Source organism: Pristis pectinata, chromosome 3 (genome assembly GCF_009764475.1).
Source record: "Pristis pectinata isolate sPriPec2 chromosome 3, sPriPec2.1.pri, whole genome shotgun sequence".
Lineage (NCBI taxonomy): Eukaryota > Metazoa > Chordata > Chondrichthyes > Rhinopristiformes > Pristidae > Pristis > Pristis pectinata.
In genome coordinates, this window is record NC_067407.1 from 93,071,677 (window position 1) to 93,193,298 (window position 121,622).

Genomic DNA, 121,622 nt, shown 5'->3' on the forward strand with positions numbered 1-121,622 from the left:
ATGGACAAATTGGAGCAAAGGGTCTGTTTCTGTGCTGTACAACTATGTATCTAAGTACCAGTTTAAATGTTGTAAAAGTACCCACCTCTACCACATCCTCCAGCAGCTCATCTCATATACCCGCCACCCTGTGGAAAAAGTTGCCCCTCAGGTTGCTTTTAAATCTTTGTTTTCACCTTAAACCTATGCTCTCTGGTTTTAGACTCCCCTGAGAGAAAGACTGACCATTCACATTATCTATCCCCCCCTCATGATTTTATATACCCATTATAGCCCAAATAATTGAGCCAAAAAATAAACTGAGCAAAAAACTTTGGTCCTGCCTGTGTCTGATGCAAAGGGCTTAGTTTGAAGATTTCACTTATTAAAAACAATTTAGAAGAAAAATCAGGTCCCACTGAATTATCAGCTGGTTATTCATGATACTGCAAGTGAAGCAATGGATCAGTGTCAGAAATGCATTAACCCCACTTCTGGTCCACTGGGAAGCTTCACAGGACCAACAGCCCAGAAAACAGGGCACTTGGTCAAATTCACCCTAGATGTGAAAAATCAATTCAACTAAGAAACTCAGGAATACACAAGCAACATCTGATTTACTGCAGATCTGCTTTGATAGGTAATGTAGCTACAAGTGAGTATCCACAGGCAGTTTCCCAAGCAGACCTTGTAGCAGTGGATACAATTCATCTCATATTTGTCTCAAAACCTTATTACTAAGAACGTAAGTAACCTCATGCACAAAACCATCTTTATGATCAACTTTACTTTTTAATAGAAACAATCTACACAAGTTGTCTGCACAACTTTGTTTTGAAAGTTGCAGAGTACAGCTTTAAAAAAACCAGAGCAACCATTTAAAAAGTTCATACAATACTCTCACCAGCTTTACTCATTCTTAAACACAATGCTGATTCAAGCAAAGAGGATAATGAAGGCAACCCATAATTAAACTATGAAAGATCGAAGATAATTGAATTATGTTATGCAGGTATGGACCTTGTTAGTTCAGACATACAGTACTGCCAGGTCAGATAACATCTCTAAAACAAGTTTAAGGAGACTGAACTCTCAAATCAAATAGCCTGAATGCCATTTATCCACATTATATTTGTTATAGATATCATGCTTTTCAAAGATAAAACCGAGTCTAGATTGAGTTTTACTAAATTTGGCAGATCAGATTAAGTCACTAACTCAAACAGTCTTCAGATAATTCTAATGGATATTGCAGATGTTCAAAGGATTTCTCTCCCTTTCCTCCCCCAAACCCCATCCCACACAGAACAAGGTTAATAGAATATGGAATGCATTTCACAGGTAGCTACTGAAGCCAATTCAATTGCACTTAAGGAGCAGCTGGATAACAAAAGCAAATTAAAAGATTCCAAGTAAAGTGCAATGGTTAGTTAGGATAGCAAGTTAGCACCAGAAGTACGATGGGCTGTATAGCCTGAAGCTGCACACAAATTCAATGACATTCTGAAATATTAATTCCTTCACACGTGTTCATCCCCCCCCCCCCAAATATACCATAACACCAATTTCAACAATGAATGCACAATTATCTATAAACTGTTTTGCTTTATTTTGTTTTATGCAGTTTATGATATGAAAATGAGATCCAGTTATAACTCTTCGGGCACTGGGTAACCACACATGCTGCAATCGTTTTTAATATTTGGCGAGTTCCCATATGACACGCTTAAATACCAGATGTATCAATGAGCTAGTTCTAGCTTTTCATATTTAATATATATATTTATATAATATAGGTTTCATTTCAGTTAACATAGCTACAAACTTTAAATCTATAAACATCAGGGAACCCAGTCCCTTTCGACTAGTTTTTTTCTGCTGTAGCCTTGTGCCATGTGAAGAGTTTTCTGTACATACAGACATATTCTCTTTACAGTATCAAATGCGCATCACTGCATTCCACTATTTCACGAGGAAACACTGGACATAACAAGTTAGCTGACTTTTACCATTTAAACACCCCACAAAGAATCCGAGTTGAGTTAATAATTTGCTAAGATGCTACAGATTTTTTAAAAAAGTGACACTGGCAACAACTTATTCTGGCCCCCTTCCTAAAGATGCATCTACATTAAAATCCATTGTCAATAGTGCTAACCACTGCAATAATGTGGTAATAAAAGCTGTTTCTTTAAAATAAATGAAAGTGGTAGTTCCATTTTGGCAGAAGGAACCACCTGGTATACCCCAGCCACAGCTAGCAGTACAACACTACAGATGTAAGTAAAGAAGCCTAGAGGAGTTATCCAAGCGCCTAGAGGGCAGTAACAATGCAGCAGACAGACCCCTTTTGCCTTGACTTTTATTTGCAGGGAAATGGTCAAATTAAATGGTTTTAAATTTAGAGAAGTTGACAAACATTAAACAAAGCTCTCCCAGGAAACCAGTAGAAACAGTGAACACAACTTGACCCCAGGAGTCAAAGGGCAGAAGCCTATCCATGTCAGATATCCAAATGATTTAAAGATGAGCAAGGAGAAGGGAAAAAAAAGCAGCAAGAACCATTGGAATGAATGTGTTGCTTTATCGAACAGTCACACCGAGTTTCTCTAGCACACGCACACCCTTTTCCTCATACTCCTGCCGGGTCATCCAAAAGTTATCCTTGTCTTTCATGATGTCTGCTAGAACAGCTCCACCCAGGAACACCATATGTTTGCGCCGTGGTGGATCTTCGATACGAATCTTGAATTTCTACAAGGAAATAAACAGTCAGTGTAAATCAAAAACCAAAACACGCATATTCTCCCTCAGCTTTACTTTTTAAAATCCTGCTCAGCCACTTTGACAGTTTCTTTAAACAAGGCTGTAGTAGATACCACACAAATCCGTTTCATCAATTGTATCCTCAGTAAATGTTATCAGTGGCTAAGTCAGTGTGTATGGCAATATACTGTCACTTATTTTCCAGAATATTTAACACAAGCTTCACTTTGCTTCAGATTCTGCTCCACCAGGATATCCTGAGCGCCTCATGCTCATCATTTTTAGGCATTAACAAACTTAACACAAGGCAGCAACTGAATTCCTCGAAGTTCAGAACAAAAAAATTAGATTATTGAACCAGAAGACTTGGTGTGGGGGCAGGGGTGAAGAAGGGGCATGCTCTCAACTTCACTCCACAACTGAAGCAGCCAATATGGCTCACTCATGTTTCCCCATTGGAAATGCACTGTGATATCAGACAGGAACACAGAATCAGGATCAGCCATAATCAGGCACTTCAAACACTCTCCGTCAAGAGTCACTGATCAATATCAACTTTAGCAAGCTGTTAAAGGTCAGCTAGTCTGGGAAACTATAATGACAAAGTAGCTGACATTGTGGTGGAGGGAGAGATTGTGGTGGAGGGAGAGATTGTGGTCAATGGAAAAATCCTGTCCAGATGTTCTGGTGGTGGGACAAAAGGATCATTGTCTCACACCTACATTTCCTTGGAATGCTTCCTGTTCTGACTCCGGTTACCTAAATTAATTTTATCCAGAGGAAAGCATCTCTGACCAGTCAGATGACTGAGTCAAATGTTTTCAAAATTTTAAACAAGGATCTGAAGTTGTCTGGAGCAGCAAAGTTAATCTTCATGGGAAGCAAGGATAAAAACATAGGCAATGATTTTTAAATTTGTTAGTTGTGGGAATCACAAGGCTGTTACATTGTCTTAACTAGACTGTTTTTTTGGGCTGTGTTCAGAGCAGATTTAAAAATGATTGGCATAATACTGCCCTAACATGCAAGTCCAGATTAGGTAGAAGACAGATCTCCTTCCCTGAACATTAGCGGAAGTTGGGTTTTAAGAAAATCCACATCATTACCAAATTATTTTTTTTAAAAAGTGAATAAATTTCACTGATGTTCAAGAAGAGAGCTAGGAAAAGAGGCAAGGGGAAAGGTGGATGAAGGCAGAAGAGAAAGAAAGAGAGGGTTACAGAGACAAGGAAAGAGCAAGAGAACCAAGGGGTTTGGTGGGGGGGCAGAAAAATATAGGAAATGACAGAACAGTTAGCCTAATTTTAGTTGTATAGAAAATCCTACAGCTAATAAATAATGGAAGTGGTAACAGGTCACTGAGAAAAACAACAAGATCAGTGAAGTCAACATGGATTTAATGAAAGGGAAATCATGTTTGATAAATCTTAAAATTGAGGTTGCAGCTAGTAGAATAGACAAGGAAAACCAGTGGCTATAGTGGGACTTGCTGACAGTCTTTGCTAAGGTTATAAACTACATTAGACAAACTACTTGCATTCAGATATGGATTCAGTGCACAGCACTTATGGTCACTATCTGCAAGCTTCCTATTCTGCAGGTTACAACCTCAATTTTCAGACAATTTCCCATTCATTAATCCACATTGACTCCACCCAATCCTATTGTTATAGAAGTGCCTCAAAGGTTCCCCAGACTAGTTTCTGGATATTGTTCCAGGAGGCATTAAACAGACTGAGCTATAAAATGATGAGATTAGTAGAGAGGCGAACTCACTGAAGCTTCTGACAGGGTAGATGCAGGGCTAATAGTTCCCCTTGCTGGGGTCCTAGGACCAGTTTCTAAAGGGTCAACCATTCACAGTTGAGATGAGAAGAAACTCCTTCACTCAGAGGGTGGCCAGCCTTTGCAGTTCTCTCCCCAAGTGGGCTACCAAGGCTCAGTCACTGAATATTTTTAAGACAACAGATTTTTAGGTTTTAAGGAATCAAGGGAAATGGAATACGTCTATGAAAATGGCACCAAAATATCAGCCATGACCTTTCTGAATGGCAACAACAGACACGAGGGGGCCAAATGAATTATTCCTGTTTCTACTTTTCACATTATGTTCTTGCAAACAATTTCAGTATTGCAATTGCTGTGAAATTCACTCAAAGATAATGTGCACAAACAGCACCATCTAAATACAGAAAAGGTATAATTTCCAGCTGAATGCTTTCTCCACCTCTCAACCTTTCTTCAGTCTTTATACTGTCACATTTCACAAAACCTTGGCTGTGTTCCGAATGCCTAGCGCCCTCTGCTGTAAAGATTTTCTGTAGACTGAAACCCAGGGTAAAATGTGAAAACTAAAGTGGTGAGAGCACGAGGGAAGAACTGTGCTTGTCCATTACTCTGACAAACTGATGTTTATGGTTATATCAGATATAGATTCAATGCACAGCACTTTTAGTCACCACCATGTTATACTTCAGTGTAAAAGCACCAAGTGCTGTGCTTTGGAACCATTCCAATATGCATACAGACCATGCAGAAGTAATTTATAGGAGGCAATGCAGCATAAGTCAGCAAATGTGAAAGAAAGGAAAGTTTAAAGGAGGAAACTAAAGGCAGGGTCAATAGGGTATGCATTGAGAATGCATTTAAAAAATGAGCAATGAGGTGCAAAATGAAGGTTTTGTAAGAGAAGTCCTGAGGGATGCAGAGGCTTGAGCCTTATCCACAGGAAGGGAAGCAGAGTGGGGTTAGAAAAAGCAAGAAGGGAAGATTGCAGTGCATCATTCATGCTTCAAAGCTGAACAGAAGCAAATGTAACATTGAGCCAAATATCAAGATTAAACCAAATGATCAACATTTTAATCAAAGAATTTGAGCATCTGAAAATGAGAGAGGTGCAAAGAGAATTCCAGAGCATAGGGTCCCAAGCTGAAGGCACCACTAGCAATGAAAAAGCCATTAAATCTAGGAATGATTGTGACCAGACTCCAGAGCAGATGAGGGCTGTAGACACAGCAAATGTTTACAGAACTGATTATAGGGAGGATCTGCCAACAAGGAAAATAACTCCTCAATGAAGACCAGAACTTGGACAACCCAAGGTGCACAGTAGGAAGTACAACTGGAGAAAACTGGGTGTGAACAATTCTTCAAATTAAATTCAAGGTTTGAGGGATATTAAAGAACAGAGCATCCTCTTTCTCTGATTAAAAATCTTAGAATAGTGAAACTTGTAGTCACAAAGTCAGACTTACAGAAAGCTTCTCAACATCTCCTTTTAGTACACGCTCAAGGTACAGCTGTTTCAGTTCACGCTCCAGGCGTGAAGGTAAACCAGGGTACATGGTGGAGCCACCCGAGAGGACAATGTGCTTGTAGAATTCCGATCTGGAAAAGAATTGCACAGGGCAATGAATGATTACAACAAATTGGAAAATTCTCTTGGTCTGATCTAATAGCTTATCATTTAGCTAGAACCGTAATTTTAAAATGGAAAAAATAAGACTTAAATGCATCCTCCTAAGAACACAAGTCACTAACTGAAGCATCCCCCTAGAGCCCAAAAATTATTTAAAAAAAAGAGCAAAGGTTCAAGAACCCTAATGCACTTTCCCCACATACCTGGTGTCAATATCTGCAGCCTGGATGGTATTGAAGAGCAACTCAGCAACTCCAACACCCTCAACATTGATGAGGTGAGGCTGAAACAGGGCTTCGGCAGCTTCAAAACGCTCCCCTCCAACTTTTATGACACGGCCATCTGGAAGCTGAAGAATTTTTGCTTTAAAAATTCAAAGCCAGCAATATAGCACACAGATCTATAAAGATGAACCAACTGTTCTCCAAATGCCTGTTTAAGAGGCATTTGGACAGGGACCCAAACAGGCAGGGAATGGAGGGATATAGACCATGTTCGGGCAGATGGGATTAGTTTGGATTGGCACCATGATTAGCACAGATATCACGGCCGTAGGGTCTGTTCCGGTGCTGAAATGTTCCATGTTCTATCATGCGCAGATGCATGCTCTATCAAGATCAGAGTATTGTTACAATCACAATAACCTGGTAGCCAGTGAATACTGATGGGAAGCAAACATGTAGGTATTGGAGGAAAACAGGTAGGATTGGTTCCAGCCACAATGCCAGCCCTCCATTCTATACATTTATATTAAGGTACTTTACTGTACACACGATAACAACCACTCGAACAATTGGATAACAGCCACTAACAAGTGGATGCGCCTGTAGATCCATATCCACATGCAAGTCGGTGCTTGCATAAGTGGGAGTAGGAGTCACTCAAATTAGACCAAGGAACTCTCAATGGTATTATTTAAAAACAAAATTACTATCAGGCAGGAAATCAATTCGAAGTTTTGATAAGAAACTACTTCATCTTAAATAAAGCTTGTGGCAGATTGTTCACTGAACAAATCACAGGACAAAGTCATGGTCCTGCCTTCTAGCCAAACTGAGGACCTATACGGGCTTCCTTTCCTTTGATAATCCACAGGGGGAATGTGATGCCATGCTGGAGGGGCAGGAAATACAATTATACCCACGGGTACAAAAACAAGGATTGGTACCACAGCAGTGAGCAGCTTCTCTCCTGCCTCTGGTTCATGTTGTAACTGATCTGGGATTGTGGGGAGGGGGGGCTGTATATGGAAACCAGAAGGTACATTTAAGAAAAGGGTTGAACTGTCAACAAGAAATAAGGAAAATGTCAACTTGGGAAAACAAAATTCTGAAGTGGAGAAAGAGCAGGATGAAATACAAGGAGAAATAACAAATTGAGAATTTAAAAGACAAAGCTGATTTTTTTGGATAAATGAAGCAGAAGAAAGAAGACACGTACAGATAGGCCAAGTATTCACCAGTCATAGGCTTCACTGCTTGCTGAATACACACTCGATTATGATGTAGATTCCAGGATCCATACATGTTGTACAAGAAATTTCATAACCCAAGCATATGGAAAACTCACCGTATAGGATTCCACTAAAACAGTGGTTTCCAGTGCTAATTTCTGTTCCTGTTCAATGTTGTACCCCACATAACACAGTTTTTCCTTCATCATGCGGACAGTTTCAAAGTCAGCTGAGTGGTTGAAGGCATATCCCCGCAGGAGGAGCAACTGAAAAATTACAAATACAAATAGAACCACAACAATATTAAAAAGGCCAAATGCAGGGCATTCAAAGCATAGTTATAACGGACTTAAAGACTCACTACCCATGAGGATAAGATATCTTTATTAGTCACATGTACATCAAAATACAGTGAAATGCATCTTTCGCGTGGAGTGTTCTGGGGGTAGCCCGCAAGTGTCGCCACATTTCCAGCGCCAACATAGCATGCTCACAACTTCCTAACCCAGACGTCTTTTTGGAATGTGGGAGGAAACCCATGCAGACACGGGGGGGCGGGGGCGGAGAACGTACGAACTCCTTACAGACAGCAGCCAGAATTGAACCTGGGTCACTGGCGCCGTAATAGCCTTATGCTAACCGCTACACTACTGTGCCAGCCCAATGCAAAATATTTGCAGAATCAACAAAATCGTAATTTAATTTTAGCTAATAATTATAAATTGGTTTATTATTCACATGTACCAAGCTACAGCGAAAAACATGCCTTGCATGCCATCCATACAGATCATTTCATTACAACAGTGCATTGAGGTAGTACAAGGGTAAACAAAAACAGAATGCAAAATGAAGTGTTGCAGTTACAGAGACAGTGCAGTGCAGGCAGATAGTACGGTGCAAGGCCATAACGAGGTAGATTGCGAGGTCAAAAGTCTCTCATCAATAGTAATAAAGGATAATAAAAACAAAGACAAGTGTCCATTCAAAAGATATACAAAACTGGAAATCTATGAAACTTTTCAATAGTTAACAGCAGAAGGCTGATTGTGACCAATTTAGGATAGAAATCAACCAAAACCTTTTCAGCTGATGAGACCTCTCAAGAAGAGGATGTGTTACAATAAATGCTTAAAATGGAAACAGTTGTTTAAAAAAGTTCCTTTGTCATAACAATGAAAATTGTCCAAACCAAACATTCTGATCAGAAAATGCTAGAACAGGTGGTATCACCAGCTTTGCAATTCAGAGTGCATTTAAAGTCAATCATATGTCTGCCAGGATTCCAGGGTCATTACTTTTAAGTGGTAGCAATGCATAAAAGAGTGACATAATTAACAGCTTCAATAATTATTTGTTTTTGTTTTGCTTTGTTCAAGGTTCTTTCCCCTATGGGCTGCCACTACCAAGGCACAAGTCCCCAGAAAAGCTGAACCTTCAAGAAACAAATGACATTCCTGCAATTCTATCCATTGACACCAGGTGGCACTGCAACACCGCCTGGTGGTGGAACTGAGAAGTACAAGGGATGCTGCTGCTCTGAGTATGCTTGAGGGTGAAAAGCTGGGAAACATGTACAAAAGTGTGATTGTACTCAAAGGAGAAGAAATTACAACAGCATCTAGTTTTGGGGAACAATGTCCTACAGTTTATGGGTATCCTAAAAATACAAGGAGGAATGGGCCCAGACCTAGTTATATCCTGATGAAGGGTTTCGACCTGAAACATCGACTATTTATTTCTCTCCATAGATGCTACCTGACCTGCTGAGTTCCTCCAGCATTGTGTTGCCAATTATATCCTTAAGTCTACAGAATTTTTGCTAATGATTTTAGGAGTCGAGGGAAGCTGAGATTATTGTGAAGAGAAAACAAGCCAGGATTCCCATGGTTGAATGTATCATCTGACAATGCCACTGAAGACGTGGAGTACAGGTACGGTTATCATGAGAGGGTCAGACTGAGGTTGTAGACAAATAACATTAATGTTCACTGGAATAACCAAGGAAAACCAAATGGAGAATGTCTAAAATATCCAGGTACAGAGCAAAAAACGGTGAAAATTTCCTCTGCCCCCTTCACTTACTGCAGCCATCAAACAGCTGGAAATAAATGATAGGCTAGGAAACACGAGTTAAAATACACTCAATAGCCTGGGAATGGTGTCCATAGATTTGTGCCTACAGCTCAGGAAAATCACTGGCAATGGATCAGATTTCCAAAGGTTCTGAAGGAGAGTCAACACAGATTTGTTACAGGCAAAAATCAGGTTTTACTAACCCAAATGAATTTTTTGATGAGGTCACAGAGTGATAGATATCTTCTACATGCATTTTCAAAATGCAATTGATAACGTCTCAAAAGAAAAGGCTGGTCAGCAAAAATTGAGACCAATAGTTTGTCCAATTAGATGTTGAGGTCCAGGTGGACACAGATCAAAAATGAATACAATATTTAGTTGCAGCTGTATAAAAATTTTGGTTAGTCCATATATGGAGTATTGTCCACAGTTCTGAAAGACGTGGAGACATTGGAGCGGGTGCAGAAGAGGGTCACAAGGCATCGCCTGGGTTGCAGTTGATGAGCTACAAGGAAAAGATGGACAAACTTGGAATTGTTTTCTCTGGAGCGCCAAAGGTGACGTGATGGAAGTATATAGAATTATGAGAGGCATAAGGTAGACAGTTGGTCTCCTTTCTAGGGGAAGATTAACTGTCTACCCTATACTAGAGGGCATAGGTTCAAGGTGAGAGGGGAAAGTTCAAACAAAATTTGTGAGCTGCCAGGAAAGTGGTAGAAGCAGATATGATAGCATTGGTTAAGAGGCATTTAGACATACTTGAACAAGCAGGGAATAGAGGGATACAGACTATTTGCAGGCAGTTGGGATTAGTTCAATTTGGCATCACAGTGAGCCAAAGGCCCTGTTCCTTAGTATGCTTAATTGGAGTTTCAAATGGGAAAAGAAAATGCACTTGAAGGAAAGTTGTAGGGGTTATGGGAAAAGCAGGAAACAGCATTGCCTAGCCTGCTTTATAAAGATCTGGCACAGAAGTGACGGGGCTAATGGCCTACATCCGTGCAGTGCTTTCCTAATGGGGGGGAAATGTGTGTAGGGGTTAAAGGGTGGTAGGCATTGCAACAGGATCACTGCATCGCCATATTTCAGCCCTACAATGTTGCATGTGGAAGCAAACAACTGTACAAATGAATTTAACCATTCAAGGAGTTTACCACTCAGTTTCAACTGATAGTTTCCTTAAAGCACTATTAAAAAGGCCTTATTATCAGATTTCAATGATCTGGTGATCCTAGCATTTAGCTGTTAAATTTGCAGATCAAGAATAGACAACATTTACAAGTTTGTTAGAACAAAACTGAAGACAATCAATTCAAGAGTCACCAAGATACAAAATGCAGAAGAAACTTCTTCCACCATGAAAGCAAAGAATATGGAACTTGCTACCACAGGGAACTGCTGAGATGAGTTGTACAGATAGAATCAAGAGCAAGCGAGAAACAGGAGAAAGGGTAGTAATTTATGTTGATAGTGTTAGCGATAGAGGGATGGACAGTGACTTAAATGGAGTATGAACATTGTTGGATGAAATGGACTGTTTGTTGCCAATTTTTAATTAAAAGCTCACTATACATCCAACTCACAGAGCCAAGTTCTAGCCGTTTATTACAAGAGTTGAAGCTTCAGGTGCAAGGCAGGCAAAACTGAATTGAAATAGCCTTCGATATACTTCAACTGAAAAATGTTTACAGAGCTCTAATAGTATGAGAAAGACTTCAAGTAAACCAAAAGCTCTCACAATTTAACACCATCTTTTAAAACAGCAGGGATAGTGGGGCTACATTCTTTTAATAACAGGAGAACGAAGGTGTCTCTGTAAGATACATACCATACATCACAAACCTTTAGTGGTACAGCTGTGCGTGTGGAGTTTGCACATTCTCCCTGTGACTGCACAAGTCCCACCCCGCTTGCCCAAACATCCCCCTCTCCCCCACGCTCTAGTTTACTCACACATCCTGAAGATGTACCGAATGGTAAGTTAATTGGCCACTGTAAATTATTCCTATTGTTAGTAGCACCAAGGTGGAGTTGAAGGGCACGGGAGAGAGAGTTTGCAGGGAAATAAGTGGGGCAAGAGGACTGGTGGGATTGCTCCAAGAGTCAGTACAGACCTTGAGAGCTGAATGATCTCACTTCTATGTTATTTTTAAAACAATGAAAACTAGAAGCGTTGTTCTGAATTTTTTGAACTTGAAACTTGAAACTACAGACTTCCAACAGAGGTGCAACTGCTATTCTAGCCACAACTGACACTTGACATTTATGACTGATTGATGGTCTGTTGCTTCTGCATTATGCCAGGAAGTTTGAAAGCATATGCAATAAAGACAAGAGAAACAAAGGACTGCAGATGCCGGAATCTAGATGAAAAACACTATGAAGCTGGAGGAACTCAGCAGGGCAGGCAGCATCCATGGAGAAAAGCAGGCGGTCAATGTTTCAGGTCGGGACCCTTCTTCAGGACTGAAAATAGGAAAAGGGGAAGCCCAACATATAGGAGGGAAAAGCAGAGCAGTGATAGGTGGACAAAAAGGGGAGGCAGGGTGGGCAATAAAGACAAGCAAGGATGGAAAATAAAGCACTGACTGGCTCTTTAATGTCAAGGCAAACAATGCAATCAGACTCTCTTTGTCACCTTAATGAGATATCGGGTGATGTCCCTGCCAGCAATATCAAGTCTCCGTGTTAGATGTGGCAATGAAAATCCTTCGTAAACGGGGCAGATGTGCGTCACACCATCACCCGAGTCCACAACCACACCAGTTAGTAAACCTGGAGGGAAGAAAGTGTTCAAGAGTGACTCAAAGATGTTACATCTGTGAATTAACATGAATAAATGCTCAAGGAAGCACTGAAGTGCAGTAGGTTACTTAGCAATACAAGGCTTGGACTCTTAAGGATTAATTTACAAAGAGAGATTATACAAACTAAAGTTGAGTTACTAATCAGTGATGATCTGATTAGAAGAACAAGCTTACAGACTAAATGATTTACCTTCCTCCCGTTTTCAATCCCTTATTTGGGTAGTCTTTGATAGCACGCTGCACAAGCTTAAACTAACCACCTGCCATAAGTAAATTGAGGGCAATGGCTGTCAATAGACTGTTATTGGAAATCATGCTCCATTCATCTCTAAGTGGTTTCATGCAATTGCTTCTTTGGTCAGCTAAAGATCTTGCGAATGGAGCTGCTGCCTAAAAATCCAAAGTTGCTCACTCTCTTCAATAAATGTCAGTAGCTTGGCAATCCAAACAATATTGGCAAAGGTTTTCAAAAAGCACCTTCTACCCATGCCACCCCTCTTATCTTCAACTGCATCCCAAACTTCTCACACAAACTCTACCTAGTCTGTAGAACAGCAACATTTCCCTTTACACCAGAGCCAGTTCAATTTCACAAACCACGATTCTTGACTCCCAATAACCTTGCTAAACCTGGCAATTTGAAACAACATTGTGTGATCCATCACCAAGCTGCTTACTTCCTCCTGATTCAGAATAAAAGACAAAATTTCATTCCCAAAACCCACTTATCACTACAAGGCATTATTTCCTCCTTGGTAGTTTGTCATTCACTATTTCTCCGAGTTGATAATTTCATTTTTTAATTTAAAAACTCAGATCTCCTATTGCAGATCTGCTTTCTCCACGTTACCTTGTTACACACATTTACAATCTTCACCTAAACCCATCAACCAGTCTTGTGACCGACCCCTTCTGATCCAGAGATTTTAGACCTATTTGCATTTTGCTTCCTTCACACCAGTAGTTGAAGAACTTTCACCACATTGAATTCTCTTACTCACCTATATTAAATTTCACTTCACTTTTGTGCAAACTGAAAACCAACACAACACAAAAAGGCAGCCACTCAAGATTCTTAAAAGAACTGCCAGATCCCCCTTTCCAATTTTCCTGAAAGTCTCTCACCCTGTGCAACTCAAACATTTATGGAACCAGCAGTATTTCAAGTGATACTCTAGATGCTGACAACCAATAACCCTTCCCTTCCCTTTGTATATCCCTAGATTTTTAGCCAATAGTTATTTCATGACCTTTGATTACTTATCCAAGTCACCAGAGAGAAAGTTTTTCTCTTCTATCAAATTGTCACAAAAAAATTGCTTAACCCGTTCCAAGGAGAGCAGTCTTAAACCATAGAACCATAAAACCATACAGCACAAAACAGGCCCTTCGGCCCACCACATTGTGCCGTCCATCAAACCACCCTCACACTATCTAACCCTTTCCTCCCGCATATCCCTCTCTCTCACATTCCTCCATATGCCTATCCAACAAACTCTTGAACCTGTCCAATGTATCTGCCTCCACCACCACCCCAGGCAGTGCATTCCATGCACCAACCACTCTCTGGGTGAAAAACCTCCCCCTGACATCTCCCCTGAACCCCCCACCCATAACCTTAAAGCCATGCCCTCGTCTTGAGCATTGGTGCCCTGGGAAGGAGGCGCTGACTGTCTACTCTATCTATTCCTCTCAATATTTTATATATCTCTATCATGTCTCCTCTCATGCTCCTCCTTTCCAGTGAATAAAGCCCTAGCACCTTAAGCCTCTCCTCATATTCCATACGCTCTAATCCAGGCAGCATCCTGGTAAATCTCCTCTGCACTCTCTCCAACGCCTCCACATCCTTCCTATAATGCGACGACCAGAACCGAACACAGTACTCTAAGTGTGGCCTAACTAGAGTTTTGTAAAGCTGCATCATCACTTTGCGGCTCTTAAACTCAATCCCACGACTTATGAAAGCTAACATCCCATAGGCCTTCTTAACTGCTCTATCCACCTGTGAGGCAACTTTCAGTTAAATGTGAATATGAACCCCCAGATCCCTCTGCTCCTCCACACTGCCAAGTACCTTGTACTCTGCCCTGGAGTTTGTCCTTCCAAAGTGTGCTACCTCACTTCTCTGGATTGAACTCCATCTGCCACTTGTCAGCCCAGCTCTGCGTCCTATCAATATCCCTCTGTAAGCTCCGACAGCCCTCCACACTATCCACAACACCACCGATCTTAGTGTCGTCCGCAAACTTACTAACCCAGCCTTCCACCCCCTCATCTAAGTCATCTATAAATATCACAAAAAGTAGAGGTCCCAGAACCGCTCCCTGCGGGACACCACTAGTCACTGCCCTCCAATCCAAGGGCACTCCCTCCACCACAACCCTCTGCTTGCTACAGGCAAGCCAATTCCTAATCCACACAACCAAGCTTCCCTGGATCCCTTGGCCTTCTGAAGAAGCCTACCATGAGGAACCTTATCAAACACCTTACTAAAATCCATATAGACCACATCCACCGCACTACCCTCATCAATTTTCCTCGTCACCTCCTCAAAGAACCCTATCAGGCTTGTGAGGCAAGATCTTCCCTTCACAAAGCCATGCTGGCTGTCCCTAATCAGTCCATGATTCTCTAGGTGTTCAAAGATCCTATCCCTTAGAATCCTTTCTAACAGCTTACCCACCACAGACGTGAGACTCACTGGTCTGTAATTCCCTGGACTATCCCTACTACCTTTTTTTGAACAAGGGGACAACATTCGCCACCCTCCAATCCTCCGGCACCATCCCCGTGGACAACGAGGACTCAAAGATCCTTACCAGCGGTTCAACAATCTCCTCCCTCGCCTCTCGAAGCAGCCTGGGGAATATTCCGTCAGGCCCCGGAGATTTAACTTTAAGTTCCATCCAATCCCAGTAAAAGACTTTTCCAAAATCCTTGTACCTTTATATCAATATGACCCTACTTGCATACAACTTAATTCCAAGTTGAAATGAATTAGGTGCTCTGCTTGAACACTCACCACATTTACCAACAGAAAACAGCAAAAACCAACTTACAAACTCCCCCAAAAAAACCCGAACACAACTTGAGATAGCAATTTGATGGTTTGAAACCAAATTCTAGAAGAACAATGCAGCATAATACACTAACAAAGTTCTCTTTTATCATGCTAAAATTAAATTTGTAAATTAAACCTCGCATTTCAACTATAGAGGCAATACATACCTTGAGCATACAATGTCAGCACTGCCTGAATGGCAATGTACACGCCATTAAACTGGTATGTCTCAAACATTACCTGAAACAAAGAAAACAGTCTGTAGATTAGCCTGTTTACCTTAACATGTTAAACAAAGTCAATATATTATACCCACATACAAGTAGATCCTTTTATTCTCTTTGATCAATTTCAAATATCCACAAGTTGAATGAACAAGAGAGGATTGCTTTCAGAGCATGATGGATAATTGCAAAGTCAATATCCATTACTCCATTTACAGAGCTGAGGTTGGAGAAAATTTGTATTCAAGAAATTGTCAACTATACACAGATTCTGAACAACTAAGTAACATATATAACCCTCAACCCCAAACAGATTAATCCAACTTCTAGATGTTTCATTGCCTTGGACCAGAGTTCTGTCAGTACTAAGATCATTCACCAGAGAATCAGACCACTAGTCCCAACCAGTCCATGCCTAAAGCTTGCACCTCACTTAAGTCCTCTCTCATCTACCCTTGTACAGTCTTCACAAAGACAACCTCCGTGTCGCACGACTTGACCGCTTTACTAAGATTAGACAACTTTAGAATGGTTCTAGCAGCTCAAAACTGGGTAATGATGAGGTTCAATGAGCCATTAGCAAAGATGTACTCCATCATAACCTACAACCTCATGACCATGCATCTCACTCAAACCACACCCAAGACTAGGGATCAACCATAGTTCAGCAAAGAATGTAGAAGGGCATGCAAGGAGCAGCACCAACGCATTCAAATAATCTGAATGTTGCAACACATCTACACACATGATAAACAGCAAAAAGCAACAATGCAACAGACAGCCAAATAATCCCATACCTAATGGATCACAGCTTTGCAGCCCCACCATGTTCAGTTGAGAGAAATTAAACATTTCTTGGGAGAAGAATATCCCATCCCAAGAATTTTTCAACAATGAGAAAGCCCATGCAAATGCCAAAGACAAATCTGATTCATGGGCAACCATCTTAAATGAGAAAAGTTAACAAGATAATCCATCTTGGTTTCCTCCTGGAGTCCCCATCAGAGAAGCTAATTCAATGCACATCACACATCAGGAAACAGCTGAGGGCATGGAATATAGTAAAGGCCATTTGAGCCCACAGCTCTTAGCTCTACAGCCAAGGTGTTAAGAACTAGAGCTTCAGCCAATGTACTCCTGGTAACCACAGCAATGGCATCCGACTGAATGTGGAAAATTGCACAGCTTTATTCTATCCACACACAAGAAAAGCACAAATCTAATCTGGTCAATTTTTGCCCCAGGCTACTCTCACTGAAGTAATGGAAGGCTTCATTGACATTGCATTCAAGCACCGACTGTGTAATAATCTGCTCAGTAATGCCTAATTCGGCTTTCACTCAATCACACTGCCCATTGCAGCCTTGCTCCAAACATGAACCCAAAACTTGAATTCTAGCAGTGGGGTAAGGGGTTTCCCACAACATTAAGGCAGCATTCAACCATGCAGCTATCCGGAGTTGTACTTAGCATAAAGATGGGTGTTTGATGGAGGTCAGCTCAAGAACAATGCTGCATGGCAGCGACCCGGATCAAATACCTTGAACTACTTCAATGACCCTTCTTTCATCGCAAGGTCAGAAGTGCGGGGCGGAGGGGTTAGGAGAGATAGCTGATGATTCAATCAAATTCGTATTGTCATTGAGAATGAAGCAGCCTATGCCTAAATGCAGCAAGAGCTAGACAATATTCAGGCATAGTTTAATATTTGCTTCACCCAAGATGCTGGTAATCATCCTAATAGTAAAATCTAACTACCTACTTTTCATGTGGTTCAGTATTACCATTAGAGCCCACCATCCTTAACAAGCAATGCCCCCCTTGACTATAAACTTAACTGGACCAGCCACAAAAATCTATGGTAAGAGCAAGTTAGAAGCTTGGTTTACTGTGGTAAATGACTTGCCTCCTAAAAGGACGGACGTCTTTAAATCACTCACAAGACAAATCAAGACTGTGACAGAATATTTACCTGGATAAACAGTTACTTGTCTCCAACAGTATTAATAGGACGCAACACTACCCAGGACAAAGCTACCTGCATGACGAGTATGCCATCTCTCTTACCACCAGCTTAGTGTGACTCCATGTGCACATTCTATAAAATGCACCTGCAATTACACATCAAATCTCCTTTGATAGCACCTTCTCTACTGTTGGAAGAATAAGGACAGCAAACAGGCAGGAACACCATCATCTGCAAGTTTGCCATTCCATCATGGCTGGGTCCAAGTTCTGGAACTCCCAACTCCCAAAACAACACTGTGGAAGTACTTTCACCAGGAAGACTGCAATGGTTCAAGGCAGCAGCTCACCACAACTTAAGGACACCCTCATTCTGTAAACGAACATATAGAAATAAAGTCACTCCTCAGTTTTCATTTTGGAAGAGAGCTTCATTTATCTTTTCAAAAGATCAGAATTAGAGAAGCTTAGACCTGGTTTTCTACCTGGTTGCGCTTTTTCCAAAAACCACACTGGATTGCTACACCCTACAAATAACTTGAGATCAATTACTAAGCTGGTCATTTTTGAAAAGGAAATGGCCTTTGGTAATTTAATGATATTGAACATTAGTCAGATTTTTTAAACTACTGATTATCTAGAATTTCCAATATTAAAATATACAAAAGTATCTAAACAAAACCCATACCCTTGATCTAGCAGTCTCAAATCTCTTACGTCCAGCTAGATCTCAAAGATTTAGACATTTCCAGAATAATGCTGCAAGTAATAGGGAAATAAAGGTGGGAGACAGGAGGTAGGAAGGCAGTTTCATTGACAGTCAAGATAAATTCAAATAACTCAAGGATTTACTTACATTCCCATTGATTGTGGAAAAGCATTCTGGAATACGTGTTAACAACGTAGTTAAAGAATGGATCACATTACTACACCCCAATTCCAGGAATGCATCCAAACAAACTTAGCATCTTAAACCTGTTAACAGTGCTAGTGAAAGTAGGAATTGGAGAGTTGGAGAGATAACCAGGTCCATAGTGGCAGACAAGATGACCTGAGATTTTATACAGAGTTGTCCCATGAAAGGACCAGGGCACACTGATCAACACTGGCAATTGGATTTAAAATGTTAAATGGTCCACTCTTGTGCAGGATGTTATCAAATAATAGATAAAATATAAAAGCCAATGACCTCTATCAAGCAGTTCTGTACAGTAAGCTTTCAACCCTGGAACCAGTATGGGATAAACCCAGAAGTAGTAATACCATTCAATTGTACAGTTGATAGTCAGGAACTTATTACAACAGTTACATTAGGCAATATGTCCTTCATCTAACACTAAAGGTCCTTTAACTAAGTAATATTTGTACAAAATTACTGACTAAAGATCATTGAGCAAGCCAAAACCACTGCACAGCTACTGCTGAGAAAGCATGTCTGCAGAAGTCAAGACCAGCCATCTGCACAAGAACCCTCAATGCCACAGAAGGATCTTGTACAACAAACTGGAATAGGTCAAGTGGAAATAGGTTTGGCAAAGAAGAAATTACTCAAGCACAATCTAAATGCACAACACAAAAGTTACCGGGGGTGGGGGGGGGGGGAGGAGGTGCGGGGGAAAGGGAGGTGAAACAAACAAAAATCACTTAGCTGAACACGTGTCAAGAACGGTAATGCACTAATCACAGTAGATAGTGCAAACAGCCAGTATGTGGCAATCCTAATGCAATGCAGATTGCCTGACCTGCTAAGTGTTCCCAGAATTATTTTTTTAAAAAAAGAAGAGACCAACAGCCCATTCAGAAGAAGTCTCTGTACACCACTGATTATGACAATCAGTGCAGTGCTGCCCAAGGGCACCCCTGATTTTCACTGCTCCATTACTGGTGGCTATGCCTTTAGTTGTCCAGAACTCATGCACTGGAATTCTTCCAAACCTGTACCATTTGCTTCTCCTTTAGGATGCTCTCTAAACTCCAATCATTAATATCTTTGGCTCAGTGTCAAATTTTGTTTTGTAACCACAGATCCCTGTTGGCATTTTCCTACTTCAAATAAGTATTTAGTGATTTGTGACATTCACAAAATATCCCAAACTGACCCAAATCAGTTACCCAGACTAGTTCTCACAATAATTATTATACCATCAGTAAATATGCATTTATATTTGTCAACCTAATCAGCTGCTGGATAATCAAATATAACTTTAAAGTTTGCACTGAACACAATGAACATCTTGAGAGTAGATTCCAAGAACCAGGATGTGTGGACAGATTAAAAAATTGGTGTCCAAAAACAAAAATGTGTTAAAATGTTGTCCATCTGTGATGCACCCACTTCTTTTACAAGGTGGAACTGGGAAAGCAGGCACGAGTGACCACATGCAACATTCAGCTTACAAATGAAAATCAATAATAAAAAAAGTGGAGGTACAAAATAATAATAGGAGTCAGTCAACAAGTCAGCAGCATCTATGTGGATCATTTTTCCCTCCCTCTGAACATTCCCTTTGTGACCCCCTAGTTCACTCTTCCACATGCATGAAGATCTATTCCCCTTTTCACAGCATCTTCCCATGCAATCAGAGAAGATGCATTGTAGTTGTGCCCTGCCCACCATCCAGACGCAAAAACTACTGGGTAAAACAGTGATTCATTTGTACTTTCAATCTAGTGTACTGCATTCTGCACTCAATGTGAAGTCCTCTACATTGGAGAAACCAAATTCAAAATGGACAACCACATTCCAGAACAACCGTGTTTAGTCCTCAAAAGGCAACAACCAAGTGAAGTAGTTTTCTATCCCAACTACCTCTCTGCTGGGCCCCCTACTGTTCCAATGAAGCCAAATAAATGCTTGAGGAGCAGCACCTCATCTTCTGTAGAGGCATATTATAACTCCAAGTACTCACCATTTTCCAGTTCCTATGAAAAGTCATAACGATATTAACCCAGGTTACCCGCTCTTTACAGATCTGACCTGCTGGGCATTTCCATCACTCTCTCATTCCAGCAACTGCAGCATTTTGTATTTCAGTTCTGGCATTTTCTTCCCCTTTTTTCATCTCTATTTATACATTTTCACAAATCAGCCTCAATTAACAAGTCTTTACCACCCTGTCTCAAACAACACATCCACAATGGACATCATTTAATTTTTACGAGACAGTTCCTTTGATCTTTACCACCCTCATCCACTGCAACTCACAGGTTTGATTTCCAACATTTCCTAGTTCTGATGAAAGGTCAATTGTTTTGAAAGAGCAAATTGTTTTGCCCTCCACACACACTGCCTGGACCTGCTGACCATTTCCTGGTTTAACCCAGTTTACAATCTTGAATTCAGTCCTGAAGAATTCAAGATCAATGTAAAGTATGATGACATGTAAAACAGCTGTTTGAATACTCAGATAATCTGCTCTTCAGACACATCTTGCACAAACAAATATCCCTTCCCGAAAACTTCTTGTAGGAGAGGCTGCAGACAGCCCAAGTATTTTCCACCCAGCAAGTTAAGTTTCTGACATCCCTGTTCAAAAGACTTAGAAGCAGGAGGAACTATGGTACAAAAATTTTTTGGTCAACAATGATTTTGTTCCACTGGGTCATCCACAAAATGATCAGGGTTTATATCAATTCATCGTTTTTTTACCTCAGCTCCCAATAATCAGGCAGATGCCAAGTTTGAGAGCAGTGGGGAAAATCACTGTTCAGGGAAGTATTGTTCTATTCAAGGAAATAGCTAGCATTTTCCAGATCAAGCCCCAGAAGCTACACAACCAGATTTTAGGCTACAAATTCACCCACATTTCAAACATTTTATCCACTCTCCAAGACCGGTTTTCATGTGACTCAATATCCAACCAAGATAGCATACTTCATCCACCTGCACAGAAGAGTGTGTAGTAGGCACTCAATTTCTTTCCTACTCAGGCCTTTCACAGCACATGTTTGTAACAAAAGTAATCTTTGTCAGGTAACTGAACTAAACAACATTTCAAGTAACACAAATGACAACTTACAGTTTGTCTAAATAGGTAACTTACTGGCTTTCAACCTCATCAAATGCCAGAATAACATTTGAATAATTTATATAATATTCATATAACTGACAAGGTTTTTTGGCATGAAAGCCATTTTTGATGCACACAAGTTATTATTAATCTGTAGGGATTCTGATTCCTTGAATACTGTGATCAGGCAGGCAAAATATTCTCAAGTTGATGTTAAAAAAAAAGCACATACTGACCACTGATTTGTCACCAGGATTTCAAGGGCCTCAAACCCAGGAAATGAGTAATTAACTCTAGTGAGATCAGCACCAAAGCTACTAAATTTAGTCATCTTACAGCTGCAGGAAGCTCTGGGCCAAAGCTGCCTTTTTCTCCTTTTTCTCCTTTTAGATAAAAATTACCACCAAGAAGAGTCCACAAAAGTTTTATTTTTCCATAACTTTCAAAAGAAAATTCCTAATATTCAAGCTTAGTACAAGGCACCAGCTGAGATAATTACACTGCAAACATCCAGCTTTAGGACAAATCCAAACCCTTGCAGTGATGAACAATACTTTGAAGACCTTCCTGCACCATGTAAAAAGGACCCAACCAATATAAAATATTTGAGTCCAGCTCCTCAAACATAATTTGGATTAGCTGTTTGCATGCATTATCATTTATTACATGTTCATTAAAAATGTAGTGTTAATATATTAACCCATTAACTAAAATTTTCATTAAAAGCAGTAGACAGATATTAAATCACAATTAGAGTACCAATAAACTGTTCTAAAGAAAGTAAATGAACCTGTTGTTGATGTTTATAAATGGCCTTGCTGTTTTTTTTTACTGCCTTGGAACAAATCATATTCCATTTCTCAGGTTGAATATGCAGTGCTCCTCCGTCCGTCCCCCCACCCCCCCCACACACGCAATATCTCATCTCTCCCTGCAAAGCTTCTCGACTGGAAACCACATCTTCCCATGCAATGCAAACAGCATAAAAGCACCTAAATACAGTAATTTTTGCAAAAGATGCAACCAATGAAACAAAAGATTTTGAAATGTGAATTGCCTGTTCCATTCCTCCTCTACCACCTCTCCCCATCTACAAAAGAACAATACATCTCTTTGAAACATCAATGAAGGAAAAACATCCCATGCTGCTTAAGAGGAACAAATGAAAAATATTCTCCATAAGATTTCCAGGAAAAGGACCAAATTCTGGTGAGAAGAACGTAAGGATCACAAGGCAAGATGGGTTTTGGGAGAGAATCCCAAAAGTCTGCTCAACAAACTTTCTTACCTCTATTATCTTTTCTCTGTTCTTTGTAGGGTTCATTGGTGGTTCTGTCAGAAGAATCTTGCAATTCCTTGAGTCCACATCTAGCTTCTCTGGGCCAAATGTATAATCCCACAGATGCTTCATGTCGTCCCAGTTTCGCACTATGCCATTTTCCATAGGATAATTAACCTCTAACATAGAACGCAATTCACTAGCTTCATCACCCACCATAAGATCCTGTGAAAGGAAGCAAAAAAAAAGCAAAAATAAGACTGCTAATTACATTGTTTGGGAAAAGAAAAATGAATTAGTTCAATTTAAAAACATCACTGCTAAGTCATAATAACTACCAGCATATTCCAAAAATTAAGGAAAGCCACTGAATTCTCAGAACACCTACACTAAGCAAGTCATTGGCTCAGTAAAACTTAAAGTTTAACTTCACAACTTAAAACTAAAGCCAAAAATGTCACATTCAAGAACTTTAGAAATGAGGTAGTACATTGTGAGGTCCAGATAATAGATTTTTTGAAAAATGTGATGAGTTTTGCTCAACAAAGGGACAATAAATCAGACAGACCTAAATACATCAGCAAACATGGGAGCCTGAAAGGAACATTGGTGATAATAGCATCAAAACAGGAGGAGATGAATCAAGCTTGAAAAGCTCACACATAGATGGACAGATCAAGAACTAGCGCAGTATGGAAAATTGGCTGTGAAAGGGGGGAAATCAATGAAGGGACTGTCTCAACTTTGAGGATCAAAGTCTATGAACTCAATGCTTGGTGGAGAGCCAACAGGGATCGGGGAGAGGGAGATGCTTGATGGAGAGCTTGGTAGAGAAGTAACCCAACTTCAGCATTACAATCCAAGATAACAAGAGTGAGGAACGTGGGTAGGCCAGACTTGGTGCCTGGGTGGTCTAGGTAACTATTACTAAACACTGAAGTCACATGAATGCCAGAAATGCTCACAACCATGACATTTAGACTTTATCTTTAGAAACTAAATATATAGTTCCAGATACTGACCAAGATTACAGAATGTGAAGGGCTCATGGGGCCAAAGGAATCAAAAGGTGGATATTAGAGAACAGCTGAGCATATTAGCAGCTTCAGAAATCATGCATGTCAAATGGAGGATTTCATAAATGTATGCAAGCAATTTGGCCAATAGGAGGAAGGTGCCCTTGGCCATTATGCGGAACAAAATAAAAAGAGAACTTGCAGCTGCTGATCATGTCAAGATGTTAATATGGAGGGAGAAGTTGAGAGAAGACAGTGAATCCAGGAGGACAAGGGTTATATCAGCACTAAAAACTAGGGAAAAAAGTGTGAATCAAACCTAAAGTAACCTGAAGAGGCTGATCAGAATACACTCCAGCATATGGACAAGACATCTAGATTTCACAAGCTCAAACTACTTACCCATCCTCCCCCACCCAAAATAAGAGAAGATCCTTCAATTTCTAAGATTCCCTTCAATACTTTAAAAAGGTCTTTCAGCCAGGGACCATACCCACAAGAACCCTTTTAGATCAAGTGCAAAAAAATGTTTCAACAATTATTGATACAACTTTCCCTTCACTCATCACACGTGCAGAAAGTAGAGATTGCATAACGGCAATGAATGGGTAAATTTGAGGCCCACAGTTTGTCTTCCCTGGTCAAGAAGTCCCAAGATAATCTTAATTCTATGACCCTCATTCAGAATGCAAGTGGTCCAAAATCCCATATCTAAACAGCCAATGCAATGGGAAGTACCGCATGCAGTTTCCTGTATATTGATGAAATGTTGGTTTTGTTAGGGACTTGCCAAACATGGAGCTTAATAACCTAGATCTCTCATTTAAAACAAATGTGTTCATAGAGCTTATTTGGCCTCAGTCGCAGTGAACTGCCAAAAATTTAAATCCCCATTTACGTCTCGTAGCACAACTACCTGGTGTTTGGGGGTGGGGATGGAGCAAGATTCTGTATTGAAAATGTTACATCCTGCCCATGACTTTTGGTGAGCTCAGAGATACTGCATGACTGGCCTAAAGAAAACCAGGCCTATTGTTCAGAGCCCAATTCATAACAGAACACATCAGACAGTCTGTAAAGCAAATAAAAACTATAGATGCTGGCAATCTCAGACAGATCATTCCATTCAAAACTTGGAATTTTACAAATAAACTTCTATTTACATTGAATTGATAGCCTGATGTCCAAAGAATTGAAATTTAAATTGTGCATTCAGCCAGCTTATAGAAACTGGGCAAGTATTAAACTACAAATACAGACATTTGCTCAAGGCAGTTTGCAGAACTCAGTGCAAAAAGTTCTCTGCATGAGAACAAAGCACAGTCCAGGAAGCATAAATTAATGATGCAATACCTCACGCTAGTCATGCTCAGACAGTTCACTGGATACTGATGTTGAAATGTTGACTAGTGCAAAGTAGAAAGCACGTCATGCACCAGAAATGTTACTACACAATAGAAAAGAATTTTAATTGTAATTTTTTAATAAGATTGACGAAGTAATTTCTGTGATTCTGCAAAGTGGTTAATTTTGAAATGATCCATTAAGAACATGTATTCAGTTTTGGCCAAATTATACATTAAATTCTGGCAATGTATGTGACAGCACTGTTCAAGCAAGAGCATTACAATACTTGATGCAAGATTCAATGTACATTGTGTACAAGAGCACAGCATCGGTTTCAGATAGAATACACACACAGGCTTCTTGTGAATGTCCATTTATCTAGGAATGCATCAAATGATCCACCTGAGCAGCCACATTCCAATGCCACTGAAAGAACAGAAGTAGTTGTTTCATCTGACAAAATGGTGTTAATCTGGAGCCCCAACCAAAAACATAAGTAATATCAGTTTAAATACATGCTTCAAAGCAAAACAAAATAGTGGCAAATTCATGCTGCAACACGAAACACTAAACCTAAAAGGGGCATTAGGAATTAAAGACAGCAATTTTTTTTTTACAATCATTCCCATTCAGGAGCCTGACCAAAAACTCAATTCTGGGATCTAATGACTTTTATCAAGACAAAGGCATTCGTTATTCAAGTATTTACTCATCTTCTATCATTATTCAACCAACAATTATGCACTTGTGTCAGTCTTGTAAAGGACCACTCGATGATGTGGCCGTAACGTGAGTAACTATTATCATCTTCCTCGTTTGGATAAGATCCTTAGCTCCACAACATCTGCCTGGCAGGAATTAACACGACATTTTGCAAGTACCGCTCTGTGTCTACCACAAATATATAAATGCCATCACTAACCTTTAAACTTTCCAAAACTTTACCTCATCTGCAATTCCTTGATTGACTGTCATAAAACATAATGAACCTTGAATTTGATTTAGAACTTTGATTCAGAACTTTGATTCTATTGCCAAGTTTGATAAAACTGTTTTCAATCCCCAGAATGACAAATTTCCAAATTCCCATCCCTGCTGAATAGCAATACAACATCCCATAGATGAGTGGCCAATTTATTTCTCTATCATTCCTAGTCAGCAACCAGCATGAGCAGGGTATGCAACAGCAATTGGATACTATACCCTTATTTTTCTTGCCAGCTTTTCAACTTTACTTAGCACCTGATGTAGCATATGACTGCCATCTTTCGCTCTGATTCAATGCACAACTCAATCAACATTCTGCCAAAGTCAAGTCTGTCTAATCCATACTTTGAAACTTGGAACAGAACAGGCAAAAGGGAACATAAATCAATGAAATGCTGTCTTATTTTAGAGAAATAATTGCAAAATGTTAACTGAAAGGAAATTTCAACGCAAACTCTGGACAAATTGATTGCAATACCAAAATAAAATGAAATGAACACACCACACTTCAACTTACTTACCATTTTTTTGTTATTCTACTTCAACAGGTGAAGAGAGAGAGAGAGAAGGTAAAACAGAAAGGTCAGAAAAGATCCGAGTGAAAACATCACTCCCGGAACTCTAAAAGATTCAAAGTGACTTCCAAAATTAAAAAAAAGTGACAGAACGTTGAGAATCCTTCCTATCAATTGTGTAAAAGAGCTTAATGTACAACTATAAACAACAGCTCTGGTTTATAAAGCTTGTGATTGAACAATTTATTCAGCAAATTTTTACAAAATGGACCTAAGAGACAAGTTGATAATGCAATAACAAATTAAGTTAGCAAATCTCAATGGTGCAGAACCTACATTGAATAATGCACATTGATGAGCTTTTCTATTTCTCTCAATCCACTTAAGAGAAGAATAATGTGTTCTACATAACAGTCCTTGTCATGTTGGCCAAAACATCACACCTTGCTGATTTTTAATTTGCATAACTATTGAAAACTTTCAAATGGGGTAATGCATATTTCCCTAAAGCTCACAGGCAAGCCAATTGGTTGACTCTCATGTCCATGTTAAAAATAATAACTGTGGTTCAATTAAACTGCTTAATCCTTGTACAGTTGGTTATTCGAAGGCATTTTAATCCACCTCAGTCTTTACATTTGTAGCTTGCTTAGTAACGCCATTTTAAAGCCTACATCACACCAATTAGTTTATTACTACATCCAGTATAAATACTCCCCTACTGTTCATTTCATCCTTCCACCATTCTTTTCTATCCATCCATCCATGAGTAGGCTACACCCATTTTGATTTCTCCCTCCCAAAAATTTACCCATCTTATTCTTCTTATCGGTCCCTTTACTGGCTTGGGATATGCAACAATAAAATGTCATTTGATTAGCTGTTGCTACGAATGCCAATTTTTAGTCATGTGAAAAGCAAAACATCGAAAAATGCCAAAGCCATAACACTAAAAGTCAATTTTTGATTTGAATTCCTAGCAAATTAAGATGAGTTCTATTTTGTATTAGCTGCTATGGAATTCCCAGATTACACTTACAAGTAGTAAAGCATAATCTGGCATTAGTGAGCTGAATATTTAAAACTGGCATCAGTTCAAATACCTGATAAAATAGTTGCCCCTTCTCCACTGAGCCAATCAGAAATCAGTTCCTTTTGCAAAAACCAATGCTTCCAAAATATCTTCTACATAAATGCCTTTGATAAAAAGGCATGAAAAGTCGCATCTGGTTTAATCCACAGTATTAATTACTCAACACCTTTCTCCATTTTACCTATCAACAAATTATCAACAATAGATAGTATAAATAATTATATACTTAACTGTAGCATAAACTATGGAATGATATTAAAATCAAGTACCTTCTCAACTGCTCTAATGCATTCCCCAACAAATAACTTCACTGACAATGATGTAGACTGGCTGCTGACACTCCAGGTAAAATGAATATATGACCACGGACAAAAATATCAGGAGCATAGGGAGCAGACTGAAAGGAGCTAATAGGCAAGAAAATTTTGAATCTCTTCTAGAACAACTAAGACTACACTGTGCTTTGGGTCACTAATCCTTTCCCAATACATGAATTTGAAATAACTGTTATGACACTTCTATAGTTCATTGTATGTAATGGTTTTTAAATCTGAGAGTATTGAACTTGAACTAAGGCAGTTGATAATTTTATATAAAATCTGTACAGATCACAGAACTTTAATTACAAAACATTGTCAGTAAGGAATTGCTTTGTAAATTACTTGCTACTATTAAATTAAGGAAAGACAAGATTTCCTTGAAATCTGCTATACAAACAAAAATCTAAATACATGTCAGAAGCCAATAAATGCATTTACCATCATGTGATGAACAGTTAAGAAAGATGTATCCGTACTAAATTAGCAAATCAAAACATTTCCATAGCAGTACCTTGATCTCAATATTCCCAACTTTGGCAGTGGAACGGATGATGGGACGGCCCACCAGCGCTGGAAAGATGTGCTCTGGAAAGTTGGAGCCAGCATAGCCACACTTCACAAACTGTACAATGTGGAGAGAAAAAGGAACAGATTAAGTTTGCAGTTAAGTAACCATAAAAACAGAATATAAAGTTTAAGCAGTCTCACAAATTATGCATTTAGCTAGATTTGAAAATATTCATGCTTCACCTGATCTGTTAAACAGATTAATTTGAAGATTGGCAGCTTTGCTTTTCATCAATGTACTACACAGATCAACAAAACAAATTCTCAAATACACACACTATGCATATGCAGCTTGCATATGACAGGAGTAAATCCACTTCTCATACTATCAGTGATCTGTATTAACTTTGATAACCATTACCTAAAATACAAGCAATACAAACCTAGACCTTGCATGCAGGGCTGTCAGTGGTGGAAAGGTTAAAACTGTGAGGTCCTCGGGAGATTTCTGAGGTTGGATTAAAAAGATAACCGAGTCCAAGCCCCTGACAACTAGCCAGTGTTCCCAGAACTTAAAGATCATGTCTCCTGGTTTTCAAATCTCACCATAACCATTTATACTGTATCTCTGTATCCAATTTAAAGCCTTTGAAATACACAATCACCTAATTCTTGCACAATTAGTGCCCTCAATGCCTGGGCCCAAGCTCTGGAATTCCCTTCCTACATGTGAATTTTTCTTCTTTAAATCTTGTCATGGGTGAAATTATGACCTAACACTTAGGTCATCTGCCTTAATACCTCCCCATGTGCCCAAGTGAAATCTATGAGAATGATTTTTTTATTAAAAAAAAGAAAAAGGTGCTGCTGCAGCACAGTGATAACAACAATTTGTGTACAGTCTTGATGACTGAAACCTCTGGTCCATCATTTCACTGAAAATTTCAGCATGTATATATAGTATTACTTGATTGTAAAATCCATTACTCTTAACAACACTTGCAACATAACCCTTTATGCCTCTCCTTGCATCCTTCAGCGTCCAAGCTATTAAAATATCAGCAATTTGAATTATTCCCTTTGGATTCATTCAAAAACCAGATTGCCAAGGATAATACTAGATGCATACTGTACACCGTGGATGCAAGTACAGAATCACAGTAAAGTGTCATTTCGCCCACTGCTCTACTCTCTCTACACTCATGACTGTGTGGCTAGGCATGGCTCAAATGCCATTTATAAATTCACTGACGATAACTGCTGTTGGCAGAATCTCAGATGCCGATGAAGAGGCATACAGGAGTGAGATATATCAGCTGGTTGAGTGCTATTGCAACAACCTCACACTCAACGTCAGCAAGACCAAGGAATTGATTATGGACTTCAGGAAGGGGAAGTCGGGGAACACACATCAGTCTTCATTAAGGGGTCAGCTGTGGAAAGGGTGAGCAGCTTCAAGTTCCTGGTCGTCAACATCTGAGGACCTATGTTGGGCCCAACACATTGATGCAATCACGAAGACACACCAGCGGCTCTACTTCATTGGGAGTTTGAGGAGATTTGGTATGCCACCAAAGACTCTTGCAAATTTCTACAGATGTACAGTGGAGAGCATTCTGACCTGTTGCATCAGCACCTGGTATGAAGGCTCCAATGTGTAGGATCAAAAGAGGCTGCAGAGGGTTGAGACTCAGCCAACTCCATCACAGACACAACCCTCCCTGCCACAGATGATATCTTCAAGAGGCAGTGCCTCAAGAGAGCAGCATCAATCATCAAGGACCCTCACCACCTGGGACATGCCCTCTTCATGTTACTACCATTGGGGAGGAGGTATGGGAGCCTGAAGACTCTCTCAACATTTCAGGAACAACAGCTTCGGCATCAGATTTCTGAACGGTCCATGAACACCACCTCATTTTTTCTCTTTTGCACTATTTATTTTTGTAACTTATAGTAATTTTTATGTCTTACACTGTACTGCTGCCACAAAACAAATTTCATGACACATGTCAGTGATAATAAACCCAATTCTGAAAGTGTAATTGCTCCATTTCCTAACAAATAACCCCAAAATTACATCTTATTTACAACCTTGATTTCCAATGAAAGTAAAATAAACCTTGTGGAAGATGAACATATTTTCTTGTAAGTGAACTGCAGATCAGTGTTGAGAGAGGAAATCTGCTGTTGCCAACTACATGACCAAAAAAAAGGAACTTAACTTGCAAACTGAGCACAACATTCAAATTCACAACACCCCTATGTAGACATGCAAGCACATTGAAATATAAACACACCAGGCATTGACAGTTAAAAATTTCAGACTTTTTCCAACTTGTATCATATTTGAAAGGCAGGGCAAATACCACCGCAATTTTACCAGGATCTATCTACACGGTCAAATCTTTGTTTGCAAAATGCTTGTGTTCTGGCATGCTCTAACAAATCTCTTCATGTCATAATGGGCGAGATTTTGCAGGGAAATGCAGGATTCCCTCAAGCATGCATGAACATGGAAAGTCAAAGTAAACTATCTCACAATGTTTTCACATTAACAAGTTCAGTGGAGTGTTCACTGTGGAATGTCTACAAGCCAAGCCATGTGGATCAGACTGGTGACATCCTGATCTACACAGTTTAGTGATGTACTCATCCATTTATGGAGCTTTCTCCCCCTTCACCAAAAGCACTAATCAGTAGATAAATAACACTTTTAGACAACACTTCCGCCTTTATATGCACATACCTTAGATCACGTAGTCTGTGGTATCAGTTCAGAACCACTTATAAGAATGCGGCTTGGGGCTAGTACACTCTTTTCCTGTTAGTTGGTGCTTGCAGAGCATTTTCCTCAATAGTGTACATTAACACAGCAAGGAGTTTTTAAAAACATAAGCAGCTGTATAAACCTGTCTATTCCATTAATTAAACGTAGCTTGTGCATCAATTTATTTGTTACAAACAAGTACATTAAGTAATAATAACGTTCCCTGCCAAATATCATACAACTACCAGGTTTCGAAACCATTTTTTTTCAGAACTCCCCGAAGTAACAGGTCAAATTACATCAGATGTACAACATATAAATAGACCATTCAGCCCAACTAGACCACATTGCCATTTATGCTCCATTTGACTCTCTTCCCATTTCTGAATCAGTAATGTGCTATTCCTTTTCCCCTCATATGCTTGCTCAGCCTCATCTTAATGAATTTATACTTTGCATTTCAACCACTTCCTCAAGTGGCGAGTTCCACATTCTCACCACTCTGAATAAAGGTTCTTCTGAATACCCTATCGGTGACTATTTTATGATGGCTGCAGGCTTGAGGGGCCAAGTGGTCTATTCCTGTTATTCCTCATGTTCTTCACAAGTGGAAACAGTCTCTGCATTGACTCAAACCAAAACACTTCAATTTTAAACTTTAAGTCTATCCTCAGCTTTTCTCAAGTGTGAAGTCCCTATCTTTTCTCATATGTATCCCCATCCAATGCACTTACTATTGCGGCAAACAGAATTGTGTGATCTAATCAAAGTTTGATAAAGGTTTTCAATTCTATCCCACTAGAAATAAACTACAAGTATCCACATTTTTTTTTTAAAAGTGTGTGGTGCAGTTTTTAGCAACTGGTGTATTTGTACTCCAAGAACCATAATTTTAACTGTACCCCACTTAGACTTGTATATTCCAAGTAATATGACACTCCTCTTCCTTCATACTAGCTAGTTGAATCAGAATGGAAACTCACTTTACACAGACCAAATATTTTCATGGACAATGCATTCTGAAGGCAAAAGTCAAGTTGATAAATCACAAATTCTGCTGAAGTTTTCAAAACCATTTTCAGGATACAAACTTTATAATATCTTACTACACACTGCAAAAGCATTTAACAGATAGCTAATGTACATTAAACACTGATCATCACAAATACATTAATACTTCACTCCGGTCAAAGCTACATAGAGACAACAGCCATTTTTCTACAAAGGCAGATAAAAGATAAGACAAAACAGGACTGCTTACAACCTTCTTTCTTTATCTACTGAATGACACAACACTGAAGGGAAACCATCATACTTATCTCAGCATTTTAAAAACGCCATTTGATTTGTCCCGCTAAGCCACAAAATTTAACCTTTTTCGAGTGACGGTGTGAAAAGCAAGAGAGATTAAATATTTCTAATACCAATTTTGATTAAAGATCAACCAGAAACAATAACACTCTTTCACTCTTTACAGATACTGCCGGATCTTTTGACTACACAGAGCAGTATCTTGCCTTTGTGCCAGGTCCGAAAAGGTACCGCTTTCAAGAAAGTAAAACACAGGAGCTCTTTCCCAAGGAATAAAAAAAAGACCTGATTCTCTTCTGATCTGATCAGAGTTGACCTGATAAGCAGCTTATTAAATTACTTATTAGAGGGGAAGTCGGAAACTTGTCTGCTCAGAAGCTGCGGAAAATGTGGAACTCACGACCACAGAGAGCGGCTGAGGCGAGAAGAGGAAGCGGCGATGTAAGGGCGAGATAATTTTTCGTGTCGAAGACAGTGAGCCGATTTGCGCTGCACCGGGGGGGGGGGGGGGGGGGGGGGTAAGTGAGGTATCCCAGAGAGGCTCAGCCTCCCACCCTCCCATGTTCGGAGCAGGGTGCGGGCATTGTGGGCACCGCAGCTCGGCAGTCGCCGAGGGGAACGCACCGCAGGCCTTGGCCCCCGCCACTGCCGCCTCCTTCCTTCCTTCTTTCTTTCACAACGCTCTCTGGGATAAAGAGCAAGTTGAACAACCTACCCCGGTGCCGTTGTCACACACCACCACTTTCCTGCCTTGACTGTCCATCGTGCGATCGCCTCAGTCGCCGCCCTTCGCTTCTTCTTACCCCCCGCTCACCGCCGGGCTCTGACCCGCCTCCACACACCGGAAACCGCCGCCGATCGCTGGCTCCCGCGCACTGGGCGCCCCTCCGCACGTGACACAGAACTTCCGGTCCTCGAACGTCCAATCAGACGCCGCGCTCTCCGGAATGCGTCATTTGATTGATAAGTGGTCGTTCTTTGCCGACCGGCCTTTGGACAGAGGGCAGGAAAGAGTTGTCATGGCAACACTGGGTGGAGCTGGAGGAGTAATGTAATCTGTCATTTGTTGAAGATTAATTATTATATACACGATTTTTTTCACTTGCACTCTATTCTTAAAAAGTAAAAGGTCAAGAATTTATTTGATTTCGTTCACTGGGGCGTCCAATCAGAGGAGAGGAATGGATGGTCATGGCTAAGGTGGGGAAGGCAGTGCCTTTCAATTGCAGTGGGAAATACTTCGTCGAAGGATGGTTTGCAGCAGTGGGCAGGCGATCGTACCGGGGCTCATGAGGAAAGCTTCAGAACTGCAGCAGTGGCGTCTGTCACACCCTTCAAAGAGGGGTCGAAGACACACAAAAAAAAGGGTTGCGAAGGAATGTGGATGGGTTGAGCCAGTGGGCGAAATTTTGGCAGGTGGAGTGTAATGTGGGGAAATATGAACCGGTAGGAAGAATAAATATCAGAAGGTTGTTTAGCTAGAAAGAGATAACAGAATGCGGGCGTATGGAGGAAACTGAGTGTCCCCATACATGAAGTACCGAAAGCTGGTGTGCAGGTTAAAAACTTGCAATCTGCTTCACGTCTGACAGGACTTGATTGCGTGTGTCAGATGTATATTCTGATGAAACATTCAGGTTGGGTCAGGCTGTCCAGTGTCATGGTGGTTCAGTATTTAATCCAGATCAGAATGATTAGTATTACTGGTAATGTGAATAGCATGGTTAAGGTTGTTTTATGTACAATGGTTAGGTCGAGTCATAGAGCAATACAGCATGGAAACAGGCCCTTCAGCCCAACTTGTCCATGCCAACCATGGTACTAGTCCCATGTGTCTGTTTGGCTCACATCCCTCTAAACCGCTCCCACCTGTGCACTTATCCAAATATCTTTTAAATGTTTTTATTGTACCTGTCACAACCACTTTCTCTGGCAGCTCATTCCATATACGCGCCACCCTCTACATGAAGAAGTTGCCCAGCAGGTCCCTTTTAAATCTTTCACCTCTCACCTTTTACAATATTTTTTATTAATTCCATGAGAAAAAATACAGAGTACATGCATCAAAAAAGAGAGTAAAAATAGTACAGAATACGTTGTGTTAAATCATGCTTAAGATCACAATACTCTGAATTAATAGTCACATGTAATAGTTAATAAATGGAAAAATTGGAATATTTTATTATAAAAAAAATCTACTCCCACTACCAAAAACCGAAGTTGTTGGATAAAAAAAAGGAAAAACCCTTAAAACGTAACAATGTCAGCCAATGTCTGTTTCAGTCACCAAATCAAAGATTTTGAAAATAATTCAAAAAAGGCTCCCACAGGGTTTGAAAGTCTACATTAGATTCAAAAACTGAACAACGAATCTTCTCTAGATTCAGGTATGACATAACATCCCGTAACCATTGAGCATGAGTAGGAGGAGTAACTTCCTACCATTTAAGCAACACAGCTCTCCTGGCTATAAGAGAAATAAAAGCCAGAATGTGCAAATCAGAAGCCTTCAAAGTTATATCTTTTTCACTAACGATTCCAAATAATGCAGTCAAAGGATTAAGTTTGAAATTTATTTTAAAAAGTACCGGAAAAGCTTGAAAGACCTCTGTCCAATATTTTTTAAGACTCTGACACTTCCAAAACATGTCAATTAAAGAAGCCACTCCATTATTGCTTCATCAACTTAAACTATTAGATCAAAAATAGGTTTTGGATCCAGATCCGGCTTCATATAAACGGCGAGTTGAAATTAAAACTAAATATGATCTTTTAACATATCCAATTGAAAGTCAACTTTTAAAAGATAAAAGTCAATTTTACACTCATGGAGATAAAACAGGTAAATTACTGGCTAACCAATTAAAAATCTCCAGAGCTAAACGGCAAATCGAAGAAATTTCAAAAGCCAATGGTGAGAGGACAACTGATCTTTTGGAAATAAATTATACTTTTAGAGAATTCTATCTTAAACTATATAGTTCTAATTTTCCTAAAGATAATACCATAATGAATAATTTCTTTGACCAATTAAACGTTCCTATACTTTCCACTGAAAACCAAAAACAGTTGGATCAATCTATTACATAGGAGGAAATCACCGAGGTGGTGTGATCCTTACACTCTGGAAAGACTCCGGGTCCTGATGGATTTCCTGGAGAATTCTATAAGGTCTTTTCCTCTTTGCTTACACCTCATTTATGTGCTGTTTTTTCAGATTCTTTTAAATTGGATAGATTACCACAATCTTTTTATGAAGCCTCTATTTCACTTATTCTTAAGAAAAATAAGAACCCAACGGAATGTGCTTCGTACAGACCAATTTCGTCACTTAATGTGGATGTTAAAATTTTATCTAAAGTTTTAGCTCATAGATTGGAAAATATTTTACCTTCAATTACATCTGAGGATCAGACTGGTTTTATTAAAAACCGATATTCTCATTTTAATATTCATCATTTATTGAACATTATCTACCCTCCCTCTAAGGAAATATCGGAATGTGTGATATCTCTAGATGCTGAGAAGGCCTTTGATCGGATTGAATGGAATTACTTATTTAAAACTTTAGAGAAATTGAACTTTGGGCCCGATTTTATCCAATGGATTAAATTACTTTATCTATCCCCTTCTGCTCGAGTTCTTAGTAATTTTCAGAATTCTAAATCTTTCAAACTTCAACGTGGAACCAGACAGGAATGTCCTTTGAGCCCTTTGCTTTTTGAGTTAGCCTTAGAACCTTTGGCTATTTCTCTCCGAGAATCTAGAGATATTGTTGGTATCTCCAGAAGAGGCATCAACGATAAAGTTTCATTATATGCTGATGATTTAGTACTTTTTATATCTAATGTTGAAGCCTTGTTACCTCCTATGCTTCCTTTACTTTCTTTAGTCATTTTTCAGGATATAAATTGAACTTACACAAGAGTGAACTTTTCCCTCTAAATAACCTGGTACCATTTGATACTAACATCCCCTTTAAAATTGTAAGAAATCATTTTACCTACCTGGGGGTATACTAAAAATTATAAACATTTATTTAAAGAAAATTTTCTCACCTTATTGCTTTATGTGAAAAGGGTTTTATCAAGCTGGTCACCTCTTTCTATATCATTGATTGGCCGAATTAATGTTATTAAAATGAATATTTTACCTAAATTCATATATCTATTTCAGGCTTTACCTGTTTTTATTTCTAAGTCTTTCTTTGACTCTCTTGATTCAATTATATCTTCTTACATATGGAATAATAAACATCCTAGGCTAAATAAAGTTCATCTTCAGAAGCTTAAAAAGAACGGAGGTTTAGCTTTACCTAACTTTAGATTCTACTACTGGGCAGTCAATATACGAAATCTTACATTTTGGCTATATTACATTAATTGAGAGGCTTGTCCAGTATGGGTTTCTTCGGAAGCTAACTCTGTTAAAACATTTTCTATTATTTCTCTGCTTGGTTCTTCACTCCCTATATCATTAAATAAATTAACAGATAATTTAGTAGTTAAACATGCTTTGAGGATCTGGTTACAATTCAGAAAATATTTTGGTTTATTGAGTTTTTCTTTGTCCAGTCCCATTTTTTCTAATTTTTTTTTAAACCTTCTATGACTGATGTAGTTTTTAAAGAGTGGGACAAATTAGGTATCACTTGCTTTCAGGATCTGTTTGTTGAAGGAAACCTTTCTTCATTTGAACAATTGTCTACCAAGTATAATTTACCAAAAACTCATTTTTTTCGATATTTACAAATTAGAGATTTCCTTCGATCTCAATTACATTCTTTTCCTATGAGTCCTGATAAAAATTTATTGGATGTAATATCTAATTTGAAACCTTTTCATGATGGCTCAATATCTAATATTTATGACAGGTTATTAGGAATGAGTAAGGTGTCACCTCTCACCTTAAACCTACTGTATGTCCTTTTGTCTTTAGTTCCCCTTCCCTGGGGAAAACATCATGTGCATTCATCCTATCTCTACCCCTCATGATTTTATATACCTCTATAAGATCACCCCTCAATCTCCTATGTTGCAAGGAATAAAGTCCTAGTCTGCTCAACCTCTCCCTATAATTCAGTCCTTTGATTTCTGGCAGCATCCTTGTAAATCTTCCCTGCACTCTTTCCAGTTTAATAATGTCTTTCCTAATAACAGGACAACCTGTAAAAAAAAATTCTAAGTGCATGGGTTGGGTTCACGTGGACCAAGTTTGGGTCAGTATTTAATTTTACACCCCAGCAGATCTTTAATGCAGCCACAGCAAGTAGATTGGCAAAAGATAATAGCCTACATGTTGGCAATAGGGATGGAGTATGAAAGTAGGGAAGTCTTACTGCAACCATATGGGATTATTGTGTAGAGTTAAGAAGGAATATATTTACATCTGAGGCCATTCAGAAAATGTTTCTCTAGGTCGCTTCCTTGGCTGAAGGGATTGCTGTGGAATGATTGCAGTTTAGAAGAATGAGAGGTGCTTTTATTATCATGTACGATTCTGAGGGGACTTGATGGAGTGAATGCTGAAAGGATATTTCCACATATTGAGGGGGGAAGAATCTAGAACTGGGGCCATAGTTTCAGAACAGGGGGTCATTCATTTAGGGCACAGCGGTTGTGAGTCTTTGGAATTCTGTACAATGAAGTGCGGAGGCTGAATTAGTAAATGCATTAAAGGCTGAAATGGAAGAGTTTTTAGACTATAGAGGAATCAAGGATTGTGGGGGACAGGGAAGTGGGGCTGAGGCCTAGATCAGATCAACCATGCTTTTATTGAATGGTGGACCATGCAGGAGAGGTCACAAGCTACTCCTCCTCCTACTTCTTATGTTCCCCTCTCAGGATTGACATGGGTTTGGATTGAACAAAGTGCAGCATTCCTCAAGTTATGCAGCCTGGAGTGAGACTCGAACATAGAACCTTCGACAACATAAGCAGGACTAACAGTTAATTGAACAAGTAGAATGGTGCAGGTCCTGGCCTGCAGAGCTGTGCTTGTGGACTGAAAAAGGGTGACCTCCAGTCACTGGTGCCTGATTGCACCTATTCTTAAATACCCTCCAGCCTGAACCTACTTTTTTGTCCTTCAACTGATTCTCTTTCAGTGCTAATATTATCCCCATCCCATGAGGCCTTATCACATAAAGGTTGCTGCATTTAAAAGTTATCAAAAGCCTTTTGTAAATCTGTATATATCATATCTACCAGTTCCCCCTTTATGTCAGTTATAGCTGTGAAAAAACTCTCATTAGATGCGTCAAACATAACTTACGTTTCAAAAACAAATATTGTGCCTAATCATATTTATAATTCAAAGGGAAATGTAATTCCCAATAAGTCAAAGTAACCAGTTAGTGTTAATGATTCCATGCAACAGAATATTCTTCTCAATGCAAATTCTACACATTGATGCCAAGATGAAACATTTCACCTAATTAATGTTTTAAAATAAGATGGAAACTGGAACAGAAAATAAAATATGGTTGAAAACAAATCCAGGAGTAAATGAAAGATGCAGGTTCAGATCATGAATTAGGATATGGCAATCATGAAATGAAGTAGGGGGCTCATATGGAGCATAACCATTGGCACAATATACCATGAAGGAGTGACTGGTGGCAAATTCCTAAATAATTAACTTCTAAACATTTGTCCAACTGCAATTAAATAAGAGTCAAGATAATCTATGTTTTATCCCATAAATTAAATGTTCTTTTCAAAATACACCAAGAGATCTTTGAGTCACTTTGAACAAGTGGAAAGTACCTCTTTTAATAGCTCACCTGAAAGGTGCCATACTTGAGAATGTAATATTAAGTTGCAGTTGAGATAATGTAGTCAACCATTGGCTGAGAACCTACAATCTTTTGATTCAAAGGTATAAGAATTACCAATTACATCACAGAAGCAAGTCTTTGAGCCCAATCAGGTCCACTACCACGCAAATATTAGTCATCTCTTGTGAATACCTATCTCACTGCCTTCAACCACACATGAATATGGCCTCTACCTCTCTCATAAATTTTACAGGGTGTTCTACAGTCTGACAATTCTGTATAAAACTTTTTTCTGCTTTCTGCTCCAAATCTAATTCCAATCTTATTACTTTATTCCCTTGTTCTAGACCAGTTAACCACAGGAAGAAGTCAATTCCCTATGACTGACTCATTCCTTCAGTTTGAAATATATCTGTCAAATCAACAATTATTTTTGTTGTCCTAACAAAACAGCCCAAATTTTCTAAGAATGTATATGAAGCCAATCTGACTAAAGTACTAAATTGGAAAATATAAACCAAATTAGTGGAATAGATGCATTGATTTGCTGCAGCCAGTCTTCACAAAGAATTTCATTGCTCTCTTTCACCGTCTCATTTTGATCAGGCCACTCAGAGATCCAAGTTCTATTTGCTTTCTATGTTCCATCCAAATCTTTATATGGGATGTATCAATGGCACATATCACACAGGATCTTACATTTTTCAGACTGTTAAGATCGGTAATCCCGTTGACATTGCTCAAGCTGGATGCCTCTGAATGTTATCTTGTGCTTTGCTGTGTGTACAATTTCCCGTACACCCAGTCCACAATTCTTTCTTGCACCAAATGCATTGCATATCGATATTTCTACATTTCATGTGCAATGTGGCATAGAAGTATGTTTTAGGAGTGTTACAATTTTCAATTTGGTCACAAATTTTCAAATTGCCCAGTTTGGTCACAACGCTGCTGACAAGAGGTACCAAGGAGAAGCAAGGATGCAGCCCACCTGGGAGAGGAGACATCGGAAAAAAAAATGAATTTGTCCAGTGCTGTGATGAACCAAGACATGGCAAATGTGGGTGGTAGTGAAAATTAGTTCTACAATCTTCTCTGAACACCATATAGCAGAGACACTAATCAGAGCAAAGGTTCTCAATATTTATTGATTGCAAAATTCTGAGTACAACACAACACTGCAAAAGATTGACAGAAGGTTGGTTGAGCCTCTCTGTTGTTCTTGTTGCAGGTACCATTGGACCTATAGGTGGTAATAGTAGGATAGCTCCCTCTGCAGATAACTGTGTTGAAAATGCTTCTCAGAGCATATACCCAAATAAGACAGAAAACAGTTCATCCACCGAGAAGTACTTTTTTTCAAATCCTCACTTTGGCCACCACGCAGGAAGTTGCCCTAATTTTTTTTTAATGACTCATAACTATAAAAATGCAGAACAGTGAACACTTGAAAACTTTTTGATTAACTCAAAAATGTATGATTTGAATTATGTGCTATGAAGAAAGTTTGAAATATTTGAGTGGAATGAAATCTATAACTGTTGAGGTCACAACTCAAGGAATAGCCCATTAACTGTTTTGTCTGTTCAAAATTTTATTTCCAAAGTAAGAACATGTGCAATGTGCATGTGAATGATTGGGGTGGGGGTGAGGGGTGGGGGAAGAATTGTGTTTTCCTTTTGATTTGCACTTAGTCACGCCCATACCTTCTTCCAAACTTTATAATCAAGTAGAAAAACAACTTTCATTTTATTATTCCTCTACCAAGGTGCTTTAGTAAAATGTACCAAGTGGAAAAATAGTCAGAGTTGTGAAACAAAAATATTCTGAAGATTCTACAGCCCACAAAGTGTACTCAGCAGTGAAACTCCCAACAAATATCTTGCAAACTTGGTGTTAAGAAACTTCCATTTCAACACTTGCTGCTGTCAGTTTAAGTGAATCCCTGACGGTAAAATAGGTGAGAAGCCAAACTCAATGAGAAAATTCTTAAAGTTGCACAGAAGCAAAATGCACAATTTTTAATTAACTTAAAAAATTCAGAGAAGTAAATAAAGAATGGAAAATGCACAAATGATTAAGTTAGAAGCTGAAATAGCAACTTAAAAGTTAAAACAACTGTTATTAGTAGAATCTCAAATGGCGACGAGGAGGCGTACAGGAGTGAGATAGATTGGCTGGTTGAGTGGTGTCACAACAACCACCTCGTACTCAATGTCAGCAAGACCAAGGAACTGATTGTGGACTTCAGGAAAGGGAAGTCGGGAGAACACACACCAGTCGTCATTGAGGGATCAGCAGTGGAAAGGGTGAACAGCTTCAAGTTCCTGGTGTCAACATCTTAGAGGATGTATCCTGGGCCCAACACATTGACGCGTCCACGAAGAAGGCATGCCAGTGGCTCTATTTCGTTAGGCGTTTGAGGAGATTTGGTATATCACCAAAGACTCTTATAAATTTCTAGATGTACAGTGGAGAGAATCCTGACTGGTTGCATCACAGCCTGGTATGGAGCCTCCAATGCACAGGATCGCAAGAGGCTACAGAGGGTTATAGACTCAGCCAGTTCCGTCACAACCCTCCCCGCTTTCGAGGGCATCTTCAAGAGGTGGTGCCTTAAGAAGGCGGCATCTATCAATAAGGACCCTCACCATCTGGGACATACCCTCATCTCATTACTGCCATCAGAGAGGAGGTACAGGAGCCTCAAGACCCAAACTCAATGATTCAGGGACAGCTTCTTCCCCTCCACCATCAGATTTCTGAACAATCCATAAACACTACCTCATTATTCCTTTTTTTTTTGCACTATTTATTTTTATAATTTATAGATTTTTATGTCTTTGCATGGTACTGCTGCCGCAAATAACAAATTTCACATCATATGTCAGTGATAATAAATTGGATTCTGATTTTTAAAATATTCCTTTGAAGGAATTACAATTCACATACAGTTATTTTGTTTTAGACTCGGATAATTTGTTAACCAGTAATTACTGTTTATGCTATTAAAGACTCACTCAAGTATTTTTCTGCAGGACTCATTCATAGGTAGCTTAAATTTATGTTAATTCTGCAATCATGAAAGGACAACTGTTGTTTTGAAGCTGTTGCAGTGCTGTTGGGAACATAGTGACTTAATTGTTGTCATTACTATAATTAGTGGTAGTTGTTCCCATTTTCATCATTGAACCACAGAAGTTTACTGAACCATTCATTCCATCAATTCCATTTTTTAAAAATTGCTCAGCTTTTTGCATCATGTGTAACTTAGAATTATAGAATGATAAAGATGGGCCAAATGGCTTTATATGTGCATAGAACTGTAGAATGGTTATAGCATGGGAGGAAGCCAGAACTGTAGAATGGTTATAGCATGGGAGGAAGCCATTTGGCCTATCATGTTCTTGGCAGCCCTCTACCAGACCAATTCACAAGTTCCACACATTCCATCTTTTTCTCTGTAGCCTTCCAAACTTTACCAACTAATTCCCTCATTAAGGCCACAATGGAACCTGCCTCCACCACATCTGCAGGCAGTGCATTCCAGCTTCCAACCACACACTAAGCAGAAAAAAGTATCATTCTAAGAGGAGAAAGTTCTTGTGTACATTTAAAAAGGCTGTAAATATTTGAAATATTTCATTTTCTCCAATAGTTCTTTGGAACTGGTGAGTGGACGTTTAGAGGCCAATGAACAGAATCATAGTCACAGAGACATACAACAGGGAAACAGGCCTTTCAGACTACTGAGTCCACACTGACCATGAAACATAATTCCCATCAATTCCTCCCAAATTCCACCACTCATCTACATACATGGGCAAATTACAGTGATCAGTTAACCTGCTAATCCACATATCTTTGGGGTATGGGAAGAAACTGGAACACCCAGGGAAATCCACGTAGTCACAGGGTGAATGTGCAAACTCCACACAGACTGCACCAGAGGTCAAGATTAAACCCAATTTGTTGGAACTGCGAGGCAGCATGAATCACGGTTCTACCCTGACAGGAAACAGGTAAGGAAATCTATGGACAATTTATTGAGTTGTGCAATACTCAGACACTGCTGCCTGGCAAAGTGGTGATACAGCTTTTTAAGCAGTTACTGGGTGTTATTCCTGCTTTCCATTGCAGGGCATTGCCCCAAAAAGGCAACATTGCAGCTTACTCAGAAGGGCAAAGGAAGTTACTTTCCTTGTTAATAATGCCTCAGGGTTACATTATTTCCAGCAATAACCTCAGGGTATTGTAATGTACTTTCAGCCCATAAATGTATTCACTCTTTGAAGATGTATTAGTAAGCGAAGATGCATGCACTAAACTTTTGTTTTTCTACAAGCTGGAGCACTCTGGACTCATGATAGAGACGTTGGAACAGATAGAGCAGTCCTCTTACAAACCATCAAATTGACTAATAGCACTACACAGCCACATTTATAACAAAGTTGCCCAGAGAAGGGGGAAGCATGGATTGTCTTTGAACCACCAGAGTCTTGAACATATTTGCCGAAAAATGTTAAGAATTTCTACAGTTTTTGGAATGTTGACCTTTCCATGTCTTGTAACCTGAATTATCTGTTGAGATGTTCAGTATAAAAGTCTTTATCTTGGACAACAATGGGTCATAAGGGGCTGGGGAGATGTCTATACTAGAAAATCCTTCCTGAATAATACGGAAACATGAATGAAGAATCTGGTTTAGATTGCTCAGGCAGTGAAAGGATGGACTGAATGCTCTTCCTTCGTGCTATATGCCAGTATGATCTTAATGCGTCACTTCTTTTTCATTTCCATTACCTCCTGTATTATACAGTTGTTATGGACTCAGTGAAAGTCCCTTTAAGATAGAGAGTGTGTGTGTATGTGTGTGTGGGGCGTGCTTACGTCAATAGAAGATAAAGGACGTAATGACGTTGTTGAAGAAGTCAGAAGAAGAAGAAAGAGAGAGAGAGAAGGGAGAGAGACACCAGCCTGCTTGTTTTTCTCTATCGATGGATGAGAAACAATAACTGTGTTTACCACTGAAATCCATGTATGGAAAAGTTGGAAGTAATCCGGTGGAGTTCACTTTGTTGCTGACCTGTAGAAGGAAACAGGTATTTGTGTGTGGACAACCACGGTTCGGATGCTTTTCGGGGTGAGGAAGTCACTACCGAGTAAACACTGAAGTGTCGTTTGGGTTCCATCGTGGAACATTTGGATTTCGTATGTACTCTCTCTATGTTTTTCTACATCTACATCTTATCTTCAGACAACGGTGGTTGTTGAAGAAGCCCTTGCTCATGTTTCACCTTATGGCTTGCGGAACTGAACTTTAAGAACCATTCAGGAACTGGGAGTTTTGGACTTTGTCACACACACACACGACGAGTTTAGTTTTGGGGATAACGCTCGAGGTTTAACATTTTTGAATTCTAACATACTAACATTTTTTTTTAACTTTTATTTTACGTATTATCATAAGTAGTGATTAATAAAATAGTTTTTAACACTGAATCATGCTCAGTGTGTTTCTTTTGTTGCTGGTTTGTGACAAAATTGGGGGCTCGTCCGGGATAGTTCCCAAGGTTAACGAGTGTCGTCTGGGATTGTACCCCGGATTGACGAGATTTGTTCGGGATTCAATCCAAAGATTTTTGAGGGAGGTCTGATAAATTCTTTTTAATTGGCTTGTGTGTGTGGAAACCAGCAGCAATGGATATTAAGGCATTTTTGGAGTCACCAACCCAAAAAGGATTGGAGGTGGCGAAAAAGGATGATTTGATAAAGATTGCTACAAGGCTAAACCTTACAGAAGTAAAGCAGTCTATGAGAAAGGCAGATATTCAGAGACTGATAGCTGGCCATTATGTGGAAAAGAAGGTGTTTGAGAAGGAAGTGTTAAAACAGTTTCCTGGCAGTGAAATAGCAATTTCTGAGGCACAGGTGCAGCTGGCAAAGATAGAGGCTGAACGAGAGCAAAATAAATTAGAAGCTGAACGAGAACAAACCCAGTTAAAGATAGAGGCCGAACGAGAGAAATTAGAGGCCGAACAAAAGCTAACTCAGATGAAGATAGAGGCTGATCTAGCAATGAAGCAGATGGAATTGAAGAGGATGGAGCTGGATAGTGAGGAGAAGGAGAAAAAGAGGCAGCATGAGTTACAAATGAAGCGTAGGAGTTTGGAATCTGATTCTGATGATGGTTTTTCAGCCAGCAGGGAGGTTCGATTAGTCCCTCCGTTTGAAGAAGATCAGGTTGATCAGTATTTCCAACATTTTGAAAAGGTTGCTGTGAGTTCAAACTGGCCAAGGAAAGGATGGGCTCTTATGGTACAGAGTGTGATTAAAGGTAAAGCTCAAAAAGCTTATTCTGCTTTGTCTGCTGAGGATGCAGCTGATTATACCAAGGTAAAACAAGCTATTTTGAAGGCCTATGAATTGGTCCCTGAGGCTTATAGACAAAAATTCAGAGACTTGAGGAAATCTGCAGATCAGACTTATATGGAATTTGCCAATGGAAAGAGAATATGTTTTGAACGATGGTGCCTGGCTAAAAATGTAGATGGGGATTATGATAAATTGACAGAATTGATACTGGTGGAAGACTTTAAAAGATGTGTTCCAGCTGAATTAACAACATATTTAAATGAAAAGGCAGTGGAAACTTTACAAGAAACTGCTAGGTTGGCAGATGATTATGCTTTAACCCATAAATCCAAATGGGGACAACCTAAAACCTTTCTAAAGAGTTACAAAGACAATCCAGGTAAACCAGAGATTAAATTGGGAGGTAATCAAAAAGGAAAAGATGAAAAGAAGCCAGGGCTGGAGAAATCTGTTGAGCGTACTTGTTATTACTGTAGGAAACCTGGCCACGTGATATCTAATTGTGCCCTTTTGAAGAAAAAGAAGGAAGCTGGGCCCAATGCTTGCTTTCAGGCAATTAAAAATCAAAAAGGTTTAGGAGATGCTGTTAAAGATCAGTCCTTGCAAGAGGGAAAAGCGGAAAAGTTGGAGGAGGTGAGAAAGGAATTCCGTTCATATGTATCAGAGGGTTTTGTTTCACTGAATGATGAGTCACCCCAGGTGCCAGTGAAAATTCTTAGAGATACTGGGGCTAGTCAATCTCTCTTGCTGGACAGTGTTTTAAATTTTGGTGAAGAAAGTGACACTGGTGAAGTAAATCTAGTACGAGGTGTTACAGGTGAGACCATGTCTGTCCCTTTTCACAGGGTGATTTTAAAGTCAAAGTTCGTAGAAGGACCAGTCGAGATAGGGATAAGACCTAGTTTGCCAGTGGAAGGAGTTTCTTTGTTATTGGGAAATGACCTTGCAGATGGAGAAAGTGATCCTGTGGTACGGTTAACAACCAAACCAAGGATTGATGAGTCTGAGAATGATCCAGATGTTTACCCATCATGTGCGGTGACTCGAGCTAGAGCTAAAGAATTAGCCAAGACAGACAGTCCGGTGCAGTCTGATGTAGTTCCTTGTGACAGTCCTAAACAGGAAGAAAATTTTGATGCCTTATCTGAGACTTTTCTGTCTTCACTGGAGGATCAACATCCTTATAGTGAGCCTGAATTTAAAGATTTGTCTTTGTCAAGGAAGGATTTTATGGTGGAACAGACAAAGGACCCTGAGTTGACAGAATTGAAAGAAAAAGCTCTCTCATGTGAGGAGATTGAGAAAGTGCCAACTGGATACTATGTCAAAAATGGAGTGTTAATGAGGAAATGGAGACCTCCTCATGTTCCTGTTACTGAGGAATGGGAAGTTATTCATCAGGTTGTTGTTCCAAAAGTTTATAGGGATGAGATTTTAAACCTGGCCCATAGTATGCCTTTGGGTGGTCATTTTGGGGTGAATAAAACTGTAGGGAAGATCTTGAAACAATTCTATTGGCCTGGTTTGAGAAAAGATGTGGTGAAGTTTTGTCGAACCTGCCACACATGTCAGATGGTAGGTAAACCAAATCAAAAACCCCCTGTGGCTCCTTTGAAACCAATTCCTGCTTTTGGTGAACCCTTTTCGAAGGTGATTGTGGACTGTGTTGGTCCATTACCAAAGTCTAAGACTGGAAATCAGTATTTGTTAACCATCATGTGTGCCACTTCTAGATTTCCAGAGGCAATACCCCTTAGAAATATTAAGGCCAAGATGGTGTCAAAGGCTCTTGTAAAATTTTTTACCTTGTTTGGTTTGCCAAAAGAAATCCAATCTGATCAAGGTAGTAATTTTATGTCAAAAATTTTTCAACAAATAGTCTATGAGCTGGGAGCAAAGCAGATTGTATCATCTGCATATCACCCAGAATCTCAAGGAGCTCTGGAGAGATTTCATTCTACTCTCAAAAATATGCTGAAGACTTATTGCTTTGAAAACACCAAGGATTGGGACGAAGGTATCCATTTACTTTTGTTTGCCGTTAGAGAATCGATCCAGGAGTCAATCGGATTTAGTCCGTTTGAGCTTGTGTTTGGACATAGGGTGAGAGGACCTTTGGAGTTGTTAAGAGAGCAATGGGTTAATGAGGAAGTTCACTTGACTCTGTTGGACTATGTCCAAAAATTTAAAACTCGGTTGGAGAGAGTCTGCCAGCTAGCGAGAGAGAATCTGAAAACAAGCCAGATAAGAATGAAGACATATTTTGATAGACGTGCTCGGCCTAGGACATTCGCAGTGGGGCAAAAGGTGTTGGTATTTTTCCCTAGCCAAAATAATCCCTTGCAAGCTCGTTTTTCTGGACCCTATGTTATTGAATCTCGAGTGCCTGATCTAGCATATATAATCAAAACACCAGATAGACGCAAGAAAACACAACTCTGTCATGTAAACATGCTAAAACCTTATTATGAGAGGGATTCAGTTGTGGCCTTGGTGGATGGTGAAAAGGTTGTTTCTAGAATGCCTGATGTTGATGTTGAGGAAGGCCAATTTAGACCAAATATTGTTCCATCGAAACTGAAAAACCAAAATATCATGGAGAACCTTGAAACGAAGTTGGACCATTTACAAGTTTCACAAAAACAACAGATGAGAGAATTAATTTTAAAATTTAAAAATCTGTTCCCAGATGTTCCAAACAGAACATCGATAATTACCCATGATGTTGATGTTGGGGATGCAAAACCAATCAAACAACACCCATATCGAATGAATGTGGAAAAAAGTAAACTTGTTGATCAGGAAATAAAATACATGTTGGAAAATGATATTATTAGACATTCTACTTCAAATTGGAGTTCGCCCTGTGTTATTGTACCTAAACCTGATGGAACTGTTAGATTTTGCACAGATTACAGGAAAGTGAATGCTGTAACAAAGTCAGATGCTTACCCTATTCCTAGAGTGGATGATTGCATAGACAGAGTGGGAAAGGCAAAATTTCTTACAGAGATTGACCTATTAAAAGGGTACTGGTGTGTTCCATTAACAGATAGAGGAAGGGAGATTTCAGCCTTTGTAACCCCTTCTGGATTGTATGAATACAATGTTTTGCCATTTGGAATGAAAAATGCTCCGGCAACATTTCAAAGAATGATTAATTCAGTGATTCATGGGTTAAAACATACAGATGCCTACATTGACGACTTAGTGACTGGGAATGATACATGGGAGGATCACATCTCTGCGTTAGAAAGGTTGTTTGAAAGACTTTCCAAGGCTAACCTTACAGTTAACTTGGCTAAAAGTGAATTTGGCCATGCCACTGTGACGTATCTTGGTTATGTTGTAGGTCAAGGCAAGCAAGCTCCTGTTCAGGCAAAAGTTCAAGCAATATCTGAGTTCCCTATTCCCACAGGTACGAGGACTGTTAGAAGATTTTTGGGAATGGTTGGATATTATCGAAAATTTTGTAAAAATTTTGCTGATATTGCTCTTCCCCTAACTAATCTTCTGAAGAAGGGAGTAAAGTTTGTTTGGACAGATTCTTGTCAAGAAGCATTTGAGAAGCTGAAAGCCATTTTATGCTACGATCCTGTGCTCAGAACACCTGACTTTGAAAAGCCATTTTCATTAGCAGTAGATGCCAGTGATGAAGCTGCAGGAGCTGTGTTGTTGCAGAAGGGTGACCTTGATGATATTGACCATCCTGTAGCTTACTTTTCAAAGAAATTTAATGAGCATCAAAAGAATTATTCCACCATAGAGAAAGAATTACTGTCGCTTGTTTTAGCCTTGCAACATTTCAGTGTATATGTTTGCACCGCTCAGAAACCATTGACTGTGTATACCGATCATAACCCATTGGTGTTTCTGAGCCGAGTCAAAAACAAGAACAGAAGGCTGTTAAACTGGAGTTTAATTTTGCAAGAGTTTGATCTCATGATAACTCACATTAAAGGCAAAGATAATGTGATTGCTGATTGTCTTTCCCGATGTTAAATGGGAAACATGTATCTGTACTAATCTGATAGTCTGTAGTTGTGTAGCATGATAATTATTAACATTACTAACTCTATGCGCGGTTAAAATTTTCTTGGGAAAATTTTTTTTAGGTGGGAGGTGTTATGGACTCAGTGAAAGTCCCTTTAAGATAGAGAGTGTGTGTGTATGTGTGTGTGGGGCGTGCTTACGTCAATAGAAGATAAAGGACGTAATGACGTTGTTGAAGAAGTCAGAAGAAGAAGAAAGAGAGAGAGAGAAGGGAGAGAGACACCAGCCTGCTTGTTTTTCTCTATCGATGGATGAGAAACAATAACTGTGTTTACCACTGAAATCCATGTATGGAAAAGTTGGAAGTAATCCGGTGGAGTTCACTTTGTTGCTGACCTGTAGAAGGAAACAGGTATTTGTGTGTGGACAACCACGGTTCGGATGCTTTTCGGGGTGAGGAAGTCACTACCGAGTAAACACTGAAGTGTCGTTTGGGTTCCATCGTGGAACATTTGGATTTCGTATGTACTCTCTCTATGTTTTTCTACATCTACATCTTATCTTCAGACAACGGTGGTTGTTGAAGAAGCCCTTGCTCATGTTTCACCTTATGGCTTGCGGAACTGAACTTTAAGAACCATTCAGGAACTGGGAGTTTTGGACTTTGTCACACACACACACGACGAGTTTAGTTTTGGGGATAACGCTCGAGGTTTAACATTTTTGAATTCTAACATACTAACATTTTTTTTTAACTTTTATTTTACGTATTATCATAAGTAGTGATTAATAAAATAGTTTTTAACACTGAATCATGCTCAGTGTGTTTCTTTTGTTGCTGGTTTGTGACAAAATTGACTGGCTAAATATTTTCCTTGAATCACAATCACCAAAATAAATGTACGTAACAGTTACAGCATTTTGACTCCAACTATCTTTAAGATTTGTATTGTTAGTTTTCAACGTGAATGAAATCTCATGAATGAAATCAAAGGAACAAGGGATAGATTTGATGGACAAAACGAGCTCAGAGGATGTGACAGAAGAGAAAGTGGAAAAGATGTAGGTCAAGGTTAAGTTAAAGAAAAGCTCAGTGGTCATGGGGAAGGAGTAAAGCTGCAGGAGCAGCTGAAGAGAAAGCTTCAATCTTAGCAATAAAGATCTTATTGTTGGAATGTAGTTCATAAAGATAATTAGAGTAAAAAAGGTGAATTAATGGACAGTTTTGAGAGAGCAGTTTTCCTTCTTGCATTTGATTTGATCCAGCCAGACCTGTTTATGAACTTCTAACCCACGTGTATCAAATAGACCTAAGTTTCCATCTCTTGATTTTGAGAAAGCAAATGTGGGAACCGTACATTATTACACTGGTTGGAAAGCAGTTTGGGGGGGGGGGGGGGGGGGGGGCGGCAGGGGATATAGGTTATAAAAGAGAATAACTGAGCCTAATTTATGACACTGTTAGCAGTGTTCACAATTAAACAAATTGCCTGATGGAAGTTACTGTAATCCTTTTTCGCCAAAAGGAATGACCTTGATTCCATCAGAACCAGACAGAGTCATAGACTCAGAGATATACAGCACAGAAACAGGCCCTTTGGCCCAGCTCGTCCATGCTGACCAAAGCACCCACCTGAGCTAGCACCATTTCCCTGAACTTGGCCAATATCCATCTAAACCCTTCCTATCCATGTTCCTGTCCAAATGTCTTTTAAAAGTTGTAATTCTACCGGCTTCTACCACTTCCTCTTGCAGCTCATTCCATGTACCCACTACCTTCTGTGTGAAGAACTTGGCCCTCATGTCCACTTGAAATCTTTCCCCTCTCACCTTAAACCCAAGCCCTCGGGTTTTAGACTCCCCTACCCTGGGAATCTGCTATTTTTCAAATTTTGTTGGCTAATTTTGGCTTAAATATTGGGGGTAATATACAGATGAGGACTGGGAGTTGATTAATGAACCGAAAACAAAGTAAGAATAAGTGAGTCAGTTTGGGAGGCTGACAAGGAGCATGTTGCAGGGATTAGTGTGGGAGCCTCAGCTCTTCAAAATCCATTTCAATGATTTGAATGAGGGTACCAAAGAAGATTATACTTACAATGTAGAGAGTGTGGCAAAGGTTCAGCAGACTGATTCCTGGCATAGTCCTTGGTATACAACAAATGATGAAGCAGACTGGGTCTATACTCGAGTTCAGAGAAATGAGGGATATTCACATTGAAATGCACAAAATTCTTATAGGGCTTGATGGAGTAGATATGCAGATGATGTTTTATCTGGCTAGTTGTGTAGAACAATCGGTTACGGCATCAAAATAAGAGGTCAGCCATTCAGAAAAGAAATTTCTTCATTCAGATAATGAAACTTTGGAATTCTCTATCCAGAATGCTGTGGAGACTCAGTATATTCAAGACAGAGATTGATACTTTTTTAGATTTGAAGGGAATCAAGTGGGGAAGTGGCACTGAGGTAAAAGACATGATATCATTGAATGACAGATCATGCACTAAAGGCCTATTCCTGCATCAGTTTCATGTGTTCAGTCATTCTCACCAATTTCCTGCCACCTGTTGGCAATCTTCATACAGTGAGGGGAAGTCAAGGAATACAAACAATTCAGATGCTATCAGCATATATTACGTATTCTTCAGTTATCAGTTATTTATTACCATATACTGTCACTGTTACAGAATGCTGACTTATACAACTTTAAAACCTTTAATCTGACTGAAATATCATAGTGATGATATCATTTTTAAAATTTAAAAATGATGGGCAGGCCTAGAAGTATTTTGTGTCAACATTACGTGAAATGTCATATTTCTTATCTATTAGTTTCTTTTATTTCCTGTGCCCGAGTACATCTTGATATTCCACATCATTTGCCCTCCACAATCCCTGTGAGGAAAAAGAGATTGTAATGAGAGTTGCATAACGAAAGACTCCAACACTGGAAGGCTACGTAAAACACTAAGTTACTTGTACTTTACTGGAACTTTGTGAAGCGTGGGAGACAGATTGAAAGAAAAGCTGGTGAACTGTTCCACATTGCCTTTCAACAATAAAACTAATAGGAAATTAAACAACTATAAAAACGGACCATTTTGGTATCATTGGGCATCCTATCAAGATAGTTTTGCATTTAAGAATTGGTAAACTGTCAACATTTTTTCTATAAATAACATACCCCTACCACGTGTAATCTCGCAATCGACACCAGAAGCTTTGAAAATAAATCCATTAAGTGCCCTCTCAGGTTCACACAGTTTATGACTAAACTGTAGTATTTTACATAATCAATATTTGCATTTCTAACTGAAGAACTTCTTATAAAAGGCTGGAATTAAGTTTATCTTTAGCGAGTGGTTCCATAAAGCTAATATCAATTAACTCACCCTTGGTGTTCTAATCCCACATACACTCATCTAGCCACCTAATTTTTTTTCTTTTCCCTCTGTTCACCTTTCCCATCCCCTCCCCCCCACTTGGTTCCATCTGCCCACTGACCCTCCTCACCTGGCTCCACCCATCACTTACCATGGTGGGGGAGTGCTCTATCCTGGCACCCCTCTCTTGTACTGCTATATACTGGCAAACTTTCCTCTTCCCTCACAGTTTTGATGCAGTGTCTCAATCCGAAATGTTGACTTGCACCTTTTGCCTCCACAGATACTAATTGACTTGCTCTTCCAGATTTGTTTTTGTTTCATAGGGAACTGCCTGTTATCTGCAATTTGCAGTTGAGCATGTCTTAGACTTCCCCATTACGATGGATGACAGGAATGGCTGCTAAAAGATCCACAGACCAATGCACTTGAATGGCATTGCCAACCTCAAGAAGTTTACATAATTAATGTTATCTTAACATTTTAATTATTTGCCATCATTTTATACTGTCAATGTTGTAATAAATCTATTTGAAACTCATTTAAATGTCTCCAATCACAGCCATCTCACAACATTTCTGAAAGCTTTTGAGCTTATTAGGCCATGGGGGTCTGTGCCCAAATCTTCATCAATTTTGAAGCCCACTCTTCCTCTTGTGGAATGGTTTTTGAGGATCTGTTCAGTTGGCCCTCAATGACGAACAGTGGCAAGTCTGGGCAGTGGGCCTGCTTTAGAGCGATTTAGCCCATTGCAATTTACCTTTCTTGTTCAGATGCAGGAATCTCCAAAATAAGTCTGCATTCACAGCACGGAAGAGAACCACAGAAGGAGACGAGTTATAAACAGAAGAGCAGTAGAAACAACGGTGGGAGTACAGTGAGAGAGGGACTCACAGAACTCCCAAGTTGTACTTGAGTTGACTTTGAGAGGGTTATTTAATTAGTCCCACCAGCCCAGCTAATTGTTTCCACTTGATTTTTTTATGCCTTCTTTTGATTCTCGTTAAAAACGTGGCTCTGTTACACAGGAATTGTAAGCATGCCGTTTGCAATAAAAAAGTTGCTGAAACAAATCAGCAATTCACACAGGCAGCATCTGTGACGAGATGTTATCGCACCCACAACTATTTCCAACATTTACTATTTTCAGATTTTTTTTTTGCAGTATTTTGTTTCAATGACTAATTTTTTAAAAAACACGCCAGTTCAACCTTTGGCTTGCATACTCTTTAGGAACGACCTGCTTCATTGCTCAATCATACCTCCCTCGCCGCCGCTGGCAGTCAGCAGCACTTGCCACGTGTTCAACGCTGACTCAATCGCAAGTGTGGCGAAACAGGAGGGGTGTTGGTGGGGCAAGGAGAGAATGCGGAGGACGCATGCGCCACATGGCGTCAAGCACGTCACCGCGTACGCGGAGGGGACCGAAGTGCTGCCTGGCGATTGTAGTCCAATGGCGGCAGCAACCGCTCTATAAAGGGGTAAGGTTACGTCATTGGCCTTCAATTCCCAGCATACCACGGGGGGCTCCGGTAGCGGCTTGTTATTTCCTGGTTGGAGGGGCCGCCATTTTGGGCTGTGACAGACTTGGCCCTCGTCTTGTCTATTCGTTGTCACCCAGATATCTTTTATAATTATTATTTCGACAGTTGGATCAAGGACCTGTTTAAATATACGTTGAACAAAAAAAAAATCCGGTGTTGAAAGTAAGATGTCAACCATGAATCCCGAATAGTAAGTAAGAGTTTCTTTCTTCTTTCTTTCCTCGATTGAAATCCACCCAGGAATGAGCCCGGTTGGACACAGCGGAGTTGGACTGCCAAGGCCCGAGAGGGCAATAACTGTGTTACCTATCGTCTAATCAGAGGCTGGACTGCCAAGGAAATGAAAGGTGGCTGCGGGCCTTGCCCCAGCTGCTGGTGACACTTGCTGGGGGGGAGCCCAGAACAGGGTAACATCTGCATAAAATTAGAGTCTGGGCGTTTAGGGCTGATGTCAGGAAGAATACTTTCACGGAGAGGTGGATGGGAATCAGCAGCTCTCCCTCAAGAAGCTTTACGGCCTGGAGGTAGTTACGGTTGGGGTGGAGAAGGGGAGCGGGGTGTGTGGAACCGTGTGGTTGCAGGTTGGTAAGTGTGAAAGTTTCAAAACTGAGTGTGATATAATTCTATTTCTTAAAAGGATTGCCAAACCAAGGTGTTGGATGGAGTTAAGCTACAGATCAGCCGGTGTTTGAAGGAACAAACTACAGAGGCTAAATGGCCACCTCCTGCACTCCTTGTCCTTGCCATCCTCCCATATAATGGGCTTGAGTGCCCCCCCCATCCTGTTGACCGGGGCAGTGTCTCTCCCCGCCCCCCCCCTCCCCCATCCTGTTGACCGGGGCAGTGTCTCCCCCCCCCTCCCCCATCCTGTTGACCGGGGCAGTGTCTCCCCCCCCCTCCCCCATCCTGTTGACCGGGGCAGTGTCTCCCCCCCCTCCCCCATCCTGTTGACCGGGGCAGTGTCTCCCCCCGCCCCCCTCCCCCATCCTGTTGACCGGGGCAGTGTCTCCCCCCGCCCCCCTCCCCCATCCTGTTGACCGGGGCAGTGTCTCCCCCCGCCCCCCTCCCCCATCCTGTTGACCGGGGCAGTGTCTCCCCCCGCCCCCCTCCCCCATCCTGTTGACCGGGGCAGTGTCTCCCCCCGCCCCCCCGCTCCCCCATCCTGTTGACCGGGGCAGTGTCTCCCCCCGCCCCCCCGCTCCCCCATCCTGTTGACCGGGGCAGTGTCTCCCCCCGCCCCCCCGCTCCCCCATCCTGTTGACCGGGGCAGTGTCTCCCCCCGCCCCCCCGCTCCCCCATCCTGTTGACCGGGGCAGTGTCTCCCCCCGCCCCCCCGCTCCCCCATCCTGTTGACCGGGGCAGTGTCTCCCCCCGCCCCCCCGCTCCCCCATCCTGTTGACCGGGGCAGTGTCTCCCCCCGCTCCCCCATCCTGTTGACCGGGGCAGTGTCTCCCCCCGCTCCCCCATCCTGTTGACCGGGGCAGTGTCTCCCCCCGCTCCCCCATCCTGTTGACCGGGGCAGTGTCTCCCCCCGCTCCCCCATCCTGTTGACCGGGGCAGTGTCTCCCCCCGCTCCCCCATCCTGTTGACCGGGGCAGTGTCTCCCCCCGCTCCCCCATCCTGTTGACCGGGGCAGTGTCTCCCCCCGCTCCCCCATCCTGTTGACCGGGGCAGTGTCTCCCCCCGCTCCCCCATCCTGTTGACGGGGGCAGTGTCTCCCCCGCCCCCCCCCCCGCAGTGTCCCCCCCCCCCCCCTCCCCCATCCTGTTGACGGGGGCAGTGTCTCCCCCCGCCCCCCCCCTCCCCCATCCTGTTGACGGGGGCAGTGTCTCCCCCCGCCCCCCCCTCCCCCATCCTGTTGACGGGGGCAGTGTCTCCCCCCGCCCCCCCCTCCCCCATCCTGTTGACGGGGGCAGTGTCTCCCCCCGCCCCCCCCTCCCCCATCCTGTTGACGGGGGCAGTGTCTCCCCCCGCCCCCCCCTCCCCCATCCTGTTGACGGGGGCAGTGTCTCCCCCCGCCCCCCCCTCCCCCATCCTGTTGACGGGGGCAGTGTCTCCCCCCGCCCCCCCCTCCCCCATCCTGTTGACGGGGGCAGTGTCTCCCCCCGCCCCCCCCTCCCCCATCCTGTTGACGGGGGCAGTGTCTCCCCCCGCCCCCCCCTCCCCCATCCTGTTGACGGGGGCAGTGTCTCCCCCCGCCCCCCCCTCCCCCATCCTGTTGACGGGGGCAGTGTCTCCCCCCGCCCCCCCCTCCCCCATCCTGTTGACGGGGGCAGTGTCTCCCCCCGCCCCCCCCTCCCCCATCCTGTTGACGGGGGCAGTGTCTCCCCCCGCCCCCCCCTCCCCCATCCTGTTGACGGGGGCAGTGTCTCCCCCCGCCCCCCCCTCCCCCATCCTGTTGACGGGGGCAGTGTCTCCCCCCGCCCCCCCCTCCCCCATCCTGTTGACGGGGCAGTGTCTCCCCCCGCCCCCCCCTCCCCCATCCTGTTGACGGGGGCAGTGTCTCCCCCCGCCCCCCCCTCCCCCATCCTGTTGACGGGGGCAGTGTCTCCCCCCGCCCCCCCCTCCCCCATCCTGTTGACGGGGGCAGTGTCTCCCCCCGCCCCCCCCTCCCCCATCCTGTTGACGGGGGCAGTGTCTCCCCCCGCCCCCCCCTACCCCATCCTGTTGACGGGGGCAGTGTCTCCCCCCGCCCCCCCTCCCCCATCCTGTTGACGGGGGCAGTGTCTCCCCCCGCCCCCCCCTCCCCCATCCTGTTGACCGGGGCAGTGTCTCCCCCCGCCCCCCCCTCCCCCATCCTGTTGACCGGGGCAGTGTCTCCCCCCGCCCCCCCCTCCCCCATCCTGTTGACCGGGGCAGTGTCTCCCCCCGCCCCCCCCTCCCCCATCCTGTTGACCGGGGCAGTGTCTCCCCCCGCCCCCCCCTCCCCCATCCTGTTGACCGGGGCAGTGTCTCCCCCCGCTCCCCCCCCTCCCCATCCTGTTGACGGGGGCAGTGTCTCCCCCCGCTCCCCCCCCTCCCCATCCTGTTGACGGGGGCAGTGTCTCCCCCCGCTCCCCCCCCTCCCCATCCTGTTGACGGGGGCAGTGTCTCCCCCCGCTCCCCCCCCCCCCCATCCTGTTGACGGGGGCAGTGTCTCCCCCCGCCCCCCCCCCATCCTGTTGACGGGGGCAGTGTCTCCCCCCGCTCCCCCATCCTGTTGACCGGGGCAGTGTCTCCCCCCACCCCCCCCCATCCTCTTGACCAGGGCTGCTGTCTTCCTACCCCCCCCCCCCCACGTCGTCTTAACCGGCGCTGTTTTCCCCCACCCCACCCCCCTTCATCCTGTTGGCTCGGACTGTGCTGCTGCCCAACCCTTCACCAGACTCCAATTTGACTAGGGCTGAGTGGCACCCCTCCCCCATTGTTGCCCTCAGCGCACACTCCAAAAATTGGACAGTATTTTCTGTCCTGCTTGGCATCATGCTGTAACTCTATCTGTTAGCTGCTGACTTCCTTCTGTTGTGGTCAGGGCTCGGGTGCATCCAGCTCTCTTCGTGTCTGTTGTTGCACAGAGAGGGATTCTGTATGTCCACGGGGCCTCTACTTTTATGCAGAAAATTGATTCATAAAGATTCTGTACAGTTTGTAAAGGAAAAAGTAATGAAGGAGAAAATAGTAGCTGCTGCAGAGTTTGTGGTGTACTTGTTTAGTTGTAGACAAGTACAAAGTTTCTTCCAGATACTCAGGTCTGTGTTGAAGCTTATACATTTGAAATTCTTTGTTTTCCTTTGTGAAATAGGCAATCCAAAAGTCAAATCTGGATTTTCCTAGCTGGAGTGATGAGTCCTGCTTGTCCAAATTTTTCAGAGAGATTTGGAGCAAAGTTCCTTCCTATAGTATAAATGTGATAATCTATACAGTATTTGGGAAAATTGTCCTTTTATGAATATAAACATATTTCCAGGGTCTAAGTATTAAGTTCTAGTATGAGATGCCTTGCAATGTTTTTGGCTTGTTTCTCCTGGCCCATTTCAATTTGATCCACACAGGATGTCAGGTGTAAATCATACGGACTGTGCAAAATGCTGAGCAATCAGGAATAAGTAACATTGTGGAATGCTAGTCTCCTTTGTGGAATTGAACAGAAACCCTGTAGTTGAATAACTAAACTAGCTGAACTATTAATTATCAGTCAATTTAAATTTGTCACTTTTATTAACTCTGCCAAATTTGTGAAGAGGATCATAGACGTTGCAAATTTAATGCAAGTGATAGCAAGAGGTTGGCTCATTTCTGCCCTCTGCATGACAGTATAGTTGCTTCACGTCCAGGCTTGCATAGAAAAACTTCGATCAGCCATTGGAGGACAACTGGTAACATGGATCAGTTCCCTGAAAGGATTCATTTGGAACAGTATTTATTAACATTTCCCAATCTGTCATTGTTTAATGTTCAAACTGACCTATGTGTCCTTGTATACAAGTCACTGGAAGCTAACTTGCAGGTGCAGCAGCTAATTAGGAAAGCAAATGGTGCGTTGATCTTTATTTCAAATAGATTTGAATACAGGAATAAAGACGTCTTAATGCAATTCTGTAGGGCCTTTGTGAGGATGTACCTGTGCAGTTTTGGTCTCCTTATCCAATAAAGATTCTATTTGCCACAGAGAGCCCAGTGAAGGTTTTCCAGGTTGGTTCCTGGGATTGTGTATACATTACACAGACTAGGGGTAAATCAGGAGGTTGTTAGTGTGTATGTGTGAGAGTGGATGCTACAGGGAAATGGGTGTAGGAATGGGATTGCTCTGAGACTCAGCATATGTTCAAGGGGCTAAATGGCCTACTGTATCATTTGGAAGTATGGAAAATTTTGACAGGTAAATTTGACATGCATTTGGATAGAAGTTGTGACATTTGTTGTATGAAAAGTCTTGCCCTAACCTTTGTCCAAAATATTGTGCATCTGTAACCATGTCTCAGCCATTTGCTGCTGCTGCCACCCTTTATTACTTCCAGATTGAACTACTCCTGTATTTTCCTGACCTATCATTTCTCACTCCATAATCTTGGGTTTATCCAAAAGGAATCACAATATAGGAAGAGCATGATGCACTGGAGAGGGTGGGGAGCATATTGAGGTAAAGAATAGGAAACTTTTCCATGTAGCAGGTGTATCTAAGACTAGAGGGTAGAGGTTTAGACAAGGTCTGAGGAAGCATTTTTCTCACGTGGGTGGTTGGAATCTGGAACACTACCTGAGTGAGGGGTGGAGGCAAGAAAAAGAAAGCTACGGACTAAGTGCTGGTAAACGGGACTAAAATAAAAACAAAATATGCTGTAAATACCCAGCAGGTCAGGCCACACCTGAGGGAAGAGAAAAGTTCAAGTTAACTGTTTCTCTTCCCACAGATGTTGCCTGACCAGCTGGGTATTTCCAGCAGTTACTGTTTTTATTTTAGATTTCCAGCATCTGTAATTTTTTGATTTTTCACGTAGATGGGCACTTGATAGTCGCCATTGACATAATGTACTGAAGGGGTGTAATCTAATCTGAAACAAGTGTCATTCATCTATCACCCCTATAGTCATTAACCACCATTAGAAACTACAGTGCTTCAGATTTAAAATCCTCTCCCTTATTTTCAAAACCCTCCATGATCTTGCATTTCTTGATTTCTAACCTCTTGCAGCACTGCAACTCTCAGAGCCCTGCACTTCAGTTCACTTGTACATCCTCCTACTTTGCCCCATTGTTGATTGTGAGTTCAATTGTCTGGGCACTAACTCTGGAGAACCCGTCCTACATCTCTCCAACATTACTTAAAATTCCCCTGAAAACTTGCCTCTTTTTGGGTTGGGGCCTATTTGATTAATGTCTTTACCACTGGCTTGAGATCAATATTTTTTCTGATTATATCCCTGTGTGAATCACCTTGGAACACTTTACAGCATTAAAAGTGCCATGTGCAAAATGTTACACCGCAAGTACTCAAGACTATGGGGTCACTTCTTGGATTTGTTTATGCTTGGTTATGTAGATTGCAGATCTTTTATTTAAGGTGAAAACAATACAGTTAATGTGACATTGTACAGTATTTAATTGGAGTAATCATTGATATATACTATAGGAAATAATAATAGTTGGTTTTCTGGAGGGATTGAATGTGTTTTCCTGCTTGAAATAATATCCTGGATCTGGGAGATGATGTAATATTAACTCGTGACACTGACTATATTGTTTTTACAAAAAAAACTTTTCTTGACACATAGTGCCCTTGTGACTTGTTGGACTGCATTTATAAGATCCACTTTTTCTGAGAGAATAAATGGATATAGCTCTATTTTGAATATGAGGTACTGCCAGCATTGAGTGATTTTTTTTATATAATGAGGGCATATGTAACATAACATGAAACCTCTACACACTAGATGGATATCTTTTGACAATATCAGGAAAAAGATGTTTCTTTACTGGATGTATCCAGTAACCATCAGTTACTTGGAGGTCAAGGGTACTTTATAAGTCTTAAACCAATTTGTTTTAACTGTGTACCAACAGGCAGTATTTGGAATATTTTGGACACTGTAATTTTGAATGGCATTGCTGAGAGTTCAAGCAAGCAAATGAATTTGGAACTTAGTTTTAAAAATGGAACTTAAAGTGATATGTATAAATGAATTGTGTCCAGAATAAAGTGCAATCTAATGGTTAAGCAAGTTATTTAATTACACAACTGCATAACCTGAAATTGGAAGTATAAAATGGTTCCCTTCAGAGTGGACAAAAGTAAGAATTATACTTTCATTTTTGCTAGGCTGGCAAATTGTTTCCATGAACTAGATTATATAGTTAAGATCTGGAATTGTAGATTTTAAAGATATGACAAGAAAGAAATTGTTGGGAGGGCAGGGTGTTTAACAATGCTGATTATAATTTGTGGTCTGGGAGATTTGTTTTATCTTGGAAATTTTTTATTAATGATTATTTATTTCTTCAAGATTAACTATGTTGAAAGTTTATTCTCACACCTATAATAGATCTCTTTTGAAATGGGTCAAGGCACATTTCCATATTTCTTTGATGTTGGAAATGATGCATTTTAGGGAAAAGTGAAAGGACAATTGGGTTGATTTGTGTCTAAAATCCCTAATAGATTTAGAGTTGTACAAAACAGAAACAAGCCCTTTGGCCCACCTAGTCCATGCCAACCTTTTTGCCCATTTAGATATTAATCCCATTTGCTTGCACTAGGTCTGTATTCTTTTATTCCTTGAGTATTCAAGGCTGTCTAAATGCCTCCTCAGCACGCTCTCTAGTGCAATCGCATCCTTCCTGTTGTGTGGTGACTAGAACTGCACATAATACCTCGTGGGATATAACCAGTGTTTTGTGAAGTTACAACCTAACTCTTATATTCTATGCCCCGTCCAATGCAGACAATCATGCTATATGCCGCCTTTACCACCCAAAGGCATATAGCATGCTTGCCTTCATCTGTTAGGGCGTTGAGTACAAGAGTTAGGGAGTAAAACTTTGGTTAGGCCACATTTGGAGTACTGTCTGCTGTTCTGGTTGCTCCATTAGAGGAAGGATGTGGAGGCTTTGGAGAGGGTGCAGAAGAGGTTCACCAGGATGCTGCCTGGATTAGATAGTATAAGCTTAGAAAGGCTGGACAAACTGGGATTGTTTTCTCTGAAGTATCAGAGGCTGAGGGGAGACCTGACAAGTTTATAAAATTGAGCGCCATAAATGGGGTAGATAGTCAAAGTAATTTTTCCCAAGTTAGAAATGTCAAATTCAAGGACATAGCTTTAAGGTGAGAGAGTGAAAGTTTTCTGTTTACATAAAGAGTGGTAGGTGCTTGGGGCGCACTGCCGTGGTGGTGGTGTGAGTAGATAGTGGCGTTTAAGAGGCACTTGGGTACATGAACGTGCATGAAATGAAGGTATATGGATCATTTGCAGGAAGATATTTTTAGATTAATTTGACATCATGGTCAGCACACATATCATGGGCTGAAGGGCCTAATCCTGTGCTGTCCTGTTCTATTTTGCCCTATCTGTGTTGTTACTTTCAGGGAAAATGGAGCTGAACCCCAAGATCCTTCTGTTCATTAACATTCCTTAACATACTACCATTTAGTGGCTATGTCTTCCCCTATTTTACTTCCCAGAATGCATCATCTTGCACTTGATAGGATTAAATTCCATCTGCCAGTGTTCTGCCCAACTTTCCTTCTGATCTGTATCTTGCTTTAGCTTTAGACAACCTACCATGCTATCCAAAATACCACCACCCTTCTTGTCATCAGCAAACTTGTTAATCATACCTTCTGCATTCACATCCAAGTTGTTGCTATATCACAAACAATAAAGAACCCAGCATAGATTCCTGTGGTACAGTACCGGTCACAGACTTGCAATCAGAAAAGCATCCTTCACGTCCTATTGCGAAGCCAATTTTGGATCCAGTTTGCTAGCTTTCCTTGGATCTCATGTGCCTTAACCTTCTGGACTAGCTTACCATGTGTGATCTTATCAAATGCCATAATAAAGTCCACACGTCTACTGCCCCGCCTTCATCTGTCTTCTTGGTTACCTGAAAAACTCAGTCAAATTAGTGGGGCAAGATTTCCCCTGCACAGTCATTCTGACTACCCCTGATCAGCCCCACCTTTCCAAATGTACACAAGTCAAACCATAATTTACCAATAATTTACCTACCACTGATGTAAGGCTCACCATTTTATCCCTGCTATATTTATTAAATAAAGGAACAGCATTAGCTCTCCTGCAGTCTTTTGGCACCTTAACTGTGCGTAATGAAGATGCAAAAATCTGTCAGGGCCCCAGCTATCTTGTCCCTTGCTTCCCATTGCAACTTGGAATAGATTTCGTGATGCCAGGGACTTATCAACCCTTGTGCATCCCATGATGCCTAACACATCCTCCTTAATGCTGACCTCAAGATTATCCATGTACCCCTCTCTGAACTCTATCTTCTTGGTAAATATAGATCAGTATTCATTTAGGACCTCACCTACATTTGATTTGTTTTCCTCGCCTCTTCCTTTTGCATTTGGTTTTTGTATCATTGCATTCCTAGAGTACACTGGGAGGGATCTGAGTTCTCAAAAAGCAAGCATCAAGTCTGTCATCAGTAAGTTTTTTATTCATGTATTTATTTCAATGAAGAATATTCTTTGAACTCAGCAGGTTGGTTGTGAGTGATATTTGTGCTTGCTGATCACTCTCAAAGCCAGTAACTCCAAGGTATTCACTGTTTGTCTGAATTTCTCAAACCCATTCTGATAGCTCTTTATTCTTATGCCCTACCCTAAGTTTCACCTGGTTCAGTATATATTTTGCAGTATTCAGCAGTACTGCTTTTTGCCAACTGGAACTGCAATATATGTAGTTTGTTGCATGCTAATTACAAAGAAATTGAGAGATACAAATCACCTCATCCTGTCATCTTAAGAATCTAAAGTTTTTCATCTTCCATAATTGAGGTGGGGACATGGAACCTACTTTGTTCTTTACTTGCACATCTGTCTGGGAGAAATCTGGCTTAAGCTGCCTCCTTTTATTTGCATTAATTCTAGATAAATCCCAGCAGATTTTAAGATAGTAGAGGTAATATTGCTGCTTAAGGAAGGAAGTAGAAGCAAAATACAAAATCACAGACAATTAACAGTTGTCTGAGAAATGCTAAAATCTATCACTAAGAATAAGAGTTGTTCATATGGCCCATTGAGCCTGTTCTGCCATTCAGTAAGATTGTAGTGACTTACTTTAAACTTTAGCATGTGTGGGCTTAATCTTTTCTCATTGGACAACACCTTTTCTGTACCACCTCCAAGTATATCCTTCCTGAAATAAAGAGCTTGAGACCATATGCTGTACTCCAAATGTGTCCTCACCATTGCGTGGTACATTTATAGCAAAACCTCGCTACTTTTGTATTCTGTAACAAAAAATATGGTAACGGACATTTTAAAAACCCCAAATTATGATTAGACTAAGTTGGCATGATTTCAAAAAGTACAAATCCTGTTTAACAAATTTATTAGTTTTTTAAGGCTTACTAGCAGGGTAGTTGAGTCAGTGTAGTATATCTGGATTTTCAAATAACGTTTGATAAGATACTGTAGATAAAGCCAGGGCCCATAGGATTTGGGGTAAAATATTGGTATCAATAAAGGATTGCTTAGAGGACAGAAAAGAAAGAGAAGGAATTAAGTCTCTCAGATTGGCAGACTCCTATTTGTGTGGTGACATCTGGTTAAGTATTTGTTTCTTGGTTATTTGCAATAAATGATTTGGATGAAAGAACAGTGTAACATATCCACATTTCCTGCTGATATAAAGCTTGGCTGGAAACAGAACATGGAACATCTGCAAATGATATGGATAGGTTAGCCAAATGGGTCAGAGGATGGCAGAAGGAGTTCACATTGGGAAATATGAGGTTGTGGTAGGATAAAAAGGCAGAATACTTTTTTTTAAATGTCAAGTAACTGGTTACCTTGTGCAGACTGATCTGGTTGTGTTGATTCAAGAAACACAAAGTAAACATGCTGGCATAGCAAGCTGTTGGGAAGGTAAAGAATGTTGGCCTTTATTCTAAGGGAGTTAGAGTAAATAAATGAGGAAGCCTTGCTGAGATTTTATAGGATTTTGCTGAGATCGCATTTGGAGAAGGATATATGATTCTAAGAGGAATTGATCAATTAGTGCAGAGAGACTGTTTACTCTCCATGAAGCATACAGATTTAAGGGCATAGGCTTATTACGAGGATGCAGTCATTTAGGACTGAGATGAGTGATCTCTTTATGGAAAGGATTATGACTCTGGTACTTTCCAGCTCAGAGGGCAATGATTGGTTGTTGAGACTATCTGTTTGGATACCAAGGAGATACGGCAATCAGGTGGGAATGTGGACTTGAGTCACAAGCTGCCGTATTCTTGCAGAATGGTGGCTCAGATGTGAATGGTCATATTGCCTACTATTAAGATTGTGTATTTTTACTTTCCTCCCAACTAATGAATGCCTTACTCTTCCATTGGTATTTGGAACTATTACGGGAAATTGTTGTCATGTGCTATACATGCTATTCAATTAAGCTTTGAAGTTCGTGATTAAGTACAACAAAATTGGCATTAAATCTAATTATATTATTTGTTGCAAAGTCTTTTCAAGAGTGCCATTGGGATATATTGTAATAATTTTGTTCTTTAGACAAAACAAACTATGCTCAGATATATTTGCTAGATAAGTGTTCTGAAAGCCTCCAATATCTAAAGGTTTAATTTTGAATCTTGAAACCTATTTAAGTGAAAAGTATTAGATTAGAAACAAATGGCAGGAAGATTGTATTATCAGGAATATACTGTTTTGACATTTGGCCTTGTGCGAATGTTAACATTTCAATGAATGTCACAAGTTCTTTGTTCTGGAATGTCGGATTATTTGTTTTATTTTGCAAAAATTAGTTGTGTCTTGAGGATAAAACTAATTTGCTGGAACTCATTAAGGATGGTCTGTTGTGGAATACTATTAATCGTAAACGTATCCAATGGTTTTTTTTAAATGATGCTAGGTTGGGGTAAAATAGTAATGAGTAAAATGGAGGAATTTTTATTGAAAAGTTCAAGCACACACTTTGTTTTTATGAAAATTGAAAACCACTAAAAGTGAACTGAGATGTATAAAAAAAATTCTGGTGTGGTTGTAAGAGCTTTTAAATACAATTGGTGTTGAATTGACTTCTGCAGAAGGTGATTGGATGTGAATGTGCATAAGACTTTGGAGTTATCAATTTCAATTAAGGTTGAAATTGATGTATTTTTGAAAATTGTGGCTCAGATGAGGATCAGGTGGGACAATGGCCCAGGCAGTTAACATGCAGATGCAGCAAGTATTTCGCAAGGCAAATGGCATATTAGCCCTTATTGCAAGGGAGGGTAGAGTTTTGAAATAAAACATTATTACAATTGTGCATGGTGCTGGTGCAGCTGCACTCAGTGTACGGTTTTGGTCTCCTTGTTTAAGAAAGGATTGGAGGCAGTCCAGAAGAGATTGAATAGACTAATTCCTGGGATATGAGAGTTGTCCTGTCACAAATGGCTTAAAAAAAAGTTATCTTTCTACTCTTAGAACTTAAGAATGAGTGTTGATCTTATTGAAACATAAGATTCTTAAAAAGGCATAAACAGGGTAGATTTTGAATTGTTTCCACAAGTGAGTCTCTCGAATGAGGGAACATAGTTTTAAGGCAAGGGGACAGTCATTTAAAACTGAGGTGTATGGGAATTTCTTATTGAAGATCATGAATCTCTGGAAGTCTCTATCGTGGAGGTTTATGGAGGCTGGATCACAAAGGCATTTAAAGAGGTGGATGTTTTTTTGAAAGATTGAGGGCTCTGTGGAACTGGCATAGAAGTGGAGTTGAGGCCTGGAGCAGATCAGCCATGATCACATTAGCGGCCAGGCATGAGCCAGGTGGTTACTCCTGATCCTATTATTTGTTTTATTGTGTGGAGTTAGGTTTGGCGAATCTTTGTTAACCTTGTTCATATTGTGCTTACTCAAGTAGATTCCAAGATATTAGCTTGAATTTAATGAGTCAGATCTAGAAGAAGGTTGCCAGCAGGGATCTAGCGAGATCTATGCCATGAATTTTCCCCTTTTCCGCTTTTGCTTGTAGTTTTGCAATAGCTCGCGTAAATCCTGGGATTCCATTACAGTAATGCCATCAAGCTCACTGACCTGCCCAACATTTGGAAGAGTGCATGAAGTAAAAATCAGAAATTTTGTTTTATCTTTTAAATACTTTGCAATTAGAATGTGGGAAATTATGATAGAAGTACAAATGATGGACATGTTTTTGTTTATAAATTGTGTTTTAGAAGCATTATATTTTGAAGTGTTTGAGGAAAAGCAATCCGCATAAAATAGACAGTAATCTTCATTACCAATTTGATGAGGGTTACTGCCTCCAGCACCCTACTACTTGGACAGTAAGCTCTTTGCACGAGTGTTTTGTGCAGTGTGAGCTTGACTATCCTGCTTTTACATTCCATAGGCCAGTAAAAACAGGTGTCCTCAAAATAAGAGAAAAACTGTAGATGCTGTAAATCTGAAATATAAAAAAAAACAAAATGCTGGAACCACTAAGTTGCAGAGAAGTTGGAGGGATGGATAGACAAAGAGAATTTCTATGACAATAAGGGGTCAGGTTGCTGTAGGAATAATTTGTGAATGAGGTTTAACTGATTTATGGGTTAGTTAGACAGAGGCAATATGAACAAAGGAACACAAATTATGAAATGAGGGCAGTTACAAAGTGAGAATGCAAAGTTGCCCGATTCAGAGCTGTAGGAAGTGCCCAGTAGGTCAGTCTGTGCTAATAGAAAGAAAAACTCAGCTGGTCATCACAGATGGACTTGCCAGTACGGATAGAGATGGAGAAAGTGAGTTGCCCTGAAGTTGCAGTTTTTGTTTTAATTAACTCACTTTCTCTCACAAATTTAGCATTTGAGGGCCAGAGGGAGTGATCACTTATTTAGTGCACAGTTTAAATACTCAATAATACCTGATTCAACAAAGCTTAGCAAGAACAGTGGATTAAAAAGGTAATGGCTTCATTGTTTCTGCATTAATCGCAACTGTGAACCCTGCAACAGTACAGCATATGAAGGAGCTAATAGTGAAATCTGGATTTCTGCAGTTAGTTATGGAAGTGCTAAAGTTGTATGCAAACATGTGAATTAAAAGCTAGAGAAGGTTACTTGTCCCCATTTGGTCTGCTCCACCATTTAATAAGAACGTGGATGATCTGATTGTAACCTTAAATCTGCATTTGTCTTCCACAGTGACCTTTCACCCCCTTGCTTTATCAAGAATCTATTGACCTCTGGTTTAAAGATTATCCAAAGACTTCGCTTCTACTGCTTTTGGAGGAATAGAGTTCCTAAAACTCATGATCCTCAAAGGATTTTGCCTCCACTCTGCCTTAAATGGACAACCCCTTGTTTTTAAACAGTGGTCCCAGTTGTAGATTCTCCACAAGATGCAACATCCTCTCCATATCCATCCTATCAAATAGTTGTCCATTTCTGACATTGATGAAAAGCTCCAGCAGATATATTAGAATGGTAAATATCAGGCCATTGAAGATCTCTCTAGGAGGGTGATTTGCATACAAAACTAAGCTGATGTATGAATTATTAATAAAATAATATTGCTGCAATTTTCTTGATGATCTGTTTGAGCAGTGATATTCCTAACCAGAAGGAATATTGTTTCAAGTGCATTAATGGGACATTTTAACAATGATAAAACTTGGAAGACGATATACAATTCTACAGGGCTTTCAAAATATTTTTTGATTATTTTCATTTTTGGCATTAGTGCCTCATTATTCACACAATATACTTAAGTAAATCGATTGCTGATTTTATTTGTTTATAAAGCCCTATGCTAAGAAATGCTCAAAGAAATTCAGAATCCAGTTTATTAGCACTGACATGACGTGAAGTTTGTTTTGTGGCAGCAGTACAGTGCGAGACATAAAGACATAAAAATTACTATAAGTTACAAAAATAGTGCAAAAGAGGAAGGATGAAGTAGTGTTCATGGACCATTCAGAAATCTGATGGTGGAGGGGAAGAAGCTATTCCTGAAGTGTTGAGCGTGGGTCTTCAGGCTCCTGCACCACCTCCACGATGGTAGTAGTGTGAAGAGAGCATTTTCTGGTATTCAAGCATGGATTTTCCAGTATTGATTCCTTTTCTGTCTTCTACTGATTTCCAGCAGCTGCTAAAAATCTTTGTCAACTTCGCATGGAAATAGATCCAAAGCCAAAAGGGTCAAATTTCAACAAATCCGTAACATGCTAATCGGTTAAAGTATTTCACTGAATAAACAACTAGACTGGAAAAATCACTAAGAGAACAAGCATCACCAGTCACTCAACCAAATTGTTCATCTCATTTTCCCTAATCTCAACAGTCTACAATCAGGAATATTATCCAACTAAAACCTTCTAGACTGCTTTTGGCCACCAGCTTCCATCCCAGGTTAGAAAAGAAGGCAATATTTAGTAATGTAAATTATAAAAATACAGTTAAATTCAGAAACGTTCATTTAAAAGGATGTTGACCAGGAGACTATAACAAAGTCCAGAGAGGATGTGTTGGAACTGTTAGAAAATATTAGAACAGTTTAGTCCCAGGGGCCTAACAGAATATTCCCCAGGCTGCTTTGGGAGGCAAGGGAGGAGATTGCTGAACCGTTGGCTAGGATCTTTGAGTCCTCGTTGGCCACGGGAATGGTACCGGAGGATTGGAGGGTGGCAAATGTTGTCCCCTTATTCAAAAAAGGTAGTAGGGATAGTCCAGGGAATTACAGACCAGTGAGCCTTGCGTCTGTGGTGGGCAAGCTGTTAGAAAGGATTCTAAGAGAGAGGATCTATGAGCATTTAGAGAATCATGGACTGATTAGGGACAGCCAGCATGGCTTTGTGAAGGGAAGATCTTGCCTCACAAGCCTGATAGGGTTCTTTGAGGAGGTGACCAGGAAGATTGATGAGGGTAGTGCAGTAGATGTGGTCTACGTGGATTTTAGTAAGGTGTTTGACAAGGTTCCATATGGTAGGCTTCTTCAGAAGGTCAGAGGCCAAGGGATCCAGGGAGGCTTGGCCATGTGGATTCAGAATTGGCTTGCCTGTAGAAAGCAGAGGGTTGCGGTGGAGGGAGTGCATTCGGATTGGAGGGCTGTGACTAGTGGTGTCCCACAGGGATCCATTCTGGGACCTCTACTTTTTGTGATATTTATAGATGACTTTGATGAGGGGGTGGAAGGGTGGGTTAGCAAGTTTGCATATGACACAAAGATCAGTGGTGTAGTGGATAGTGTGGAGGGCTGTAGAAGTTTGCAGAGGGATATTGATAGGATGCAGAGCTGGGCTGAGAAGTGGCAGATGGAGTTCAATCTGGAGGAGTGTGAGGTGGTACACTTTGGAAGGACAAACTCCAAGGCGGAGTACAAGGTTAATGGCAGGATACTGGGTAGTGTGGAGGAGCAGAGGGATCTGGGGGTTTATATCCAGAAATCACTGAAAGTTGCCTCACAGGTGGATAGGGTAGTTAAGAAAGCTTATGGGATGTTAGCTTTCATAAGTCGAGGGATCGAGTTTAAGAGCCACGAAGTAATGTTGCACCTTTACAAAACTCTGATCAGACCACACTTAAAGTACTGTGTCCAGTTCTGGTTGCCTCATTACAGGAAGGATGTGGAGGCGTTGGAGAGTGTGCAGAGGAGAGTTACCAGGAAGCTGCCTGGATTAGAGAGTATAGATTATGAGGAGAGATTAAACGAGTTAGGGCTTTGCTCATTGGAGAGGAGGAGGATGAGGGGAAACATGATAGAGATAGACAAAATATTAAGAGGAGTAGATAGAGTGGACAGCCAGTGCCTCTTTCCCAGGGCACCAATGCTCAATACAAAAGGGCATGGCTTTAAGGTAAGGGGTGAGAAGTTCAAGGGAGATGTCAGAGGGAGGTTTTTTACCCAGAGAGTGGTTGGTGCATGGAATGCGCTGCCTGGGGTGGTGGTGGAGGCTGATACGTTGGTCAAGTTCAAGAGATTGTTAGATAAGCATATGGAGGAATTTAAAATAGAGGGATATGTGGGAGGAAGGGGTTAGATAGCCTTAGGTGTGGTTTGAAGGTCGGCACAACATGGTGGGCCGAAGGGCCTGTGTTGTGCTGTATTATTGTATGGTTAACAAATAAATGGATGAGGGTTTTAGCACTAATGGGTTGAGGCAGCGAAGAGACCAGTGATGTTTTGGAAGTGAAAGTAGGCAATCATTGTGATGAAGATGGATATGAAATCAGAAATTCAGCTTATTCAAATGAGACACCAGGTCATGATCTGCTTCTTAGCCTGAAACAGTGGACAGGAAAGAGCAGAATCATTTACTAAGGAATAGAGTTTGTGGCTGGACTAAAAATGATAATGATCATCCCAACTTTTGACTCTACTGCCATTTAATGAGATGATTATGTCCAAAATCCATCTTTGTCTCATTTCTTTTAATACTTTTAATGTCTTTCCCTCTTAGATTTAAAATTAATAACTAATGGACTTGGTATCAATCATCATTTACGGAAGAGGATGCTAAACTTCTATCAAGTGGATTTTGTTCATTTGTGGGACGTGGATACAATGGGCAAGGCCAGGATTCATTGTTCATCTCCAACTATCCTTGAGGAGGTGTTAGTGAGCCACTTGAATTATTGCATTCTGCCTGTTGTAGTTTCTCCCATGTGGTGCTGTTAGGCGGGGATTTCCAGCAGTGATGAAAGGGCCTTGGTGTATTTCCAGGTTGGGCTGGTGTGTAATTTGGAGAGAACTTGTAGGTGATGGATTTCCATGCGCCTGCTTCCCTTCTAGGTAGTGAAGGTTGCAGGTTTGGCAGGAGCTGTTAAAAGTCAATTAATTGCAGTGTATTTTGTAGATGATACACACTGCAGGTAAGGTTTGGCAGTGATAGAAGAGTTGATGTTTATAGTGTGAGATGAGGAGTCTATCACTTGTTTGTTTATCCTGGGGTGGTGCTGAGCTTTTTGGGTGTTAGAGTTGGACTTGTGCAGGCAGGTGGAATTTCCACTACACTCTTGACTTGTGCCCTGTAGTTTTCTTTTACAAAAGCTTTGGGAGTTGGGTGAGTCACATTGCAGGATTCCCAAGTTCCAATTGCTCTTGAAGCCACTTTTGATATGTTTGGTCCAGTTAAGTTTCTGGGCAACGATGACTTCTAGGATGTTGATTTTTGAGGGTTGGCAATAATGCTGTTGAATGTCAGGGTAAGTGGTTTAACTCTTGTTGGAGATTTCCATTGACTGACACCAGGTAGCTTTTGTCTGAATGCTATCTAGGTCTTGCTGCATGCAGGTACAAGTGGCTTTTCTCAGATGAGTTGTAAATGGACTTGAACATTGCATTGCTTAGTAAACTTCCTACTTCTGACCTTATGATGGCGGGTAGGTCTTGAAGTGGTTGAAGATGTTTGGGCAGAATATACAACCCCTATAGGATCTCCTGTAGTCATGCCCCAAGGCTGAGATGATTGTCTTCCATGTCCACAGCCATCTTCCATTGTACAAGGTTTGACTCCAGTCAATGGGAAGTTTTCTTTATAAGCACTGACTTCGGGCTTCTAGTCACTGTCCTCATTGAACAAGACTGTTTCCAACTTTGGCATCTTATTTGATCGCAATCTTAGTCAACCGTTGTGCATTCTCTCTATTACAAAGATGACTTGTATCCAGCTGACAGGTTTCAAACATTGTTATTTCAGTACATCTATCCAGGCATCCAGTGAAGGCAATTCACTCAACCCTTCAAGTTCCAAGGTTCTCATGTAAAATATGGTCACTTTAGTAAGGTAATAGTGGTTTGCTGGTGTCCGTAGAAGCATGTTTTACAGGTGGGGAGAGCAGTTATGTTCATGCAGGTAAAGCAATTACAAGTGACTTGCTGCAAATTAGATTTAACCTTGTTCAATGTTAGTAATAAATGTTAAGTGCACAATGCAGCCTTTTGATAATTTTTTTTGTATTTATCTCTTTTAGTGACTATTTATTCAAGCTGCTGCTGATTGGAGACTCTGGTGTTGGAAAATCTTGCCTCCTCCTTAGATTTGCAGTAAGTAAAGCTTTCGCTTTGGGTTGACCTTGTTCCAGTTCTTGTATCAGCTCTATAAAAACTGACCAATTAATTACAAGTGGTTATTTACATTAGGGACACTAAGATATTGTTTGCTCTCTGCTGTGGCACCTAAAGAAACACATAGAATTTTAACTTAGTTTTTTGTTTTCTTAATCCAAGTTCATACGGCAGTGTTGTCATTGGGATTACATGCAATCAATTCAAGAAGCAAATGAAGGAACAGTTTGTGCTTAATTTTGAACATAGTTAAATATGGGCATGTGGTGTTTCGGCAGCGTAAATAGCACCATAAAAAGTCATATTATGACTTTCTGAATTTGAAGAGAATATTCTGCACAATAGATCAGTAACTGTAGTTGGGGTGATTTTAAATTTGTGACCAGCTAGGATCAAAAATTATGGTGAAAAAAGTTGAGTAATCATAAAGCCCATTGTCTTCTGCAGCTTTTCACATTGAAGATTGCATGTTAACTAAGTCTAGTGACAAATATTTTGCTGAGTGAATTTCTACTTTCTCACTTGGAGTGGAAATGTACATCCTCCAAGGATCTTAGCAGAATGTATGTGACGAATGAGCCAACTTGGTATGCTTCCCCCTCCTGATAATCTCTTGTTTGGGGTCTGGATAAGAATATGACCGGAACATCTAGAACCTGGAAGATATTAAAATGATTTGATAATTTGTTAATGATATACTGGGGTTTTGCAATATGGTCAAAGTGAGTTCTGTTTATTTAAATATTTTCTATTCAAAAATGGTAAACTCTGCTCAAGGTAACCACCTTTTTCTTTTTCTAACTCTTCCCTTAGCACCCCCCCGTCCCCCCCCCCCCCCCCAAACCACTCCCCAACCCTTCTTGAGACACTACAAAATGGGTTATAAAAGAATTATGGTACATGCAGTTTATTTTCATATTTGGGTCAAATAATTTATCTAGTGTCTTCATTTCACAAGTTAAAAATACTTCCTTAATATTTACTTATTCCTGCTAGCTTTTTGAATATTTTTGAGTTTACTTGATGGATATCACGAATTCAATTTGCTTTGAAAAGCAAATTGAACACGTGATATCCATCGAGAAACCTCATATTTCAAACTGGTCGTAAGTTGTGTTTTAAAATTATTGCATAATTGTGAGTATTTTCTAGTTGCATAGGATACAGGAGTCAGCCACTTCTGCTCAAATTTAAATAGTCACAAATGGTTAGGCAGCTTCACATTAAATCGCACTAAATCCTGTGCAAGAGTCACCATAGAAATAAGCAAATTAAGGATTTAAGTAGACTAGTTCTCCAACAGTGCCATTATTTTTCTGTTTTTATTGCTGTTTGGTGTGGAGGAAATTGATCTATTCAATTCTTACGGTGCATGAATCTAAGAAATGTATATTTTGATCATTAGGGTAAATTTTAAAATATTAGTTTTGATAACCGTAGCAATGGTTTTGTGTAGGGGTTGTACTTATGCCCAAGTGTTCACTGAATTGTGATCTCACTGGAGATAGAATTCATTAGAGAACTTGGGGAGGCTGGTGTCCAGTTAGACACATGCCATTATTGCTTTTATTCACTTTTCAGTATGTGGGCATTGCTAGCTACAGCCAGTATTTATTGGCCATCTCTAATTGTCATTGAGAAGATTACGGTGAGCCACTATTGTGAACTGTACCAGTCCTTCCAATGAAAGTTCTCCCAAAGTTTTATTCTGTACAGCCTTCTGAGATATGGACCCAAAGACAATGAAGGAATAGAAATATATTTCCAAGTTGGGATGGTGTGCTCTTTCAAGAACCTGCAGATAGTATAGTTCTCATAGGCCTGCATGTCTCGTTCTTCTTAGTGGTAGAGGTTATGGGTTTGGAAGGTGCTGTTGGATTAGCTGAGGTGAGTATCTGCAGTCCGTTTTGTAGAACGGACTCACTGTCGACACACTGCACCAGTGGTGGAGGGAATGAATGTTTAGGTTGTCAGATGGGGTGTCAATAAAGGCTGCTTTATCCTGTTTTGTTGGGCTTCTTAAGCATTGTTAGAGCTGCACTCATCCAGACAAATGGAGAGAACTTCATGCTCCTAACTTATTCCTGTAGATAATGGAAAACACTTTGGGATAAAATGAAAACTGAAAATGTAGGAAACATACCCAGCAGACGAGGCAGCATTGGTGGAAAGAGAAATAGTTAAAATTTCAGGCTGAAGACCCTTCGTCAGAACTAAGAAAGAGAAAAAACAAGTTGTGGCCGGTGGGGGAGAGACAAAGGACAGAGAATATCTCTGATAAGGTGGGGCTAGGATTGGTGTGGTGATAAACTGTTGATGAAGCCATCTGGTTGATAGATTATTGGGAGCAGTTAGGAAGAGAGAAAACAAACAAAGGCACTTAGAAAAGTTCTGAAATGCAGGCGGTGCAGCTAGTAAAGCAGCTGCATCACAGTGCCAGAGACCTGGGTTCACTCCTAACTTAGTGCTGTCGACATGGAGTTTGCAAGTTTCGTGGTTCCTCCAAATCCCAAAGACGTGCTCGTTAGTAGGTTAATTGGCCACTGTAAGTTGCCCCTTTTGGATAGCTAAGTGTAGAATTGGGGTAGTTGATGGGAATGTGGAGAAAATAAAATGGGATTAATGTGGCTGATTGATGGTTGCAGACAGTGACTGAAGGGTCTATTTCCTTGCTGTATCTTTCTCTGACTCTGAAATCCTAGCAGATCGGGAAGTGTCAGTAAGAGAGAGGAAAAACTTAGTTAATATTACAGAGGAATAACCTATAGCAGTTGAACCCAGCTGAATATTAGAAGGATAAAAGAAGCTACCTGAAACTTTAGGGCGTCACTCACTGCAGTATATCTAGCCTTTGATCTGTACTTGGAGCCTTACTATTTATATAGCTTGTCCGGTTGAGTTTCTATTCAATGGTGACCCTCAAGCATATTGATGGTGGAGTACTCAGTGAAGGAAATGCTATTGAATGCGAAGGTAGGTTACTCGGCTCTCTTTCCATCGCCTGTTAAATGGCCAAAAAATTTGGATGTAGTAGAGGCACAATGGTTAACTTACAATACTAATAGCCAAGAGAAGGGATGCAGAGAAGTGAATTGAAATGCCACAGCAGCAATAGAATTAAATTCAATTGTTAATATGGAATTTGGAAAAATGATGGAGGTGTCATTAAAAATCCATCTGGTTCACAAATGTCCTTCAGAGGAAGAAATCTGCCATCGTGGTTTGTCCTGTATGTGAATTTAGACCTAAATGGTAGTGCTTAACTGTCCCCTGAAATAACCTAGCGAGCCATTCAGTTGTATCATAACTACCATGTTAAAACAAAGGACAAGGCTGGGATTTGACCTAGGACCAAATCCAGATACCGTAGAGTTGCTCCCAGACCAGACAACTTTCCAAAGCCACCTTCATGGGTATCTAAATTGGGAGAGTGGTCCTATATACAGTGGCATGCAACAATTTGGGCACCCCTAGTCAAAATTTTTGTTACTGTGAATAGCTAAGCGAGTAAAAGATGACCTCACTTCCAAAAGGCATAAAGTTAAAGATGACACATTTCTTTAATATTTTAAGCAAGATTACTTTTTTATTTCCATCTTTTAGTTTCAAAACAACAAAAAGGAAAAGGACCCGAAGCAAAAGTTTGGGCACCCTGCATGGTCAGTACTTAGTAACACCCCCTTTGGCAAGTATCACAGCTTGTAAATGCTTCCTGTAGCTAGCTAAGGGTCCTTCAATGCTTGTTTGGGGGATTTTTGCCCATTCTTCCTTGCAAAAGGCTTCTAGTTCTGTGAGATTCTTAGGCCGTCTGGCATGCATTGCTCTTTTGAGGTCTATCCACAGATTTTTGATGATGTTTAGGTCGGGGGACTATGAGGGCCATGGCAAAACCTTCAGCTTGTGCCTCTTGAGGTAGTCCATTGTGGATTTTGAGGTGTGTTTAGGATCATTATCCTGTTGTAGAAGCCATCCTCTTTACATCTCCAGCTTTTTTAGACGGTGTGATGTTTGCTTCCAGAATTTGCTGGTAGTTAATTGAATTCATTCTTCCCTCTACCAGTGAAATGTTCCCCGTGCCACTGGCTGCAACACAAGCCCAAAGCATGATCGATCCACCCCTGTGCTTAACAGTTGGAGAGGTGTTCTTTTCATGAAATTCTGCGCTCTTTTTTCTCCAAACATACCTCTGCTCATTGCGGCCAAAAAGTTCTATTTTAACTCCATCATTCCACAGGACTTGTTTCCAAAATGCATCAGGCTTGTTTAGATGTTCCTTTGCAAACCTCTGACACTGAATTTTGTGGTGAGGACGTAGGAAAGGTTTTCTTCTGATGACTCTTCCGTGAAGGTCATATTTGTGCAGGTGTTGCTGCACAGTAGAACAGTGCACCACCACTCCAGAGTCTGCTAAATATTCCTGAAGGTCTTTTGCAGTCAAACGGGGGTTTTGATTTGCCTTTGTAGCAATTCTATGAGCAGTTTTCTCGGAAAGTTTTCTTGGTCTTCCAGACCTCAACTTGACCTCCACCGTTCCTGTTAACTGCCATTTCTTAATTACATTACGAACTGAGGAAACGGCTACCCGAAAACGCTTTGCTATCTTCTTATAGCCTTCTGCTTTGTGGGCATCATTTATTTTAATTTTCAGAGTGCTAGGCAGCTGCTTAGAGGAGCCCATGGCTGCTGATTGTTGGAACAAGGTTTGAGGAGTCAGGGTATTTATAAAGCTTTGAAATTTGCATCACCTGGCCTTTCCTAACGATGACTGTGAACAAGCCATAACCCTAACAAGCTAATGAAGGTCTGAGACCTTGGTAAAAGTTATCTGAGAACTCAGATCTCTTGGGGTGCCCAAACTTTTGCATGGTGCTCCTTCTTTTCACTCTAAAAATTGTACAAAACAAAAATAATAGTAATCTTGCTTAAAATGTTGAAAGGAATGCTTCATCTTTAACTTTACGACTTTTGGAGATCAGTTCATCTTCTACTAACTTAACTATTCACAGTAACAAAAATTTTGACCGGGGTGCCCAAACTTTTGCATGCCACTGTATTAGTTGAGTACTCAGTCATATCTTACAGACACTGGAAGGGCAGACTCACCAGAGGTGGTGTTATAGTAATATGCATGGAGATGAAAGTACACTTGGAGCCTCAACATTGATTCAAGCCCCCATTAAGTCTCACAGGATAAGGTCAATGATGGACAAGGTCCTGATGGACAATGTCCTGATGACTACCAACCATCCTCCCTCAGTTGCTGAACTAGTGTTCCTCCACTTCAAACCACAACTGGGAGAAGCACTGAAAGCAGCAAGGGCACAATGTTCTCTGCTGAGGGACGTCAGTATCCATCATAGAGAGAGGCTTGATAGCATGATCAGTGACTGAGCTGGACGAGTCTTGAAGAACATGGGTGTCAGACTGCATCTGTAGCAGGTGGTGAATGAACCAACCCAAAGGAATATGTATTTGACCTTGTCCTCACCAGTTTCCTTGTTGCAGATTCATTTGTTTATGACAGCATTGGTAAGAGTACTCAGTCATTGTGGAGACAATCCCATCTTTGCAATGAGGACATCCTCCGTTGTGTTGTGTGACATGGCCACAGTGTTAAACAAGATAAACTCTGAACAGATCTGTCAGTTCAAAACTGAGCATTCATCAGGTATTATGGGTCATCAGCAGAAGCTGAAGTGTACCATAATCTTTAACCTCATGGTCCAGCATATGCCTCACTCTAAGCTCAGGGATCAGAGAACAGAAGGACATGCCAAGAGCAGCACTAATACACAGAACTAAGCAGCAAAAACAGCAAAGTGATCCCACAACCGGTGGATCAGGACAGAGCTCTGTGCAGGCCTGCCACACCTAGTGGTGAATGCTGGAAAACAGCTAGCAGGAAGAGTAGAAGGCTACGAGGGCATTTCTATCCATAGTGATGGCAGGGCCTAGCATTTGCGTGTTAAAGACATTCACAGCCACGTTCAGCCAGAGATCCCCACCAACACAGGCTGACTTCAGCCAGTTTGTTTGAATAAAGCCAACTGACAGATGGGGAAAAGATCCTGTATCTGCAAAATAGGTTGAGATAAATTTCTACTGTAATCCAACACTTAAGATGTCAATTGATGAACATTACTTACAGAATATAGTTTCCTGAATTAATTTAGAAAGCAGTATTCAGATATACCTTAAAGTTCCAAAATGGTGTGTGCAATTGAATTAAATGCCAAAAAGTGGTAAATTATATCAGGCATGACCAAAGTTGGCTCCTAATCTTGTTGCTAAGGTGTACAGCCAAAGATATCTGCACTACTTATCTTGGCTTGTGGAAACAGCTCTCTCTCTCCTTTAATGGCCTGTTTTCAAATGTATGAACAGTTAGAACTCGTGCTTCTGTAATGTAGGTCTAATTCAACAGGTAGTTGCGTATAAGCTGAAATTTGTAACTTTGAGCCCCCTCTTCTCCAATGTACGTTCTTTCTCCCTCCACATTTTAACCCCAACCCCGGCCTATTGGTCTTGTAGTATTCTGGTGAAGCTTGCTATTGTGCTGGCTCTGCAGTCAGCTGTAGAAACTTGAAGCAGTAGAAAAGCAAAAGCTCTCGGTGGCTGTGTGTTTGTAGTATATAGTACTGTATGTGACGGTGGTTTTACAAATTCAGTTATAGAGTCATGGATACAGGCCCTCTGGCCCAACCAATCTATGCCATTGGCCCAACCGACCATGGTGCCCACCCGTCTAGTCCCAATTTCCTGCATTCGGCCTATATCCCTCTAGGCCCTGCCCCTGCATGTACCTATCCAAGTGCTTCTTAAATTATACTATTGTACCTGCTTCAATCTGTTCCTCTGTCAGCTCGTCCCATATACTCAAAAAAATCTTTCCCTGCTCACCCCAAATCTATGCCCCCCTCCTCCGGTTTTGGACTCCCCTACCCTGAGGAAAAGACTGCTACCATTCACCTTATCTATGCCCCTCATTTTATAAACCTCTATAAACCCCTCATTCTCCTATGCTCCAAGGAATAAAGACCTAGCCTGGCCAACCTCTCTGTGTAACTCAGGCCCTCTAGTCCTGGCAACATCTTTGTAAATCTTTTCTGCACTCTTTCCAGTTTAACCACATCTTTCCTATAATAGGATACTCAGTACTCCCAAGTACGGCCTCACCAATGGCTTGTATGACTACAACGTAATGTCCTAACTCCTATACTCAATGCTCTGACTGATGAAGGTCAGCGTATTAAAAGCTTCTTTCACCACTCTGTCTACCTGTGATGCCACTTTCAATAAACTATGCACTTGTACTCCCTAGTCCCCTACCATTCATAGTACAAGTCCTATGCTGGTTTGACTTTCCAAAATGCATCACCTCACACTTACCTGCACTGAAATCCATTTTCCACTCCTCAGCCCACTTCCCTAACTGACCAAGACCACCCCCCCCCCGGTAATCCATGATTTTCCTCACTATTAACAACACCTCCTAATTTCATGTCATCTGCAAGCTTAAGCCTTTACATTCCAAATCATTTATATAAATAATGAATAACAAGGGTCCCAACACTGACCTCTGTGGCTCACCACTAGTTACTGGCTTCCATTCTGAGAAACAACCTTCAACCACCACCCTCTGCTTCCTCCTCTGAGCCAATTTTGAATCCACCTAACTCACTCTCCCTGGATTCCATGGGACCTAACCTTCCGGACCAGCCTGCCATGCAGGACCTTGTCGAAGGCCTTGCTAAAGTCCAAAAAGACAACATCCACTGCCTTACCCTCATCCACGTTTTTGGTTACCTCTTCAAAAAAAAAAGCTCTAACAGGTTCGTCAGGCATGACTTTCCACTCTCAAAGCCATGCTGACTCCTCCTAATGAGACTCTGTCTATCCAAATGCTGGTAGATGCTGTCCTTCAGAATTCCCTCCAGTAACTTCCCCACTACTGGCATCAGGCTGACTGGCCTGTAGTTTCATGGCTTGTCCTTGTTACTTTAAATGACAGTACAATATTAGCCACCTTTCAGTCTTCGGGAACTTCGTCAGAGTTGAATGATATGTAGTGCTTGTTTGTATCTTATTTACATGTGATTATTAACTCTCTTTTCAACATAAGTATAGGAACATTTTTGCTTGTTTAGTCATAAGTAGCACTTTGATTGTAACTTGAGAGTGAGCTTTAATCTCAATTCTTGACTAGTTATTTATCTGTCTATAAAAAATTATTTCATTGTAAATTTCAGGGGAGTACAACTAAATATGAACATCAAAGAAGAAAGATACAAAATTGTTCCTTTCAAAATTAACAGTACTAAAACCTTTTTTACCAAAAATATATAAAATGTTTGTTATTTGTGTGTTATTTCTCAGTATTCACTGACCTATACCAGGCAAAACTTATTGCTGTTGAATATTCACAGAGTGTCCAAGTGCTTGTTATTACACATTTAGAGAAATGAAAATTAGACTATAAAAATTTCTGAGTTTAGAAAATGGAGAAAAGCACAAAATCTCAAAAGTGCAGAATAAATGTAATGGCTGAATGGAGATATCAAAAGTAAATTGTTGTATTCTGGTAGCACTGTGCTTAAAATTGCAATAGTTTTGTATTGTGTTCACTTACAGGATGATACATATACGGAAAGTTATATCAGTACAATTGGTGTGGACTTTAAAATCAGAACAATAGAGTTAGACGGCAAGACCATCAAACTTCAAATTGTAAGTAGTTCTACTATTGGGGCATTCAAACACTTGAGCATAAATTAAAAGACTAGAAATTTCCAAGATGCCTGTGCTTCATTGTTTTATTATCTTTATGAAAATAATTTGGAAATTTGCTTCCATGTAAATTGAACAACATAAACATTTGTTTGAACATGCAAACCTTTAGAAATGTAGGCCTACAAGTTTTAGCTCCCACAGCTAGTGAAATGATGCAAGATCTGAGAATTGAACTGAAAGATGGCAAACGATACAAAAAGTAAACTCAATTGTTCTTGTTCTTGTTATAGACTGGTTGTTTTGAAACAATTTTATTGCAATTTGTATAGTGTACAACCCACTACCGAAAGTTGAAGGGAATTTTTTTTTCTTGCCTCTAGTGGGACACAGCTGGTCAGGAGCGGTTTCGAACAATCACGTCCAGTTACTACAGAGGGGCACATGGCATCATAGTTGTGTATGATGTTACAGACCAGGTACGGTGTAACTAATGGTTGAAAGAACAAAAATAATTAAGGTGACAGATACAGTTACACATCTGTTTTGGCGCTTTAAGTTGAATTTATCTAGAAATGGATACATATCCCATCTCTCTTTCACCACCCTCCCAATATAATTGCCTAATTTAGATTGTGATTATTCTGTTGCTGAATTTTAACTGCTGTACTCCTCAAAATTTAAGAATTTAAGTCAATTTTTATTATCTTTTGGTTCTTATGGATTTTTAGAGCGTAGGTTGAACTAGGAGTTCTAAGACAATGGGGCAATGGAGCAAGATTAGAAATTGACAAATTAGCATAGTTTCCAAGTCTAAATGTATTACTCAAAGTTGTAAAAAAATTGATATGGAACATCTGTGCTAATCTAAGTCTTATAATTGCTATTGATAATTTGTTAGAATAATTAACAATACAATTGTAGAATAGTATAACTTCATTGTTTCATTGTGGTAAATAGAAAAACCCCTGCAAAATCAGTGTTATAATTGGAGCAAACAATCTTGGAGTCAGATGATAAATTGGTGAGTTCTACAAATGAACATTGGCGAAGTTATTATTCCAGATATGTATAGTTTTAATGTTTCTTATTTGAATCACCAGTAGTCATGAATGAAGCCCAACTTCCAGAAGATTTGAGGCTTTAATGGACAGACATCCACTTCCTATTTGAGAACCGCTACAGGAAGAAACATCAGCTTGGCCCAGTTGATAGTTTATTTTCAACCCGAGTTGATGTTGTAGTTTAAATTCTAACTGAGGAATTGAGTATAATGTAGTTGAAGATTTAAACACTCTTTTGTCTGAGGTGGTACTTTTTCAGATGAAATAAATGTGATTGTTAAAGATCTCATGATACAAATGAACGTAGTACAGTACAGGAATGATCCCTTCATCCCACGATGTCTATTGCTAAATTAAACAATCTCTTCTGCCTTAAAGTGATCCACATCCCTCCATTCCCTGCGTATTCATGTGTCTGTCTCTACACTGTCCACAACTCCACTAATCCTTGTGTCATCTGCAAACTTACTAACCCATCCATCTACCAGCCAGAATAACACCCTTCCACCACTACCCTCTGTCTTCTATGGACAAGCCAATTCTGAATCCAAACTACCAAGTCACTGTGGATCACATGCATCTTAATCTTCTGGATCTGAAGGAAAAATGGGAGGTGCAGCATTCCTTTTCGCTAAAACAGATTACTTAAGCATTCATAATTTTCTTTAAAATAGATTTTGTTTGCTCTCTTGTAGCCCTTGTGTACTCCACGTGGACTTGTTTTGAGGGAAGTGCAGCAGCACTTTGTGTACAGCAAACTCCACGGCTAACAATTTGATAACTTGTTTTTAGTCATTCTGCTTGGAGAAATCTTAACCAGAATACAGCAACTCTGCTGTTCAGAATAGAGCCACGGTATCTTCTGTGATTACCCGAGAGAGCTGACGGGGTGCATTGTGCCCAAGAGTGAATGTTGCAGTTTCATTATCTTGTTTCCTTTCTTTCAGGAGTCTTTTAACAATGTAAAACAATGGCTTCAGGAAATAGATCGTTATGCCAGTGAAAATGTTAACAAGTTATTGGTAGGAAACAAATGTGATCTGACAACAAAGAAGGTGGTGGATTATACAACAGCAAAGGTATGTTGTGTAAAGTCAATCTCTAACATGCTAGATTGTAAAACCAACGTTGCATTTTTATATTGATTACAGCATTGCGTATGTAAATATATTGAAGAAATGAATGTAAAAGGCAAACAAATAAAACGGAGAATTCGCAAGCTGCAACTTTACCTTAAAATCTATCTTGAATGTCTGAAAACGTAAATGTACTCCCCTAAAAATTGTCTTTTTCCACTATGGACCTTGAGGTGCAGAATTAAATGCAGCCCAGTGTTAAATTTAAATGCAAATTGGGTAACATTGGCTTTTTTTGAAGTTAGTGAGATATGGCAACTTGGGTTCACTGATGACCTCGTCTGATGTTCATGTGGGGTTTGCAGGTCTCCCTGTGTCTATGTGGGTTTCCTCCTGCATCCAAAGATGTGCTGATTGATAGGCTTATTGGTCTCAATATAAATTCCTCCTAGTGTGTAGGATAGTGGTGGAATCTCATGAGCTGATAGGAATGTGGTGAGAATAAAATGGGATAACTGTAGGATTAGCATAAATGGGTGCTGGTCATTGTGTTCTCAATGGGCATGTTTCTGTACTGTATGACCATGACTCTTTTCACACATTGACAGCCTGGCTAGATGACTGTTCTATTTTCCTTTTGGCCTATTGTGCTCTTTCAACTCAGCGGGAATGAAGACTTGCAGATAATTTACAGTGCTACCTGTCCTCTGGGCCTTGAATGTTATATGAATCAAAGGAGCCATTTCTTCATCTCTATAACAAATAGATTAATTCCAAATTGTGAAAATACTGTCTTTTGTTATAAGTTACTTAGTGAAACAAATATTTTTATTGTTACTGGAACTGGTAAAATTGCCTTATTTTTAGGCAAGAGAAACATGAATCTTTTAAAATGTAGAAAATATCCGTTGGAAACTTTAAATGTACATTACACTTAATTTGATTGGGGGAAAAATGCTATGCTCTCAAACTGAAATAAGTGTTTATTATTTCCCCCCCTTGCAAAAATCTTCTGAATGAATAGATGTGTGTAAATATAGTCAAGTACACAAGTGATTCTGAACAGCTATAAATACAGAAGTTTGATTCCAGTAGTTTAATTATGGTTCCTTCTGATTTAGTCTGTCATGAGTTGAATGGAACAGGGAACAGTCCAGTTTAAAAAAAATTTGAATTCATCCAAAACTCTGTCATATATTAACTTGCAGTCAGTACCATTCAACTATCCTGTCTCCACATCATGTCTCAGCCTACTAATGCCTCAGATGCAGAAATTTCACAGACACACCCCCTCCCCCAGCTTTGTTGTCTTCCTCAGACTTTTCCAGTCTAAACCTTTCCAGATCTGTGCTTCACCTTTCTGGCCTCCACAAATGATTTTAATTGCTTCTCCATTTGCATTCCCTCAAACCACACTAGCTCTCCACCTCGGTACTTCAGACTGTTCATTTGAACTTGCCTTCAACCAACTTTTGTTCACCTGAGGTAGTCCTCTAATAACTCAAATATCAAGATTGGTTAAAGCCCTGTGCATGGGATGTTTTATTGCATTGAAAGCACTGTTTTAACTCTTTATTTGGCAAATGATGCACTATCGAAGCAAGTAGTTGTACATCCACTCCCCCCCATCAAGCATAAACAACAAGGCATGATTTATGAAATAGCCATGTTAGTACATTGCAGTAGCTCACAAAAGGAACAGTGTCATAGTTTGGTATTATCAACTGGAGTAGATTTATATTGTGAAGTTGAATCTCATGGTTGTGTGTACATATGTCTTAGAAATGCAAAATTAAAATCTGGCTGTTTTGTAGCTAAAAACATTCTTACAGATACTCTGAAAGGATGCATGCTTAGTAAATTTATGGACCTTTTCCTTTGGTTAACAGGAATTTGCAGATTCCCTTGGGATCCCATTTTTGGAAACCAGTGCAAAGAATGCAACAAATGTAGAACAAGCCTTCATGACAATGGCTGCTGAGATTAAAAAACGAATGGGTCCTGGAGCTACATCTGGTGGTTCTGAAAAGTCGAATGTAAATATCCAAAGCACGCCAGTGAAGTCGTCTAGTGGGGGTTGCTGCTAAGAATTTTCACAATCTCCAAATTTGATTTAAAAGGCCCAAAAGTAAGAAATGTTGCCTGAATTGTACTGTACGTAGCCACACTACTGCAGACTTGCCCCCTTTCCTCTTCCCTGCTCCCTTTCAGACACACAATCAGGCACTGAGAAGCCAGTATTGGCTGGGATTTCCAACTCAAGTCTAACTTCATTTTCAGAACTGTTTTAAACTTTAAAGTGTGCAGGTCATTAATAATGTGCATAAATCTCATGTTAGCAGATTTTCATGCAGTTGGTTTATATTATAAAAATGATTTTGTTTATAATGGCATGTTTTAAATGTCAGCATTGGATGGATCTCTGAAGATGAAGTTTAGCCATTACTCATCAAGCAGCACAGTGTTTTGTCTTATTCATTGCCATTAATAAAATTTAGTAATGTTATGTCAGATCTGATTTTTGCTAGTACTTTCTGTAGAGATACAAAAATTACACTGCATTACCTTCATATTCTCTGCATATAACTTGTGGCTGCAGGATATTGTAATTTGTTGCACATGTATAACATTAAACAACTGAAATGTTTAATAATATTGTACTTATACTTAATTTAGAACTAATGTGGTGGCATAGAATGGTCCACAAAGCTTCAAGGTCTGCAAGACAGAATGGGCTAAATTGCTGCAGAGCTTTAACTGTCTTAATTTATTCTGCATATCATTTGTATCTCACTAGATTTTTGGTTGTGGATGACAGTTTTCAGTATGCAGATCACTGGTTATGATTCCCATTTGCCTTGGGAAAATGGCTTGTATTTATAAACAGCACATGTGAGCATAGGGACATTTGCTCATTGACCAGGTGCTCCAATAGACCACATTTCTACAATTGAATTTCATTTATTTTTGTGGAATTTTGGAAACTGTACATCTGGATACTAGGTGGTTTTCTGCAGGAAGTTTCGTAAGTTACTGTATCAGGCATGCTAACCATTTCATTTTAGAACTAGTCTAGGGACCCATATAATTTAAAATATTTTAAGCATGGTGAAGGTTGATTTAATTCAAATTTATTTTTACTCATTCTAAATAAAATGCTTAATGGCACTTTCCTCCATATTTCTTGATTTATTTTGTAAGTGTTCATTGTAAACTTTGGTAGATGTTCATCTTTGATTCCATACATTTTCTACTTTGATTTGCAGTCAGGAACATTTTAAATGATAAAAATACATGGAAGCTGGTTAAAAAGAACCATCCTTTAACTGCAACTTTGTTCCCTTAATAGTGGGGATAACTCCCTTACTCCATTGAGATCAAGATCTGTTAGGGCACTTACTAAAAGGTGCCCACTTTACTCTTAATACATCCTATTTTGCAGTGAACCATTTTCACAATCCCTGTGGCTAAAAATTAAATGTTAAGTTTGTACCTGCCCAAGTCCAGGTTAAACTGTATTTTGGGGATTAGGAGCCAAATCATTACCAGAATAGCAAACTATTTGGCCTCTCAACTAAGCTCTACCATTCTTCGGGAATATGAACTGCTCTAGTACTTTTCTGTACTAATCTCGTTCTGATTCATTTGATGGGTAAATATCTGTGAACCTTTACTTGAATACACTCTGCAACAGCTCCCTTTCATAGAGAATGTCAAAACTTTACTATTCTCCAGTTCTAAATGGCTGAAGCCTTATAGAAACCTAGCTCGAGGAACATCAACTTCATGTAATTCCATTCAATTCTTCCTCATTTCTTTTAAGATGGAAGCATTCATTTGCACTTTCTCTCCCTTTAAAATCTATTCAGACTAGACTAATGGATTAAAAACAAAACATTTTAATAAACAGCACTGCAAAGTTAAAGGTTACATTGAACCACAATACACAAGTTCTGATTATAAAAAAGCATTTAAATTACCTGCATGACAGTGCAAAATTGCAGTAATCAAGTTGCAAATTGTGCTGTAACAAATGCAGAAAATGTAGATGCTGCAGAAAATTGTACAAGAGCAAATATCAAAAGTTAGCACAAACTTTCACCACTTTCCACTGTGGTGAAAGATGGTGTTATCACATCAAACAACATAGTAGGATGATCTGATACCTATGCCAAAGATTTGTTTCTTCTTTTGAAGCAAAGGCAGGCAGCAAGCCTTTGCCACTTCCACTTGTTTAACTATCTCCCATGGGATTCTGGAGGAAGAGAACTGGTTTTAAACTACACCTATGTAAATCAGAATTACTGTTGATTGCTTTTTGTTTCCAATGGAAAATTGCTTTTGGAATAAATGGGGAGTGGTGTGTTATTAGTCTTCCAACTTAGTGCGTCATATAGAAATTCAGTAGCAAGGAGTGATTGTTAGAATCTCAACTCATTGTATTTGTCCATCTAGAAATTTACTCGGTATAGTACATGGCGTTGGCTACCATTAGGAGCTGGTCTATCCACAATTCAAAAGTTTAAAATACAATGATTTTTTAAAAATCCCATTCACTTCTGGTCAACATGAATTTGACCAGTTCAGAAGTTTAATTATTATAGCATTAAAAGTAAACACAGCACTTGACTGCATAAAGTTATGAGCTTTTTAAAAAGAGAAAGTTAATTGCAGTAAGTATATGCCCATGTACTCCACAGGTATGTTTTTTACCCCCCCCCCCCCAAAAAAAAAGAATGTACAAATGCAAAACATTTCTCAAACTTGAATTATCAGGAGCTTCAACATCTCACTGCTCACTATTTTAATTTGGATGATCTAAGTTCATGTGATTTCAGACATGATGTTCCTCAAAGCCACTTGCAATCTTCAGTCTGAAAAACAAAATTTTGCCAGACTCACTGCAAATTATGTATATCCTGTAAACAAGTCGTAATTTAAAGACCTCAAATCAGTCTGGGGGACTAGTATTACATTCATCAATTGAAAGTAAAAACAGAGGTTGAAATGAACTACGCATGTCTATAAATACACTGCCAATGAGGTTTTAAAAGTAGTAAACATTAATTCACATGATCAAATGAATAGCAAAAGGAAATGTCAGTAAACTAATCTCAACATCTTGTTTTCCACTAGCACAACAGCTGTTGAAGACTAGCTCTAATGAAGTTAATCATATACTCTGACTTTGCTAGATTGCCATTTCAAACACAGCATCACTGAAGCCAGAAAAATGTGTAGTAAATTATTCAGTAAACCTTCAAATTAAAAATTCTGAATCCCCAATGTTGTTGAATTAAAGTTTAGAAATGTTAAATCACTTGGTTTGATCCAAGTCATGTTTTGCTGTGGAATTGAAGCAGTTTGTATAGTATTACATTGGTTTCAGAATGGAAGTAAATTTACTCAGGCTTTTTCAATGTTTGAAATCCTGAAGGATCTTCAAAATGAAATTTTAATCACCAATCTTTTTGATGCGTCAGGAAAGTACTTCACTTACTGTAAGATGCTTTAATGTCCTGAGAAACTATATAAAAAAAGCTTTTCATAACCTGCAACTTTTCAGTGAAGGTGGAATAAATTTGTAACTTATTACACTTTCACTCGCTCCCTGCTCTATGCTGCCCTCTAATGGAATTCGTTTGCAAGCAAGGGAAAATTATTCGTAGCGCTCAAAAGTTCTTTTTTAACCAAGGAAATTCATTGGCATCAAATTTAAAATGCATTTTACTTTGGGGATTTGCCAAGAAGCATGCTGGTGGCTTCACTTAAACATTAATTTGGAAGTCATGATGTCTGCACAATGGAAATGTGCCACTTCCTCTTTGGGCAAACCGGATATCCTTTCCTCATCACACACAAATGAACTGCACATTTACAGAATGTAAGTGCAAGATCATTCAAAGGACACGGTACTGTTAATCTACATTTCAAATCTCCACTTCATCCTGCCTGATTTAACTCACTACCAGGAGAGTTAACCATGGGTTTTCTAATGGGATTCTCTCTGTATGAGATGGGGGAGAGGGACGGGAGAAAAGAAATAATACAGTAATGACAAACAGTAAGGAAGTAACAACCAGCTTACAGGCCATTTCAGTTTAGGGTCAAACATGGTAGCATTTGACTGGATTTACAGAAGCAACCACCTTGTGGCAAATTTTGTACTGAAGGAAAATATCCAAGTGAAATCTCGTAAACCCAAAACTAAATTAAAATACAGCTATTATGAGAACATTAAACAGGTTTCAACTTTTTTTTAAACCCAGGATGGGGGAGGAGACTTTTTCTACATACTCAAAATAAAAAATTCTCAAGCTGCCATTGTGATACTGGAACTCATTTGCTTTAGATCATTACACTATTGGCATAATAATGCAAAACCAATAGTGACTCATTTGGAGGCTTTGATTTCTAAAGGAAACAGAGACAATGCACATCATGAAGCAAGACAAAAGATGAAAATCAAATGAAAGACAAACAGAAAATGCTGGAAACACTCAGGAGCAGCTTCTTTCCATAGAGCCTGCTTGAGTTAACATAAAAGGTCAAATCATCCTTCATCAAAAGGTTTGTTGAGAGGTCTTTGTTAACCATTTCTCTTTCCACTTGCCTAACCCATTGACTATTTCTAGCATTTTCTGGCTTTGGGCAAAGGAAAGCTATCTCAGTGCTGCTTTGGCTGCACTCCTATAAAATACTTCAGCGGTGCCCCATGAAAGAAAAAATACCAAGGTGTCCTAGGACCAAAATTACTGGATTGACCCATTCACCAGCTTATTTTCAGTAAATGATACAAGCATTGATGTGGACGAGCCATTGAAGAGAAAATCCAGCTCACTTTTTACATGAAAAAACTCTCGTCACCAGCACAATTGGAGTAGAAGCTGGCCAAACAACCCTTCAAGGCTATTTGATTCAATTAGTTCATTAGGTGCATCATTCAACATTTGCAACCTATCCACATTTTCTGATTCTCGATCCAAGATTCTTAGTCTCAAACATACTCTTTGCATGAGCTTCCAAAGACACAAGTCAATCACTAAAGGAATTTATTTGCATTGTAAATGCAAATGAAAAATCAACGTATCTTTAGAGCCAAGGTAATTCCCCAGACTCGCACATCTCCTGTAATCCAAAAGAATTTATGAAGTTTTTTTAAGTTATATATACCCTAGCTCTCAATTTTAACACAAGGTTTTTCTTCAGGGAATTCACCTCCACCGATAGACTGATAGAGCAAATAACAAAATTCACCACAATCCACAATTTACGAGACAACATTCAATGTGTAATTAGTTATCTCTTTACCGGTGACAACTGCCTCTCCAAGCCAGCAGCTTCAAGTTCACGTTGCTTGGTTTCCAGGTCATCTTTGACCATATTCATGGCTGTGAGAACAGACGAGTACAGATGTGCAGCATGTCCATTGAGTTTCTTGGATTGTCTTGCTATCAAATCAAGTGTCTCCTTAAGAACTAAAATGATAGTAGAATGTACAGAAAAATCAGCATTCAAAATAGTAGCCTTTATTGCTATAAAGCCTTGTTAAAATTTGGATGTTGGAATAGCAACTAGACTCCAAAGATGCTGAACATTATTTTAGGGATATTTGATTGCGTGGAATAATAATGTGCAAATTATACAACCATCACCGAAACAGATCATCTGTTATTAGCTCTTTACTGTTTATGGAAACTTGTTGCGTGTCAATTGGCCGTAATGTTTCCTACCTGCAACAGCATTTCAGTTCAAAAGTATTCCGTTGGCTGTAATGAACTTCAGGATGCCCTGAGCTGGCAGAATATTTTACCACTTCATCCCACGTGTCTCCTTAAAAACTGCTCATTTTGCAGTCTCTCTTGTAATACCACCTCTAAGATCCTTCTGAAAACATCTGGTCTCAAGCTTTTGTTTACCACTTCTCCTTTGCTTCAGAGTTCACTGTATTTGATTAAGCTTCTGAAGCACCATGGAATGTATTGATACATTAAATTGCATTATGTTGGGGCAGAAAATGTCAGCAAATTCCACCACCTTACAGATGTATTTGTTTGTTTCCCAAAGAGTAAAAATCTGGCCATTATTCCTGATTTTTTTTTCCATTCATCATATTTTCAGGATTCCAAAATATGTGACAGCATTAACAAACTTCCAGCAAGATCCTACTGCAATATCATTCTCACAACAGTAGATATTGTCTCAACTTTTGCACAAAAAATAAACAATGGACTCCTGCTAAGTTTATGGATCTGTGCCAGGTGAATGGAGTTAGAATATAGATCAGCTATGATGTCATTGAGACAAATTAGGCACTGGGGAAGGTCACAGCCCACTGAGCCTGCTCTGCCATTCAATAAGTTCATGACTAAACCAAGAGCAACTTCAACATTCCCAAACCCCCTGCAATTATTTACTCTTTTGCTTATCTACCCATCTAAAAAATACTCAAAAGGTTCTGCTTCCATTGCCTTCTGAGAAAGAGACTTCCAAAAACTCAACAATCAAAAACATTTCACCTCATACCCATTTTACATGGCTGACATCCCCCCACCAAATTCTACATTCTCCCACAAGAGGAAATATTCAGTCCACGTCCCTGTCCAGACCCCTTACATTCTCACATCTTTCAACAGCATCATAGGCCTGAGAGGCAGATCAATCTTGGCTGCATCCTGTACACAATTTGAACCAGTGGGCAACAGCTGCAACTAAGGAGAGATGAAAGTAATTCCCATTCCCCAAAAGAGAACAGTAAATAACAGGCTTGACAGAAGCCAAACACAAATGATTGTTTCAGGAATAAGGGATGGAGATAAAGGTAAGGCACTAAATAATGTTATCTATACCCATATCATACCTGGGGTGGTATCGATCACTGACTTGAGCAGAATTTCTCCAGATTTTAATACGGATTCAGTCAGCTCTCTGTGTTCATTAACATCATTCTTAAAAGCCTGCAAGCAGAAAATCCCAAAACTGACATTCTGAGAGCAGCGTAGTCATGAAACTGAAAAACTAAGATTTATTTAAAAAAAGGACAGCATATGAACTCATCACCCTGAAATAACCCAGATCTGTTCCCTTGGCAATTTTCATCCTGGCCTGTCTGAATCTTTGCAAACCCTGGATCAAGAGTGAATATCTCCAACCACCTGAAAAACATGATGCTGGAGGAACTCAGCAGGCCAGGCAGCATCCGTGGAGAAAAGCAGGTGGTCAACGTTTTGGGTCAGGACCCTTCTTCAGGAAGAAAGATAGGAAAAGGGGAAGCCCAATATATAGGAGAGAAAAGCAGAGCAGTGATAGGTGGACAAAAGAGAGGAGGCAGGTACGGGGAAGGAGGGGAGAGCAGATCCATCGGGGGATGGGTCAAAGGTAAGGAGAGAGAGGAAAAAAGGTAGAGAAAAAAAAAATGAGGCTAGGAAAGGGAAGAAGAGAAGTATGGTAGGGGGGTTGTGGGGAAGCGGGGTGGGGATTACTTAAAGTGGGAGAATTCAATGTTCATGCCGTTAGGCTGCAAAGTTCCAAGACAGAAAATGAGGTGCTGTTGCTACAGCTTGCGCTTGGAATTCTCCTGGCAGTGGAGGAGGCTGAGGACCGTCATACCAGTGACAGTGTGGGAGCTGAAGTGACTGGCAATGGGGAGATGCAGGTCGCGTTATGCCCAGAGCGCAGGTGTTCTGTGAAACAGTCGTCGTCTCTTACCTGCGTCTATCTATCACCATCCCGTGCCCACCCCACCTCCCCTCTTCTGTCCACCTATCACTGCTTTGCTTTTCCCTCCTAATATATCGGGCTTCCCCTTTTCTCATCTTCAGTCCTGAAGAAGGGTCCTGACCCGAAACGTTGACTGCCTGCTTTTCTCCACGGATGCTGCCTGGCCTACTGAGTTCCTCCAGCATCATCGTGTTTCTCATCTCGATTCCAGCATCTGCAGTCCGTTGTATCTCCAGCCACCTACCTGCCCCTTTAATCTATTCTCTCAGACCTCTGTACCCTAACCCCCAATGTGCAACACCAGAGGATGGCTTGTAATGTATTTATCTTTTGCTGCCTTGCAGCTGTCCACAATTATATCAGCATAATTACATAACAGACTGCAATGTGTGCCGGGATGTACTAAGCTCAGGGGCCAGATGCACCTCTCATCAGTCTTACACCATCCAAGCCTGTCGTCAGTAATGCTAACCATTCATTTCAATGGGATCTCTGACCTTGATTAAAAAGGTTTGCAGGCAGGTGATAATCTACTGTTATTTCACTGTTTTTTGATAAAATCCTTGTAGCTACTTAAACGTATTAAGACATTGAAATAAAATTAAAAGGTCTCTGACATTATGGCATTCTGGGAATAATACTAGATCTAAAGAGGACACACTTCGGGCTCGTTTGCCCTGAAGCAAAGGAGGCTGAGGAGCAACTTGATAGAGGGATATAAAATTGTAAGAGGGATTAACAAGGTAGATAGTCAGAATCCTTTTCCCCATGGTAGAAGTATCTAAAGCAAGAGAGCATAGATTTAAGGTGAGAGGTGGTGGTTTTAGGGAGGATTTAATGGGAGGTGTTTTTTTTTTAACCACACACAGAGAAAGCGGTTGATATCTGGAACTTTCTACCAGAGCAGGTAGTGGAATTAGATACAATCACGGTGTTTAAGAGACATTCAGACAGACCACTTAGATAGGCAAGGCATAGAAGAATACAGACCTAATGTAGACAAACAGGCAAAAAGGTTAGCATAGACTTGGTGGGCCCAAGGGCCCATTTCTGTGCTGTTTGACTCAATGACTATGACATAAAATTGCCAGAAAAAGCAGGAAACCAACGATCAGTACTTGGACCCCAATTAATCACAGTATATATGTTGATCTTCACTGCAAGAGGATTTGCTGCATCTGTACACTGCCTTGGCGAGACCCCACCTGGAGTTTTGTAGACCGTTTTTCCTTCCTTATCAGAAGAACGGCATTCTTGCTCGGAAAGAATGCAACAAAAGTTTACGAGACCAATCTTGGAATGGCAGAACTGATGTATTCATTGGATTATTTAAGAATGAGGTAAGGGGAAGTATCATTAAAAAACCCATGAAATGCAAATAGACAAGATACAGGGAGGGGTTTTTTGATGGCTGGACTGCCCAAAAACAGGGATCATAGCCTCAGGATATGGCGTATACCTTTTAGAACTGAGATAAGGAGAAATTTCCTCACCCAGAAGGCATTTCTCCTACAGAAGGCAGTGGAGGCCAAGTCATTAAATACATTCAAGAAGCTAGACAGATTTATTATTACTAAACGGAACAAAGGAAGATGATGATCAGCCACAATTGTGTTGGATAGTGGGGCAGACACGAAGTGCTGAATGGCCTACTCCAACATCTATGTCCTATGAAAACAAATCGACCTGCCCAGGAGACAATTCATAATACCACAAGCACTTATTTGGGGCAAACTAAATTGTAACTGGTAAAAATTTAGAAAAAACTTTCAACAGTAAAAGCTAATATTAAAGACACACTTACCATACACACATCCAGAGAGGACTTTATGCTTTCCATCTCAGGCTGTGGTGGGGTCCAGTTGTCTGTGGTCTCTGCAACTTTATACAACCACTGCACCATTTCTTCCAGCTTGGTGCTGAAGTTCTATTTGAACAAACATCAGTTACATAGATTGAAAAGCAAAAAGAAAATTGCAGATTCTGTAAATCTGAAAGAAAAACCAACATGCTGGAGATACTCAGCAGATTAGGCATAGTCTGCAGAGAGAGAAGTCGTCGCTGACTTTCACCAGGATGACAAAAGGTCATTGTACCAAAATGTCAGTTATTTTTCTTTCTCCCCACACATGCTGCGTGACCTGTGGAGTATTTCCATTATTTTCTGGTTTTATATCAGCCACATACAATGAGTGTGTATACTTTACATGTGTCCTCCCATTCCAGCTTCCTCAGCTTAGCCTTTCAACATTTTCTTTTCTAAATCCCTTTTCTGTTTTGCACTCTAGTTTCCTTTTGAAAGCAACTAAGCAATTTGCCTCAAAACAGTTATGGTAGTGAGTTCTCCATTCTAATTGCATTGCTCCTTAATACTTAGTTGGATTTATTAATAGCTTTCAGGGCTTTGCTCAGTGGAAATATTTCTTAAGGGCCAACAGTTATATTTTGCGGTAAATATTTAGCATTTAACTTGAATTAACAACATGTAACTTTACCAGCGGTAAACAAGCTGCTTGCGGTTTATGAGCTAGTTGTCGAGAAATGCTTTCCAGGTTATTGTCAGCATGGGCTGAATTGGATCTTTGGAATTTTAGTTAAGTGTAACTACAGGAGAGTTTACCACCACAAACAACAAACAGTTTCCAGTCCAGTTCCATACATTAAGAAATTTGGGATCTTGGTGAGGGGGTGGGTTAGACTCAGTGCAGCAAGAGGAAGAGGAGCTGCTCTGGCACTTTATTCTGCTTAAAGAGCGAATCCAATAAATGGTGACACACAAGGACACTTCAGATTCCTGGAACACAGGTCCTGTGCCACTTGGGAATTTCAGGATGCTCCCGTGGCTTGGACAATGACAGGTACACAACTTTATGAACTGGATGAGCCCAAACTCCCAGTTTTTGGAGCTTCAGCTGATGTCACTGTGGTCCATCTGAGAGACTGAATGTATCACGGATGGGACGTGTCACGAGGAGGTCACCCCACAGCTCAAGAGTGCAAGCAGAGGTAATGGACTGAAGAACCGCAACCCACGTGTATGTGGTTGGCACAGTAGTGTAGCGGTTAGCGTAACACTATTACAGCACCGGCGACCCAGGTTTAATTCCGGCCACTGTCTGAGGAGTTTGTACATTCTCCCTGTGTCTGCGTGGGTTTCCTCTGGGTGCTCTGGTTTCCTCCCACATTCCAAAGATGTACGGGTTAGGAAGTTGCGGGCATGCTATGTTGGCACTGGAAGCATGGTGACACTTGTGGGCTGCCCCCAAAACGCTCTACGCAAAAGATGCATTTCACTGCGTGTTTCAATGTACACGTGACTAATAAAGATATCTTATCTTATATGCAGAGGATGTCAGCAAGGTTCTCAATGCATATTTTGCAACTGTTTTTGCAAAAGAGGGTGTAAAGCTAATGCTGCATTAAGGAGGACATGCAAAGTATTGGATGGAATAAACATAGCAAGAGAAGTAGCTCTTTGAAGTCGAGCCATAGAGGAAGGGATAAACCAAGGTTAAGTTTAAAATTATTGGAATCAATTCTGAGGGACAATATACGGTTAAAATTAAAACCCAAGGGATGAAAATTTGGCTCAGAGGCAGGGAAAAGGATGACTTTTTTTTCCGCAATGGAAAGGCTGATTAACCAATCCAACTACTACATTCCTCTAAAACCACTATCCGGTCTCCTCCAATTCTTCCCTTTTATAAACCTATTCAGTGCTTTGATGGAGTGAAATTGTGCACCAGAGCAATACTTGTCAGTTAGATCTCAATCAGAAGACCCACAGGTTAACAAAATTTTACCTGTATATGGATGAGAAGGCAGTCACCATTTTGCTTCTCCTCAGTGACTTGTGGGAATTGCTGATTAGTCAACCGTGAGCCAGGCCACCGGCCAAGCTTCCTTATAAAGTCTGTGGCCTTTTTCAATTCCATGACTGCATCTTCACTCTCTGAATAGTCACATGTGTTTATGGGCTCACTTCCTTGTTGGCGATACAACTGAGTGAGGTCACGGCTGCTGCCGCCAAGGTCAGAGAGGATGTCCTGAGCGCCTCCATCGTGAACGTCCACGTCCCTCGTTGTCACATTTACTCCGGTCACATCGGCCGACTCATCCAAATGAGCAGAGAGATTCTCCAATTGCCGAGCTAAATCCTCGAGCTCATTAAGCTTATATGGAAGGCTCAGGTATTCCTCATCGCTCCCCCATTCTTTATTTAAGGGAAGAATCTGTGCAGTGGACAAGAAGCTGGTGGAGTCGTCTCCAGATATTAAGTGGTTGGTAAATTCTTCACTTGAGTTCTTGGACAGAAAACCAGAATCGGTAATAGAATTGGTCAATGTGCAATCAGATGTGATTGTACTGTTAATCAAACTGTCAGAAAGTTGTGCTTTATTGATTCTGGAATGTTCCAAAAAAGATTTGGTAGATAGTCGTGCTTTTAAAGTCAGAGGAGAAGTCAAATTGGAAGGCTGATTACATGAAGGCAAAGGACTGGAGGAGCGTCGAGGAGCAGCAACAGATTCTCTGAGGTTGTTGTAGGCCCAGGATGGATTAGCAATGTCACTGCTGCTGGTCTGGTAAGCAGGCAAGGTCAACGTACTCTTTGATGTTAGTGTATTGGCAGGGGACAACAAAGACCCATCAGCTACAATGCCCGGATCCTTAAAACATGACCCACAGGACAGATCTTCACCATCTAACAAGTCCTTGGAGGTAAAATTCAATGGTCTTAAGGGATAAGTGAAGTCAAGCAAGGCCTGATATTCCTCATCAGGATCCCAGTCCGGCAAAGTCCGATCTCTAAATGCTTTAAAATAATCAGGAATTCTGGATGCCCAGTATTCTGATATGCAAGGGAGCATTTCTTTTCTATGCAGGGGTTCCGTACTAAAGTCAGCAGAGGTGTGGCATCCATTGGAAAGTTGGCCTAATGATGTATGTTTGCACAACTTCACATCTTGAATGCTTAGCATGGTCTCTCTTTTTGGCAAATGTTGAGAGAAAGTAGAAGTATCCAGACAAGTATTGTGTTTTGGAGTGGACAGGCACCTTCGACTGCTCGGTCTGTCAATCTCATTGTTGTTGGGAGGCGGCGTGGGTGAAATGCTGGGCCTCGTCACCTGCAGATCAAATCTACCAGAGGGTCTGTATGTTTGAGAAACCGAAGGCGGTGAGAAAGGCCGGATTGGTTCATTAGTCAGGGAGTCTGTTCCTTTGGCATTCAGTCTTTGTGGTCGTTCCACTCTTGACAAATTACCGGAGGTTGGGATGGAATATCTTCTATTCTTCTCCTGCATGGCAACACCCTAAAATGTTGAAGTAGTTATTAAATATGGATTTCTCAACAAAGAAATAAAGTCTCATATTTTCAATTGAGTCACCAGTCTTCTTAGAGAATACCGGGAATACAAGAGACACACACTGGCCAATTTGGAGTGGGAAGGAGGTGGTGGAAGAGCATGAAGGATTTTTTGAAAATTCAGCATTTCTGGCCACTTCCTCTCCCCTATAACAAAGCAAACATGTGAGAAAAAACAAGTGAGGGGGAAAAAAAAAGAGGAAAAAGCAAAAGAGAAAAAGGTGGAACAAAACAAGAAAGCAAGTACAAGGACAGAGAGAAAGAAAAAAGTTAAAGAGAAAGATTTACATAAGCATAGCGATTGCAAACTTCAGTGGCTGCAAACTGCTTTGAGATGTGCATGGAATATATCATATAAATACAAAACTTCTCTTAAAATCAAATAGCAGCATGCTACGGAGGGATCCTGGTCCTTACAAAGTCAATAAGTCGCCTTGATTTGTCCCAAAGTGAATTTAATAATGAGCTTAAGCAATACTATAACAGTTAAGTTTCCAATATATACAGCCCTCACATTTCTCACCTGTTTAGATCTTGAGGTTAAACTATGGCTCCCAAACTGACTGGACATCTGCTGGTGGCCGACAGATCTTCTTTGATCATTTACAGATTTTTCCTAAAAGGATTTTTGATTTTCTAGAGCAAAATGCAATTCAGACATCTTTCTTTCAGACTCGTTCCAAAGCCCCGTCATTCAAATGCTGGTAGCCTCCACAATCTTTCACAGTTGAAGGAATTAACGTTTTCCTTGAGGAGGAATCAAAGTTGTTAGAAAACAGTAACAGACAGGACCAATGAATAAATTCAGTGCAATCTGCTTCCACTCCGTATAATTCCATCTACTATACTCCTTGGGGTTGCTTCTAGCTGAACTGTCGGAAAAAAAATCTGAATCTTCCAGGCCATGAACTTACAAAATGAATACATGTACAATCGGGGACATTTCTGAAAAGCACAAATTGTTAAAACAATGAGTTTCATTCAGTTTACAGCACCAAGCTGAGCCACTCACCCCAACTGGTTTATGCTTTTCCCCATTTTGAGTGACAGATAGATGCAGAAATGACATTTACGCTGGCGTGGGTATCCAGAACCGAAGCCATTGCCTCAAAATAAGGGGCTGGCTTTTCAGGATAGAGAATGAGAAGATACTTCTTTACCCACAGGGTGGTGAATCTTTGGAATTCTCTACCCAAAACAATTGTGAAGCCTCAGTCACTGAGTACACTCATGACAGAGATTGACAGATTTTTAAATATGAAGGGAATCACCAGAGGAAAATACAGTAATGTAGCAATTAGGCAAAAGATCAGCTAGGATCTAATTGAACGACGGAGCAAAAAAAATGAGGTGCCAAATGGCCTATTCTTGATATTTCTTAAGTTAAGGTCAAACATGAGCAAATTATACAATGAGAGGAAATCATAAAGCATTAAAATAAACTTGTAAACTAAGAAAATAACTTGGGATATATAAACGTAGCTGACAGTTAGGAGTCAAGAATTCACAATAGATGGATGTGGTTTGTGAAGCGTTAGATGAATCATTAGTTTGGACCTACAGAAGAGCAAGAAATTTAGCCCAAGCAGGAGATCATTGTAACTTGAAGGAAGGGAACATGAACACAAAAATTGTTGATCACAGAAAAGAGGGGGGCAGGGCATTTAAAAACCCATCCGTGAGAAAAATGGGAGAGCCAGAAAGATACCACAAAATGAAGATTCTTCCTGCAGCAGTGAAGAAGAAAATTAATAGGATGATTTTGTTTTAAAACAGTGAAGGATTTTGGTAGTGAAGAGGAACTATTTTCTCATGGTAATTTTCTCATGAGGACATTAATACAAAATTTTCAATAAAGAGCTTGAAAGGCATTTTTATTTTCCCTCAGAGGGATATTGGAAGTTGGAAATCGACATGCACACAGGGGTGAACGGAGGAGTGCCAGTCACAGAAGCTGGTCATGGATCGCTCCATCAAAAGTGCTTTAGCAATTCAATACAGTTACGTGAAAAGGTACCCCTTGTTATCATCTGTATCATCTGGGCAGAGGTGGAACCTCAGATTCTAGACCTACTGGACAGACCAAAACACCGACCATGCAGGACTCTCGCTGTGCCTGGAGATTGTTACTGCTCAGAAGCAAATCAATAAAGCAACACCTGCTTTTGTCCAGCACTTTCACATCTCAAAAGTACTTAAATCAGCTGCAAATACAGTCACTGGAACAAAGTAGGAAATACTATAGACCATTTGTGCACAGCAAGCTCCCACAAATAGCAATGCAGCAGTAAATTTGGCCAGGATTTTGATTGGTATGACTGAGGGATAAATATTGGTCAGGATGCCAGGAATAACCCTCTCCTCTTCAAAACCGTGCTATGGAATTGTCCACGTTCACCCGAGAGGACAGACAGTGAAGTTTAACATTTTATTTGGAGGACAATGCCTCCAATAATGCAAAATTCTCACTGTTACACTGCAACGTCAAGCTAGATTTTTGTTTTTAAGACCCTGGAGAGGAATTTGAACCTATAACCAATAGACTGAAGCAGTAGAAGTCCTATTGTAAAGCAAACAGGATACTGGTATCGTATTGATACTGTTTGACAACTTGGGGATCAAGTCAAAAGCTGTCAAGCAAAACCCATGCAGTGTCTGGAACAGATCATCAGAAGTACCGTGGTCAACTCTGATCATTGGGATACAAGTGGAAGATTCAAGCTGTGAAGGATTACAAAAACAGACAAGGGAAGCACAAGTTCTTCAGGTTGTGAAAGCAGACATTAAGCACTATATTTCTGCATATTCTTATAGACAATATTATATGAACAAAGGAAAGATTAATGCAGAGAAAGACTCCATAGTATGCCATCGTCCTAGAACAAGGAGAAAGGTTGACAACAATGTTTGAAGATTGAAGTCGTGAAGAGATCTTTCCAGCAAAAATGGTCAACACTTCCAGAGAGGTGGAAGCAAAGGTCCAAAATTAACATTGGAGTCACTTTGATCAAAGCTGAGATCTCACCATCCTATGCAAGTACGATAAAATTGGAAAAGAATTTTAGATTGAGTCATGTCTTGTAACTGTCAAAATGCAAGAAAATAGGAGGCCACTCAGCCCTTCAAGCCTGTCCCACCACTCAATATGATCATGACTGATGTGCTCTAGGCCTTGACTCCTCTTCAGTCCCAGTTCCCCACTCTCTCAAAGATTGATCTGCTTCCTCCTTTAAATACCTCCAGCAACCTAGCCTCCACAGTCCTCCAGGTTAGGAAATTCCAGAGGATTAAAACCAATCCATGCTGCAGAACATTAACATACTCACTGCTTGGTTAATTTCAAATGGTATCCCAAACGCAGCTATAGAAAACAAAATATCATTCCAGCTATCCTATTACTCATTTATGCAACACTATTTCTCAGAAAGCTGGTGCAAGAATCAAATGCTCAATGAGCAACATTAGTAAGAATGCACACAACCCAGGCTCAAAGTTTCTGAGCTTTAATAGAGCTCATTCGCTTCAGTTGCCAGGAAACTAAACTGTGTGGCAAAATGAATGCGAAACACTCGGACTGAAAAATACAATGGATCAATGGTCTGCCACTCTTTTCCCATTTTTACAGGCTTCATGTTTCCTTCTGCAATGCAAGTCTTTGTTTCATTGCTAAGCAGCCACTCATTGTAACTTTTCAGTACACTGATTGGAGCAATGTAATGTCTACTATTGGAACTGGGAAAAACAGAAGCTGTGATCCTACACAGGAGGTCACAGTTTTCCAGCTGGAACAAGAGAAGGACTTCCGAATGCATGGTCTGAGCAAGCCCTCAAGACTAGGGCACAGAACAAAGATTGACGCCCTCTTCTGAGAAGCTGTAACTGCCCTTGACCTAGACAATATAAACTTTGACAAGCTGTAACATACTCCATCAAGACACTGCTTGGAGGATGCAACAAAGCCCAACTGCTTGAACTTTGAAGATACATGCATTTTGATGTACATTATACAATGTGTATTCCTCCCCATCTTTTATGATTGAGACCCAAGGGAGTGCACTGGTGTTTAAATTAGACCGTTTTTAGAGAGGCATACATGATGTTGTAGAGTCATATCGAGATACAGCACAGAAATAGGCCCTTTGGCCTACCAGCGACCATCAACTGCGCCGCCTTTGCACGTGGCCTCCCCGCCGCCGGGGTAGGTTGGTGCTCGATTCAGCCGACATGCCCCTTGCAGTGCTCATTTACACTAATCCCACGTTACCTTTTTTTTTAAATTCTCCCCACATTCTTATCTTCTCTCCACAGTTGAAATATCCTCAATGTGGTGCCCAGAATTATCCATAAAGCTCCCTATTGAGACCTAACCAGTGATTAATAAAGTTTCAGCACGATCTCTTAGCTTGGTTCCCAAACCAGCAACTCATCTTATCCTACCTCATGAAGAATTTGTACACATGGACATTGTGATCTTGTTGCTTGCCTTGCATGGCAAAAAATTATTACTGTGCATTTTCTTTCCATAATGGCCCTCAGAGGTCCATCACTCCACATTTTGTAGAAGGTGAACTGCACTAAAGGGGGTCCTCTGAAACTACAAAAAGGCAAACGTGCATTTACAGAGCATCTTCAACAAAATGTCCTAAAGCTGAAGTATTTCTTTTTTGTTTGGAAGTGTGGTCACTATTGCAAGGAGCAAGCAAGAAGCCTGGTAGCAATACTTTGCAACCAAACAACACAAAAACTGCAGATTAGAAAATGCTTTCCAACAAACTTTTTTTTAATGCCATAACACAAAACATCTGGATGGCTTCTCCGTAGCAAAGATAACCAATGCATTGAGCTCAGATGATACTGCATGTTGCAACAAACTGTAAAACATATTCTGCTCCTGTGTGTAGCACAGCTGCCTGAGTCAGATCCCTGGGGCTCATTTCAAAGACACAAACATATAACCTAGGCTGGCATCTCCAATGTCATACAGAGCGTGTTGTATTGCCAGAGGTAACATCTTCTGGATGAAATGTTAAACCGTGTCTACCTTGCTAATCGAGAGATAACTATTCTCCAGGACAGTTGGGAGAGTTTCTTTTGAAAAGGTGGACGGAGCCCCAGTTTGAAAAGCTTCCAACCACAGCAGGTAACTCAAATACAAGAGTGCCATACATTAAAGATATTTAATTAGCATCTCCCATGAGGATTTCCATAACAGATAAGCAACAATACATTATGTTCCAAGGACCTCGTGTGCCTGTGTTACTAGCTGGGAGGCTGAGGAAGCGTAACAATGAGCAGACAGTAATACTTGCTCAGTTTGGCTCCATGTCTCAAATTCTCCCTCCCTCCCCAGATCTCAGTTCAAATAATGCTGTTAACAACAGGACACTCACTATAAACCACTTGCCTGCTTTGGGGTGCGATCCCTGGAATGGTTTTGACAGGCCTTTCACTCCAATCGGTGTCACCCTGCTCAACTTTACTTAAATATCCATGCACCAGATATTGACTTCGCTGGCAATGCTGCCATTTATTGTCTATTCCCCATGCTCATGAACCAAGGTATTTAAGAGTCAACCCCAACTGTTGATTTAGAGGTTGAAGGCATGGAAACCTTCTCTACCCCAACTGAGAAATAATTGTTAGGCTACCGACTGGACACAGCTTTTGTTTTACCAGAGGATTTTGTTGCCAAGCAGCAATGGCCAGAGCAGTTCCACCTACTATTTTCTTTGGCTTTGGCAGAAGGAATTTTCATGCTCTTAAATCTGCAAAGAAAAAGTTCTAATGCTCACGTGAATACCAGTGGTCACAAAAGATTTTTTCTCTAAGCAGCAGAACAATAACTTTTCCTTTGCAGGGATCCTTCTAGAACAAGTTGAGACTTGCCAGTCCCCATTTGCTCAGAGAGTGGGTGACCCCTCTGAGAAACATTGGAACAGAAACTTGCAGAATGCCAGCAGCCAGGTGAGCGAGTGCAGCAACAGGGCAGAGTTGGATCAAGTGTCTACTTAAGCTGCACAAAATTCAAGTGACACCTGTAATAAAGATCCAAAGCAAACCACTCCTCATCCGAATAAAGATTAAAAGCTTCTTTTTCACTCTATCATTTGATATCTGCTTAGGTCAACCATGGTAAAATAGTCAAAGTCCATCAGAGGCCAGTCCTACTCTCAAACTACTTGGCACTGGGCACCTGAGGCAGGCATGGTAGTGTAGCAGTTAGCGTAATGCTATTACAGCGCCAGCAACCCAGGTTCAATTCCGGCCGCTGTCTGTAAGCATTTTGTACGTTCTTCCTGTGTCTGTATGGGTTTCCTCTCGGTGCTTCAGTTTCCCCCCACATTCCAAAGACGTACAGGTTAGGAAGTTGTGGGTATGCTATGTTGGTGCCGGAAGCGTGGCGACACTTGCGAGCTGCCCCCAGAAAACACTATGCAAAAAGATGCTTTTCACTGTGTTTCGATATACATGTGACTAATAAAGAAATCTTATCCCAATCCATTTGTTTGTTTTATGAAATTTACTCATGAACAGTACTGAAAATGAAGTGTTCTTACTAGACTGTTATTGTCCATGAGAAGAGCTCGTGTCCACTTCAGTAACCAATTATTCTTAGTGGGAATAGATGATAGAAGTGCAAGGCTCCCAGTATTATATCACAATTCCTAATATTGGGTGGGAATCGCGTCAAAACTCCCAAGTGCTCCAAATTCCAGCTTCTGTGACCAAAATTCAGGTTTAGACTTGGGTTCAAATAGACTCTTAAAAATGATTATAGCAAAAGAAATTCTTACTTGCAGCCTTCAAGAAAAAGGGTTGTGTTGATAGCAGTAGGAATGGTTATGGTTCACTGTTGGTTGTGTCGAGGCATGGATTATGCACAACACTGAACCTGCACACCCACCCCAAATTCTCACACAGAACAGGTTGGGATTTTTTCCCACTGGCAAAAGGAAAGCAGAGGAGCATTGGACAGAAAAAGTCCTCAATTTTGACCAGCAGTTTTTTTTAAATTTTGTTTTTTTTGTTGTTTTGGAGTTCAACCAAACATTTCTCCGATTTTGAATGATTTATTCTCAACATTTCAGATGAAACCACTAAGGTTCAAACCAATGTGATCAGAAATATGATTTCCAACTAAACTGAGGTATTCTGGCTGTCAAACAACAACTTGCATCTTCAACATTGTAAACTTCACAGGAACATCAACAAACAACGTTTAACATCAAATCACGTAAAGAAACAAGAATAGATGCCTGAAACTTTAATCAAAAAGGTAGGTGGGGCCTTGAGTTGGAAGAGGTTTGGGAAGACCATAAGACAGAGGAGCAGAATTAGGCCATTTGGCCCATCGATTCTGCTCTGCCATTCGATCATGGCTGATTTATTATTCCCTCTCAACCCCATTCTCCTGCCTTCTCCCCGTAACCTTTGACGCCCTTACTAATCAAGAACCTATCAATCTCTGCTTTAAATACACCCAATGACTTGGCCTTCACAGCCGTCTGTGGCAGTGAATTCCACAGATTCACCACCTTCTGGCTAAAGAAAGTCCTCACCTCTGTTCCAAAGGGACATCCTTTTATTCTGAGGCTGTGCCCTCTTGGTCCTGGACTCTCCCAATACTGGAAACATCCTCTCCATGTCCACTCTATCCAGGCCTTTCAATATTCGGTAGGTTTCAATGAGACCCCTCCCCCCCCCCCCCCAAATCCTTCTAAACTCCAGCGAGTACAGGCCCAGAGCCATCAAACACTCCTCATCTGCTAACCCTTTCATCCCCAGGATCATTCTCGTAAGCCTCCTCTGGACCCTCTCCAACGCCAGCACATCCTTCCTTAGATATGGGGCCCAAAACTGCTCACAATACTCCACATATAAATTATAAAGCCTCAGCATTACATCCTTCCTTTTATATTCTAGTCCTCTCAAAATAAATGCCAACATTGCACTTGCCTTCCTTACTACTGACTCAACCTGCAAGTTAACCTTTAGGGAATCCTGCACGAGGACTCCCAAGCCCCTTTTGCACCTCCGATTTCTGAATTCTCTCCCCATTCAGAAGATAGCCTATGCCTTTATTCCTTCTACCAAAGTGTATGACCATACACTTCCCTGTGCTGTACTCCATCTGGAATTGGAATATTATTGTCACTTGTACCGAGGTACAGCGAAAAACTTGTCTTGCATACTGTTTATACAGATCAATTCGTTACACAGTGCATTGAGGTAGCACAAGGTAAAATAATAGAGAATGGAGAGTAGTGTCACAGCTAAAGAGAAAATGCAGTGCAGGTAGACAATAAGGTGCAAGGTCATAACAAGGTAGATTGAGGTCAAGAGTCCATTTTATCATACTAGGGAACCGTTCAATAGTCTTATAACAGCAGGATAGAAGCTGTCCTTGAGCCTGGTGGTACGTGCTTTCAGGCTTTTGTATCTTCTGCCTGATGGGAGAGGGGAGAATAGAGAATGTTGCGATCCCAAGCCATGATGCATCTGGGTAGGATGCTTTCCATGGTGCATCAATAAAAGTTGGTGAGTGTCAAAGGGGACGTGCCAAATTTCTTTAGTCTCCTGAGGAAGTAGAGGCGTTGGTGAGCTTTCTTGGCCATGGCGTCTGCATGGTTGGCCCAGGACAGGATTGGTGCTGTTCACTCCTAGGAACTTGAAGCTCTCAACCCTCTTGACCTCAGCACCATTGATGCAGACAGATGCATATGTACTGCCCCCCTTCCTGAAGTTAATGACCAACTCTTTTGCTGACATTGAGGGAAAGGTTGTTGTCATGACACCATGTCACTAAGCTCTCTATCTCCTTCCTGTACTCCGAATCATCATTATTTGAGATACGTCCCTCTGCCACTTCTTCACCCATTCTCCCAACCTATCCAAGTGCTTCTGAAGACTCGCTGCTTCCTCAACACTACATGTCCCTCCACCTATCTTTTTATCATCCGCAAACTTGGTCACAAAGCCATCAATTCCATCATCTGGATCATTAACATATAATGTGAAAAGAAGCGGATCCAATGCCACCCCCTGGGGAACACCCCTAGTCACCTGCAGCCAACCAGAAAAGGCCCCCTTTATTCCCACTCTTTGCCTTCTGCCAGTCAGCCAATCTTCTATCCATGCCAGGACCGTTCCTGTAATACCATGGGCTCCTATTGTGTTTAGCAGCCTCATGTTCAGCACCTTGTCAAAGGCCTTCTGAAAATCCAAGTAAGCAACATCCACCAACTCACCTTTGTCAATCCTGCTGGTTACTTCCTCATAGAATTCCAACAGATTTGTCAGGCAAGATCTTCCCTTAAGGAAACCATGCTGACTTCAGCCTATTTAATCATGTGCTCCCAAGTGCCCAGAAACCTCATCCTTAATAATGAACTTTAAAATCTTACTACCCACTGAAGTCAGGCTAACCAGCCTATAATTTCCTGTATTTTGCCTTACTCCCTTCTTCAAGAATGGAGTGATATTAGCAATTTTCAGATTCTTGAAAGATCACTACTAATGCCTCCACAAGCTCTTCAGCTGCCTCTTTCAGAACCCTGGGGTGTAGTCCATCCAGTCCAGTTGGCTTATCTACCTTCAGGCCTTCCAGCTTCCCAAACACCTTCTCCTTAGTAATAGCGACTACACTCACTTCTGCCCCAACTCTCACGAATTTCTGGTAACGTTGCTGGTGTTTTCCACAGTGAAGACTGATGCAAAATACTTATTCAGTTTGTCTGCCACTTCTTTGTTCCCCATTACTACCTCTGCAGCGTCATTTTCCAGTAGTCCAATGTCCATTCTTGCCTCTCTTTTACTCTTTACATATCTGAACAAACTTTTGGTATCCTCTTTTATATTATTAGCTAGCTTCCCTTCATATTTCACCTTTCCTCCCTTATTGCTATTTTTAAGTTGCCTTCTGTTGGTTTTTAAAAGCTTCCCAATCCCTAGCTCCCTCTCTTTTGCTTGTATGCTGTCTTTGACTTCCCTTGCCAGCCACGGTTGCCTCATCCACCCTATAGAATGCTTCTTCTTCTTTGGGATGAAATGATCCTGTGTCTTCTGAATTACTCCTAGGAACTCCTGCCATTGCTGCTCTATCGTCATCCCTGCTAGGGTCCCCTTCCAATCAATTTGGGCCAGCTCCTCTCTCATGCCTCTGTAGTTACCTTTACTCAACTGTAATATTGATACATCTCATTTTAGCTTCTCCCTCTCAAACTACAGGGTGAATTCTATCATATTATGATCACTGCCTCCTGAGGGTTCCTTTACCTTAAGATCCCTTATCAAATCTGGTTCATTGCACAACACCAAATCCAGAACTGCCTTTTCCCTAGCAGGTTTGACCACAAGCTGCTCTAAACAAAACATCTTGTAGGCATTCTACAAATTCCTTCTCTTAGGATCCAGTGCCAACCTGATTTTCCCAGTCTACCTGCATGTTGAAGTCCGCCATGACCATGGTAACATTACCTCTCTTACATGCCTTTTCTATCTCCTATTGTAATTTGTACCCGACATTATGGCCACTATTCGGTGGTCTGCATATAACTCCCATCAGCGTCTATTTACCCTTGCAGTTTCTTAACTCTACCCACAAGGATTCTACATCTCCTGATCCTATGTCACTTCTTGCTAAGGATTTGATTTCATGTTTTACCAACAGAGCCACCCCACCCCCTCTGCCCACCTGCCTGTTTTGTCGATAGGATGTGTATCCTTGGATGTTTAGCTCCCAGCCGTGATCTTCTTTCAGCCACGACTCTGTGATGCCCACAGCATCATACCTGTCAATTTCTAACTGCGCTATAAGCTCATCTACCTTGTTTCATATACTGCGTGCATTCCAGAGTATCTAGCAAGGAAATTCCGGAGTATCTGACCTTGGCAACTGAAGATATTCCACCAACGGAGTAATTAAATTCAGGTATGCTCACTCTTATCACAAGACAGGAGATGGTCAATCAGCCCATTGGGTCTATGCTGGCTTCCAGAGGAGCAATCCTCTGGTCCAACCCTCCTCATTTCCCTATAGCTCATTCTCTCTTGGACATACCCATCAATTCTTCTTTGATTCTTTTTGCTGCTAACACCAAGTGGTAATTTACAGCAACCAATTGACCTACTGACACATCTTTGGGATGTGAGAAGATATTGGGCCACCTGTAGGAAACCACACACATTCACAGGGAAAGTGTGCAAATTCCATGTGGAGGGCACCCGAGATCAGAATTGAACAGGTGTCCCTGGGGTGGTTGGTAGCTGCGCTAAATGCCACAAAACAAAGCACAAAGACCTTGTGTAACCATGGCCAGCGAGTCCTGTCCACTGTTATGTCTCCCCAGCAGGTCACGTTCCTTCAGCATTGTCTACATGCTTCCAGGCATGGAAAACAGCTGAAAGCAGTCAAGAAGGAGCAAAGGGACATTGAAAGCAAAATCACTTCCCTCAACAAGAAAGAAAAGGCTGGGGCCCTGGCAGAGATACTTGTATCATCACTAGCTATAGGCGAGGTAATGGATGACTAGAGAGTGGCTATTGTTGTAACTTTATTGAAGAAGGGCTACAAGGACAAGCCAGGAAACTACAGGCCAATGAGTCTAACATCAGTGGTGGGAAAGTTACTGAGGGGATTCTTAGAGACAGGATCTACCTGCATTTGGAAAGGTAAGGACTGATTAGGGATAATCAGCAATGGCTTTGTGCATGGGAAATCTTGTCTCACAAATTTGATTATTTTTTTTTAAAAAGAGGAGACCAAGAGGATTGATGAGGGCAGGGCTTAGATATTGTCTGCATGGACATTAGTAAGACCCTTGACCAGGTCCCAGATGGCAGGCATGTCTGGAAGATTAGATCACATGGAATCCAGAGTGAGCTAGCCAACTGGATACAAAATTGGCTTGGTGGTAGGAGTCAGAGAGTGGTGCTGGAGGGTTGGTTTTCCAGCGTGGAGGCCTGTGACCAGTGGTGGGTCACAGGGATTGGTGCTGGGTTCATTGTGTGTAATCCACATCAACAATTTGGATGAGAACATAGTTGGCATGGTTAATAAGTCTGTGGACAAAATTGGTGAAGGACATTATCCAAGATCACTATAGAAACAAAACCAACTGGGAAAGTGGGCAAAGGAATAGCAAATGAAATTTAACTCGTAGAGGTACGAAGTGTTGCATTTTGGGAAGTTAAATCAGGACAGTAAATGGCAGGGCCCTGGAGAGTGTTGTAGAAAAGAGAGACCTTGGGGTACAGGTACATAATTCCCTGAAAGTGGCGACAGATAGACAGGGTGGTGAAGAAATGATTTGGCATGCTTACCTTCAGTCAAGGCACCGAGTATAAGAGTTGGGATTTCATGTTACAACTGTACAAGTTGCTGGTAAGGCCATACTTGGAGTATTGTATGCAGTTGTGGCCACCCAGCTATAGAAACAATGTCCTTAATCTGGAAAGAGTGCAGAAAAGATTCACAAGGATACCAGGACTGGAGGGGTCGAGCTATAAGGAAAGGCTGGATACGCTGGACTTTTTCTCCCCGGAGTATGGGATGATATTATAGAGGTATGGACATAGATAAGGTGAAAAGTCACACTTTTTTCCTCAGGGTAGGGGAGTATAAAACAAGAGGGCATAGGTTAGAGTGAAAGGGGAAAGATTCAAAGATGACCTGGACGCTCAACTTTTCCCCACAGAGGGTAGTGTATGTGGAACGAGCTCCCTGAGGAAGTGGTAGAGGCAGGTACAGTTGCAACATTTAAAAGACATTTAAACAGGTACATGGATAGGAAAGATTTGGAGAGGTATGGGTCAAATGAGATTAGGTCAGGCAGGCAGGCAACTTGGTCAGCATGGATGCATAGGGCTGAAGGGCCCACTTCCATGCTGTATGACTCTATGACTCAGTCTGACACATCAGGAAACTTCCAATCTGTTAAGGAACAGAAGATGGACATGCAAAAAGCAACGTACAAGTATGGGCATGCCAGGAAACCAATGAAAGGGGAGGTACAGGATCAGGCCAGAGGTTGTAGGTCACACATTGACACCTCCAGATAAGTATCCAACCATAACTGGTAACACCATTTCCCAGCATTGCCACCACCTGGGTAGTGATTTGCACAAGATGAAAAAAGGATTCAAAGCACAGCACGGCCGGAATTATAAGGTCAGATTCACTCACCCACTACCAGTGGAAACGTGTAGTGGCATGTTCCACAACAATGGAGTATTATCACAAATCCTACTTACCATATTATTTTACAGTCTCTCATCAATGTGTATTAGCTCAAGTGTTGATTCCCTCTGCACAATTACAGGTGTTAACCCTTTCAAAATCAATCCAAATTCAACAGGTTGCACACAAGCACTTTCATTAAAGCAAAAAAAATTCAAAGCATGTTCCTGCAGTGATTATAAAACACTTTTATACAAAATTCTCAAGGACTTTGGAGCAGATGACTAAAGCTTGGCCTAGAGGTGTAAACCTTACAGGAGGAGAGGAAGGTGGAGGTTCAGGGAATTCCAGTGGAGAGGCCAAACAGCCAAAGGCACAAGTGGCAGAGTGATGAAAGTCCAGGAAGCGCGAGAGCCCAGAGTTTGGATGAGCAGAGATCTTATGCCCTTGGAGATACAGAGAAGAAGGAGAGATCAAGACCAATGAGGGATTTGAATACAAAAAGACAAGAACTTCCAGCGAGCACAAAGGGGTGATAGCCAAAGAGGTTTTGGGTGCAAGTTAGGCTACAATCTGCAGTCTTTAGGATGGTAGAAGATGCAATGGTGTCCAGGAGAGCATTATTTTAGTGCAAGAAACAGCACTGGACTAGAAATCCCAGAGCCCATCCATCAACTTCCCCCCTCTATAACTTGACTCATTTCCTTCTTCACTGTTACAGCTGCTGAAAGCTTCACTCACTTTTGTATCACCTCCAGATTGACTTTCCATTGAGCCCCTCAACCTCCACCTCAACTGTTCCTCCAGGCTCTGAACTCCATAATACCAAATAACTCAGAAAATGTCACATTCATCTTTCCTCGCCAAATAACATCCCACAGGGATTCTCAACATCTCCATCTTGTTATACCTCTCCCCAACTTCAAAAGGCTCCTCAAAACGTTGACCTCCTTGACTGCATCATCTCTCCCACTTGCACCCAACGTCATTGCAAAGGCCCCATTCTGTTGCAAATGGACGGAGACAGTACAATGATCTGCCAGCTCCCTTAACGGAAGTTTTACTTAAAGGAAAAAAAAAGGACTCCTTCACTGGTATGCTTTTGTCTTAAAGAAAATCAGCAGCCCTCAAAAAAGAAGTGACCAGTATATAGACAAAGGAAATATAATCAATGACCAGAATGGACAAAGATGTTTAAACTATGTGCAACAAACAATATGCTGGAGGAACTCAGCGGGTCAAGCAGCACCTCCAGCCTATTGTTTGTTGCTCCAGATTCCAGCATCTACAGTCTCTCGCGTCTCCCTAATGGAACTACGTGTTGCTTTGTCTGAGAAAATGGTTGCAAAGTTAGTCTCATTGATCTTAGATCCCCTACTGAAACAGCATTCTTGATTCATTGATTATACATTTGTTCTTCTTATACTTACGAGGTACTTATCAATTACTTTGAACTTCCAAAGGACACTCAAACATCAATAATTTACACACTTTTCTCAGCTAATTTCTTTCAGTAGATGAAGCACTGAGCTACACGTTGATGGAATGCTCTTCCACATCTTTTAAATGAACACAATTTAAATCAAGTGCAAATAAAACAAGCCATATATTTCCTTCTGTTGCTCTCTTTCAGTCTATTTGTTCCTACCTGACTGGGACGGATCAATGACTGGCATCCACCGTTCACATGTGGAGAAACCCACAGTGCCATTAGTCCATGTCAGAGCACCCTGTGGTGCAGCAGGTAAACATCCCAAGATGTACATTAATGGCGATGTGGCAAAACCATTCCTGGCGGCCAGAATTCTGGCCTCAGGCAAAATGGCTGACTACAGTCACCGTGGTGAACAGGGCAACTGGGCACAGTCAGCAAAGTGGTTATTGACCTAGTGCTGTTGCACTCAAATGGTGGAAACCACAGAAAAGACTTGTGGGTAACCTGTCTGATGGTCTTTACTCAAAGTCCTCCTTCATTATGACTTAATTTCCATCACTGCCTGTACATGAATGCAAGACCTTTTGGTTGGCTGTCTCACTCAGACTCATTGTGTGTCGACTTTATTGAGGGTCTGCACGTGCCTAAAAGCAGGCAGCTGCTGGTAATATATCAACATACTCTTTCTTGCAAGCTCCCACTATCTTCTTGCAAAGGAGCTTTGCGACAGCTTGGAAAGGAACATTACCTCCTCCCACACCACCGCCACCCCAACAGGTGAGATTGCAACTTGCAGTCAGAGACTGCAAACCGGCACGCTATATTCTCCATTCAGGGCAAATCTCATCAGCATTTGTGCACAGGAACAATAAACACTTATACATAAAGGTGCTTCATTGAAGCATTCAGGCAAAAATCCAACACTGAGTGACACAAGGACAAGTGACCAAAGGCATTGGGAAAGAGGTAGTTTTTAAGGAGCACTGTTAGGGATTCAGCAGTTACGGGATTATGAAATCATTAGGATTTTAAGGAGATTTGGTATGTCACCAAAGACTCTTGCAAATTTCTACAGATGTACAGTGGAGAGCATTCTGATTGGTTGCATCACAAGCTGGTACAGAGCCTCCAATGCACAGGATCGAAAGAGGCTGCAGAGGGTTGTAGACTCAGCCAGCTCCATCACGGACACAATCCTCCCCACCACCAAGGACATCTTCAAGAGGTGGTGCCTCAAGAAGGCAGAATCCATCACCACCCGGGACATGGCCTCTTCACATTACTACCATCGGGGAGGAGGTACAGGAGCCTGAAGACCCACACTCAACGATTCGGGAACAGCTTCTTATCCTCCGCCATCAAATTTCTGAACAGTCCATAAACCCGTGAACCCATAAACACTACCTCGTTATTCTTCTTTTGCACCGTTATTTTTGTAACTTATATTAAGTTTTGTGTCTTCATGTCTTGCACTGTACTGCTGCCACAAAACAACAAATTTCATGACACGTCTGTGATAATAAACCCGATTTTGAATAAAGCAGACATTAATTCAAACAAGAACCAGTCTTCAGTTCTTAATGTAAATTGCAAGCAGTAATGAGTTTGAAGTTAAAAGGACACCTTTGTAATCAAACAGCACTGTCTGCAGAGCACAGGCTGCTGGCCCACAGAAGGGGGGTTGGCTACTCAAGAGATATGATTTGCAAAGTGAAGTGACCATGAGACGTTCTCATCTGCATCAGCAAAACATAAAACAAAGGGGTTACGTTAACTGGCCGACATCAAACCAGGCAACATGGGCCAAGTTATTTTGCATCATTGTGACCAAGCTCAAGGAAGCTTGCAGACCAGACTGATGTCGTCACATAGCACATCAAACATGGTCACAGGCATATTTGATCAATCAATAGTTGGGATATTTTTGTACTCCGGGAGTTAGCCCTCACAGCATTAACAATGGGTGCCTGGGATCTCTGTCCTCAGAATTTTTTTAGACCATGCACGTGAATTCCTTTGTCCCAAAGGTGTTTGAACATTCAGAGGTTTCGCCCATTTTAGATATGTAATTCAGTGGAAGCATTGTTTACTTCAATATTTTGAGTCTGACAATGTCATTGTAACTATTGAAATTGTATTGAATCACCTGCTGTTACCTTTGATCTTATGGGTATAAAAATGTGATGTACTTCAAGTTTGGGAGACTCTACTGAGAGGGTCTCCAGGAGAATGCCTGCTTGTCATGATGAATAAAGACTTCTGTATCACCAGCTTCAGTGGCTCTCCGGTGACTCAGATCACAGTCACAAAAGAACTATATATATTTAAAAAAAAGAGGAAATAGAGACAGAGAAGTTCACAGAATTCCAGAGCTTGGGCCTAGGTTGAAGGCACAGCCGTCGGTGACACCGCAACTTAAATCAAGAAGGTACAAGTGGCCGCTCCTGGAGGAGCACAGATACTCAAAGTTTGTAGGACCAAAGAAAACCAGAGAGATTCGTGGAGTCCATCGGGGATTTGAAAAAGATATATAAAGGCAATGATGTGAAACTAGAGATTTAGAGGAAGATCCCAGTCCACATATAGACAGTAAAACACCAATAATCCCTTATCCATCTATTCAAAAATCTCTATGGTTCGGCATCTGGCTCAGCAGGGTCCCATTTCCTGTGCTCCCTTTAGCCTTTGTGTGTTCACTGGGAAATGTATCATAATACTGTGCAGCATTTTAAAAAGTGAATTAAAAATGCATTGGGTTATTAATAGAAATAACACCCAACAGTTCAGAAAATCTGTTAGTTCAGCAGCAAAGTTCCAAGCATGCCAGGAAGTGCCAGCAACCCAGGTTCAATTCTGGCTGCTGTCTGCAAGGAGTTTGTACATTCTCCCCGTGTCTGCGTGGGGTTCCTCTGGTTTCCTCCCACATTCCAAAGACGTACGGGTTAGGAAGTTGTGGGCATGCTATGTTGGCGCCAGAAATGTGGCGACACTTGCGAGCTGTCCCCAGAACACTCTACGCAAAGATGCATTTCACAGTGCGTTTCGATGTATGTGTGACTAATAAAGAAATCTTACCTCCTCTGCAATCATCATGTCTGCCATTTAATCATCTCCTAGCCTTCCCCCAAGGTGGGCTCTCTTTCCCAATAGGTGCATTTATGTTTTGGTTCCTCCTCCTTTATGTTACAGTTCCTTTCTAAGTGTTGCTTGTCTATGGAAATCTCTTAAGGTGTGATCTATACCTTCAAGTTATGTTCTCTTATTAGGTGCTGCCTGATCTGTTTTTTTTAAAAAAAAAGCATGTTCTGGTTTTGTATTTCCAGTATTTTGTTTTAAATGGTTAGAAAAAGTTTACTGACAGGCAGATATCAGAGAATTAATTAAATACAGGATTGCTAGAATTTATAGTAGTGTATCCAAACAATCAGAGCCAGATCCATTTTTGTTCTGAGCACATGATCTAGATTAGGATATGGGGGTCACAGATCCTGACATTTACTGACAACATCAACAGTACAGAAGGTTCAAATAGTATTTTTGCATTTTAGAAATATGTGCAAAGAATAGAGAGGAAATGATTCACTAAGTCATGGCTTTGGTAATGCATGCATGTTTGGCCACTCCATTATAGAAAATATATTCAATCAAGAGCAGACAGGTAGATTCAGGAATTACAAGGAGAGGGTTGAGATACTGTAGCAAAGATTTAATAGTGGGTTTTAAACTTACAGTGGTTTAGATAGTTAATGGTCTTCATTTCTTACACAGAAAAGACAGCAACTAGGCCGGGAACATCCTCAGAGTTCCTCCAACATCACCACTTTCATAGAAAACCTAGTCATCATTTAGAAATGAGGTTTCTACCATACTTCTTCAAAGATACACCAACACCAAGGAAATTATTGGTGTGGATGTCTTGGCAGGAATTCATGAATGTTATAGTGTGGATTCAGAAAAATTCAAAATATTCTGCCAGAAAAATAATTTAGATAAATATGCAAGGGGGAGTGGGGGGAATATAACACAAAATTAACATTGCAAGCAAATCATTTCTAAGATCTATTGCGTCTGTAAAACGAGGTTTAATCTCACGAACACTTATTTTATAATTCTCACTCATTGTTTAAATATTGAAGAGCTTGGTCTCAGAACTAACACATATTACTTAAATGCATCTAGTCTCTGTAGAAGAACAGAGAACATACAGTACTGAAGTAAAATACAGTTTAAGGTAGTTCACAGGACCCATATGTCAAAAGATAAGCTAGCTCGTTTTTAATCAACATATAAATCCTATATGTGACAGATGTAAATCGAATGTGACTTCTTTGACACATATGTTTTGGTCCTGTCCTCTTTTGGAAAAATATTGGAAAGATATTTTTAACATTATTTCAAATGTATTGAAGATTGATTTACAACCTCATCCTATCACTGCTATATTTGGTTTACCAAGGATAGAATCTGGCCATCTATCTGCCTCTGCTAACTGTATGATTGCCTTTGTTACATTAATGGCCAAACGATCCATTTTGCTTAAATGGAAGGATCCAATACCCCCTACTACTTTTCAATGGTTCTCTCAAACTATATCATGTTTAAACTTGGAAAAATTTAGGAGTGGTACTGTTGATCCTTCGCTTAAATTTGAGGAAGTTTGGAGTCCATTTATTCAATATTTTCACATGAAATAAATCCCCTTGTAATAACCTTTCAATTTAGAGGAATGGAGTTGATGACATAATATTGCTCTGTTTCTACTGAGAAATTTTAGTTCAGTTTTTTTTCTGTTTTTAAATTTTTTTTTCTTTAGTTTAGTTTGGTTTGATATATTGTTTATAATTTTTCTTATTGTTTTGGGTTTTTTCCTTTCTTTTATATTTTATAATAAATCTTTTTCTTTTATATTATATTCATTCACTAACAGATCATTAGATCTACAGATTTTTTTATATACTTTAATGTTCTTTATGATTATCCATGTCATGATTGTTCTCCTGATTTCTTTGTATTACATGTATAAACATTGATATATTAATCTGTATTAATTTGAAAACTAATAAAAAGATTGAAAAAGAAAGAGTACTGAAGTAAACAAAACAGCACAATGGTAGCCTTAAATTAGATCTGTTATCTTACACAGATAGTTTTACTACTACAGCTGACAGTAACATTTAATTCATGAAAAAAAAGCCTATTTAATCACTGCTACTTAAGCTCCAAGTTCTGGAATTCTCTCCTCAAACCCCTATAGACCCACCTCCTCCTTCTGGATGTTCCATATAACCTAACTTTTGATCATCTGTCTGAAAAGCTCCTGGAGTGGTAAGGTGCCAAATTTAGCTAGACAACATTCAAGCAGCTCCTGGAAATGTTTCATTCCAGAAGAGGAGCTATTTAATGCACGTAGTTACCGTTAATATGATTCAAACACAATTTTGTTTTCAAATTATTTGCTCAACAAGACGTAGAGGGCAGCCACAAAAGGTCCGATTTTCTTGCCATTGACTGCAAATATTCTGAACTCTAATTGGCATTCAAATTAAATCTCTGGGTAACTTATCCCTTTGAAGAAAACTACACAAGACAAAGTTATCTCCATAAATGCCTCACAAACTCAAAGTCCAAACACAAATCACAGTTCAGATCTTTTAAGTACGTTTCATGAGAATGACTAGGGAGGAAGTAAAGTTTACAGCAGCAGTGAACCGTAAAGCTTTTCATACCAACTAGGGATGCGAGACCAAAAATAAAACAATCTAGATGTCCAACAACTCAAGTTACTGAAGCCATTGTATTAATGCTATTTCTTCATATTTTGCAAAGAAAGTATTACCTCCTGCTTAGAAATAACGGGCTCGTGACAAAACAAAACAAGGGTGTGACTGATTGAAACAACAAGAAAAAGTACACCAGGATAGCAAAAACAATCACAAAATTCGTTTCACTTTGATTTTGTTACAAGTTACATATATGAAATTTAATAGCATCCTGCAAAATTAATTGAATAATAGCGTCTTTCCTTAGAAACTCAATTCAAAGTCAAACGTACTTCTACAAATGATTCTCCCGGATAGCAAAGCAAAACCAAAATAAATGCAAATACATTGAAGTTAACACAATCGGCTTCGACTGATCTCCCACTACCACCCGGTTATGGACACAGTGATACACTAACGAGCAGTTCATCAAATCGCTCCCCTTAAACCTCGAAACGAAAACGGTTCTTTTCTCCGAAAATAGGTGCGACCCAAGTAAAGTGGTTGTTGTGTTGGTGGCAATCAAAACAAAGATATGAATCAATAGATCTCTCATTATGCAATCTATTTCGCCCTCATACATGAAATGACAGCGAGAGACAGTATAAATACAAAGACAGAAAGAGAAAGCTGCATGCATTTTACAGGCAAAGAGTTTTCACCACCGTTTACATTACAAACGATTTCTGCTGGTCTGCGAAAGACTGTAACCAGTACTCACCCGCACAGACGGTGGCCAGTCCTGCTTACGGGGTCTGCTGGCGTGTGGGACAGTGCCGCTGATGCTCTGCTGGTCTGGTGCTCAGTACCTCCAGTTTTCCCGGTGCATTGCCGCCGTCTGGGGCTGGGGCTGGGGCTGCTGGTTCTGGGGCTGCTGGTTCTGGGTGCCCGCCTGGTCCTGCCCCGCTTCCGGGCCAAGCGCCGTACGTTCGAGGAAAATGTAACAAAGAGCAGGGGGCGGGCTGAGCGCAAGCTTCAGCCAATTGGAGCGCGGCAGCGCGGACAACGGCTCCGCCGTGACGGCCAATCAGAGCACTCGCTCCAACCAGACCCGTTGCGCCGCAGCGCTTTCAGGGCGAGGGCTCCTTGGCGCATGCTCCTTCCCAGCAGAGGGTCGGTGCGTGAGCGCAGAGGAATTTCTGGGCGAGTTACGCCAGGCGTAACTGGGGAAAAAACATCTGTCTTTGTCAGAATTCAGGGGACCAAAGCACTTGAATAAGGTGCCACTTGTTGGACTTGTCATCAGGATTGAAGCCTGAGGAATAACGTGCTCTGTAACAGAATGGACAAGAGATTAGCTAAACAACAGGAAAGAGAGTGAGAGATACTTTTATACGGTAGGGAGGTGTACAGTGGGATTCCCCAGTACTCAGACCACTGCTTTTCTTAATATAGACATGGGTGTACAGGACACAATTCCCAAATTTGCAGATACGAAGCCTGGAGCTATAATGAACTATAAGAAGATGGGTAGTAAACTCCAAGGAGATATAAGACAGGCTGGAGGAATGGGTCGACAGGAAACTGCAGATGCCGGAATCTGGAGCAACACACAAGATGCTGGAAGAACTCGGTGGGTCAGGCAGCATCCATGG

General features: G+C 40.8%; 3 protein-coding genes across 5 annotated transcripts; 1 reads left to right on the plus strand and 2 right to left on the minus strand.

Moving 5' to 3' along the window:
* Positions 1-749: 749 nt before the first annotated feature.
* LOC127568612 (actin-related protein 2) lies at positions 750-33,945 on the minus strand. The gene is made up of 9 exons (XM_052012575.1): positions 33,623-33,945; positions 28,831-28,941; positions 23,051-23,266; positions 15,731-15,803; positions 12,331-12,467; positions 7,733-7,882; positions 6,367-6,512; positions 6,000-6,132; positions 750-2,733 (listed from the first exon to the last, which is right to left on the minus strand). The coding sequence occupies exons 1-9, from the start codon at positions 33,668-33,670 to the stop codon at positions 2,563-2,565; spliced, it is 1,185 nt and encodes a 394-aa protein (XP_051868535.1). The 5' UTR covers positions 33,671-33,945; the 3' UTR covers positions 750-2,562.
* A 21,013-nt stretch (positions 33,946-54,958) lies between these two features.
* On the plus strand, positions 54,959-87,744 carry LOC127567801 (ras-related protein ORAB-1). Its single transcript, XM_052010877.1, has 6 exons — positions 54,959-55,173; positions 73,611-73,683; positions 82,336-82,431; positions 82,815-82,910; positions 84,443-84,574; positions 86,461-87,744. Exons 1-6 carry the CDS (start codon positions 55,151-55,153, stop codon positions 86,656-86,658), a joined length of 618 nt encoding a protein of 205 aa, XP_051866837.1. The 5' UTR covers positions 54,959-55,150; the 3' UTR covers positions 86,659-87,744.
* Positions 73,712-120,945, minus strand: cep68 (centrosomal protein 68). 3 transcript variants are annotated; one of them, XM_052010874.1, is made up of 7 exons: positions 120,749-120,945; positions 100,180-100,403; positions 98,095-99,603; positions 96,096-96,218; positions 93,432-93,528; positions 91,883-92,049; positions 73,712-74,360 (listed from the first exon to the last, which is right to left on the minus strand). In XM_052010874.1, the coding sequence occupies exons 2-7, from the start codon at positions 100,225-100,227 to the stop codon at positions 74,223-74,225; spliced, it is 2,082 nt and encodes a 693-aa protein (XP_051866834.1). In that variant the 5' UTR covers positions 100,228-100,403; positions 120,749-120,945; the 3' UTR covers positions 73,712-74,222. The 3 variants fall into 3 exon arrangements, with proteins under 3 accessions (XP_051866834.1, XP_051866836.1, XP_051866835.1); XM_052010876.1 differs by lacking the exon at positions 73,712-74,360 and adding an exon at positions 88,455-89,445 and having other exon boundaries at positions 91,883-91,962; positions 120,749-120,944; XM_052010875.1 differs by lacking the exon at positions 73,712-74,360 and adding an exon at positions 88,455-89,445 and having other exon boundaries at positions 120,749-120,943.
* Between the last annotated feature and the right edge of the window lie 677 nt (positions 120,946-121,622).

Excerpts from the sequence above, each read along its gene's own strand:
- cep68 (XM_052010874.1), bottom strand. The coding sequence starts at position 100,227 with ATGTCCAGTCAGTTTGGGAGCCATAGTTTAACCTCAAGATCTAAACAG. Across the intron at positions 96,219-98,094 it reads GCCTTCTCATCCATATACAG|AACTTCAGCACCAAGCTGGA; the intron begins GTAAAATTTTGT and ends TTGTTCAAATAG. Across the intron at positions 92,050-93,431 it reads AGTGATCGATACCACCCCAG|TTCTTAAGGAGACACTTGAT; the intron begins GTATGATATGGG and ends CTATCATTTTAG.
- LOC127567801 (XM_052010877.1), top strand. The coding sequence starts at position 55,151 with ATGTCAACCATGAATCCCGAATA. Across the intron at positions 73,684-82,335 it reads GCCTCCTCCTTAGATTTGCA|GATGATACATATACGGAAAG; the intron begins GTAAGTAAAGCT and ends GTTCACTTACAG. Across the intron at positions 84,575-86,460 it reads TGGATTATACAACAGCAAAG|GAATTTGCAGATTCCCTTGG; the intron begins GTATGTTGTGTA and ends TTTGGTTAACAG.
- LOC127568612 (XM_052012575.1), bottom strand. The coding sequence starts at position 33,670 with ATGGACAGTCAAGGCAGGAAAGTGGTGGTGTGTGACAACGGCACCGGG. Across the intron at positions 28,942-33,622 it reads TGTGTGACAACGGCACCGGG|TTTGTGAAGTGTGGCTATGC; the intron begins GTAGGTTGTTCA and ends CACATTGTACAG. Across the intron at positions 15,804-23,050 it reads ACAGAGAAAAGATAATAGAG|GTAATGTTTGAGACATACCA; the intron begins GTAAGAAAGTTT and ends TCTTTGTTTCAG.